The sequence below is a fragment of the Anser cygnoides genome, chromosome 3 (assembly GCF_040182565.1).
Source record: "Anser cygnoides isolate HZ-2024a breed goose chromosome 3, Taihu_goose_T2T_genome, whole genome shotgun sequence".
Taxonomy (NCBI): Eukaryota; Metazoa; Chordata; class Aves; order Anseriformes; family Anatidae; genus Anser; species Anser cygnoides.
In genome coordinates, this window is record NC_089875.1 from 110861657 (window position 1) to 111005835 (window position 144179).

General features: G+C 38.8%; 3 protein-coding genes and 1 long non-coding RNA gene across 16 annotated transcripts in view; 2 read left to right on the forward strand and 2 right to left on the reverse strand.

Moving 5' to 3' along the window:
- Nucleotides 1-4805: 4805 nt before the first annotated feature.
- VSNL1 (visinin like 1) lies at nt 4806-92768 on the forward strand. 7 transcript variants are annotated; one of them, XM_066994961.1, is made up of 4 exons: nt 4806-4969; nt 42733-42899; nt 91218-91433; nt 92370-92768. In XM_066994961.1, the coding sequence occupies exons 2-4, from the start codon at nt 42738-42740 to the stop codon at nt 92565-92567; spliced, it is 576 nt and encodes a 191-aa protein (XP_066851062.1). In that variant the 5' UTR covers nt 4806-4969; nt 42733-42737; the 3' UTR covers nt 92568-92768. The 7 variants fall into 7 exon arrangements, with proteins under 7 accessions (XP_066851062.1, XP_066851067.1, XP_066851064.1 ...); XM_066994966.1 differs by having other exon boundaries at nt 4837-4969; nt 42737-42899; XM_066994963.1 differs by lacking the exon at nt 4806-4969 and adding an exon at nt 5145-5329.
- On the reverse strand, nt 46478-65933 carry LOC106030746 (uncharacterized). The gene is made up of 3 exons (XR_001203930.3): nt 65845-65933; nt 47816-47912; nt 46478-46598 (listed from the first exon to the last, which is right to left on the reverse strand). It is a non-coding gene; the product is annotated as an uncharacterized lncRNA (long non-coding RNA).
- Nucleotides 92769-94798: 2030 nt separating the features above from the next.
- On the reverse strand, nt 94799-129993 carry SMC6 (structural maintenance of chromosomes 6). Of its 5 annotated transcripts, none has more exons than XM_013172664.3 (29): nt 129848-129957; nt 129392-129466; nt 127118-127268; nt 124649-124797; nt 123375-123492; nt 122449-122554; nt 121279-121415; nt 120752-120813; nt 119845-119925; nt 119291-119392; nt 118703-118822; nt 118512-118610; nt 117305-117451; nt 116819-116907; nt 116103-116267; nt 114630-114808; nt 112160-112361; nt 111910-112024; nt 109985-110145; nt 109422-109557; nt 108382-108462; nt 106416-106586; nt 105291-105428; nt 104381-104526; nt 103572-103697; nt 101409-101514; nt 100075-100227; nt 98488-98585; nt 94799-97282 (listed from the first exon to the last, which is right to left on the reverse strand). In XM_013172664.3, the coding sequence occupies exons 4-29, from the start codon at nt 124790-124792 to the stop codon at nt 97171-97173; spliced, it is 3294 nt and encodes a 1097-aa protein (XP_013028118.1). In that variant the 5' UTR covers nt 124793-124797; nt 127118-127268; nt 129392-129466; nt 129848-129957; the 3' UTR covers nt 94799-97170. The 5 variants fall into 5 exon arrangements, 4 of the variants coding, with proteins under 4 accessions (XP_013028118.1, XP_013028117.1, XP_013028116.1 ...); XM_013172663.3 differs by having other exon boundaries at nt 129374-129466; XR_010830642.1 differs by lacking the exon at nt 129392-129466 and having other exon boundaries at nt 100170-100227; nt 129848-129992.
- Nucleotides 129994-130008: 15 nt separating this feature from the next.
- Nucleotides 130009-144179, forward strand: part of GEN1 (GEN1 Holliday junction 5' flap endonuclease) — an 18402-nt gene continuing 4231 nt past the window's right edge. Inside the window, exons 1-12 of one of the 3 annotated variants that reach the window (XM_066994960.1) lie at nt 130025-130147; nt 131080-131148; nt 132601-132805; nt 134547-134733; nt 135578-135754; nt 137362-137472; nt 139669-139742; nt 140237-140325; nt 141143-141293; nt 141410-141446; nt 141546-141626; nt 142874-143004. In XM_066994960.1, the coding sequence (XP_066851061.1) occupies nt 132645-132805; nt 134547-134733; nt 135578-135754; nt 137362-137472; nt 139669-139742; nt 140237-140325; nt 141143-141293; nt 141410-141446; nt 141546-141626; nt 142874-143004 (1199 nt within the window). In that variant the 5' untranslated portion in view covers nt 130025-130147; nt 131080-131148; nt 132601-132644. Of the gene's footprint in view, nt 130148-130188; nt 130528-131079; nt 131149-132600; nt 132806-134546; nt 134734-135577; nt 135755-137361; nt 137473-139668; nt 139743-140236; nt 140326-141142; nt 141294-141409; nt 141447-141545; nt 141627-142873; nt 143005-144179 lie in introns of those variants that run through there. The other 2 variants (XM_013172669.3, XM_013172670.3) reach the window with 2 other exon arrangements.

The window sequence follows — 144179 nt, forward strand, 5'->3', positions numbered from 1 at the left end:
CACTTCTCAGTTGTGAGTGTATTATGTAACATCCAAGATGATGTTACATAAATAGTATTTTCTTTGCATTTCATTTCATGAGCCTGACAAAATGAAGACTAACAAATAATGTCATTAATAAAAACAATGAGTTATAAATTATTTGGTTTGGCACATAAAAAAGTGACCTGAATACATAAACTCTTTACATTTCATAAAAAAAGAAAATGTAATATTAGTAAAGTACATCTTGCTTTATCTATATTCTTAGGGGCATCACTTAAAAAAATGAGTAAGACAGATGAATGTGAAAGATACGCATAAAATGTAATTTTCATATAATTATATATAGCACAGTAAAGAAGCAAGACAATCTACAGTCATTTTGAAACAGATAATCTCAGTCACACTCATTGTTTTCTGTTGAGTATCAAGGATCTCACCCTTTTCCAACTGCAGTGTGTTACAGCAGCTCCATTTAATCATAAAGCCTTGAAGCAGCTCCCTTCTGCCAATCCTTGCAGCCGCATTGCTGCTTTCAGCTCCCTATGTAACAGACAAGTAAATTCCAGCATGCAGAAATTGCATGAAGGGGGCACAGAAGGGAGAAAGAAAATATCTCCTTCAAACGGCCTGGCAGAACATGAAGTATATAGTTATAGATCTAGATACATGCTCAAATTCTTTCTCATTACATTTATTCTGCTGTTGATTCTTGCACAAAGCATGTGCGTAGATGTCATTAATCACAGAGTCATAGAATGTACAGAATCATTAGCAAGTATATAATCATCAGCAAGTATTCTGCATAAAGGAAGAGAGAAAATACACCCACTGAAATGGTATTCTGCAATTAAAGTGGTGTCTGTAAATTAGGAAGTAATGAAAAAAGAGAAAGAAAGGAGAAAGAAAAAGAAAGAGAGAGAGAGAAAGAAAAAGAAAGAAAAAGAAAGAAAGAAAGAAAGAAAGAAAGAAAGAAAGAAAGAAAGAGAAAAAGAGAGAGAGAAAAAAGAAAGAAAAAGAAAAAAAAGAAAAAAGAAAAAAGAAAAAGAAAAAAAGAAAAAAGGAAAAAAAAGAAAAAAGAAAAAAAGAAAAAAAAGAAAAAAGAAAAAAAGAAAAAAAAGAAAAAAAAAAAAAGAAAAGAGAAAAAAGAAAAAGAAATATCTCATTACCGGTAAGCCACCTGCTGATACAATGACTCCTCTCAGAGACTACTGTGTCTTTTAATAGTGAAATCTCTACTCTGAAGCAAAGAAGGGAGAGAAAAAATGAGAGGAAGATCCTCGATTTCATTAGATTTTGAATTTCCCTCTGGAGATGCCTATCTCCCTTGGTCTATCTCTCTTCTCCTTAAGCAGAAGCTTAGGGCATCCCTTGGCTTCTTTCAAAGGCATAAGCAGACGTTTAGGATTCAGTGTCCAAAGCTTAAAGGAAACCTGTGTAAGCCATCGGAGACTGTAAAAGGAGCATATACCTAGACTTATGTGCTACTCATTTCCATGCTAAGAATTCTTATGCTTACACTGTTCATTCTTATGCTAAAATAAACTCTGATACAAATTAAATAGAAAATTTTGGGTCAGATCCTGACTTTGTTTAAATTCCTGTGGCTCCATTATAAGCAATCTGTTATTTAGCTTCAAAAAATATTTAAAGTTGCTAACTGGCAACAATTAGCTCCACTTGCAATATCCGAAGAACCGAACAGCAAGAAAATGAAAAATCCTACAATTATCTATATGATAAACAAGCATGGAGAATCTATTTCTCCAGAGACTAAGATACAGTATCATCATTTACATAGATTAAAAATGAATGTGAAGCGGCTGAAAATGCCAATGGTCTGAACTGGTAAAATTCCACACCCAGCTAACAAAAGCCTTCAGTTATTGCATAAGGTATAAGACAGCACAGTCTAAAACATGTCATAATAGCACAACTGATGATAATACCATGATTTCCTTTTTAGTGATAACTCTATGCATCATTTATTAGGCAACATTTATTAAATTGTTGATTTATGGCAAAATAAAGCTTTTTCATGGGCATTTTAGATTGAGCAGTAACACAGACAGTTTTCACCTATATTTACTTTTCAAATAGGCATTTGTATGGCATTGTTACTCTGATGCAATGCATAAAAAAATAAGCCAAATTTTTCTAGAATGATTAATAGCTTACAGTTTCTCTATTTATATATTTATTTTTAATGAGCATCATGTTTCCAAATGCAGTTGAAACTATGAAACTATGATCTAGGTAACCTGTTTTTATACAGAATTATCCAAATGTAAACAAGGAAAGTCATACATGAAAACACATTATGGAATATCTTCTGCTTAAACTACATTTTTGTATTGTAGATGGGAACTCTGCCACTGGACTTAATGAAAAAAGAAAAAAAAAAAGCCACATGAAAAGTCCTATTTAAATGTGCATTATCCCAAATGTTTTAAAATTCAACCTATACTTCTATTTTTTTGCAGCAAGCAAATGCTCAGCACCTTCTTGAAAAGCATGCCCCTCAAGGATATTGACAAGCGTGTCATCTGTAACTGACAGTCACTCAGCAGACAACCCTAAGCTAGCTTTCAACTAACTGACGGAGATATCGCCACCTCGGTAGCTATGAAAGAATGAAACAGCAGCAAAACCACCCAAGACACCGAGGTATTACCCAGACTGGCTGCCAACGCAGAGCTCTGTACTCACGTAGCTACACTGCTGTCTCTAGAAGAGTTACCATGATGAGGTGAAGTCATGCAGTAACTGAAATATGGACACAATCAAAATAGGTCACACAACTAGTATTGCACAGTGATGCCAAGAGACAAACTTACAAAAAACAGAATAAGAGACTGAAAATAGGAAGGAACAAACTGGTTAAAGCTTGTCAAGCAGATGCCACAGCACTCTATCTTTCATTATGCTAAAGATGATTATTAATGATCTGGCAGGCAGAGCAAGCAATGAGGTAGTAAATATGAAGATGACACAAAACAATTTAAATTAATCAAGACCAAATAAAACAGGAATTTCAGAGATACTCGGTGAAGTGAATCACCTCCCAACTGTTTATGCTAAGTCTGGAAGCAATCTAAATTTTTTGCATTTTCAGGCTGCATTTTTTTTTGCACATGCAGAAAATCAAAATATGAATTGAGGAACAGGAATGTTCTGGGAAATTAAAATACATATGTATATAAAATCTTAAAATTATCATCTTATTGCACAAAAATTAAATCTGGGTGTAAAATTAGAGATTTTTGCATATCACACAAGGATAACTTTTGAATTCAATTGTCTGTAAAGTGAAAATACTCTATCTTCCCGTGTATTTGTACAGTACCTAACACATCAGTTTGTGTTATAATTGGATTTTTTTGGGCGTTTCACCAGTACACTAAACATTTTTACCATCTATCATGTGTCCTGCATATTCATGATGTTTTTTTTTTTTTTTTTTCTGAAATAAGTAGCAGAATAAAAATGGTCTTGACTTGCTCTAGCTACTCCATTTTGTATGTGCCTTTATTTTGTCCTCCTTTCGTCTCCTTGCTGTATATGTCTGCTTTCCTTAGGGTTACTCTTAGGACATGCTAAATGTAATTAATTTATGTATGGTAAACAGTCAGTAACAGAACTCACCGTGCGTAAAAGTAAACGTTTATGTGCTTCCTTGCCACAGGAAGGGTCTACCAATTAGCTGTATGCCACACACGGTCATCAGGTGCCATGGTCTTTACTACTACCAGAGCACCTACTGCCACTGCAGCAGTGACAACAAGTGAAGGGCAACAGCAGTTAGGTTTTATATTGAAAGGCAACATCAGCTGGGTTTTATATCAAAGGGATGAACAGCATTACACCAGTTAAAACATCTAATGCTAACTTCAATTCTATTTTCAGACATCCGTTGGAAAGAGCTCTTGCTGAAAGTGTAGCTCATGGTGTGAGGCGCTGCCCCCACACACCTGGTGGTTACGGGGAGCTCCAACCCATGGATGGCGGTATGGCCCACGATGTGAGGCTACATCCCCACACACACGATGGTTCCGGATGATGCTGGGGGCTCCGGGAGAAGCCTGCATTTGACCCCTGCTCACTGGGAGTGCTGGGGAACATCTGTGGCAATCGTGAATCATAGAATCATTAAGGTTGGAAAAGACGTCCAGGACCATCTGGTCCAACCATCCCCCTACCACCAATGTCACCCACTAAACCATGTCCCTAAGCACCACGTCCAACCTTTCCTTGAACACCCCAAGGGACAGTGATGCCACCACCTCCCTGGGCAACCTGTCCCAATGCCTGACTGCTCTTTCTGAGAAGAAATATCTCCTAATTTCCAGTCTAAACCTCCCCTGGCACAACTTGATGCCATTCCCTCTAGTCCTATCACTAGTTACCTGTGAGAAGAGGCCGACCCCGAGTTCACCACACCTTCCTTTCAGGTAGTTGTAGAGGGCAATAAAGTCTCCCCTGAGCCTCCTCTTCCTCAGACTAAACAACCCCAGTTCCCTCATAGGACTTTTGCTCCAAGAGAAGATAAGCAAAGACCGGGGTGTCCCTGGACACTGCCCCACCTCGCCTGAGGGAAGCCCCACACTGTGCCCGAGACGTGGGGACTCCCCTAAGTCCAACCTGAACCCCGCTCTCCCCTCAGAGGTTTCCCGGTGCCTCCACCTTCCCCCCCCAACACGACGCCTCAGCCCCGGGCGCGCTCCTCACCCACCCCTTCCCCTCCCCTCCCTCACGCCCTCGGCGGGCGGCGGCCGCGCGCATGCTCGCGGCGGGCGGGCGGCGCGTGCGCGGGGCTGGCGGCGGGGGCGCGCGCGCGCGGCGCTCTGCAGTGCGGGGCGGGCGGCGGCGCGGGGGCGCGCACTGAGCTGCGGCGCTGAGCGGCGGGCGCGCAGCTTGAGCCGCCGTCCCTCCGGCCCCAGCGCCTTGCTTTCCCTTCATCCTCCTCCTCTTCCTCACCGCACGCTCTGTAAGTGCCCCCCCCTCTGGGGAAGGAGGGGAGCGGGAAGCGCGTTCGCGGCTCCGCGCTCGTCCCCGCCGGGAAAGTTGCTCCGCGGCGGCGCGCATTGGCGAGGCGGAGGGGAGCGGCGGGCGGGTGGAGGGGGAGCGCGCTCCGTGGCTCGTTCGCGCTTGGAAGCGGCTCGGTGACAGTGGAAGTGTTGGGCGGGTTTTTTTTTTGGGGGGGGGTGAAAAAGAGCGAAAAGGTCGCTGGGGTTTGGGGCTTCCAGTAGGAAACAAACCCAAAAACCCGCGCGGGGCGAGAGCAGCCCTCGCAAGGTCATCCCAAAGCGGCGGGCAGGCAGGAGCGCGCCCCATCCTTGCGGTGCCCGTAAGAACCTTTCATTTTTTTTAAATTATTTTTTATTTATTTTTTTTTTTTTTAGCTGAGTTGTTCTCTAGCAGGACGGGCGCGTCCCCGAGCGGGGGCTGCCCCGCGGCCGGCCGGGGCAGGAGGGGAAGCCGGAGGTGGGAGGAGGAGGCGAGAGGCGCTGCGCGGCCCCGCTCCGCTCCCCCCCGCAGGCGTGAGAAGGAGGCGGAGGGACGGGGAGACGCGAGGCGAGAGCGCTTCGCCTCCGGAGAGCAAAACAAAGGAGCGGCAGGAGCAGGTTGAGGCACAGCGTGAGCAGCGCGGGAGGGGAAGGGGAGGGATGGGGGGGAAGGAGGCGATTGCGGCGCTGCCCCCGCTGCTCGGGATGCGCGGGGGGCTTCGGGGGGGGGGGGGGGGGGGGGGGGGGGCGCAACTTTGCGCGCCCCCCCGAGGAGCGGGGATGGGGACTTTTTTTTTTTTTAATTTCTCCGTAAAGCCGGGTCGTGGGCGCTGTGCTGGGTGCGGTGCGGAGCCCCGCTGGTCCGGCTCCGGTGAGGGGGGAGCTGCTGGAAGCCCCCTCCCCTGTTTCCCCCTCAATCCCCCCCCCCCCCTTCCATGCATGCCGCCACCTGCAGGGTGTCCCCCCTTCCTCATCCCCAACCCCATCAGCCTTTACTTTATCGGGCTGTCCCCCCCTTCCCCATTTCCTCCCCCCCCTCTTCCTTTGCTCTAGCCTGAGGTTGGCTCCTCCACCCCCCCAGTGTGGGGAGAAACCACAAGGATTTATTATTATTATTATTATCTGGGGGGGGGGGGGCGACGAGATCTTATGTAACTGCAGACCCCCCCCCCCCCCCCGCCTTCCTCCCCACCCTAAGATGAGCCTGCTTGGGGGCTTTACAGAGCTGGGATGGGGCTCCCCGCTTTTTTGGGTGAAAAAGAGGGAGCCCGAGCCTGGCCCCGCAGTGGTCGCGGAGCCCTGGGGGTGCCCGCAGCTGCGGCACCGCCCGGGGACCCGGACATCTCGGGGTGCACCTAACTGCACCGCCTGGCTTCACGGCCAGGGTAAGTGGAGAGAATGCACCCAAAGGCCAGGGGAATTAGAAAACCTCCCCTTTTCATCGGGATTGAGATGTGGTTACTCGCACGCCAGAGCCCTGGGCAGTTAGCGAAAGGGGCGAATGTAGGGATAAACGCCGTGTTCTGGCGCTGAAGGTGTTAACGGAGCAGATGCGTTTAAGAGATACTACTACTTTTCCCAACGATTCCGCTGGCAAAATATTTTTAGCGATATTTTATAGCGAGCGTTTCTGTCGATAGGCGTTTTCTTCCTTTGTATATCGGAAAGTTGAGCGCTCGGAGATCTCGCCACCTCTTTCCGAAGAAGAGAAAGATGCACGTATCTATTAACTGGGATTTGCTGAGGAGCAGAATCCTCACATTCAGAGGAAAATGAGTGTGTGAGGAAGCTCAGTCTTTGTAAAATGCATATTCACTGCCTCTTTTCAGAGTACATGCTTATTAGTAGTTTGTTTCTATGGCACGCTTTCAAATTTATTAGATTTCACTACGACTCTTTTTCCTAACAAAATGCTTTTTTTTTCTTTTCTTTAAGAATGCAGCTCATTTAACAACATCCATTTACTTGAAAAGTTTTCCAGTACAATGTTAAACAGCACTATCCATTTCAGTTTTGCGGATTGCGATCAATTTTAATTAAAACTTTAATTACATTTTGCCTCTCCACTCAAACAAAGCATGTATAGTGGTCTGGGCTAATGCTGCTGTCAAGAAAAAATAAGGAAACACGTTCTTAATCTTCATCGTGTATTATTCCTGCTTTTGAATTAAGGACTGAATTCTTGTCCTGATGGGCTCGAAAGGAACTGAATCACAAACTTTTGTGGCACAGAACCGCAGTACTTAGTCAGGTTTGTGGGCTGCTCCATCTTCTGGCCCCGTACAAACACATGGTACAAAAAAATTACACCAGTGAATTTTCCCTGATTTTTAGAAGTGTCTCACGTTGTGGAACATTGAACTATTGACACCACATCAGCTGTGTTGTTGAGCAACACCTGTCTCAGACGGTCACAACTTTACGTAACCACCCAACTGCAGGATGCCAGAGCTGTCCCCGATGCTTTCCATTGCATTTCATAGTTCCCCGTGTACACTCCCAGTAACACACCAGAAGAACCACCGTTGTTACAACACTGTGGCACCAACCTGAGCTAAAATCTGGACAGAAGGGTAAAGCAAAGCCTCACTGTGGGCTGGGATAGGGTAGGGTAGGACAGGGCAGAACAGAAGGATGGCGCTTCTGCTTGTGGAAATCCCACTGACCGTGTAGGGTGGCGATGGTGCAGCAAAGCCGGCTTTGGTGCTGCTCAGAGAAGCATCCCGCTGCCTGCAGCGCTCTGGGCTGTGCCAGGTCTCCTCACCAGCCCTCCAGCACCTCTCTGGTACCTGCCGTACTGCGCTCCCGTGTCGCCCTTCCTTCTCCTCTCATCGGTCTGTTGGGGTGCTGTAGCCCTCTGGACTTTTCTGTCTCCACTCTTCATTCAGCTGCAAGCAGGATCTGAATCTCAGAGTGTAGATTCCTTTCAGCAGGCACATGGACGTAGCGAACTTTGTTATGGAGCTTCTGAAATTGTTTACTTGTCAAGCTGTTCTGGTTTTGTTTTTCAGTTTTGGAATTCTAATTTTGTCTGGCTGCACTGTGCATTCCTATGTTTTCGGATTTCTTTTCTTTTTTTTTTTTTTTTTTTTAATTGCATCTGTGCCTCGCACTCATTTAGGGATTCAGTTCTGCAAATTCTGCAGATTCCCCTGGATTTCCAGAAGTTTGTGTCGCTGGGGCAAATAATGCTGGCTCATCCTCTGAGTGTGAATTAAACAGCAGTGTACACTAGTTGGAATTAGTTAGAGGGTTTAAAATATGATAGGTAAATTTGTTTTTAAAGTACTTAGAAAGACATAGCACTTACCATGAGAAACTGCGTTCCTTATCTGTGATGTAACATTTTCTGTGATGGTCTTTGTCCCTTCCTTTTTTAATGCATGTTTTTTCCAGTGTGGGTTGGGGCTAAATGCCCTTTGTTTTTAACAGTTGTCTAAAGGGAAGCTTGTTTCAGAGTGGTTTTGATTGCCTATGGATTCTGCCCTTTCTTTTAATTTTGTGTTACACTCATAAAGACGAGCAAATGTGGTCTTCCTGCATTATTTCTCTTGCCTAAGTTTGTCTCAGACTTCATCATAATGAGGCAGATTGTTTAAACTGTCCCCATTTTCTTGTGGGTCCACATTACCCCCATCTGCATGCCTCCTGCCATCTCATAAATCCTTTGCCTTTTTCTTTTTTCCTTTGGAGTGTATTTTTGTTTCTTCTCTGACCTTTGTGTGCCTTGATTGCATCTTAGGATCCCTTTTCCCTGCCAATTATGTTCTTCACTGCTTATTTCCCTTAATCCACGGGAAAGATCGTGACTTACTCCATCGCTTCTCTACGTGGCATCGCTAAGAGCGCTGCCTGGTACAAGAGCACAGCACGAGCAGGGAAGGCTGTGAGCACGTGTAGTGCTGTAGGATGTCAGGATCCGGATAGGCTCCCAGCGCAGTGAGGCGCTTTCTCACCTCCAGCTCCCATCTTTATTCATCAGAAGCATCTTATCCTTTGAATTTTATACCGTTGCTTTGAGAGGAATAGCCATAATCCATTTCAAAGATAATGAAACATTTGATGAAAAGGATACTTGTTAGTGGAAACCAAAATCTCCAGGTAGGGCTTCAAATCCACATTGCTTTTTAAGTTGTGACTTAAGTTGCTAAGGATACATACGTACTTTTTTAATTTGTGTTTTAAACTTCTGTGGACATTATCTACGGGGTCTCTTCTTTCAGGAGCTTTTCTACATTTAAATATGAATATGACTCAGAGGACAATAATATGCATGTAGGAAATTAAGTCAGATTATTAGAGATGGTATCGTAGCTGAAAGTTGTAAAAGCTAAGTAGTTTCAAGGAGACAGTTGAAGGAGAAGGAAGAGATGTCAAGCTGTTTTTGTTCGTGGTTATTCCCCCGAGGAGAGTAAAGAGCAGAATATATTTTCTAAAATATCTCATAAAACCACAATTAATTGAAATAAACAATGTTTATTGAGAGTGAGATGATAATGTATTGTTTGTTGACCTGAGAATGATGTATTCTGAAACTCCAATATCGAGGACAAAGGAGGAGGTGTGATGGATCTTATTGAAGATTTTCTGCCTGGAATGAACCCCATTTAGGTCCCAGACTGTACAAATTTAACAGACCATATTATAGTTTCCACAGTTCTAGTGTTTTGAAAGAGAAAGAGTTTGCTATGTTCCTGGTTTTGTCAAAAGTCTGTGATTTCTGTAGTCACGAGAGTTGATAACTTGAGGTAATCAAGTGGATGTTTTAAAATAATTAAAATATTTTCCCATGAGAAAAATAAAGAATTAAGAAACAAACAAACAAAAAAATAAAACCACCACTTTATAATGACAGAGCACAGAGCCATTTAGGAATATCTACACAATCAATCCAAAATGAGGGGAAAAAAGAACCCACAAGCTGTAATGGTGATTTTTACAGCTTGTAGACTAAAGTATATGAGACAATAAACTTTTTAATGAGAGTGACTTTTAATCACTTGACTTATAGCTGATTTAATTTTAAATAGTTGATGGTTTCATAACAACGTCGTTGGTTTTGTGCAGCTCCACTGTATAGCTTACGAAATATCAGAAAGAATTTCTTGTCTGCTAACAGACCTTCTCAAAGTTCATTGATGTAAACACCTACAAACTGAGTGAGATTCATGATGGTAACACTTCCAAGTGGTGTATTGGCTCTTTTTCCAGTCCTACCAAAGTATTTCCATAGGCTTAATAGCGGAATTTTGTTTAACTCCTGAAGAGTTGAATCAACCAATATAATATCAATCAATGTGGTTACTTTGCTTGTTCAGACTTCGATGAAGAATATACTGTCAGCACTGTACAACTCAAAATGTATACTCAGGAAGAAAACAAGCTGTGATGGTAATTTAAAGAGCTTTTAGACTAATAAATATAAAACTCTAAACCATTTGATGAAAATTGCTTTAATTAATTTAGACTTGTAACTAAATGTGAAGTTCAGAGGGATGAAGGGTTTCAGATTCACGAGTGTTTAAGTCTACCAGGGGTATTGAAACTTTTAACCAACTGTCCACAACAGTCCATGAACCACATTCTTATTTTGGGGGGAGAAAATCAGTCTTGATTTAAAGACCGCAGATAATGGAAAATTATCACAGTTCTCCCTAAGATTTTCTAGTAGTTAATTATTCTTGGTGTTAAAAACGTACACCTTGCACCTTGCTTCTGGACTTGGTTACCAGTTCTTGAGCCAATCAGTCCCTGAAGCAGTTGAAATATCAATCTTAAATAGGTCAGCTGTTGAGCCAGGTGTATGTAAACTATCCATGGCTTGATTTTAGTATCTAAAAATAATTCCACAAAGGCAGTATGTTACTGAAAATGTTTGTGTTCTTTTTTTTGTGTTTTTTGTTGTTGATTTTTTTTAATAAAAGATTAGTGTTCCACTTAGTAGAAAACATTTTTATTCAAAAGTAGATATTAAATCATTCACTATGAAATGGAATTAAATGGCAGTGAGGAGAGCTGAATAATGTCCTTTTGGCGGACTACATTTCAGAATATCTGTGTATTTAATTAGACTTTATTCAGAATGGAGTCATCTAAAATTAGAACATCTTGTTTATAAAAGCTGGTAGAATACAGCATATTTCTGCGTACTCTTATCAGCTATATTTAGAAATATAAAGTAACTGAAGACTCTTGGAGAATGAAATTGGGAATATTAGCAGTTTGAATTAAAAATGCTTTTGCTTTTTAAAAGAATTTGGCATACAGAGATTTTTTTTTAAGTTAAAAAAAGAACATTTTTACAAGGCATTGGCACTGAAAATAAAATCTGCTTATGTAATAGATAACGCTGCAAAAAATCATTTGTGTCGCTGCCGCTAATACCCAGCACATACCCAATTAATATCACCATAGCTGGTGTTCTTTCATTGCAACAGAACATATACCGTACTTTTTCAAAGCGGTCATTTTTCATTTTAAATGTACATTTTCTTCAAACGGTACAAATGAGTACAGACATTCAGGAGTGATCTTGGAATACCTATATTGAAATGAATAAAAGGCTTTCAATTTGAAAGTACGATAGCCTGCAAAGGAATTTTTGTTTGATAAGTAAAACATTGGATCATACTGCTGATTTCTGCAGACCTGACTGATTTATACAAAAGGACTGTATCTTCAAATACACTCCGACTAATTTTGACCTGCATTTTTCACCTCTTTTTTTTTTTTTTTTCTGGCATCTCTCTGAGTTAGATGTGTTAGTAGTCTTGGATCTGATCACATTAATCACATTGTAAGGGCAAAGGATGCTTGGCACTGTGCTCCTGCTGGCATGAGAACATGAAGAAGGTTAGTGTATTTTTGCCTTTGAAATCAGAAGATGGCATGTTTTATGCTGTTAAAACTTCTATATTATGCCTCCTTAAATGAGGAGGGTCAAAGAGTTGTAAACTGTTCTTCCTGAATAAGTATGTAAGATATGCCTGCCTTCTCCTGTCACAACATACAGACACAGCTGTATGACTGAAATGACAGAGAGTTTAAGAGAAGTAACTGCCAAGGCTCCATTTTCCTCCTCAGGTATGGTAAGTTGATCACAAAGTAGCCTTTATCATCCTTTATTCAGAAGTTTCATTTGCAAGATCTGTCTCTCGCTATGGTACATGTTAGGCAAGTGCTTAACTATTTAGTTCAATGTCTATTTTTTATTTGTTTTGATTCTCACCTGGGGAAATAGGAGGATTGGAAAGGGTTATGATTCTTTGTATTTTTCTCAGGTACCTACCACAAATAGGTGCTACTGCAACACAGGTCAATAAGAAATACTAGTTTCTACATGGTTAAAAGGTGAACATAACTCATCTGGGCTTCCCACTCTGTTATGTGAGAGTGTAATCCTGAAGTGTCAGCAGGAGCTCACTGCCTCCTGTCTTATCTCATCCTTCAGCTTTTCCCTGATCCCTTTTTCCTCTCTCTGGCCTTGCTTCCTCGCCTCTGTAATTCTGCTCCAACAGCCCCCTGCTTTCCGAGAGGCTCCCTGTGCTTGGGGACACCTGGCAGTGCGTGCTGCACCACGGTGCGCGTCTCCTCCATCTTCACGCATCTTAACTGAGTTTTTATTTTTATTTTATTTTTATTTTTTTAACTGTGAGCTTTATAAAACAATGATCTGGCCTTTGTATAAGTTCTCGGAAGTGCAGCTGTGTGTATATTTAAAATGCTCTAACATTAAATATTTACATTAAAATTTTAACAACATATAGGAGATGTATTAACTGCAACCTGTGCAGAAAGGTAAGATGCATATTCAGGGGTTTCATGGAGTGATTCTGAACCAGTCCACATCTGATAGCAGCACCTGAGTCCATCTCCTGCAAGACTAATTGAGGCACATTTATTATGCAGTCTCTAGGTTGTGAATGAAATATGCTGACATACTCAAACCAGCCCTAAACCGAGCATTAGATGTACCTGCAGCAAGCCGGACACAGCAGTACAGTGCTTAGCATGGCTTATGTGCTCGGGTCTTCGTCCTGCCCTTGAATAGGTTTTGCAGCCTACACTGCCTTCTGCTTTGGCCCCAGTGCCAAAGCCAGCAGGTTCAAAGCTGCTCCAGCTGCAGGGGCTGCAATGCAGACATACCCTAGAACACATTCCACGCAGCTGGGTTTGTATCCACATACCTCTAGACTGGTATTTTCATAAAGAAGTCAGTATGAAGGCACAGTACAGTGTGAGCAGATGTTGAATACAGCTGTGTTCCTCCTGTCTGCCTTGTCTGGTGAATCAGTCGCCAATGCCATAACTCTCTGTATTTTAGTGCAGGGTCCCATGTGTCGCTCCTGGTAAATCTGCATAGTGGGATCAGAGCTTATGTATTATTTTTTATTGTTTTGTTTTGTTTTCTGGCTTGTGTAGTGGCAGGGTAGGAAGATGTGATGTAGGAGGCTGAAAATGTAATAATTTAGCATAATACATTCTCTCACTTTATTTCTATGTCTTGTTATCAATGATCAGTATGTATGTTACCAGTTAATGCTGTATCATCTATGTTTGTTAATTGGCTTAGCAAAATCCATTAATGCAAGTTCTTCAGTTGCACAGCAGTTTGTTTGCTTTAGACAAGAGTGAGCAAGAGAACAGTTTGCTAGTTAATTGCTATTACATATGTGATGCATTGCTTTAGTACCTCCTTCAAATATTTTTCACTGAATGTAGGTTTTTTTCATGATATTCAACTATAACTGAGAAACAACAAGTTTCTGAATCATTGCATGAGAAATCTGCAGGAAACATAAAAGAATAATTTGTATTTCATTATCAGGCAATCCTATCATTGTTTTCTATTGTTGTTTTAATGTTGGTGAAAAAGTCAATTTAAAGCTAATTAAAAATCCTGTAACTTCATCTGCTTCAAATATGTGAAAAATAAATACATTTAACTGTAGTTTGAGTTTTAGTAGGTGTCTTATATTTCTTATTGGGCTGAAGAAAAGAGAGTAAGATATTTTGTAAATTCCAGTTCTTCCCTATATGTTGCAAGGTGTTCGGGGTCATAGTATACATGCGACCCATTTCAGCAGTATGCAGCTCCCTGTTGCCAACAGGAATGTGTTAGTGATGATCAATTGCAATATATCAATGTCAACTAATCTCCAGATATGTGATATAGTTAATGGAACATGTGAGTTTATTTGGGATTATACATCACAGCAGTATCTGGAGATTGTAATTCTTCGTGCTGCCCAGTAAACCCAACAGTTCATCGTTGTAGGCATCGATATATTCAGAAGGGCTTCAGTGCCTGAAACTATGCAAGATAACTAACGTATTCAGTGTTTCTGCAACTCTGCATTTATTTTTCCTTTTACTCAGAATAGTAATTTATGAGATTCCTGATTCTAGGAAGACGTACGCAGCAGCTAGTATCTGTTTCAGTCCTGTACTTTTGTTTCCCAATTAAAATGCTTTCAGGAAGCTTGCAGAAATGATGAGGTTTTCCCTTGTTCTGAATAATCAAAGTGAGTGGTAACACTCTGGACACTGGAATGATGAAGTATTGTTTTATAAGTACTGAGTCTAGCAGAATAAAACAAGAAATAAGGGATCAAATTCACACAAGTTATAGGGACAAAATCACCATGTGTGAACAGTGCTATGGTAACTGGCCATGGTATAAAAATTCAGACTAGAATAGAAGCAACTTAGATGAGGCTGTACAGTGAAAGGAGATGTATGGCATCGGTGGGCAGTGGCTTTAGCACCTGGCATCAGGAGACAAGCAGGGCTATCAGGAAATATTTAGGAGAAATGGAAGGATGGCTTGATGTTTCTTCATTATTAAACATTCTCAGAGAGTTGAAAGTGAATTGAAAATTTCATTTATGAATCAATCCCTTCTTGAACGAGCTGGACCAAAGTCCAACACCACACAAATATATGGAGTCATTCTGTGACCTGCTCTGTGAGATCCCTACTGGGAAAAAAAAATGGATCAAGGAATAGATGTGAATAGTGCAAAGTATAGCCTGAACCACCAAAACGCTTCTGCAGGAGACTAGATCGCAATTCATGGGAAAATCTGTTGGTTTAAACTTCGAGTTGACTACAAATGTAGGTGTAAGTGTTCAGCAAGCTGGTAGCCTAAAAGAGATGAAACTTGGGGAAAAAGAGAAGGTGTGATTCTGAATCATGTCGGAGATGTAGGCAGGATTGGATCTGTGAGGATTTCAGTGCAAGGGATATGAAGTTTTACATGAATCAATAAGGAGTGGGTAAGTGAGCACAGATATTTAGGAAAGGGAATTGGGTAGCATTTGAAGATAACAGAGTGTAGAGGTGTCAGTGTCCAGGAAAGACTGAAAGACTGAAGAGTAGAGAGCCTTTTGCAAAAGAGGTGATTAATTTGAAAAGGAAAGTTACAACAGTTCGAGCACTTTTCATGACTTTTTAGGTGCTGTGAGAAAACTACGTTGAGAAAATATGAATTTGAATCACTTTTTTTCTGAACTTCTTCTTCATATGTAATGATAGCCAAGGTATATCAGAGCTGTACTAGAGCAAAAGCATTCACTGAGCTGGGTGCTTAGAGGATGCCTTACTGAGACACCAGTAGTTTGCCTGCTGCACTGAGATAACTTTGTTTACATGTATGATACGGGTGCTAGATGTTGCTGTTGGGGAAGAAGTGGAACTGAGCTGGTTTTAAGTCGCGTACAAGTCCTAAAAATGACCGGAGGAGATCCCCCAATGCATGCTCCCTCTGGCGATGAGTTGTGTGTGGGTGTAGGGGAGATCTTGCTCATCTAGAGGCATTTGGGACATGAAACTAAGCAGGGAGACGGATTGAAAAATAAAATGTGAAGCGTTTGCATAAGACTTTTTAAGTTCTCTCATCATATGATTCATTGGTCTCATGACTGAACTGCTGCTTTTCAAAATCCTGCTTTTCCACAGTAAAAAGCTGTTAGTTTGGGGCTCTGATTTTGAAGAATTTAAATGACAAGTTGCTCATTGTTTTGCATTTGTTTTTATGTGCCATGTAGTTTTTCATCACTTATGTCAGTTTTGAATGGGATAAGACACCTACAGTATTGGCAGATTTATAGAATTTGCCATGATTTCATACACATCATATATGATGAAGCAGGAGGCAGAAATGTGACTTGTCCCAGAGCTTTTAGCAAAATAATGGCAGAGCAGAGGATGGTATCCAGGACCCTGAATATCATAGCAAATTGTAGACTGTGTTTTACCTATCTGCTTGATTACGGTGCTATAATGCAGTTCCTCTCGTGGGAGGAACTCAGTTTGCGCTACTAATTTGAAAGTGGTGGGAAAAAAATTGCTCAAAACCCCTATTTCTAGTTGTCACATGTCACAGTGAAAAATGTTTGGCATTTGTATAAATCATCTGCTGAATCTACAAGAGTTTTTCCTGGACATAGTAAAGGCCAATCCCTTCCTCAAAAGGGTTGCCCTTGCAATTCAGGTATAGCTCCCATACTGATGACTGTCTTCTGCATCTGTCAGTGAGACAACTCATACAAGAGCTTCTGGTGGCAGGTTTGGCGTTTAAAAAGAATGAGAATGTGGACATGGAAATTTGGATGACAGCAGGGTCCCATTGCACTTTTGTTGTTGCACTGGCCTGTCCTGCCATGCAAATCCTTGGTATACTCAAGACATTGGGCAAGGAGTTGTTTCCAAAAAGGCAGAGATTTTCTTTGGAGGATATAACCCTTTTTGGCAGCAGAAGTGAGTTATGTCAGATTAAAATCCCTATGTAATTATCCTTCCATGAAGTAATGGGACAAATACAGAGCTGTTGTCTGCCTGTGACCTGCCCCTGAGACTTGCCTTTCCTCTTGGCTCTCTGATGTGCTCATCGTGAAGCTAGACAGGATGGTTCAGAAATATTGGCTACCCTTATAAACTCTTACAGAAGCAAGTAGTTTCTGAAGTGCCTGAGTGTATCATGAAATAATGAAAGCAGTAATGAACTAAAAACAATAATGAACTAAAAGTGTTAATTTGAACTTAAGGTATAAAATAATTACTAGGCTACCACTAGTCTAATGTATAAGTGGAAATCAGCAGGTATTTACATTTTTTCCTAGGTTCCTGTGCTTTTGCTGCTGAGATCTGTCGGGTGGTGGCGTGATAATAATGATCCACTTGGGCTAGAGCTGTGGAGGACATGGATTAGAGAGCAAAGATTGGGCTCTTAAAGTAGATAGAGGAGATGCATGTCTCTCTTATCTCTGAGTTTTAATTACATTGGATTAATTACATCACTTTATTACATTTACATACAATTATTGTATCAGTTTTAATTATCAGTTTAGCCGTAGTCCTTGACACATTTTTTCTTCTTCATTTTTTGCATAATAAAATGCAGTTATCAGCACTCCACTACATATGTGAAAGTTGCTCATGCACACATGGTTGTACTGTGAAAAAATGAGGTCCCAGATCAGTTTCTCATATGGATTTGAACATTTAGCTTTATAAAGAAGCCAGCCACTGACCTCCTCTCAGTTGTGTGCTTTATGGAAGACTATAAAACAGTAGACGTCTTCTGTAACTTATACCTGAATTCCTCTTTAGGCAGGCTTTGTGGCTTTTCTTCTTCGATATGTGAGGCATTACCTAGAGATCGGTTTGGTGAATAAACTGGAACACAAAAATTTCTCAGAAGAGTACAATAAACCTGCATAACCAGTTACATCCTGCTAATCTGTGGGTTGTGCCTGAGATTTGTCACTACAATAAGAGTTGGCAGAAAAAGCTATTATCTGTGCTTGCTTGTTTCTGAGGGGAATGGGTGTGACACTGTCAAGACTGAGACCAGGTAAAAATATATTTTTTTAAATATTAGAGCAGAAGAAAATGAAAGGTCCATGTTTTTATGTGGAAGGGCCCAGAAGTTGTGTGTTCCTTGTTACTCCTTTGAAAAATCTCTATTTCTTTGGCCAGCCGCGTTGGTGATCATTACTGCCCATCTCTTATTATTATGGCAAAATGTTGGAAAGTGAAGTCATTTGAGCACCAATCTCACTGGCTATAAGCCAATTCAACTCCATGAGACTCCATTAAGTTGTTATTAAGTGCTGTCAGCCAGCTCCACATTATGGAAGAAGAGAGATGAAAATCCGTCATGTGTAAGAGTTGGTTATCTAATTTTTTTTCGCATACAAAGAATCTGGAGCTCGTACAACAAACTTTTCAGCTTAGTTGTGTGTTCTGAAACTGGAACTCCACAGTCTGGTTGTTCTTCAGCAAAAGAGCTTGCCAGTTTTATTCTGTAGCTCCAGGCCATTCAACAGGACTTTTTAGAGCTCTAAATAAGGTTTTTAAAGGCATGTTTTAGCTGTGGTGGGTCTTTGCTTTTGCTGGAACATCCCATGGCTAGCTGAAGGGGCTCAGTCACTTGATTCTTTGCTTATTTTTCTGCCTAAGACACTTCAACATGTGCACTAATGTGTCCCTGCAGTCGAGCTTGTTCCCAGGGGGCAGATGAACGAGCAGGGAGGAAACGGTGTCCATCCTGCTTCTCCTCTGGGCAGCAAGCATCGACAACCAGCAAGGCAGCTCCCTGCACTGTGTCATTCCTGCAAGGTTTTCCCCAAATCTCCCTTCCACTTGTCCAAAATAAAATCAAGCCTCGAGTAGAGGAAAAACAGAATATGCCTGGTGGAAAGCACCAGTGGAAAGCACCAGGCAGCCCTTTCATCTGCAGCAAGCAGATGAAATAGTGGTTCAGAAAGAAGATTATGTTTGAAATATATTCACTAGCATGGAGCTTACTCGACCTGTCTAAATTTTTCTCAGAGTGTATAATCTCCTGAGTGTCTGTACTGCATATATATTAGCTTGTGTGCAGAATGCTGTGGTGGGAAGTAAATCCTTCCTTGGTTGGCATGGACTCCAGCATGGAGCTTGCTATGGGGGTCCTACACCTGCAGGCAGCATGGGCACGGCCTGCTGCACAGCTCACCTCAGTGCCCATGGTGTAAAGGCACCTGGGGACTACCCTGCTGACACTCAGAGTGAACCAAGACCTCGAGACACCACAGACTGCTGACATGACAACCCAGTTTTTCCTAAGAAATACATATCCCTCATCAGCTGTGCCCAGGTCACAAGTTTAACCTCCTGTTTCCCAAAGGTCTGTGTGAAGCTTTGTAGAAAAGTTTCGGCTGTTTCACACAGACACAGGATACCATGCCATTTCCTCTGCCCTGTCAGTTGGCTGCAGAAGAGCCTGGCTTTTCCACTTTTCTCTATGTCATTCATGAAGAAATTTGCAAAGCTGCCCTCTACCTACTCCCTCTGTCCACAAACTATGCAGTATAATACTATATAAAGTCTATATAAAGTTTATAAAGTCTTCAACACCAGTTGTGTGGTGCTTGTGTGGGGATCTGTGGGGAATCTTTTTTAAACAGGTTTAATTTAATTTAATTTAAATCTTTTTTAAAATATTATACAGCTCAACACAGAATCTTTAGAATTTTTGAGTATTTTTATGCTGTTATTCTCCTTCCAATACACTCCTGATAAAACCCCTTAGTAGAACCAATTCTGATCTTGATTATCTATTAAAATTAGTAACAAATAAAATAAAATTTCTGTAAATTTATAGATCCATGGATGTTATGCCTCCTATGTAAAATAAGAGGTCATGTTTCTGTAACAAAGCAAATAGCAAAGAGGAGCTCTCCTGCTTCTGATGTTCGTTGTGAAAAGCTATTCAGAAGTAATTCTATGTATAGATACTCTTAGTCCAGAAAATTGTTGTTCTCTGGAAAAATGGCTATGTTAACAAGATGCTTTTCTGAAAAACAAGAAAGGGATGTGAGTGTTATTACCTTGAATTTCTCCAGAATAGCTTTTGTAGTTGACATCCGCTACCTATTTTAGTCTGAACTAATATTCAGGTGTGGGCATGCCCATAGTGATTGAGTCATTAGAAGAATTTGAAAGAATTACAGGAACTTGAAAGACTGCAGTTATCAAAGCAGTGAGAGCTCAGGAGAGCTCTCTGTATGGAAGAATAGGGAGCTAAGCGTGAGAGTGAAACCATGGCTTCGTAAATGGACTTCTTGCACACAGCGTTCCTACCCACAAAATCCAGGAGGTAATTACCTGGCTTAATCAGTCACAAATGAAAGGCTGTCCCAGGAAGAAATTACCTCATCCTGAGGCTGGAACTAGGACAAACCTTCCTGGGCCTGAGAAAGGTGTATTTACCTTTCTCAGGGTTTTCATGTTGTAACAGCCTGTTCCTGAGGTGGTTGGTGGTTAATATCTTCTTTTTGTCTCAATGACGCAACCAGCCTGAAATCTTTTTCCAAAAGCCGAACGTTGTGTGAAATGCCACCGTGTGACCCGTGGAGCTCACTGCTTGGGTACGTGGAGCTTGAAGGACAGCCTACGCAGTTTCCAGGGTGTAGGAAACATTAGGAAATACTGACAAAATCAATGTGATGAAATAAATAGTGTTCTCAGGCTGCTCTTTGTTTGACTTTGAAAACATTACTTTTTATGGCCACAGATTTTCCAGTGGGAAACACTGAATGCAGTTCAGGACTAGCTTTGTCTAGACTTCCACTGGTCCTAACTCCAAAAAAAAGCCTATTTGGCTCCTTGCTTAGTGAATAAAGTTGGAATTAAATTCACTTTTTCTGACAGAAAGTCACTGCTTGATTCAGTGCCTAAGGCCATTATTGCAGTGCTAGTGATGCCCTGGGGACCCACACTGGTGTTTTTTGATGGATAAATAACTGTTGCTTTACCTACATCTGTATGTAATATCCTGACTCGGGTATAACGCTTGTTGGTCATGTAATCTCAGGTATTTATTTATCTGAAATGTGCTCCGTAAGTGCATGCTGCCTTTGTCTAGGTGGTGGAGGTGGTCTTGCTATTTATATATTGGTGTTCTACAAATATTAATAACGCTGCGCTTCAGAGAGAGCGATAGCCATAAACTCGTGAAACGACTCCCAACAGTTCAGCTTGATAGTCTGTTGAAATTGGGTTGCTCTGGCTGTACCCCCTTGAGGCTCACTGCCAATCTCATATTTTATCCTGAAATTCCAGGAGGAGACACTCAAAATAAACACTACGCTAACAACACTTTGAGTTATCTTTAAGGCAGTAGCTAGCATCAGTTTCTCTTGAGCCTCTGTGTGGCTTTCTTCATTTGAAAATCCATGAAGTTTGACCTTTTGGATACATTTGCTCTTATTTATTCTCTCTGTTGGATACAGTGGGAATTGAATTGATGTAGCTGAGGAAAGAATGGGTATAATGTAGATGCTAACCTGTTACGACTAAATTGTTCCTGTTGGTCCCATGTTGCCCAGTGCCAGCTGCTTTCTGTAGTGCCTGTCTTCTCACTAGCTTGCTTTCAGGATAGAAAAACACAACTTTTAGATTTGTGTTTGATTTTTCTTAGGAGGAGAAAAAAAAAAGCAACCTGGAAATGACAGGACTATTCCAGGCACCATTGCAGAGTTGTTCAGCTTTTTGTTATGCAAATGCTTCTTCTTTGTTACTGCTTTTGAAAATAAGCTGATCTTCTCATTTAGTATTAAAGCCTAAAGGTGAATGTGATCAAAATAACCCGTCGCCAAGGTCGGTATAGCCCTTGAATCAGAGAGGTTTGCTAATTTTAAACTTCAGTGTTTTTCAGAAAGTAATGTATTTCACAAGAACAGAAGAGAGAGAATGTAGGATCCGGACAATACGCATCGCTGTGCACACACATCGCTGCCAATGAAAGCAAAGCTTACAGGTCTAATTTTAGGCATTTCAGCCTTGGTATTGTTCCTTACAGCACAGTTATTTTCCATACAATACAAAGCAGTCCTTTTTTCAAGTTTTATAAACTGCTTTAGAGAGCAAAGCAAGGACAAAGTGAGCATATGTCATAGTTGAAAGCAAATGAAAGAACCTTAACTAAGGCTGAGGTTAGCAGTGATTGCATGTCGTTTCTATTTTCAGAAGACAATTCTTTAAGAAAAGCAAAAATCTAGAGAAATATATCAGGAGACCTGAAGTAAAGAGAGTGTTATGGTGCCTCAACTAGGACCCTTGGGTATGACTGGATTTGCTTCAGTACATTTAGCTTAGGTAATTAAAATACACTGTGTTTAGATGCCTAGTAACTCATCCTCTTAAAATGTCAAAATTACCCGTAGTGTTTGGAGAGGCAGGACTTCATAGGATGTCTGCCTATTTCCAGCTGCTTAAAACTAAGCATTGTAGCTGCAGTGGGAATGTTATAAATAATTCTTTATGTAACACCATATAGGCGCTATTTTCTAAAATTACCATTTATTGATACATTCATAAATAAAGAGTTTGTAGAGTTCTAGAAATATAATATATAAATGCTTGTGGTTTTTCCTACACATGAAGTACCACGGATGAGAGAGAGGCAGTGGGTACTAAGCTGTTCCCCATGGAACTATCAGAAAGTCAGTGATACTAATCTGTCAAAACTATTCAAAATAGCTTTAAAATTACTTGAAAAAAGCTAAACTAAGCTTTAAAAATAATTGAATGTAGTCCCCATTTTCCATCTGAGAGAAGCTTATCAATAAATAAATGTATGATAATGGCTTCTAGATTGAGATTGGAGAGGACATAAAGCAGACTTTGCTTTCGTGTGATTTTTGTTAGTAAATCTGGGCCCCAAAATGAGCTGTTTGAGGCAGGTGGGTAATTGGCCATATTGTCAGAAAGACAATTTCTTGAGCAGAGCCTACACAGAGGCTGCTCTAATATTGAGCTGGTATTTTATCCCCATGGTTTCAGCAGAGATCCAATGCCTCTTCACTGGATTTCACTAGCCAGTGCCTAGAGGATTGGAGCAAAATTCGGTTATAGGCTCTGCAGTTGGCCTCAAACTGGGAGAGTCAGTGCAGTCTGAGCTCCGGGGGTGGACTTTGTTTCATGCCATTTTAGTTGTCTAAAAGTTAGATGTATAGTGTAAACTAATCACATGGCCATTCCTGCTAGTCAAATGAGACTAAGCATCCCCAGAAAGCAATTAATCCCACTTATCTTGTATATATACTTCTAACATGGGATGAATTACCTCTTGGTGAATTGGGTGCTTGTTTCTCTCTGTTGCACACTGGAGCCTTGATGACTAGTTTAGATTAGATATCCAACTTCTAATGGCTACCACCCAGGTAGAAACAACGGGGATTAATCAAGTTCCCTGCCACATTCACTATTCTGTGCATGGTTTGTGGATACTGTGCTAGAGAAAAGGTTTCCTTGGTTTCCTTTGCAATCATTTCAAATTATGTGGCATTAATAGAACAATTTCTCGGTTTTCTGTTGTCTCTTATCTCATAAAAGTTTTGAAAATCGTAACCAATTTTTTGCTATTAACTGTCATCATTAATAATAGAAACTATTTTCATTTGTTTTCTTGAGGGAGCGGACTATGGTACAGACAGGCAGTTTGATGTCCTTCTGGATTCTGGCCAGGTTCTGGGAGTCATAAATCAACCTAGCTCTTTTCAAGTTAAGAAGAAAAAACATTTCTAAACAAGTTTGGAGCAGCAATACTGGAACAGGGTGGAAGTATGACATCAACGAAGAATGAGGAGAGTGTCGAGTGCCTTTCCTTGGTGGCAGGAACTAATTTGATGGAAACTTCAAAACAGCAATTGCTTGGTTGTTTGGAGGATTGCAGCTCCTCAGGGCTTTCCCATGCCTGTTGGAGTCAAGAGCTTTTTCCTTTTTTTTTTTTTTTTTTTTGGCAACCAATCTATATGGCAAGCAGAGCAGACAAAAAATTGGTTGTTCCTCTTAACCTTAAAAAGCCTTTTTCTAGATGTTCTGCTTTTTTCTTTTTCTTTTTTTTTTCTTTCTTTCTTTTTTTTTTTTTTTAATGGAGGTGACATCTCTGACCCCACTACCTTTTCCATTTCTATTTTATCCTTTTGTAGGGGCGAACTGGCAGCAGTGAGGGTCAGCTTTGTTTCTGCTTTTGTTGGGGGGGAGAGCAGTTCAAGCCTCTGCTTGAACTGAGAAACCTAGGTGAGGAGAGAAACTTAGGTGAGGGAAAGGGTAGGCAGGGGTCTCTGTTTCTCCGCATGTAAGTGACAGACAAGTAAGTTTACTTGACACTGCTTTGTTAGGGGTGAGGAGAGAAGGAGGGATATAGAATAAGGAAACAGAAAATAAATAGAATAGAAAATAAAATTTAAAACCTTTCTCTCTGCTACTTTGAATCCTTATTTTCTACTGTAGGACATCAAAATTGTTTCTTACTGCAGGGCTATGGACTTCTCCCGTGGTTCTTCCTCCCGTCCCGCTTTATAGGTGATTACCTTCACCCAGCCCTTTAGGACCCAAAGGCATTGTGCTGTGTCTCATGCACCAGCTCTGTCAATGAACGCAGCTGCTTCTGCTCCTCCAGCCCACCAGTCATCCTCCCTGGGAGTGTTTTCTCCTCTGACCAGCCCGCGGTGGTTTCGGGTGGCCAGAGGAGTACACATGGATGCACAAACCCCACACGTTTGCCCGCATGTGAGGAGGCATGCAGCGGTCTTGCCTTCCTCCCTGCAACTGCACCTCATGCCTGCAAACCACAGCGTTTCTCGGCTGGCTGCCTTGGGTTGTTTAAGCTTTACCCAACATAATTATAAGCTGCATAATTCACTTAGCTTTACAGCCTGATTTTTTTAACAGAAATGCTCTCAAATGCTGTACAGCGTGCAGCATCGGTTAAGCACGCCGAGGCCTGCCCCATCCCTCCCGTGGGGCTGCTGCCTCTGCGAGATGCTGACGGAGCCCTTCTGGCAGCCCGGGCATCCATCCCTCCTGCTCAGCTTGCCGGGGTGCCTGCGTTATCTTTGTGCCTGAAGACGCCAAGACGGTTTAAATGTCAATAAGACGTTGGCCAGATGATTTTCCTACAGCGTAAACAAGCCTACTTTTTTTTTTTTCTTTTTTTCTAACGCATACACCTTGCGTGCTATGAACATAGCTGCTCTCGCTGCTTTTGCTGATGAAAAGCCAACAAAGGAAAAGAAAAAGTGCAGATGAAACAGCAGGGGTGATGAGAATTGGCACTGAGTAGGGAATGAGAGCCAGGTAGGAAGGAGGGAGGGAAGGAAGCTGGGAGAAGGAGTCGGGATGAGCTTGTGCAGACTTACTGGGACTGGCTTGCAAGAGTGCTGGCAGGGCAGGAGGAAGCCAAAAGCACAGGAAAAAGACCAGGCGAGGAGGCAGAAGAGGGACGACCTGGGGCTGAGATTCACAGTCAGTTTGCTGTTACCTAACCTGCCTGACAGCAGAGCCAGGGTAATACTGCACGGACACTTAGCGCTAAGCATGTCTGCATAATAAAAACCAGCTTAGCCTATATTTCTTGCATCTATATAGATATACATCTGTATAAGTGTAGGTGTTACTCAGCAACATTACAGCCAGGACTTGCACTGAGCCGTGCAGGCACGTTCCTCATCCCAGTCTGTCAATGTGCGCTCCCAGCTTGGCCCGCTCAGCTCCCCAGGACATCATTAATGCGACATATGATTATTCATGTGCCCAGCTATTTTTATGATGCATTAAATGCCAACCCGAATGTTTCACAGTGGCGAGCATGGAAGAAATTGGGACCTTCAAATTGCTGAGAAGTGGTACCGTGTAAAGCAAGGAATGGGTGCAGAGTTTATCATGGTGAAGTTCAGTGCCTGTCCTGCTCTGTATGCTGGTGTCATTTTCTTAGAAAGTAGAGGTGACAGAGTTTAAGTTGCATTTTGAGCAGGGGATGCAGCAGCTAAATACTTCAGATCAGATTTGCATAGCTATTTAGGTACTTGGTGAGATTTCATAAGAGCACTCAAGCTGCTGGAGAGCCGGTAGGTACATTTATCCTGAACCTCACCTTGACTTGCTTGAATATAAAGGAACCAAGGCAATTAGATAACAGTGCCTGCATTAGCAAGTAGTCCAGGCCCATGGAAGCGCTTACATGTCTCTGGAAATCTGGCTCCCTATACCACTTGCCTTGAAGTCTACGTTTTCCGTTCCAAGATACACACATTTTCCCACAGAATATAATGCAGAGTTTGGTGTAAGTGAGAAAAGACATACTGGATCCTTTTCCTTGAAACTATTTCTTGACATACACTTGCTTGCCTCCCCCTTTGCTTGGCCTAAGTAACAGGCCTGCTCTGGTCAGGAAAGTTGAAGGGATTTTTTCCACCATGAATAAAGCAGGCAGATTTCCTGAATATCATTTCTTCTGTATTCCTTTTTTTTTTTTTTTTTTTCTTGGAGATTGAAAAACATTACTACCAAAAGCCCTTCATTTGGAGTCTTTTCAGTTCTAGAGGGGATTCTGTAACAGGTTCTCTTTATACTGAGTCTTTTTGGTGTTATTTACAAAAAAAAAAAAAAAAGTGCTACAACTATGACCAGCTCAGACAACTCTTTGCCTTCTGGCAGCCAACAGTATTTTATATTGCATCCTCTGATTTGATTTACTAGCTGTTCCAAGCTCCTGGCAAGTGCCACAGTAGCTTTTAAGATTACTCTGTTTCTTGCTTCTGCTTTTTTTTTTCCTTTTTTTTCTCTTTAAAATCCAGTGTTTGCCTTATTTCTAAGCTGTGTTCTTCATTTCCTTTAACTTTTCTCCTGTATTGTCATGCTTGAGAGAGTTAACAGCTCTACTGATACAGCATTTAGCATAAGCAGGGCATGATCCAACTATAGACATGATAGATTATCTGTCATTTTAAAGCTTTCAGTCAAAACCAAGTGCCGATCTAAAATCTGTACTCCAGTTCAATGACAAAGATTGGAGATGAACTGCGAATTTCTGTGTGAAACTCTATTTACCTCCTAAGTAATCACAACACTCCTTCCCAAGTTGTTAAAATACATGAATCTATGAAAAAGCATTTAGACTTTAATGATAGAAACACGTTGAAGCCATTTTATATCTAGTTGTAAAGTTTTAAACTCACTTTTAATATTCGTGTACTCATAATAAGGTAAAAGGTAGTAGGCAGAAGAATAGTTATCACACATCTTTACAATTTATGGAAACATGGAAAAAAAGTGTTCATAAATGGTTTGTGGAGTTGACTAGTAAAGTGAAAAAGTTTACTTATGATTTGAAATTACCCATGACAGTCAAATTTAAATGCAACTATTAAGTGCCACAGCATGATTATGTGCTAGTGAATACTGGGAAGATAAAACAGTAGGAGAATTTGTTGGCAATAAGAAGAAGGTAATGTACGTGGGATAAAATATATTAATGGACTGTAGATAAGTTAATAGAAATCTGGAGAGAAGCTGGGCATTCCTGAGGATAGGTTTCTGAAAATACTAGTTCAGTACAAATAGCAGTTAAAATGGCTAGGAAAGACTAAGACAGAAGTGGAAAAAATATGCCACTGCTTGAGCATGGGGAGCACCCTTTATGTAATTATAGCCACTTGTGCGACTTGGTAAAATCATAAAATTATAGAAAAAAGAGTCACATTTTCTTAGCTAGGCAGAGTCTGGCTGTGTCATGACCGATGAGGAGCAGACGATTAAGAAATAGTCACTGTTTCTCACAGTACAAGAAATAGGGTCACCAATGAAATCATTGTATAACATTTAATTAAATTATGAAACTGATTTCCACAGGATGTTGTGGAGACCAGGATATAAATGTGGTCAAAAAGGGATCAGACAAATTCAGGAAAGCTAATTTAATCAGTGATTATTAGACATGATAGTCTGGAGAGTCAACAGAGAGAGAACAGCACCTCCAAAGTATGACTCATCCCATCCTAGGAGAAATGTCTTAGATCAAGTTGCTGAATCGCTATCTGGAGGTGACTGTGTCTCTCTGTTGGCCTGAGTGACGATCGTCATGTAGACACCAAAATCAGAGAACGTTAAAGCTAGGTGATTTGGATCCCACTGTAGGTGTTATATTCATATAGTAAAGTCGTAGGGCACTTCTGAAGTTAAAAAAGCTGTGGGTAAAACGAGATGGTGAAGATGTCATTGACTGTAAAGAAAGGATATTTTTGTATTTGCCATCCAAGATGTTTTTGTTCTTTCTTACCAGCAGTTGTGCACCCTGTCGCAGAAGCATAATAAATATGAAATAGATTATGTCATCATCAAAATCACTCCCAGCCTCTGGAGTCATTAGAGAGAGCAACAGTCATATTTTATCATAAACCTTTTCACTTCCACATTCTCTAGCGACGAGTGAAGTAATCATGAGGTAATGCCGAGGAAGGCAGTGTTTGATATTTCTAGCTTCCCAAATTGTACAGACCGAAATAGTCCAAGGTAGCTGTCAGTGTGGTTGCAGCTGCTTAGTGTCACAGCTGGGAGTAAAGGATTTCAGCCGCTGCTGCCTCCTGTCACCTGGGAGTAGTTACTGTGAAAGGCACAGCCACGTGAATGCTACCTAGACTCTTCCTCCTTGCCTGTTGCCTCCAACAATTCCCCTTTTACGTGGGGAAAGACTCCCTTGTTGGCTTCAGCAAGACCCTCAAAGTTGTCTCAGCAAGTGCAACTCTCTTTAAAACAGAATTGTCTTTTTTATTTTATTTTATTTTATTTTATTTTATTTTATTTTATTTTATTTTTTTTTATTTTATTTTATTTTAATTTTATTTTATTTTATTTATTTATTTTTATTTTTATTTTTTTCTTTTCTGTTCATCACCTTTGTAGTCCAGTTCCATGGGCCTCAACTATTCCCATGGACAATCTAATGACAGCGTATTAGGAGCAAACATCCTGCCCCTTGAGAATCAGAGCTATATGTCATGCCTTCTGGGGCTCATAGCCTATATTATTGTCTTTTTCTTGCTGGGTCTTCTAAAGTAGTTTTCCCAGGTGGCTTTTATCTGTTGAGGCAGGCAGTGAATCAGAACAAAATTTTATTTTCCTAGGCCATTTAATGGAACTGCAGGCTGGCATTTTAGATTTAGTATATTTAGATTTAGAGGCCATTGAAGGGATTTCTGAATCAGCTTGTCAGTATGTAACAGTCTCTATCAATTGCTCTTGTCCTGGCCGATAATAAATGCAAGGAGTTCAGACAGTATTTTTGGTGAATTTCATAATGCCATAATTTAAATATTTATATAGCTTTCACTTGTTTCATTCATATTTTTATCTGCATTGCCATTGCTTCTTTCTGTTTTGTTCAATATATTGCTACCGCCTGTTGTCAGAGCAGTTCCTTTGTAACAGCTTCCTTTGCTGAAGGAGTTCTGCACACACGGATGTCCAAATCAAAAATGTTGCTAGCGCTTTTTTGCTCACCTTTTTCTCTCATCTCCAGAAAGGTAACTCCCGAACTGTGTAACTGTGTGTCCTAGAAAAACAGCATTTAGAATGTAGTCTGAAAAGCAAGCATGTCTTTCAAGTAAAAAAAAATAAAAAATAAAAAAATCTCTACCTTGTGTGTTGTCTTTTGGATGGTGAGGCACAGAAGTTCTTCTGGATGTGGCAGTACTACAAATATGTCATGTGTTGTAGAGGTCTCTTTCATTTCCTCCTCCTTCCTCAGCAAAATATTATATTTGGCCATGATGAATACTAGTGAAATTTAGATTTTGTCTCTCACTTATTTTTGTCTTTCTCTAATTTCTCACCAAAAAAAGCATGTGTGCGCACACATGGATTCAGCTGGGCAAGTATATCAGTTTTTTATTAGCGCAGCTGCAAAAACTGGTTATAAAAATTTATTCCAGTAGAGCTCTCATTGAAAACAGTTGGAAGAAATTGTTCCAATTATTTTTAATGTATGAAATTACAAAATTATGCAGTCCTTTAGCATGAGAGAATTTTTCTCTCTCCCTACCACCCTCTGGCTTATCTTTTAACAGAAAGACCATATGCTGTGATTCATACTTGGGACTTCTGAGAAGTTCCTTTTTTTTTTTACGTTGCTGTCTTTCGTAACTATTGTACTATATAAAAGAAGCCAAAACTAGAAGAAATAGCTAACAACTTTCAATTGTTGCATATCCCAGGTCCGTTTTGTATTTGTAATGAATTTTATGTTATGAAGGACATACACGAGGCTTAGAGCCTTGCCATTAAGGTCATGAAATAATAATGAGGTTCCTGTACTGGGGACACAGAGTTTCCTCAGAGAGAGACAGCTTTACTTTTGCTTTGTCTTTCTTGCTCATTTTGCAGTTTCTATCAATATTAATGTCAGAGTGCATTCTTTTTTTTTTTTTTTTCCCTAAATATATAACCTTGCTAAGACCTTTGTCATCTGTAAAAATACTTGTATTTTTACAGGAAGAAGGGTTTGTGAGACTCATCTATATTATCTGTCAATCTGATTTCAAATAGCATGCACTGATTAATGATGAAATACTAGGGGATGGTAATGATTATGTGCATTATTACTTTTTGATGCTGGATTTGCCCACGTAGAATAGATTCTCCATGCCAAAGAACTCATTTTCTTAATCTCCATTATAGCCATTTTTACATTTTGAATCAATTGTGTGCTTTATGACACAAATTATATTGACAGCTCTGGAAAGTGGAACTCATAAAGGAAGAATCACACAGAATGAACACTTTTAAATTCAATCCTAGAGGGCCCAGTTCAGCTTCATGCTTTCCCAGCCTTGACCTTTTTGCTCTGATGTCTATCAAGGATACTAGCCGAAACTAAAAAATGACTTGGAGATCTCAACTATGATTTGAACCCCTTGTGTGTTATGCTATAAGCTAGCAAGGACAGGCACAAACAACAGGGCTCCCTGTGCTTAGCAGCTCGCCCTCTGGCACAGCTGACATGATGTCTGACCGCGCGCTCTCGGCTGCTTGCACGCGTGCTAGCGGGAGCGAACGGGACGGCTGACAGCTTCTTGGTTAACATGGCATAGCAGGCAAATGTCAGCTCATTCAGCTAGACCAGGAACACCTTATTTCTCATCTCACCTTCAGGTGCACACAACAAAGCCGTCCTACTAGCATAAGCACGGATTAAGGGGAGGCAGGCATTGTTGAAGGTCCCCAGAGGGTGAGCCTGTCGATAAGTCTTGATGAATAAATTTAAATGGTTTCTGTGATGACTTCTCTCTTGACAAAATAGAGCAAGGCATTTACAGCTGTCTAAAGTAGGTGGGCAAGATCTCATTCAACTGATTCAGCTGCTAAGCAGAGGGGTCTGGTGCCATCTAAAAGGTGTCTGAGATGTCACAAGGAGCTAGCAGATACCAACACAGAGATCAACTACTCTGTCTGGGCAGCTGAATCCAACTCAGTGTGGTTTAGGTCATTCCAATCAATACTCTCTAAAGCATGACTTCATCCTCTCTTTGCTATGAGATGGTTACCAATATGCCTTCTTAGAATTACAGTGAAAAAATGTCTCAAATAAGCTGTCAAACAGCTGTAAATTAAACTATTATGTTCCAAACTGTAAAAATCAAATGCAATGGAAAAAACTTTACATTTCACACTAGAGCAATGAAGAATTTCTTGTTTGAAAATTATTTCTGAAGAAAACATTTTCAGGTTTTCTTCTGTGTTTCTTTTATAGTCAGTGTTACTGAGGGTCAGGTTTTAAGTATATTTTTCCTGTTCAAGTTGTTTATGTGATTCATTTGCTCACTTGTTTCTATGAGTAACATTTCTGACTGCCCCTCAATGTCCAACTCAAAAGTGTAAAGCCATTGATTTCATTCTGCAGAATTATGATTCATCATCACAGTAATGTATTTCCTCTGCATTTAATCATGCTCCATCTGAAGCAGTCACAAGGGATAGTTCTGATGATTGGTTTATAATGTGTTTGGGGTGAGCGTTGTACCAATGGATCACTAGCCGCAATGCTATAAACACTTTGTTTTGACTCTGAAAGGTTTTTAGGAAAATAAAAAGCTGTATCCGCTTTCCTGCTAACTACTCTTGTTAATATCTGTCATAATATAGTCATGTGGTTTTTAGTAATGTAGCTGTTTAGCACACAAGTCAAAATCATCAGTTGAAGTCAGCTCATTCACAGTGGTCAGAGATGTGTGTGCAAAAGCAAGCTAACTCCAGAGTCTTCAATGTTCCCTTCTCATGGAGAAATGGAACAGAAGCAAGAGACTGAAAACATATATATATGTATCAGCTTACATTTATTTCAGTCGTTACAACCCTATTTGTAGACCCTATGCTGTTGTCCCTTTGTCGGTCATAGTTGTCACCACAGGGCACGGGAGCAAGAAAAAGGTAAAAAAGAGAGTTCGAGAGAGTTCTGTGAGTTGGGAACAGAAAGGATCTAATCTAGGCACTAATCTTGCTGCAGTTATTCCCTGCAACAACCATCCGGTGCTCACCACACCTGCTTCTCCCTGTGCATCCAGCACTATGAGACAGTTTCTTGCACTGTTGGGCACAGCTGCAGTGGATAACGAGAGAGCTCGGTATTAGAAAGGGGTTGGAGAAGACCAACTTTTTATATAGCTTTAAGATGCTCAGAGTGAAGTTTCTTATCAAATAAAATTATATTTAATAATAAGTATTATTCTTTTTACTGTTTGAGGCCAGGACTTTACTTGACAATAAGAACTATGCTGAGGAAAAAGCACAAAGTGACAAGGGGGTAAAGAGACCGTCTTGAGCAGCATGTTCTCTGCAGTTCAGCCATTTTGTTTTGGGGGAACCTGAAAAGGGTGGAAAAGAATTAATTTTTCCACTGTTTTGATAGGAGAAAATAACAATGCAGAAGAGAGGGCTTGTATTTGGTAAACCGTCACATGGTGTTTGTAATGGCATTAGTTACACCTGATTAAAGGTTGTAATGCAGAGGAATAGCAATCAACTTCAGCAATGTATGCATCTCCTGGTGAGATCAGGAACTACATTTTGATTCGAGGTTCTCCACTGTTGATGAGCAGGATGGGATCTTTCTTGCTTCACTTTAACCATTTAGAAATCCAGTTTCAGATCTAAGCAAGTTTACAAGGCTGCCTCTACAACCGTTAGAAAGAAAGAGACACTTGTAGAGGGTGATTCATCCTGTCTTAAAATAGGCATACATATATTCATCCTGCCTCTTTCAGACATCTATCTCTGTATGGGGTGAATCACTCTGAAGATGTCTTGCCATCTCCATTGACTGCAGAGGAACCAAAGACAACTAATGTTTTAAACAGCTAATGTTCATGTGGTTAATCCACCTTGGCAGAAAAGTAAGGTGGTATTGTTTAAAAGCTGCGATAAGGAATGTGGATATAAATGAAGGATGAAGCTTGTATCATAAGCAGAGCCCAGTGACTCAGAGATGTGGTCCTAAAAGGCACGTGATGGGTTCAAACCAAAATTACAATGAGGCTGAAAGGTGAGCAGTAAGTGTACCTATTACTAAACATCCCAACTTAGAGAATTTGGCTAGTTTGCGGAGCAGGTGGGGAGAAGGTACTTCTATGAAATTGTGAGCAATAGCTGAAGTCTTAAAAACTCTTATCCCCAAGCCCAAGGAAAAATAGCATTTGAATAAACTCTGGTCTACAAATTGACATGAAGGCCATTTTTCAGGTAGAGGAAATGCTGGTCAAGTTTGGCATAACAAAATTAGAAGTGTAATTACAGTCTACATAAACGTGATCCCATGGTTCCAGAAGGCTGGAATTCACTCAGGGAAATTAATTTTCAAGCATGCCTCGTCAGTTTTGCCCCCCAAAAAAGAGGTGTGCAGCAGCTGTCGCAGAAGAGGTGGAATACTGAATAGTCAGTAAGTCTCTGAAATACCTAGAAATCACATAAGCAGTTCTTTTGAAATGCAAGAGTTGGAAAGTAATGATCAGTGCTGAAACACAATTTGTTCCAGTGGCCACTCCTAGTGATGTCCAGGAAGTTATGATTTTCAGGGCATCTCACATGGGAAAACCTTTTGGAAGCCGTAGATTCTAGGATAAAATCTCAGAGAAATCAGCAAAAAACAGTTCTATTTGGCATAGGACATAAAACAAACTTGTCAGAGCAGTCAAAGCTCTGCTGGTGAAATATTCAGGATAATCAGACTAACTGTTACTCAAGTTTATTGGAAAGGTATTTAGCATATGAATTATTACAAAAGATACAGTAAATGTTCTGCATGCATTTTAAGATTGTTATTTATGAGGACAAAAATGGAGAGCATAGACCTGTTAAGAAAAAAATCAGCTGCTGATAAACAAAACTTCTTCCTCAATTCACACCTCCTTGTAACTTACTAGTGACCACAGCTCACAGAGGCTGAGCCAATAGCAAAATGAAATGATGGCAACTGATGCATTTAAGTGTTTGTCTGACACTCAGCATTAACAAGGATATTGTTCCCTTCAGAAAACATTCACAAAATTGTCTAGGATATCTCAAATAGGTCACCAAATTCTGTCTAAGTATTGGAGAATTAAAAGTGGGCATGACCAAAAGAATTACCATTTAAGTTACGGCGTGCAACAAAACCAAACAAAAGGGTGAAGAAGGAAGTCTTCAGTAAAAAAAAATTTCTTCAGAAATTTTCTTAAGATCGTCCAGAACCAAAACTTTCTGTAGAAATATGGATACCCTCCTCCTTGTGGTCTGAGGCTGAGAGAAAGAGCAAGCAAAAGAGAGATTTTGCCCCCGTCTCTCCAAGGCTAGAGCTAAATGCTAGAGCCTGGAAGCTCTTCTGAGCTCTTGGGTCTGGTTGAACAACCCAGATAAGTCTCTCCTTTATGTATTTATGTATTTCCTCCTATGTCCACCAGTAAAGGAGGAAAGAAGGCTATGGCATGCTGTAAGCAGTTTCCCGATCCAAATGAGGAGAAGGGGCAGAAATAGGACCCTGAGATGTACTTCAGACCACGTGCCTACAGGTTAGTTTATACACAACCTGCTGTCTTCAGAGTCGGGCTTTGAATAGAGCCCTACTGTGACCCACAGGGGTGGATCAACAGTGGAGCTACTGGTGATTCTGGTATTGCCTTTGATTTGAAAATGCAGAGAATTCCCATTTGGTTTTATTTCAGACTCAACAGAAGACAAATCCCAATGTTTTCACACTTTTAATGAAATAAATCCAAATTCTGTTTCCTAGACACCTAAAGAAAAAAAGCCCTACATACCAGTTGTTATTTTAGAGCATCGTCCTGTGTAGCTTTTACCTTTCAAATGTTTATTATTATTGTTATTATTATTATTGCTTGAATCTAATTGAATATCCATCTCATTTCAAATAACATTTAAAAATATATCTCTTTTGCTTAAAACTCATCTCTCCATTTATTATTCAATTCAGTTGGATAATTGCATCCCTTAATGTCATTACTCTCAATTTTTCCCCATTTCTTTTATGCAGAGAGATTGCAGACCTGAATCTGATCTTTGGTAAAACCAGTAGAGTAATCTGAAATCATTGGATTTATTCCAGTTTTTACTGTAGTGTAATACCATCAGAACCTAGCCTGTTTGCTTCACTCTTATTTCATTGTTCGTTATCAGCAGTAAATTATGACTGCTCCTAATTTCAGTATGGGGTTGTACACAAAAATTCTGATTTTTTTTTCCCCTACTGCTGGACTTCCTACCAATTTTTCTGGTGCAAAGAACAGTATAAATGTGGTGAAAATTTCAGAATATAGGGTTAAGCATTGTATAAAGGGGAGAGCTCTGCATAGCCTGTCCATGTTGGGCTTCTGCTCTGTCTGGTCCCTCTGCCATTATCTGGAGTGTTGCTCCTTGCCTGGCTTTTCTGCCCCAACAGTAACATTGAGAAGTGGATTGCATTCGTCTTCCGCTCCTGCTGGCTGTATCAGCTCTTTCTTCCTGCTGGCAAATTGCACGTGTGGAGCTGCAGTGTGTTAGGATCCATGGGTTCATGGTTCAGAGGAGCAGGAGGAGGGCACTGAGCTGTGGGGAGCTGGGGGTTGGCCTCTTCTCATTGGTAACTAGTGATAGGACTAGAGGGAATGGCCTCAAGTTGCACCAGGGGAGGTTTAGGTTGGAAATTAGGAGACATTTCTTCTCAGAAAGAGCAGTCAAGCATTGGGACAGGTTGCCCAGGGAGATGGTGGTGTCACCGTCTCTTGGAGTGTTCAAGGAAAGGTTGGACGTGGCGCTTAGGGACATGGTTTATTGGGTGACATTGGTGGTAGGGGGACAGTTGGACCAGATGGTCTTGGACGTCTTTTCCAACCTTAAAGATTCTATTACCCTGTGCTTCTGTGATTTCTTCTGTGGAACAACAAGTGTATTTGAGGGAGTGAAGCACCTGTGGTTTGGTAGCCTGCTTCTTTCTATCCATCATGCTGACATTAGCAGAGGAAAGGCTGTAAGTATTAGAAATAGCCCGAGGAGAAAGGAACAATGCTGGGAGTTGTCAGGAGCTATAGTTATTATCAGCACACAGCTGGAAATTTGATAAACAGCCTGATCAAAAATAACAAGAAAATTATTCTGTTATTGTCGATTATGTGCATAGTTCTGTGCTTTCCCCAGCATTTAATTGTTTTGGGTTTTGTTCCCCCTATATATCTCTGTATGTTGGAGGCTATACGGCGCTTAATGTACCGTTTATAGATTTGTATTCTGTCAAAGATTGCAAAGACGCCCACCACACTTGCCTGCTCAATGCCTAGATTTCACATGTAGTCCCCAGGAGTCAGCACGTTCCTGTGGGAGCTTGTGGGCTGGGAGTGGGCAGAGGGGTGGGGATGAAGCACAGCTTTCCTTCCAGCCTAATGACTGCCTGCCAGCACAGCTGAGCTGGCAAAGTGAATGTTGTCATTTGCTTCTGGCATAGTCCACACAACTCGTTCCCGTTTCCCAGAGCCAGGGAAGAGCAAGAAAAACATGTGCCTTGCAAGGGGACTCATTTAAAGTACACGCCCCATGTGGCTGCAGAGATGTTGATTGACTACAGCTTTCAGCTCAAGCAGGATTACTGGGAAAGCAAGAGCAAGAACACTACCACGTGCGAAAGCAGCCAAAATATATTGAGATAAGTTGGGGCAGTCCCAGTGCTTAGCATCAGTTAACATCAGGTGCCTGTGCCCAGGGATGTGGGTGAATCTGCCGGCACTCCTTCTGGAGTCAGTGAGGGGAGGGAGGTCACCCCAGTCATTCTCCAGATGATCCTTTGGATGAACCCTTTTACTTTCATCTTCCTATGGAGGGTACCTACTGTGGGTATGAGAAGTTAGGCGGTATGGCTGCTGCATTTCCCCCTCATTGTTTCACAGAATCACAGATGCCGTAGGCCAAACCCCTTCTCAAGCAGGGTAAGCTAGGTTGCTTAGGGCTGTCCACAGCTGGGCGTTGTGTATCTCTGGGGATGGGGACTCCACAACCTCTCTGGGCAACCTGTGCCAGTGTTTGATCAGCGGCAGAGTAAAAAAGTGTTTTCATGCACCCAGACAAAATTTCCGGAATTGCAGTTTGTGCCTATTGCCTCTTGTCTCACTGGGCACCCCTGAGAAGAGCCCGTCTCTGACTTCTTTAATTTAAATTCCCTCTGGGAATTTATACACACTGATAAGATCCCCCTGAGCCTTCTGTGCTCCAGGCTGAACGTCCCCAGCACTCTCAACCTCTCCATGTACGACTGATGCTCCACTCTCCTAATCACCTCCGTGGCCCTTCACTGGCCTCTCTCTGGTATGTTCCGGTCTCCCTTGTTCTGGAAGCCCAGCACTGGACCCAGCGCTCCAGGTGCATATCACTGGTGCTGAGCAGAGAAGGATCGCTCCTCTCAAACTGCTGGAAACGCTCTTCCTAATGCACCTTAGACAGAAAATAGCTTTATATAACTGGATTTAAGCAAAGGGAGCAAAAAGGCACAGAACAGGATTTTTGGAGACATGACTGGACATTGCTGATGCTGTCCATTCAAAGGAGTTTGGGTCCTTTTTCAGCACAAATATTTAATCTTTAGCAGCACTCAGTTTACTATTCCATAGAAATGGGCAGAGTTACATTTGTTTGCACTTGGTCCCTTTGAAAATTGAAAACTTGCCGAGGAGTCCAAAGGGGAATGGAGAGGAGGGGAAAGAGAGGAAGCAGGTGGGACTGGAACTGTTAGCAAGAGTTTGGGGATGTTTTGAAATCATTAAACAGCAAAGGAGCTTCCGTAAGCCATGTTTTGCTATTGACATTTAATTTTTTTTTTTTTCTGCTTAGGTCTTTGATAAAATTCTGATTTGTAAGACTGACCCCACACTGGTAGTTTAGTACTGGCAAGCCAAGTGGGAGATACAGACCCAATAAACCTGTGTAGGAACAGCTGTAAAATATTCCAGGGGAAAAACAAAACAAAACAAAACAAAAAAACAACAACAAAAAACTTCAATTGACCAAGAGATTTGGATGATGTCCATGTGGAGAACAGAGAACTTTTGAAATACCTGAAGCTCATTTGGAACACACGGTAGCATTGCAGGAAACCTACCAAGCAAAAGATTTATCAGGGAAAAACTGGACGACCAGGTATGGTTTTAAAACCGGAGGAACCATCATCCACTTGCTGCACATGACTTAATCCCTGTTGTCTCCAAAGCCCCTAATAAGTTGTATAAAAGCAGTTTGCTAAGCCATGCTCCTGAGTCCTCTGAGAGGAACTTCCAGCTCCTGCAGCCCCTTGCTCGAGCTGGCTGGTGGTGCCCATCCTGAGCTGCAGCGGGGCAAGGTGTAGGCACATACGTCCTCGTGTTGTTCCTGCCTGCTGCTGGCACAGCCTGCAGGGCTCCTGGATTGGAATCTGTTTAATAAAATTCCAGCTTTTAAAACTGCCCCTCCTACTGTAAAAGCAGCAGCTAAGGTGTTGCTGTGTGAGAGCTGAAGTACTGTAGTACTAAGCATTGCTGGGAAGCTTGTTTCTCTGCCTGGATAATGGTCGCTTGCAGCATTTTAGCTAAGAGGATGTGTTTTTTAAGCTCAACTTTTATTGCTGTTGCTGCTTGTGACACAACACTAGAGTTTCAGTATTTTTCTTGATCTCTAATCTGCATTGTGTTGCCCTTGCTAATACTAATATGTTCTCCTACCAGAGTAATCTCATTGGGAATAAACTTGACACCTTTACTCGTGCTAAGTGCCTCCCTCTTTGCTGGTTCCTTGTTTATTGTGAATCTCTCTCGAACATTTGTTTGGAGTTGAAACATGTTGCCTTTTTTTTTTTTTTTTCCCTTTCTTGTTTTTTACCAATCAGAAAATGCAACAGAAGATGAATAACACTGCTTGAATCGTCACATTGCATGGCTGGAAGCTTGGAAGTTGGAAGCAAATTTAGAGTTTAAAAGAATAAAATTTTCTAAACAAAGAAATGCTTGCAGAGTGACCTTTCCTCTTCTTGAAGACTTAGTGATTGTGCAGCTGTTCTCTCCTATATTTTCCTAATGCATATTCATAGATTTTCACAGGGAAAAAAAACATGTTTGGGAAACCATGATTCTAAGTTAATTAAAAATAGTTTTTCATTTTAGAAAATTAAATGTGTTGGCAGTGGCTTGCTCATTGCTAATGGGTAATTGTACTTTTTCAATAATAATAAGAGATTCAATGAAACTCTAGAAGATGTTAGAATGTGATTAACTAGATAATCTGTGTATTTGAGTTTTTATTCCCAAATAAGACGGATCTCCCAGAGCCAGAAGTGTGAGTTTATATTTGATAATTATATGAGACTCTTGAGCTTTCTTGCAGATTGTAATTCAATTCTGAAGGGAAAAAAAAAAAAAAAGGAAGAATGGGTGCCTCTAATTACAGGAAGATATTGTGACTGGCTTGGTCAGCTTGTTCAGTCCCTCATTTCAAACAGAACAAGGCAGAGTATGTGCCATACTGTACTGGAGCTGCAAATAAGAGAACAGAACCCATCAGTCCCAAATTATACCTTCCTCAAATACTGGTTGTTTCTGTGGAACAGTTTCTGAAAGTGTTTATTAAGATCTTAGCCGTGGTTTTCATTGATTTAGTAGAGGATATTAAATGTTGAAGTGCATTAGAGATGGCTGGAAGGTGTTTAGGATTTATTGAACAACCTGTGGCTGAGCAAGCAGCTTACCAAAACTAGGGACCCGCATCACAGAGGCAGAAAATCTGTGTCTCATTTCTCTGAATCTGATGATAGGACAGGTTTTATGTATGGATGTTTGTTCAGCTCTATATTCAGGTATTCTTACATATGTGCAGACCTACTCATTTTCTATGGTGTTTTATGTCCACACTACCAATACTAATAAAGTTAACTTCAGGAGATGGTGCTAATTCACAGGTCTCTGTTTAGTGCCAGGTCCAAGGGCTGTAAAGCTAGCAAAATAAATGCAGAAAAGTTACTTTTACGTTAACAATAACAGAAAATTTGTCAGTGAAAAACACTTGATCTTTGCCCATTGAAAATGCTTTTTTTTTTTTTTTTCATGTGTAAGTGCTGTTGAGATAAATATTAATGGAGGTAAGGATCCAGGTGAGAAGAGTCAAATAAAAGCACACTTGGCTAAATTAAGAGATCTGGAAGATGCCTTGTGAATCTACCTAAGGTAGTTAGTATAATTGCTGAGAATCTTTAAGGGTCCTCTGGGTCCTAAGCAAAGCACCTTAAGACTTCAAAGGGTCACACAGTTTAAAGGAGAAAAAAAAAAAAAAAGGAAATAAACAGGCCCCTTAAAGATTAAAACAAATGAAACAAAAAAAATTAAAAACTTAAAAAGCCATCTTAAAAGCCATCTGAACTGGAATTACTGTACTTTAGTCTCTGTGGGATTAAAATTCAGATTATATCAAATTAGGTCAATCTCATACGCGAGAGGATGGGGACTTCAAAGCTAAGGCTGGGACAATTGTTCTAAATACTATAAATTACTAACCCACCCTTTAGCAAGACAGATAATTTCTAGGCATCTGCATGTACAGTTAGGCCTGTGGTAATTAACTGAAAGGCTGAACTCTCCAATATGGCTGAGTTTATCAAAATGTGTGGATGGGAGATTGGCAAATTTCCAAAGCGAGTTTGGCACAAGCAGTGTGCTGCCCTTAAGTAGCAGCTGTGTGAGCCCATGTAGTAGGGTTCCTGTAGTTCAGAGAAGATGCAGGGCCCTGAGCAAGAAAGTGCTGCAGCATGTTGCAGGGTTGGTAGAGGAAGGAGGTGCAGAGTGTGGGGAAGGAGCATCTGCTTGCTGAAAGCCCCCCAAGAAATTGTGGACCAGGTCTACCTTCAGTTGCTCATTTAGTAGCCAAGGTCCCGAAGACATCTCTGGCTGGAGTTTCTACCTTGATGGATTGTAGCACTTTGCACTGTCTGAAGACTGAATTTCTCAATTTTGTACCAGCTGAATGCTTTGTAGAAAGCCACCTTCCTTCTCAGTGTTGGGGGTGTTTGTGTGACTGAACAGCCTTGGCAGGGATGTCCCAGAAGCCCTGACCATCCCGTTGGACTGTGGGAGGGGATGCTGTGGAGGGGATGAGGACAGACCAGGCAGGGGTGTCCCCAAAGGCTCCCATGTGGTGTTTCAGGAAGAGAGCTGGTGCCACTGGTAGCATGGCACTGGTGGTTATGTTGGTTACGCATAAACCAAGAGGAATGGAAAACTTTGCTCCGGTTCAAAGATGGTTCCTGTAAAGGGAGTTTTATAAATATATTGATTCACTGGAACAGAACAAAATATCTCCTTCTGAAGAGAAAGAAACTAAACTTAGTAATAGGGGAAGATGCCAAAAGCAATAGATTAATATCAGGAATGGGTGGTGATATGGACTAGAAATCAATGCATTCAATGTGGTTCTGTCATTAGAGGCAGATGCTATACTGGAAGATAAAAATGGAAATGCCAAGCTTGGCTCAGGAAAGAAATTATTCATCTCTTTGCAGTGCTGTACGGGACAAGTTAAGTGCTGTGTGTCATCTGATTAAAAAATAACTGAAAGACATCTCCTGTCATGAACAAACTGTAGTACAGTAGTACTGGAACAGGTTAAAGGAAAGGATTTCTTAAAAGATATCTCAAAGGATATCTCAGTTTTGTGTTTCTATATGTTTTATGTGTAACATTTACAAGTATGCCTGTAAGATGCGTGTGTCGTGGATATCTCTGGAGTTAACAGTGGTGATAAACCAGTGTGTGGAGCATCCAGTGGTTTATGTTATAAACCTGTCTGTCCATAGCCCTGCACCTGTGAGGAATAGCTGCTAACGTGAGTGTCATACCAGAGAGATTTTCAAGAGAAAGATAAAGAGGAATTCTGCGGGCACCCCTGAATGTGTGAAAAGTTTTTGTTAAATTAAAAAGAAAAAAGAAGTGATCCTTTTTCATCCCTAGTGTGAAGAAAAGCTAGAAATTACAGAAATCACTAAAAACGAGAGGCAGCTTTTCAACGTGATACTAGCACTACGGTGAAACATAGTACTTTCCAGAGGAAGGAAAATACCCTCCCATCAAAGCCAAAAGAAAATAAATCTTTCACTTAGATGATACTATTATTAAAGACAGAAAAGATTTATTTTCATCGTTAATTTAAAGGCAAATGAGCAGTCTTTCTCCAGGCCTTGAGATATGTGAGTGAAAGATGTATTTTTCACCATTTCAGCCTCTAACGTTCAGGCATAGCTTAGGTTCCTGTTCACTAGGGAATCTGTAAAGTTATGTTTTGACTAAAAGCAGCAGTGAGCGCAAAACAAGTGATGTGTTCGAGCTTTGTCGCTAATCAAGTTTAAAATGATCACAGCAACTTGGCTAATTGTATTAATTTATTTCTTCTTAAGGCAGAATGGGGAAACAGAATAGCAAGCTGGCCCCTGAAGTGATGGAAGATCTGGTGAAGAGCACGGAGTTCAATGAACACGAGCTAAAACAGTGGTACAAAGGCTTTCTAAAGGACTGTCCAAGTGGTAGACTGAACCTCGAGGAGTTTCAACAGCTCTACGTAAAAGTAAGTTATTATTAAGTTCCTACTGTTTGGCCTTAGAAAAGTTTACAAAGTAATACAAAGCAAACACATGGTCAAGAGCTGTCCTTCATTTAAACTAAGGAATCCTTCATTAGGAGAAGCAATGGTGGATATAAGGAGGTAAATGGGAAGTGCTGCCCTCATTGTACCAGCACTTCTGATAGCTACAGTGACCAGAACCAAAAGTTTAAGAAAAAAAGCCGTGGTTTAATCAAAGAAATACAGTCTCTTCCCTCTGTAATTTATGAGCCTTTTTCACCTTCAATAAGAGCTTGCAGCCCTGTTCAATAAGCCATGCTTTACCTATGTAATACCACTGGAACGTAAACCCTGTGATTGCTGGACCTACTCATATAAAAGACTGTATTTCTTTTGGTTTCAAACAAAAGTAGCGAGGCTTCGTGGCGGTATGTCCTCCGCAGATAAATTATGCACTGTGTACAAAGGATTTCCTTCTCTAGATTTTGAGTATTGCCTTTCTTTTTTCTCTACAGTTTCTTTGCCCTTGTTAGATATGAAAGGAAAGCCATGCTGCTGTTCAGTTTATTTTCTTTTTATTCTTCATTATTTTGTCACGTCCAATGTAGTCTTTTCCTTACATTTAGTATGTATTTATTATGTAACAAGAAGTGCATGGGGGCAGCATAAGAAGTGTATTTGTGTTACAAAGATAATTATATTTTAATTCAGAATCGAGTGTCTGCCTAAAGGTCAGAGACTTCAAAGTAATTTTAATTAGGAGGAGTACTGGATGGTGATGATGAATGCTAGGATCAGAAACAGTTCATAAATACAACGTGAGGCTCAATAAAAATTTAAAAAGCCTTTCAAATGTGTTAATACTAAGCACACTGACAATTTCTGCAGACAAGTGGGACTATCTGTCTTTTCCTCTAAATGCATACTACAGTCGTATCCTCAATTTCTTCAGTCTAGAACCAGATCACTCTGTGAATCATCACCTAGCCCCTTTTACTTTCTAATGAGTGGTCTTACAAAAACTGTGAACTACAGTTCACATAAATAAGCCTCTGTCTTCATGTTTTAATATTTATGGCTAGAGATGTTGCCCCACAATCTTTTTCTTAAAAAAGACTGACTTTGTAATAACTGTTATTTTCAGATGAAAGAATTTTTCCTGCCTCAGGTATTGTGCTTGTTATTGACTGATAATTTATAGCTTCTATTTTAAATTGTACTCAGTGTACATCCACAGGATTGGACATCTAATCATTTCTCTGACGTGTTTCTGAGGAAAGTTAACAGTCTTTACAAAATATTCCTAATAAAGTATGTCAAGTGTTTAACTCTTTAGAAATAGTTATTTTCTTTTTGGCAAATTGTAATAAAGTGATTTTTTTTCAATGACTTTATGTGTTGTGGGGGAAGCTATCATCTGAAAATAGCTCGAAGCTGTTAGGACTTCCTCCCTTCAAAAGGCTGTTTGAAGTGTTCGCAGATAATTCACGAGATACTTTACTCATGGAGGAAATATCAGAGAGTAAATTCAGGATCAAGTTTACAAAATGGTACTGCAAAATGTAAAACAGAGAGTACAGAAGTACTGAAATCTGGAGACATCTCTGTAGTCTTACTGAACTGCAATATCTGGCTTTTAGTTTTATGGCCTCATATATTTTTAGAAATGCACACCAAATAAGATTGTCTCCCTTGCTTTGGTAGTTATGTTTTTTTGAAATCTGCTCTGTAGTGTTGCTGTTGTATATTTGGTCCAGTTTATTGTTGTTCTATATATAATGTCTATATACAGGGCAAAATACTAATTTTGCAGAAGAGAAATACGATTAGCTGTAGTAAATCCAAAGCTTTACTTCTCCTTCTGTCACTGAAATGCTTCTAAAATAATGGCCCTCAGCTGTCTGAGAAATTAATGGTCTGAGTGTTGTCAGTGGCGGCGACTTCTCGTCTGTAGGATGTTCTGCCTGCCCTGGCTGCAGACAAAAACACAGATCTGACATTTGATCTTTCCAGGAGAAGCCACCAGAAGGAGACCCAAATCACGATTATTACATTTACAGCATTTCAATTTCTTTAATGCATATGTGGGGTAAAAATGTGTGAAGCTAGTATTTATTAATAATTTCTCTGCATGAACTTATAGTTGGGAGAGATGACATTTTAGTTCTTGGTCTGAACTGAATTTTATCAGAGAAGATTTCTGTAAACAAATATACTTGGAAAAGGAAGAACTATTTTTTTTCCAGTTCAGATTTACGTTTTCTTTACATGATAATGTTTCTTTGTTCACAGGAGTTGTGTGGTACACTTTCATATGGGTTGAAGGGTGTTGGTCATCTTAGTAAGATGCAAAGAAAGCTTTTCTTTTACTCATACATAACAGAAAATATCCCCAACTTAAAGAACAAACACATTTTAGGTTTCTCAGGAGCATTATTTTTTGGTGAATTTCTTGAATATCACTAGTTACTACTGTTCTGGCATAATTACAGAGTGGGGTGCACAAACTTGGGGTGCACAAGCTACATTGTTGTGGAGGAAACTTATCTGGAAGATGTGCCCTGGAATCACACCTAATGTATTACTGTTTCTAATACCAGCTAATAAGCACTTACTCCGTGGGTCCAAACTAGAGCTGGTCTGAATTAAAACATCCAGAACATGTGTTATGTGGATGTCAGGTCCTCAACACTAACTCTTCCACTCTACGCATTTGCGTCAATTGTACTGTGCTGTTTACTGGTGTAGATGAAGACAGTATTGACTAAAAGGGAGAATTACTCTAGCTTGGCTTGGAAGCGTTTGCTATTGAAATTTCCATTAGGAATACAAATCATGCAATGCTTAAAATAAATAGCAGTTGTACAAAAATGGACTCTACAGTAAAATTATTTGCAGCACTTTTAGTGGAAGTGCCTATAAGAATATTTAATCAAGAACACTCTTTTAAATAAACAGTAAATAGGAGGAAATATACTTTATACTGCTGCGTATTTAGCATTGCTTGCAGTCTCAGAGGTTCAGTAAAACTTACATTTTTGGATGCACAGATTCTTTTTGGAATGTGGAATCTGTGATGAGCTATTACGGCTTGTGTGAATCCATGGTGCTGAATGACTGGAGGGCTTGTACAGTTTTTAAATTCATTTACTGAAGACTTGTTTGTATATTAGAGGCCCAGAGCCACAAAGAGACCTACATGTTGAAACACCATGTTAGCTGTCCCGACAGTCTACACAGAACATGGGAGTGGGGAAAATTTGTGGATACTATTAAAAAAAAAAAAAAAGTAAAAATCAAAGCAACATGTTTTAAAGAAGCGTGCCAATGCAAAGCCACAAGGTAATGATCGAGTCAGGAATTTGTATTGAATTCCACATTTCTCCAGGGTATATGCATCTGTTTCCATATGGGAGTGGTATCCTTCAAACCTCTCCTGCAGAGAAATATCTAGGACATTAGAAGTCAAAGCAAAATCAGGTGACTGGAGTCCTTTTACTTTCTCTCTTTAGTAAGGAAGATAATGTGAATACCTTGTCGTTACCACAGTGCTTTAAGTACTCATCAAGCCGTAGGAAACCCAGAATCAATTATCGTGTCCCTGTAAGGAGCTTGAATCTGTACTACTCACCCTCTGTAACTGCTCTGCTGATGAGATAGGTCCTTCTGGTCTGCTGGCAATGCCCCAATCAACCTCTTTTGCTGCAGGAAATAGTGGTAAGTAGCTCAGTGGGTCCATGGGACAGTCTGGTTCCTGCAGTTTCCATCTCCACAGTGAATGTTCTAAGCATTAAGCTAAATCCTTGTTTGTTTTGTTCAATATCTTTTTTTTCTATCCTAAAAATTCTTTAATTCTTTTATCTTACGTAAAACATCATTAGCATCGTGGGCAGAGAGCTGAAGGAATTAATATACAAAATTCTCATTAAAATAAAATATACCAATAAAGCATGCTGGAATGTTCCCATCATTCTTTAGAGTTTCTTGCAGTCTAGAGGGCCAAATACATTTTGCTTCAGATCTTTTGAATTCACTGGATTTAGATGAATATGCCCTAGAGTGTGCAAGGGTGCATAATCAGTACTAATGTTCACAGGAATTATGCGTGTTTATTAAGTGGAAAATAGGCTTCTATATTGTGATACTTGTTGGAACTGGGTCACTGAACATGAGAAGCATATCTGCTGGATTAATTACGGAAACAAGCATGAATGGTGCTTTAACCGGAAGGGTAGGGTTGAGAATCGTAGTGTAATGCTAGCATTAAATAAAGTGAATTTATTTGTGAATTTATTGCACATCTATTATTTAGCTATGTTTTGGGGTTTCGTAGATAACATTTAAGTGAATAAATATAGTAATGCCATTTGATTAATTACAGTCAAATGGTCTGTCATATTTTTGGCTTCTATCTCACATTTCCTGCCTTGAAGGGAATTGATTCCTAGTCACTCATTTTAATATTTGTAGGAAAAAAAAAAACTCAAAAAATCTATTGATATGTAAGTGCATATATTTACATCCTCTTCTTCTCTATTCAGATTTTGAAGACACAGTAACATCCTTCTAAAGATAGCACATTGCTCCTCAAAATGTTAGGTTAGAGCTGCATTTTAGGCTTTCAGTGCATTTGAAGAAGTGGGATTCTGGCTGTGTTTGCAGATGCCCCAAACGTAGATGCACTTCCTCTGGTAAAAGCTGATTTTCCTGGGATCATCTCTTTTAACTGGAAGAGCTATGCTGGCTTTACAAATACTATTTGGCCGCTGAAGTTCCCCTGTAACAGGAGCAATTTTTAAGTGTATTATACCAATACTCCTGTCTCGCTAAAGAACTACAGCATTATTTGAAATCAAGCAGATTATAAAAAGTACCGATGTGTCTACTCCTACAATGATTTTGGTCCATATTGTTGATACCTTCCAGAAGACTGCATCTGCAGTGCTTATAGTCCTCCTGGGCAATATGGTAGGATGTCTTCGTGGACAGTAAAGCAGATGCACCACCTAATTTTGCCTGCAACTCAGAAAACATCATATGTATTTCTTTATTGTAAACATGACTCTAAAAATCTTTAAACAGGTTATTAATACTGCTGTATTATTGAATTTTTTAAATTGATATGGGATAATAAAACCATTATTGTTACATTAGAGCCAACTAGAGATATTAGTAGATGCAAACAAGTAAAGAATAGCTCTGGTCCGGGAGCATTACAAGGTGGCTCTATAAGAAGCAGCACATATGTAGATAGACAAACTATTAAGTAAGGAAGAGGCTAGAAAGAAGTAAGAGGAACAGTATTTGCATCAGTGAAAATTTTGCTTTGTGGGAGGGTTGTAGAAGGGTCTGCTAAGTGAAGATTCTTAATGCATTCCTCAAACACTTAAAATCCACACATTTAAGACAATTACAGTAAAATTGTTAGAAATACATGCTCTTAAAGAGGAAAAAAATAAATCTTTCACTAGGAGTGCAGTAAAAGTTCCCATGAAAGGGAAAATTAATGTAGCAGAAGCCAAAAGAGAGAGTGTAAAGTATGCTGAAAAGCACAAAGCACATGTATTTGCGGTCCAGCATTATCACAGGGGAGAGCTTTTCAGGCTGAACTATGTGTTTAGTGCTCCAAAGCTGTATTAAAATTGAGTTCTGATGACTTTAAAAACAAAAGAGATCACAACTGCTTTTCATACAGAACTTTGTTGTTGTTGTTGTTGTTGTTTTAAAAGGCATGATCTTGCTGCCTGGATGTCTTCCATACAAACTGCTTTTGCCATTATTTCTCCTCCTCTTTCTCCATATAAACATGAATAGTCAGGTGCCGTGCCAAAATGTAGGCCTACTAGAAAACCACATAAGAGGCTTATTATATGTTTCAAACAGAAGCTGAGATTGTGCTGTATGAATTTTAAAACAAAGGCCAAGGATGCTCCTTACACATAAAAACAAAATCGAACAAACCCCGAAGGCAGTGTTAACTTTGAAGCTGACTTTGAATGATTCAGGGAAGGGGAGGATGCTGCTAACATGCCCTTCTGCATTTCTTTCTCTGCACGTATCCCAGGAAAAATAATGGCTGGAAGTCATTTTACTGATCATCTTTTTAAATCTTTCTTTAGTATGCAGAGCTGTAAAGATCAACAAGCATATTGAAGAATAAAATACAGTAAACAAACATGAATTCTCATTTAAGCTGCAAAGTAGAATGAAAACAGTAATTTTCAGAAGAGGACTGGCACACTGCATAGAGAACTTTTCTGAAAATATGGCCATAAATCACACCACTGGATACTAAGAGCCTTTATAAAAGTAGAATGGACTCACTTCAGACTGAAATCCTAATCTCATTGAAGCTAATGGGAGTTTTCATTCCTGATCCTTATTTAAGAGCTTAGAGCTGCACTGAGCTCTTGAAGTTGTTTATTATCCTGAGTGCTGGGAAGTCTGGTGTGAGCTCCATTAAAATCCAGTCCTGCAAGCTGGATCTGGTGTCTGGAGAGCTCCTCTCATGAAGTGTAAAGAACATACACAATACTAGCTGTCATTTAAAGGCAGCAGTTATTTATAAACTAAATCTGCACGGATGAGCATTGAGAGTTAGGGTCCTGAACTTAGAAAAACTTGGAAACGCAGATCCAGAGGCGAAGGACAAATCCCTTTCTTTTTTGCACCATTCTGGCTAGTGGCTAATTTTAAAGGCTAAAATATATTTTTCTTTGCTTCTGTTGCAGAGCACATAATGGCCCATATCCTCCAGATGATCTCTGGAGAATCTAAATCTAGAAAATGAGGAAGTTGGGCAATTCTGGGAGATGAAATCTAAATAACTAAATCTTAATTGCTCCTAATAGCAGCTTGTGGAGTGTCCAGGCTTACGGGATGAATCTTCCTGATAACAATTCAGTTATATATGCTGACACCCCCTCCGTGAGAGGAAGGAGTGATGGCCACAGGAATCCATAAAGCAGTCCAGCTGTCCAAAGGCATCTCCAGGGCAGATGTGTGTGCATGTGAAGGTTTAGACAAAAAACTCTGGTTATTACTAAGTATTTACTAAGTAATGAATAGTTCTGTACTGCAGTGGTTGTATGTGGTTCCTGGAGGCACTCTAACTGGAAGTTCAAAGCATTGAAAAGAGTATGTCCAGCCACAGCAAGACGATCCAACCTGGAATGCTTTCAAATTTTAAAATCTCACCATGTACACTACCTGCATGCCCTAGTTTCCAACTTGTCCTGGTAAGAGAAGCCAGACTGGGTAAATTCGCCAACAATAGCATGTAAATTACTTTTACTGCTTTTTAAAAAATTATTATTTTTTTTGAATGAAGCTTGCTGACTCCAAAAAACATCATGCATTTTTATAAGAAACCTTGTTCCATTACAGCTTAGCTTTGCTCTGTGTTGGATTCCTTCAGAGAAATCAAAACAATGAATTTTGGATGCTGTAATTATTTCTGTAGCAAAACACTGAATTAATGAATACAGTTATGATTTCCCTGAAGGGTAACACAGAAAGCATGGTGCTGCTATGAAGGAGAGAGCCATCGTTAACATGTAACGTGAAAGACCTCAAAAAAGTCCAAACACAACAAATCCACTGTCAGAGCCAAGTCCCATAGCTGTTAAGGCATTCAGGTTTACTATTTCTTGTAACAGTACTTATTTTAACAGTATTACAATAGTCCTTAGAGCAGTTTTCAAGACTGATCATTGGTTCACTACCTTTACCCAACCTGTTACAAAAGTCAAGTATTTTGGACTTCTTCCATCCTGTCTCCTAAGACCTAAGGTCTTTCAGTGACTTTAGTTTGTCACATTTCTTGGTCTAGAAACATTTGTTTGTTTAAAATAAAAATAAATAAATAGATAAATAAAAAACTGTTTGGTATTATAGGCTTCCTGAAGGAGCCTTTGAAACCAGGGCATTTCATTTCAGCACTGGAGTAAACTAATACGAAGTCATAGAAGTAATGTAAAGTATTTTATTTTAAAACATAGAAGTGTTTTTCTCCAGTATCAGAGTCTGCTTCCAATATCTCCCTTGCACACAAGACCTGGGGCTGAAAACAGCTTTTGTGTTTCGTAAGGCATAAATGGGAACTTTGTGTTCTGAATGAGTCCCTTGACCCCGATATGACGTCTGTGGCTCCATGCCTTAGCTTCACACCCATTCTGCTCCCTCCACCCCAATGAACTCATCAGTCCTTCAGAAAATTACCTGAGTGATATGTACTTCCAAAGCTTCCCAGATGGGCTCTTGTGAGTCACCGTAACTGGGTATGAATGCTCCAAAAATTAAAGGATCCCAATTAGTCTGGAACATAGCTCTCCCAGCCATGCATTGCACCTCAGCGTGCTCCATGTGCTTGTGGTATTTGACATGACAAATCACAATTACCACCGTAACGCATGTTGCTGTGAGTAGCTGTAGCTATGCAGGCAACGAAATCTGAGGTGTTTTAACACGGTTCTGAGCTGTGGAGAACCCTCAGAGCTCAGTTAGTTACTAACTTAAATCCAGTTTTTATCATCATGTAGACACTAGTTGAGATTCCAGTCAGGTTTCCACTAATCATAGTCTGAACGTTTCCAGTACCTTGGGATATCAACTTTATTTCTCTTCAATGAGAGTAAATTTCCATCTTCTCATGTTTAATTAAAGCTCATAGGAATAGTTTCTTTTCACCGACAAACCTATTGATTGCTGAATTGAGATGACTTACCGCTGCTTGGCATGAGAATTAGCTAGCTATCTTAATTGTATATTCAAGCACAAACAAAAAAAAATGAGAAAAACGTGTGGTCTGGAAGATAAAGTAATCAACACAAGGAAATTCAGACTAGATAATACTGTTGCTATTTTGCAGAAATACGTATGAAACATTTTCAGAGGAGTTTGGTGTGAAATACACCTGTATAAGAAGTTGTGAAGTTCAGCTGTCTGGTTGCACTGATAGCCCAGAAATGAGTACTCAGTTTTAAATAGAATTTCCCTGTAGACCAGAGAAACAGCAGTATAGGCATGAGTGTAAATCAACACTAATAGTTCGCCTCAAAGTGAGTATTAAAAAAAATAAAAAATTGTAACTCATTATCTGGAATAAGATTTTATATGGACCTTGTCAACATTTTTCAGTAGAAGCGTATTGAATTATGAAGTTATTTCTAGATGCTTGTATCCCCTTTAGTTTGGAAGGATATATCTTAGAATTACTGTTATTCCTTGCTTAGAAATTACACACCTGTATGCAAACTGATGACTCTTCACAGTTTTCTTTGAAGGGAATTCACTATTTTGCTCCTTCTTGTCAAACTGATCATACCAGGGGACGGTTAAAATCCAATTGCAAGATACATGAGTTCTGGCTGTGTGATTCCTGTTCTTGTTGCTAACACCAAATACCTAAGAACTGATTAAAAGTAAGGTGCAGTCATTGAATTGGCTTTCATGCTTTTTTCCACTTGCTTTCAGGCTCCAGTTACCAGTATTTTGTAAGTCCATGTTGACTAGGTCTATGCCTCTCCTCTTACACCTTTTTGGGACTGGAAGCACTTTTAGTTTCATTGGTATTTATTAATGTAGCAATTACAGTGCCTAATTTTATAGTACGTGTCAATGCAAATAGTTATGTAATTAATTAAAACTAGATATTGTGCAGTGAAAGCCTTGCAAGGCACTGCAGATAAAGCCCACAGATGACTTTGGAAGACAACCTCCCTCCTAGCATAGTTCTGCTTTCACCAGAATAAACTCCAGCCAGCTGCTTCTCAGCCAGCTGCTAAATACGGGTAGCTGGAAGGTGATGCTCTTTGGACGTGGTCCCAGTGAAATGCTAATATCCTCAGTTCCCTTCAGTCTCCCTGCCCACACACACATGCCTTAGCCCTGGCAAGAAAGGATGCAGTTCTTCATCCCACTAAATCACTGCTTCCTGCTTTCCCTCTCATGGGTGCTGGTGTCACTTGGGCAGGGCAGGTGCTGTCCCCTCTGCTCGATTAGCACTCCTAACTTCATTTAGAAGTAAAACACATCTCATTTCTTCAGGGTCCAATTTCTACATTTTAGTATCCAGCGTCTTCAACCCAATGAGTCTTATATTACGTGTGGGTTGGTAAACTTGGTGCAAACATTATATGCACACATTGAACTTTTCCCAGTTTCTTAATTAGAACAAGTCAGTTAGGTGGTGATTCATTGCCCTGAGTTCACAGTTGCATAGTGGGGACCAAATCCCAAAGCTGTCTTGGAAAAATACAATCCTATTGTTTTGTGCACATATAAAGCTGCAGAAAGGTACAGCTGAGCATCAGCTTCACAGTAATAGTACTGCACACAGTTTTCTTTTCATCTCTTCTGTTGCTCATTTGTGCAGAACAAGGGACTCCTTAACATTACAGTTATTGCTTTAGAAACTTACAGTTCCCAATATTTGACTTCTTTAAATAAATGTTGCTTTTTTAAAAAGAAATTTAATACTTCCAATAATACTTGACCCGAGAAAGGTATTTTTTTTGTGTTCCAGTAGTTCTTAAAAAGTGGTTCTTAAAAAGTCAGCAAGAAAACTGCAGTTAAAATCTAGACCAGCTCTTTAAAGCTTATCTAATGTCTTATTTTTATTTTTTTTAAGCTGGAAGAAATGCTGGTATGTGAAATATGATTCTGAAAATGGGCCTTTATAATTGAAATAGTTATATTATTTAATTGTAAGGATGCTGTATTAATATTGGCGTACTGAAGCAATTATTTATCTATCAATTAGTTTTTTTGCTACAGATAAATACATTATGTAACTCAGGGAGCTCAACAAATTGCTGGCATTGTGTTAGAACTGCAAACTCCATACCACAAATTAGCCCCTATGGTGTGTTAGTGTATCTGCTCATTTATTTTTAAGATTCTTTTCCCCTGGAGTTTTTCTGTATGGCAGGAAAATGGTGTTTAATGGACCTGATTTTATTTTCACAGAGCCATAAATTCTGGAGTTATTCTAATGTACGGCCAAGAACAGGGAGAATAAGCACGATCTCTACTTCTTGTGTCTTCTACCCTGGGATGTCCTTGGAACATGAAAGATCATGAAAGAGAGCACATGCTCTAAAAGAACATGTACAGAAGCCCTATCTTTACTCTCTGAAGATTAGGTTGATCATGTAGAAAATCACCAGCAGGTCCAATAGAACTGAATAAAAAAAAAATAATGCTAGCAAAAACGGTGGAAATAAAAAGTCTTAATATGAAACAGTTTCTTGTAAAGTGATGTACCTCTTTGTTACCTCTTTATGTAAGAATAATTACATTTCTCCAAAGTAAGCAAATTTGTTTCCAAAGGCAGAATTTAACATATTCAGTAAGAAAATTACATTAACATGTAGCCAAATTTATTAAAGCCTTTGGAAAAGGATTAATTTGGCACACAAATTTCTAATAGGCATCCTGTAGAAGGGAGCTGTCAGTGGGAAATTAGCTCTTGAGCTCTATCCAGCAGGCGATTGACAGTGTGAGGTGAAAGAACCACGTTCTGACTCCATCAAAGAGTGGAATTTTTCCTGCACAGGGACAATAAATACATTTCTGCTAGAAATAAAGAGGCTGCCAAATCAACCTATCTGAATAAAAAGTATGTTGTGCTTTACACATGGGAAAAGTGCTCGAGAACAGTTAATCCCTATGAAAACATTACCCCTGCATTATCGCCAATAGTACATGCCTTTGGGCAGCTTTCAGTTATTTGTTTCCACTTTCTATACATGCACCCAGTGTTCTTTATTTCCATGTGATTGTTCATCTCAATCATTTTCTTTGCTCTCATCTATTTTGGGCTCATGCGCATGCTTTTTACGTATTGCCAGAATACTGTGGGCTATTTTTAAGTTTCCAGATTCATAGAAATACTGTTCTATATACAGTGTTACAAAAGCAAGTGCACAGTCCTAAGAGGACCACTGATTTCCATGGGATAGCTACTGTCACTGCCAAATACACCACTGAGCAGGAACACTTCTTCCTCTTCTCCCTCCCTTTTCTGTACAGGAAAAACCTGGAATGGTGTAAAAATCCCATGGGTGATGTGAGTAAGTTAACATAGCTCACGGGTTGAAGCATTTTGATGCAGAAGACAAGAGAATTCATTCTCTTCCAGTTTTCACTGCCAGCACATTGGTGTAATAGTTGGGTCAAGGGACAGCTGAAGGTTTGTTACTGTGCACACAAGAATGCATGCCTTGGAGCCAAACGAACAAGGGGGAAACAATTACAAGAAAAGTGTTTAACTTTTTTTGTTTTGTTAACTAATATTTTGTTAGTTAATTCTTGCCATATCTGGCTAAACTCACTAAATGGAATATGATGAGAAATTAGTTTTCTACCCCAAGAAGCAAAATCTTTCCCTCTTCGTGGAGTGGGTCAGAAGATGCAACCTTGACATCTCCAAGGTTCTGTACAATCCTGGCTGTCAGGCATACCACGTCCTGCAAACTACCCCTATCTATTTTTTTAACCATAATGTGCTTTGCTTTTCTTCTCAGCCAGCTCCTCTCTTTCTGTACTAGAGCACTGGCTAGATGAGTGGTGCGGCCTGATGTGATGTGTGTATCTTTCTCCTTTTCTTCTCCAGCTTTTGAATTAATGCAACTTTGTCTTGTTGGGCAAGGGATGCTGTGGCTTCAGCAAAATGAGAAGCTTGCTGTTGGTTGTGCTCATTCAGCCAGTGTTGTGGGCTTTATCATTTTATTTTCTCTCTCTCCTTACCTTGCAAAAAGGGCGGTCCAACGTCAGAAAGCAAGCCCAGTCCTTTATGCAAAGGGTGACTTTAATTTATAGCTGAAAATATATGTAAAATATGAATCTATGAGCAAGTTTCTGCATAAAAAAGCAAAGTGAGTGGGCACAGTTGAACATTTCATATTCACTGTTAATGGAGCTTTTTGAGAAATGCTTTAAGAAATGGATGTGTAAATGAAAGTTCTACAGAAAGATTTTTAATTTTTTTTTCTTTTTAATGTTTGAAAATATGCATTTCTAATTTAGTATTTCAATTTTACTTTTTTATTCTCTTTTTTTGCTTTTTTTTTTTTTTGACAAAGTGATTGGGGTGTCAAACAGTACAGGTTTAGGTAGTGAAAGAAAATTAAAAAGAGAAGAAATAGAGGCCAGATAGATGTAAATTTACTATAGACACTGGAAGATTTACAATGCCATATGTTATAAACCTAGGTGTTTTAAACCTTAAGACAGATGATGAAGGGAATGTTGTTAGGAGACATTATCTAGAGAATCCATTCCATGTTTGATGTTGCACATCTGTGATGAGGTATATAGTTCTGATAAGAACTGTACTGCCCTTTTTACACAAGTATTCCTTAGGTTACAAATGAACAGATTGAATATCCACTGGTCCCATTGAAATCCATGGGAGATTTTACACCTTCTGTGGAACCAAGACTTGACTGCGTTTTGCCAGTTTCTTGTTTTGTAACATATGATATACTCCGGAAAGGAATGACAGATGGCCTTACAATTCATTTTTTTGTCATGAGAATATGTTCACCTCTTTTTGTCATTTGTTTTGAAATTCCTTCTCTCTTGCTAACTTCCACAGGCAAGTAGTTTGTTGCCAAGCTCATCCTCAAATGACAAATATAGTATCTGGACGTACACAAAAGAAGAAGCTGGACCAGGCACTTCTGGGAACTCCCATTCAAGCCATTGTGTTCCGTTATTCTTTTTTTTATTTTATTTTTCCAGTTCATTTTTTCAGGCTAAGCAAATTATATTAGCACATCTGTTTAGCCAGATGGTCTTTCAAGTGTCATGAGGCAAGTACAGTCAAAATACTGTCTACAACTAGCACAAGAACTGTGGAGTAAAGGAGTTACATGATGGAAAACCACTGTTGATGGCATTTGATGATGACTTACTTTTCTAGGAGGCGAATGAACTATAATCATGATGTTTAGCTGTGGTTGGGGTATATAGGTAGTGGGGGGGGGGGCAGCCTAGGAGACTGAGTAGTTATCTGGCTGGTCTCTGGATTGCCAGTTAGGAACATTAATCTTCCAAGGTAAGGCCCAATAGGTTTAATATTATCAAATTTTTTTACTTTGTTTATTTTTCCAGCAGCTGTCAACAAAACTGTATTAAAAGTATCTTGAGTTCATTAGACTAGTTCTCTTTCTTCTATTCTGTTGCATCCATCGTATGTGCATTAGTACTGTTGTATTAGTACTGTCTATACAACATAATTAAAAAAGAAAAAAATATATCAGAATTGTTGTCCTTCCAGCTAAAAGAAATTATCTGAGAGGCTTTTCCAAATTATAATGCAGTTGATTACAGCCCTACAAGGAAGCTTTTCCAGAGGCTAATCCAGCCTTGGTTAACTCCAAAGAATTTGCAGTGAGTGGCTATAACGATAAAGCCAGTTGAAAGTTCAAATGTTGTGTGACACTTTTGCATAGTAATTAAATTGTTCCCATAGACCTCGAAAATTCCAGTATTGCAGCAGAAGATTATGGGAACATGTTATTACTGGAGACCAAAGGCATATCCAATGGACAAATCATCTCACTACAAGACAGATGTATGAGAGACGTGGCAGAAACCATTCTCCACTAAAGGGTGCCGGTGAATTGTTAGATGGCTAGAACTGGGAAGAGGTATCCAGACACTCGTGAGAGGTATTAGAAACAAAAAAACAATTCTACATAATACATTAAAAATTCATTCTAATTACAACATAACTTAGAGGCTTTATAATGTCATTTTGAACATATAAACGTTTCATATCAAGATCTCATGTTTTCTTATCAAATTGTAAAAATCATATAGATAAAGTCTCTTCACGTACTTTTTTTTTTTTTTTTAATTGTTAAAATAAAGGACACAATCTTGCAGCTAGTGTGGTCATTGGCGAGGTTTTCTTTCCCTTTGGTGGAAGCAAAATCAACTCCTTGGTGGACTCAGATAGATAATGGGAAGTAGAAACTGAAATACTTAAAGGAAAAGTGTGCTTATAGGAATTTGTAAGGTCTTTCTTTGCTTAGCTTAGTGCAGTTTCATACCACAAAAAATATGATTGTTTCTGATTTTTATTAGTTTTATGATAATTATAATAATTACTTTAAAAGTCACAAGCCAGGAAATTCTAAATGAGACAGTATAATTATAATATATAACCATAATAATGCTTCCTTCCATTCCTCACTTGGGTATTGTGAGGCTTAATTAGTTAATGTTTGTGCAGCAGTAAAATGCAAAACACCATACAAGTATTAAGCATTTTTTCCTGGTTCGATTCTTCAGTATATCTGATTATCTTTAACAAACGTCTTAAAGGGGGACAATTTAAAAACATCTATATAAACCAAACTGTATTTTATACCTCTCTTGCCGGTAGTCGAATGGCAAATCACTGTTAACCGCGTCAGTATTTCTTATGGACATACTGACACTGTGACAATGGATTTGACCTAGAAATATTTGTTGATTATCATATTTCTGGGCTTTGCAACAAAACTGGAGTGTTCTCATGGGAGCCAGAGACACAATTAATAGAAGTGAATGGAGAATGAATGACACAAGCTGACAAACCATCATATTTAGAAAGGATAAAAAATCATAAATAAATGGTGTTCAGTTGGAATAAATAAAACCTTTTGTAAAATGTTAGAATAGGAAACTCTGAAATATGATTTCTTCCTTTCTTCTGAACAGAGTTCAGTAAAAAAAAAAAAAGTCAAAAAACAAAACCAAAAACCTTGTGCAACGTGTACATCTGCAATGTGTAAGCACCAAAGGGAGTTAGAGCTCTGGGGATGTGGCACTGTGGCCTGGAATATGATGTTTTAAATTATCTCTGGGTTGATGGGGTACCAAACAAGATCTGGGTATCAAAATAACTACTTTACAGGCTGTAAGAGCCATTCTGGGTTAGGGATGGTTAAGTTAGTTTTCAGGAGATTATTAGCACCTTTGGAGATAGTACTCAGATCTTGTGAGTTTAAATTTAGGACATTGCTTATTTAGTCACATTCATCCTTGCCACTGAGCTCCACCACAGATGTAAGGATTAATTTTGATATCTGAAGGCTAGTTTGTTACTGAGGCTCCATTAGAGTCAATGGAAAGAAAGAGGCATTTCCAGAGGATTATTCATTTTATCTGCTTTATATAAAACTACCTTAGTTTCTTTAATAGCCAGTGGATTGAAGGAGAGTACTCAAAAGAATTCATCTGATCTTAGACATATTTGGAAGAAATGAATGATACTATGGAAATACTATTCACTATAAAGGGATTCTCAAGTTTCATAGCTGTCTTTCAGACGATTAACTGTTAGATGCCTAAGCTAGGTTGTATTCTATGTGCAAAGAATTAGGCCTTATACCTGTAGTGATGAATATGGTGATGAACAATTCTCCAGGATGCTACACGCCAGCAGAAGATATTTAAGTGTATTTAGGAAGTGACAGCCCCCATCTTTGACCTGACCATGCTCAGGTCTATTTGTTTCAGTCTGGGGACCATTCCTTCTTGCTGATGGTACCATAGAATCAGGAAGCATCAGCTCTAATCCATATGTTTCTGTGAGCATATGGACCTGTCAAATACAGATTAAATACGTATCTTTTTTAAGCAGAGATGAAATGCTAAGCTTTGGTTTCACATGGACATGTGTCATTGCTTTTAAAAATAGGTTTTAATGAAAAAAACAGAGATTTGAAATCCCAGTTCTACAAAGGCAGTAAAAATTTTGTAGTTGACTTTCATGAATCCATTATTTCACCCACTAAATGAAATGGAATGTAATCTGTTTTACTGGTAATCATATGATGGTTAAAATGCTAGAGAGATCAATATATAAAAACAATCATAATTAAATATTGACTCCTTTTTTTTTTTTAACCTCAGTCTATTATCTAGGTTGTGTCAGGCTGGTTGGCTTTTTATTCAAGACTATATTTTGTTTGGAAAGAATTTTTCTAATCTAATATTGCCACTTACTCTGCTTCCAGCCGATTTATAAACATCCGCTTTTAGCAGGCAAGAGCTTTCCACTTTTGTAACCGCGAGAATTTCCATTATTGCATTTACATGTGTCTCAGCTGCTGCTAAGCAACAGGTCTGAGTTACCTGCCAAAGCTGGGATTTAAATCCCAGGTCTGTAAAAAAGATGGATAGAAATATAGATGTGTAATATACTTAAAATAACAAGTGAAGAATGTGGTTTTGGAAATATGTGGAAATGTGGAGGTATAAAAGCAACAGAGTTCCAATCTAGAAACATGTAAATGAACGTAGTATGTTAGAGAAAATTTAGAGAGTGAAGCAGTTTGTTCTATTTAGGTGATTTGTTCTTGAAAATAAACCGTTAGACTGTTTTTGTTTTGCCAAATCTTACCATGAAAGTCTACATGCAGTGTTACATAGCTGTGAGCAAGGAGTAGGGTGAACATCAAGAAGGAAACTTGGTTAAATATATACAGTATTCACAAATAGACAATGTTTGATTCAGTGTTTTGTATAGTGTTTTCTGTGGTTTTTTTTGTTTTGTTTTGTTTTGTTTTTTAAGGCTGATGTATTTATATTTGGATAAGAAATGAGTCAGTCTGAAGTGTTTTTCAGAGATTCGATTGACTTTCTTTTCTATTGGTGTTTTTCTTTCTGGTCTCATGTTTGGCGTGACACACTTTAGTGGTTGGACTGTTTCTAAGAAATGGTTTGGATGTTAGAAATGCTGTTGCTGTTAATAGCATCAGCATTTAAGGCTAAGGGTTCATTCACTTATATGTGGTGTTGTACCAACACATGGCATACAGATGGTCCTTACCCTGAAGACCTTAGGGTTTTGTATTTAAGGAGGAAGTGCTGGATAGGGGAAATGGACCACAAGAATAAAAGTGAGTAGTGAAACACCGATAGCCCCAGAATTCACAATCCAAAAGCCAGCCTTTGGTAGCCACAGACAGATTTCAAGAGGACATTTTGAAGAAGAAGATGTATCCTGTAGTAGGTGCGTAGTGGAAGGATGCATAGTGCTGTTTGCTCCAAAACCACATAGTTATGGGTGGCATCGCTGCTTGAAGAGCTGGTCTATATTTGTCTCTCTGGTGAGATGGTGGGCAAGACAGGATGGAATGATTTTCGAGACAATTAATTTTTGCTTGGTTCCACAAAGGCGGCAAGTTTTTTCACTGCTTTTGAAGCCATTTTATGATTCTTTAAGACACTCCCGCCTTTGAAGAAATTGCAGTCTTTAATAGAGCATTTAAGAGATGTTTTCTACGAAATGGTTGCTCTTTTCTTCACTTCAAGACACAGCCTGATGAGAATATAGCATCATAAAATGTCATTTTAGACAGGTAGTTTATTCAATAAATTCCTAATACTTTCTTTAGTTCCCTGGGTTTGCTTGGAAATGTGTATACATGTAATCCCTTAACACTGAAGCTATAAGAAAGAAAGCAGTTTCACACATATTGCTTGTACTTTGGCACACTGTTTTACTAACAAAACTGTTGAAATGAGGCAACAAAACTGTTGTGACATTTGGGGCAAAACATTTAGGTGCTGAAAAACAATGGAAAAAAAATTGTGCAAAAAAAATGATACTAACAAATTTATGGCTGTGGAAAACAAGAACAGAAAACTAAATTTGCAACATAATTCAGAAAATTCAGGACCGATTTATCTTTCTGTAATAAAACTACACTGTGTTTTTAGGAAGAAATTTGGCAAGAGTCATGGAAAAAATGACATATAAGAAATCGGATTAAATCAGTGATTCTCTCTGACTGAACTCAGACTTTTTCTTCAGCACCCAGATAGCTATATCCCCTTTATCTGTTTTTTAGCAACATCGCTAGTATGAAGTCTGCAATTCATCCACTGAGATCTATGTATTTACAATCTGCTGGGAAAGTCAACACTATGCATTCCTTCCACACCTCTTGGAGTTCTCTGAGGGGCTAGGTGTGGCCTGTGCATGAAGGTAGTCTGGTTGATACCATCTACTTGACTTTCCAAAGACTTCTGACAAAGTCCTTCATGAAATGAGAAATGAGTGTCACCTGTATTTTTTTTTTTTTTACAATGAGAAAAGAGATCAGTTCCTCCCCAGGGTCACCCAGCACAAGGACCTCATGGCAGTTCTCTGATCTGACCCTACGTGAAATGTTTCACTCTCTGTTGACTACAGAGGATCCTAAGGAAATACATCTCCCTTGGACAACCCCAGCCTTTAGAGCTGCTCCCTTTATATCCATGCTGGGCCTTTAAGTGGACTTTCTGGATTCCTGTGTCTCACTGTACTTTATTATTTTTGTTGAACATAATATGTTAATACTGTTTTAAAGGGCAATGTATTCTCAGCCTAAACTGTCTTTTCTTCTGGGGATATATCTAACGCTGTAATGAGAAGCAATGGTTATCTCATTTAAAAATCTTGCTGCTATTCTCAGGGAAGTAATTGATATCTCAAGGAGTACGGCTACCTTTTCCTTTTCTCATATGTATTATGATTCATAAGAGTGGATCTAATTACTTCTTGAATAGCAGTACCTGAAGTGCTTGGAATAGAGATTCTGTCATTGGCACCAGTGGAGGAAAGCCACGGGAACAAAAATAAACCATCAAATAATTTGATTACTTCTCATGCCAGGACTTGCATTAAAGTGGGCTCTTACCTGGGCTCACGTGTTTTAGCTTCGCTGAAACAATTTGAGCAAATTTACCCAGGGAGAACTTCAAAAGCAAGATAAGACTAAGACTAAATAGCATTTTAGGTCACAAGTAAAAGGCTTATAAGTAAAGTAAACAAACAACATCAATAGAAAAAAAAATCAGCCAAAAAAAAAAAAACCACCAAAAAATCCTGGATTACATCAGTCAAGTCAACCATTTATCATTCTTTTCAACAGCCCTCTTAAAGAGAAGCATAGAGGAACCCTGTTCCCCAAGTTAACTAGCTGAGAGAATGATTTCCTAATCACACAGATTTTGGATCAGAGGGAGTTGTGTTTGCCCGTGGTTGTGCTGGCAGCTGTGCTTGCAGTGACCCCAGCTGGGACTCCCTGGGGGTCAGAATTGTGTTATTGTTCCTGAACCAGCAGCTCTTGAAGCTGGGACCACAGGGCAAATCAGGAAAAAGCAGTTAGTCTTTGTTCTTGCTCTCTTCAAAGTGCCACCTCAAAGCATCCTTGCAAATTGCTGTTCTGCATTGAGCAAGTAAGAAACAGTGCTGTGAAACTGGCAACGCTGTTTCATTTACGGATAAACAGGAACAGTCTACTCAGAACAGAGGGAAAATTCACAGTCAGATGGACAATTCTGGTAATGGACAGACAGCAGGAAAAGAGACTGCAAAAGCTGTGGCAGTTTCAGTCAGTTGTTAAAACAATTTTTAGTTCTTCTGGACAACCACTCATCACTAAACTGAGAAGAAATAAATCAGTGAGTGGTCTTGTGAGGCAATGTTTTAACTCATTACGAATATGTGTTCTTCTCGTTGGCTTGCCTTGATCTTTAAAAGACATCTTCCTTTTGTATGTAAAAACACTTTTCCAAGAAGGCTTACTAATATTGGTGCACAACCAAGAACGTGTGGTTGTCATTTTGCTTTCTGTTGCTAGTGGAGAGCTCCACGTGTGCTGTGTGTAATCACTAACTTGTATGTGAGCAGTGGCTGTTCTGTATGGCAAACCGTGTGTTTTACAAGCCAGGGACCCATTTATTACAGTGTATTTGCTAGAGTTTGTTTTCTTTTTCACTGTGGCAACTTGTGAGAAAATCATTGTTTATCTGTCTTGGCCAAGAAGAAGGATCTGGAATAGATGATTCAGTGCCAAGATCTCTGTCTTAAACATCCCCATGTTACACTCCAGCTTCAGAAGGGAAAACCAGGTGCTAACAATCTACCTGAAGTACTTGAAGCACTTCCCAAGGAAGAGCTGCCAATTATTTGTGAGTGGACTGATTTGGAAAAAGCAACAAAAAACATCTGCATAGAAGTAAAGTAACTTTGGAGAGAGTTTGTACCAATAACGTGCACAAATTGTCCTGCTTGTACTGGTATAATAAAAATGTTAAAGAAACAAAAAATGGATTGATAGGATTGACCTGTCCAGACAGATTCAACGGGAAATCATTTTTCTTTTTTTTTTTTTCTTCACACAAGTTGTATGTGTGTATGCCTGTTCAGTGGGTAGGGAGAGCTGAGACAATTGCGACCTTGTTCTCGGGGGAGAGCTGCTTCTGCGATGAGAAATACCAAGGAGGGAGTTGTAGGTTAAGCCCTGCTTCCCAGCAAATATTCATCCCTAGACCCGGGCTGAAGATGGTTGTGGCCCTCCGTTCTCGAGCAAGGCACCAAGGCGAATTCCAGCCTTGCCACAGAAGAAATGTTTCTGCCTCCTTCATAGCTCACAGTGTAGTACCTAAAGCATACCTATTAATAGCACACCTATTAATAGCACACCATTAATAGCCCACTTTTTAATACCTTCATGTAGGAAAGACACCACTGTGCACTGAAACCTTCATAGATATCAGAAAATTCACTTGGGCACTCTACTGTGAGCTACTAAAGGCAATAGAGTCTTCTGGTCAAGAATTTATCTGTTCTCTGTTTAACAAGTTTGATGGCTCATTCAATATTGTCCTTAATAACTCATGAAGACTATAGAAGCAATCAAGTTCTTGTTTCTCTCCCGTTCTATTAATGATATTTCTAAATGTGTTAAAAATATATTAAATTATTTTAATCTTATCATTCTGATTTTAAATGAATTGCTTAAAATCTAGTAGCTTGTAATCAAGCCTTACATACAGATCTTGATAAACGTCCCTGTCTATTGTAAATTTGTTAGTCAAGACCTCGGGTATGTGCTGCAGACTATTTTAATGGCTTTTTAGTTTTGATATATCCCTTAACACTCCAGTGATGTGATACAGTGGTTGTGTATGTGGAAGAGGACTTCATTAATACATGTAGTAGCTCTCTTTAATAACTACATTTGCTCAAATGTCCCCATATTTTAGAAGCATTTTAGGTTTACGCTTATCTGTAATGTCTGATTTTTGAGGAATGACCAGTTTAGTGCTGCAGACAGCATCGTATAATATTTCCCATTTCTTTCAATCCCAAATCAACAGACGAAATCTAGCAGTTTTACTCCCAGTTGTTCCCCATCCATGATACCTTGAGAAGTGTCAGGTTCACTACCTGATGAACTGTATAGCTTGTATCAGAAAATAACTGCTTATGAAAACAATATAACTAGAGCATAATTAGAAGTAATATTAGCAGGCAATATCATGTAATCATTAGAAACCATGACATTGCTAAGTGATTTTTATTTGCATTATGGCTGAGTTTAATAAGTGCTTTGCTGCAACACATCAGTATTCTAGAAGGGAATAATCTCGATTCCTTACACTGACGGACATCACGTTGTTTAGTACCCATGCAAATTCAAGTGGTTGAAAGATGTGCTGAAGGAGATGAGAGTATGCATCTCTTGTCCAGTATCATGTCTTAAATGTATTTCTCTCTTTGTAAAACTACCCAGTGATCTTTTCTCAGGTTAGATCATTAAAATAATCTTCTTTCTTTCTAATCTGGGATGATCAGCTTTAAATGAGGTTTGGGGGTAGGGCTTTCCATTTGCCTGCTGTTATCAGCTAGTGGTGATTGTATTGAAATTAAAAGTCTCGAGAGCTAAGCTGTTAATGCCATAAATGATTGATTTATTATCACTCTTTGGAAATTAATTTTGTCATGGAAAGGAACTCTAGAAATCTGAAATCTCTCCATTACAGATATAAGGGGACAGGTTCTCAGTGAAAAACCGTGAACAAATTTTAAAGAGAGGCTAGGTGTGGATGTCGCAGCTGGTAGACTCATTGATCTGTTACTGTTAGGGAGCATTCAGAAAGGCTCTGTGCCTACCTTTGCAGCCCAACCCACTCACAGGCAGCAGAAGGGCAGAGCAGGTCGGTAACTGTGGGTGCACTTCGCACTGGGTGATGTCCCAGTCGTTCTGGTGTCCCAGCAGAGCAGATGCCAGGGAGGACGATGCAATAAAGGGCCCCTCCTTATGTGCTTTTTCTTAGAGACAGTGTAAACATAAGGGAGGTATAATGCCAGGTCTTCCTTGGCATAGTGGGGAGAGCTGCTCTCGGTGGGAGACAATCTCGGCTGGTCCAAGTGGTCATGCAGGAACTGAGGTCCCAGTTTTTCCCAGTAGAAAGATGTTCCTTCCTCCCTGTTCCCTCCAATTCTCTGTGCAGGACTTACTGCAGTATTCCTGTTCCCATCTAAAATGCCTTGTTGTTGTTTCAGATCAGGTTGGGGGAGGATTTTTGAGGATGATACATTGATTTCAGCAAAAAGCCTTCAACATTGAAGAGCACTTGATTATGCAGCCTCCCGCTGCACAGAGGCTGGATATTCTGGGGGATATGGTTTGTGGGATGAGCTGTATAATCTGGCCCGCATCAGCAGCACAACTCAGAACTGGGCGACCAATTGTAGCACCTTTCGAAGTGAAGAGCTTTTAAAATGCAAATTGCAAGAAGTTGACATATAACAGACTCTAGATTACAGTACGCCTGAAGAAGTAGTTTCACTTAAAGCTGAAAAAGCCTTTGGGATACAATCCCATTTCATCCAACCTGTTTGCAAATTAATTATGCTAAGCAGGTTCTTTTAATTACATTGCTTGAAGGAAGAGCAGCAGAACATGTAAATTCCATACAAGAGAAAGCAAAGATTTCCACAGCCAATTATGGAGCTAGATTCAACAGAGGCAGCTGAATCATGATGTGATAGAATGCGATTATTTTAAATGAAGTCTAGAGAAACTCCTGAATTCCCCGTTTTTGTTTTTGTATATATACTGCAGAGCTCAACTGTTTCACACTGGGCATGATGTTATTACAAACTATTAAGGCTTTCTATTATGAAACTTGTGATGCAACAGTCTGTAACACGTTAAAGCACTTGGCTCTTGCATGGGAAAGATCAAGGGTATTGTTGGACTTACACCACAGTGGAGGTCTGTGTGTGTAATGTTTCTTCTTCTTCATTGTTTCTGAAAAAAAGCAACCAGAAAGCTTCCAGATACTTACTGTATGGTGTACATCACCACCATCTAGTGGTTACCTTATAGCTTGGTGGGTAGTTGGATGGAAAGTACAGAGCAGGATTAACAAGGAAAATGGGTAAATTCTCACTTGGAGCTGTTCTACATCAGTATATTTCAGTATCCTTAATTTGCATACTTAGCAAAGATATTCAGAGACAAAAAAAAAATACTGTTGATAAGTCTATCCCTGTTTATCAGCTGAGTGGCTGTTTGAATGAGTATGGAACTTGGACAATGATGCAATAGGAAAGTGTGCTACTTTTATAAGGTAATGCTGAGTGCAAAATACTTGGAAGTGTGTCTCTTGGCATGTCGCTTGCACAGTTCCAAAAGTAAGTGGAGAAATTTTAAAAATTACTTTAAAAGAATGAGATGTTTTTACCCTGTTGGGCAGCTGAACTCCACCACAACCATTCTCTCACTCCTCATCCTCAAAGAAAAAGGGAAGAAAACATGATGAAAAGGGCTCAAAGCCTGAGATAAGGACAGGAAGATCTCTCACTAGTCACCATCACAGGCAAAACAGACTCAACATAAGAAGATTAATATAATTTATTTCCTATCACTACCAGCCTAGAACAGTGAGAAACTACAAGAAAACTAAAAACACCTCCCCCCCATCCACCCTATTCTATATACTCCACCCCCCCCCCCCCCCCGCCCTCCCCCGAGCAGTGCAGGGGAGCGGGGAATGGGGTCTGTGGTCAGTCCCTGATGCTTTGTCTCTGCTGCTCCTGTCCCGGCTCCCCGTGGGGTCCCTCCCACGGGATGCCGTCCTTCCCGAACTGAGCCTGCGGGGGCTGCCCCCAGGCAGCAGCTCTTCAAGAACTGCTCCCACATGGCTCCGTACCACGGGGTCCATCTCCCAGGAGCAAACCGCTCCAGCACGGGTCCCCCACGGGCGGCAGCTCCCCCCAGGCCCCCTGCTCCTGCGTGGGCTCCTCTCCACGGGCTGCAGCTCCGGCCCGGGGCCTGCTCCTGCGGGGGCTCTCCATGGGCCGCAGCCTCCTCCAGGCCACATCCACCTGCTCCACCGGGGGCTCCTCCACGGGCTGCAGCGTGGAGATCTGCTCCGTGTGGGACCCGTGGGCTGCAGGGGGACAGCCTGCTCCACCAGGGGCCTCTCCACAGGGGAACTGCTGCTGCGTGCCTGGAGGACCTCCTACCCTCCTTCTGCACTGACCTTGGCGGCTGCAGGGATGGGTTTCTCACATTTTCTCATTCTTCTCTTCCAGATGCAGTTGCACAACATTTTTTTTCCCCCCTTTCTTCAATCTGCTCTCCCAGAGGACCACCCATTTTTGCTCACTGGCTCAGCTCTGGGCAGCAGCGGGTCTGTTTTGGAGCTGTATGGGGCTGGCTCTGATCTGACACGGGGCAACTGCTGGGCTCTGCTCACAGAGGCCACCCCTGCAGCCTCCCTGCTACCAAAAGTTTGCCACATAAACCCAATACAAAGAAAAAAAGCATGACTGTTTTGGCATGTTTCTTACGCTGAACAGATAAAACAGTGCTGGTTATTGTGAGGAAGAAAGACTTGAAACCACCATTTTTAACTATATGCTTCTGTTTAGGCACATAATTGGTTTGTTGTTTTTTGCAAACAAATATCTTTAGGTAACTTGGCTATTACGTGTAAAAATGTTATGCTTTGTATAACAGGATGGCATTCTATATGTAATCAGGAATGCATTGTTCACCCAAAGTATTCATGCAGAATGTTCACAAAATGCTTGAAGAGCCACTCTGTTTGCAAAAGGTGGTGTTCAACTCCCGTATTTTCTGCTGCATTGGAGTCTAATTAAGTTAGATAGTGGGCACCTCCACCAGCCACCCACTGAGGGAAGAGTTCATTTTACCCATTCCGAGCAGCCTCCTATTTTAAGGATAAATCTGATGGAGGCGATTACTTCTCTCTGGGCAGTGTCGATGGAACCTTGATAACTCACTGAGAGGGGATATGTGGTTTTGGGGCAGGTAAAGTGAGATAAATCTCTTCCAAAACAACAAAGGCACAAATATTAGAGGAAAGTAAAAACATTTTTTTTTTTTTTAATTTAAAAGTAGAAAAGAGAGCTCTCTGTTCTTGTCTGCAGCTGGGAGGATCTGTCTGGAAGCTGTAGAATAATCAGGCCTGTCCCATATTCTAAGAAAAAGGCCTTGAGAAAACAGCAGTAAGGACTTCTGCTTCTTATTCATCATTTCTGGGTGGACCCTTGATTCTGACTGTATGACTTAGAAATTCATCCTCTCTCCAGACCTCACTTACTGGTTGGAGTAGTGCTCTTAAGGAGTGGGTTGCAGCACAAGTTAGTGAGATGTGGCCATGCAGGCTGTTCCCACTATCCGTGGTGTCAGGCGTGACACACCTCAGAGGCAGTAGTGGGACCCACAGTGTACGTAGTAAGTGCTTTTCTGGACCAGGTTGTGACAACCAGGGATCTCCATGTGGAGAAAGACCCATGCTAAGGTCATCTCCTGTGCCGTCATTCTCTAAGCTTATTCAGAGTACAGTACTGTTTCTTTGCTCTCAGTCTCTTTTTCCCTGCTTTAGTCTGCTCTCTGCCTTCCTTCCCCAACTCCATGGCTCCATGTATCTGCTTCTGTTTGAAAATATCTGTGAGAGGTCCTGGGCAATGTAAACTGATGTAGCTTTGGTGGGAGCACCAGCTGGGGATCTAGCCCTTGATCTGGGTTTACGGCAATAGGGTTTCCACAGCTCTCTTTGAACTTTTTTTTTCTTTCTTTCTTTATCCTCTGTTCCCTTAAAAAAGATTTATTACTCTTGAGATATCTCAAGTTGACACTAACAGACAATGAAGCTTTTTGGTAAGGGTGTAGAGGTCCTCTCTCAATACCCAGTCAGTCCTTGACCTTCCTGCCTAGACTTTTAACAGCATTAACAACTCTGTTGGTATGTTTTATTTTGCAGATACCACTAGCAATTAAACCAGGACCACCATCTCATTCTTTGTCACTGCCAGACAGCTGTCAGATATTAATGACCAGAGTATGTTATGACCAGAGCTGGATTAAAACTGGTGACCTACATGTGAAAGACTTTGTATCTCATTACTTCAAGCTATTCACCCCTTGCTTTCTTTGAAATGTAATGCTATTTTCTGGCTTGCTCTTATTAATCATGTTTGCTAACGTCTGCCTGCTCTGTTCAGTGAGGTGTCTGGGGATCAATACTCTGTGGTCTTCTCTCTGTTATTGCACACATTTTTCACCCATCCTCAGTTTTGTTCACTCTGATTGACCTTAAGAGAACTAGAAACTGGATAATAACCCAGGAGTAAGAAGATCAAAGCTTTTTGCATCTAGGTCACTACTAATAATCCAGTGGTGGTCATTAGAGCATATGTTTAGCAGCTGATGGAAATTGTTTCAATTGCCTTCCTTGTAGTCACAAAATAAAATGTGGCTTTTTTTTTTCTTTTGACACTTTTGTTGACTTCAGTGGGTGTTTGATTAGGAACGAAGCTTCTGTGAGCATGGCATCTATTCAGGATTTGACCCCAGTTTAGTAAGCTGCTTGGTGACTGCACTCATTTCTGTAAAATGGGAAGCAAATAAAGATCAGGTGTTGGAAAATTAAGATGCTCCAAGCTATCAAGAGTGCTTAGACCCTGCCTTGCCATGTGCTTCCATTTTGGGGGAAGATTGTTGATGTGGGGGTCCTACAGAAAGCCTGTAGCTGCTCTGTCTTTCCAGAGAACACATAATATGAAGAAATAAAGGTTCTAGGCAGGGTTCCAAACCAGGGATGTTGCCAGAGTTCAGTCTGCATTTTAATCTGCTAGCACACAAAATTTCCAGACAGACTGGTTCAGCAATTCAGATGGTCCCACCCTGACTCCTGGACAAAGCAAGTGAGATGCATGACATATACACGTGTAAGAGGGAGAAATCATTGTGCTGCATAGCTACTGCCAGATATAAAATACCATTATGGAACAGAGAAATGCTTTGAATTCTGTCATGCATGCTTTTGGAAGGAGAGTGATGTTATTAGCAGTGAGATTCTCTCCTGAAATGGAAATACATAATTCAGTTTGTGGTTGAGTTAGTTCTATTAAAACTTTGTCTTTATTTCTGCTGTCAAAATACATTTAGAACAAAACCTTCAAGTAGAAGGCAGGAAAGATTAAATTGCTCTTATCTTTTCAAGTTAAACTGAAAAGAGATGTTAGTGGAAGGGGAATCTGGAGGTAGATGGAACAGTCTGTGCCAGAGCCTCTTTGTATCTGCTGCCCAGGCAGAGGGAGGACAAGCCTACAGCATCTCCATGCAAGCTGAGAAATGTGGGGGAATCTTCCATGCAGTGTCATAAATGTTTCCAGTGCAAGTGGTCACTCTTCTCAGGACCCCAGAGCTCCGCCAGCTCCCTGAAGCTCATTTGGATCCTGCCTGGGTTTTAGCAGACTGCAGATATTAAGCTGTGATAGACACAGGGACAGCAGGAAACCAGCCCCTCACTACAGAGGCCCCTAGTAGGTCCTTTATGCTTTGTATTCCCCCTTGGTTTTGGTCAATCTTTTAAGCTGAAAGCCTGGCTGCAGTGTAAGGCTATGAGTGATGTGGTATTCAAAAGTGGATGACTAACTTTAAGGAAATGGCTGGGACTTGTTCGGAAACATAACACAGACAGAAAAGCCTCATCTTACCTCATTGGTTGGCCTTGGCTCTGTTTCTAGTGCCTGAAAACAAAACCCAACCTTTCCATGGAGAATTTGGAAGAAGATCTGACTTGTGATCCAAGGTATTTAGAAACCAAGATACCACCTGCTTTACATGGAAACTGTAATTCCTGGTCTTTTCAGAGCAGCCAGAAATGTGCTTGCCCTCTCAGTGCTGCACTGTTTGCTGGCTTGAGATTGAGATTTGCTGGCGGATGATTCAGCCATGCTAATTCTTGCCAATACCAAAAATTCAAAAAAATGCTGGTTCTCATCATTGTGTCTGGACTTGGGAGTCTTCCTGGGGAGAGTTACATGATCCCACTCCTTTCAGTATAAATAACAGTTAAATAGCCACGTCCCAATGCCTGCGTGTTATATAATTTGTGCCAGAGCAATGAGCTTTGCACCTTTTGGTGTCAGCACCGGGCATGTTGTACATGTGCAGATTGATTCTGCAGTGCATGGGCTTTGGCTTTGTTGTGCCCAGTACATCCCAGACTTGCTGTGCTTCAGCGGGGACTCAGTCTGCAAGTGTGGGGTGGCCCTTTCCCTGGAATTTGAGTTTTCCTGAAGGCTGCTTAGAGCAATTAATCTATGTTGATCTCCACCCAAAAGTCACAAGCATGTGGACCCAAAAACTAATCAGTTGATGGGTATAAAAGTGGCAGAATTGGTAGGGGGCTTGTATGTGTATGATCTTGCAAGCTTTTTTATTGTCTTGCTTTGCTGGTACTCTGCTGTCCACCTGTGTGGGTCGACTGTAGGATTAGACTGATGCTAGAAAAGAAGTTTGGGATCACTCAGATCTCTGTAGGTGTGAAAACAGCTCTTTTTAAAATTGAAAACCTGTTATTAACCACACATCTTGTGAATCCATATAGCTACCTAAATCTACAGATTATTGCATCTCCTGAAGCGATGGGAGCTTTGATATCTGTCAAAGGAAAAGCACAAAATAGTTTGCTGTGACTAGAAAATGTACATTGCCCTCTTGTGAAAACATAGTCAGCTCCACTGCAGCAGTAGAAATAACCAAAGATACATTTCAGTTCAAAAGTCAACGTGTTATGCCACTCTTTATAAATACAGCACAGGTCAGTTGTTGCTTCAGACTGACATCTCAGAGAGAGTGTGCTCGTAGGACAACAGCAACGAATCTTTCCTATTTATGTGTTCAGGGTAAGAAAAAAAAACACAGCTTCTTTTCCTTGGCTCTCCAGTCATTCTGGATTTTAGGTTCTTTATCAGCATGCTAAATGATACATGTCACCATACTGCTGTGACAGCTTAACTTACATTTCAGTGTCATGACAGGTCTCAAACACATGGTATTGTGACCTCAAATTTGCATTGCGTTCAAGCTTCAGTGCCACACCATCGCTGTCTCTCACTGTCATTTCACATCAGAGGTTAGAATGTTTTTTTACAGATTGCAGATATTTATGAGTTTTACTGGAAATTCAACTGGGCTGTCTAGTTCATTAGTAAATCTAGAAAGGTTATAGGTATGTCATCAGTTAAAGACTGCAGCAGGAAATAACACTTCGTATTTCATCTGAGAATTAAAATCTTGTTCTTTACGGATCTATTCTTGTATTCAGGATAGTGTCATGCAATCCTTCATAACACAAGAAGTCACAAAGTGCTCACACGAAATGGGATTCATGTCATGGCTGCTGTTACATACCTGTCCTGGGATGCATCACCCCAGCAAGATGCATCATTTCTTTCCATGGATAAAGAAGAGTGAAGCAATGAACTCTAAGCTGGTGTTTGTCAGGCTGCCTGTTAAACTACACATTCCAGACTATTTAAATACATTCACTAACAAAAACATTTTTTTTCAGCAAACGCTGCTGCCAGGATAGAGGTAGTGTATTCACAGGAGCTGCTGTTCCAGTTAGTTATCAGGACTGTCCACAGCTGAGTGGCAGTCAGAAATCTAGTGAATAAGAGAAGCCAGATAACCATTTTTCAGGATGGGGGTGAGGGTCTAAGAAGTATTGATGCATAGTTCCCTCGACAGCAGGTGGAAATGATTAGGTTTGAGAGTTTCTTTTTCTACCAGCAGGGCTTTATTTAGGTTGAATTTAGATGGTTTTCTTCATGAATAACCTGGACAGCTGTGAAAATCTACCTTTTTCTGTGCTTCCTTTGAGTATGCTATCACTGTTTCCAAAATAAAGAGAGCCAAAAGCTTGGCACAGGGACTCTCCAACTGGTAGACCTCTGTAAAAATACTATTGAGCGCTGTTAGCTTCCTAAGAATTGGTGGTCTGCTTAACCTCTACCAAGAGAAACCGAGCTATTTCAGAGATAAAGACTTTCTGATACTTGGTGTAAGAAAGGAAGGACAGAGTTATCACAGAAAGCAATTTCTGGTTGACCTGTAGAGATTTTGGCACTTTCAAAATTCTCTCCCCATCATATTCAGACAACACAAAATACTGCTACTAACTGCTAGTGATATTTGGTTGTGTGAATGCTTAAAATACTCAGTTTGAGAGCTCTAGTGCTGTGGTTTAGAATTTCACCTTCTTTCTCATGAGCTGTCTCTGCCCAGGGCCGTGTCAGATGCTGCTGCCAAATCTGCCCAGGCAGCAAGACCATATCCTAGTCTTGCTATAGGATAGAGTGGACTTCTATATCCTGTGGGCTTCATCCCAGGTGTGGGTTGAAATGCCAGTGTTGTATTTTCTAGTTGGACCCTAGGCCCCAGCCTGCAAGACAGGCTTCTCCATATTTTGACAGCAGTAAAAAAGCACTAGAGCCCATTAGCTATGATAGGCTTTTTTAAATTATTTTCTTTAGACATGTCCTACCTAAGGCATATTTCAAATTTCTTCCCTCCTATTGTTTAACAGGGACTATATATATACATTTGTCCTATGTTTCTTGTTCAGTAAGAACTCATTACACCCTCAGAGACTGAATTCCGTGGCTGCTTTGTTGAAGGTCTTTGCCTGGCTAGTATTATCACCCTTAGATATTTAGCTGTCACTGAGGAAAGGCGCAAAGAATTTCGAGACTCCTTTACAAGGAAATCTGGTTGCAACGTTAGTTATGGAGATGCTGCCACTTCTCCATAAAAATCTCATGCTATGAGGAGGGGGTTATGCCCTATTTTTGTGAGAGCATGTACAGATGAAATGCCAACTCTGTCATATATTTTAAATAAGATGCCATGCAGAGTTACATTCTAGAGACAGCTGTCTTAACAGAGTGGTTTTTCAGTGAATGCCTCTGGCAGATGATTTATAGTGTTTAGAGGCTTGAAAATCCTTTGGCCGTCAAAAAGACCCTTCAAGCCAGGAGCGTGTTGAGAAAGGAATGCAATAGGAGGACAAGTCCAGAAAAGCACCCATGCAGGATAAGGTATCTACCTGTTAATTCTGTGGTAATAGCAGCCAATCAAGGTGATGCTTTTTTGTTTAATTCTCATCTTCATGTAACTTTGGTTTTGATTTTTTTTTTGTTTGAGAATTTAACACTTTACCAGAATTAGCTCATTATTTTTCAACTTAATTACATTTGATACATAAAGTTGGTCTATCAAATATGTGTGAAATATATTGCATTAGTGTTTCTCTAGAAATGAATCCCTAGAGACCATTATATGCAGTCAACTCATAGAGGAGGTATGAAAGAACTTGGAAATGTCAAGAACTGGGGTGTATCTCCCAGCTGTAAGCTTCAAAAGGACATTTTGGCAATTGGCATCACCAAGAACAGTCAGTGTTCCTTGGAGTATCCCTCTTGGCAAATGTAAACCAGAATCCTTCTGGAAAGCAGCTGGTAGTATAAGAGTTTGGTTATGATTACAGAGTTTTTTGTTCTACTATTAATGTCTGTAGGGCTTTTTGTGCATCTTTATTGACTCTATGATACAAGACTATTAAAGATGATGAGATCTGCTCCACTCATAAGATAAGAGAGCTAACTTATCCAAAGGCATGTATGACTAATCCTCCTTTGAATTCTCACCGCTATACTGAACTCTTTTTGCTATTATTATTGTTATTGTATTGCCTGTTTGCTAAGGATTGAGTAGCTGTTATTGTTTATTCATGAAAGCCTACAAACTGATTTATTTAACATGTTTACCAGAATACTTGGGGGAAAAAGTCAAATCTATTACTCATATTCATTACTCAGTGTGAAAAAGCAACAGTTGTTCCCCAGTGTGAGCTAGTTACCATAATTATAATTCTGGGCTGTTAGATTACATCAGTCTACATTTTTGAGCGTATTTTTGAGGTAATGTTTATTAATGGGAAACATTGGTTCTGATACATCCCTCCAGTTATTCCTTGCTGCATCTATAAATAGACCTTGTATTTTCCTTCTTGCAGGTGTATTTAGTTGGACTTTCAGGTTTTTAGAGGATTTTTGTGTCTGAGGGGAAGAATTCAGATGGATTTGATTTTGAAACAAAATTGCAGTCACCAGTACAGTGAAGGCATAAGCTCTACACTTGTCATTCTCAGAATTTTATGTGTGATGTCAGTGGTATGGATATCTTCAGTTGGTCTGGTGCACAGAGGGTAATCTGATCCGAAGAACGTGTAACTACTCGAAGCTTGTGTGATAAATAAAGCTGTAAGGACTCAACATTAGAGAAGTGTATTGCTGATGTGCCTTTATTGTCTCCTTTTCAGCTGGCTTGTAATTATGTTATTGAAACTTTAGTCATTATGGTGATGTCAAATAGTACATGCAATGAGATATCTTAGTGATGAAAAATGGGCATGGATAGCAGCTTTAAAGATGCATATTGATGTACCTTTTTTTTTAGTAGAATTTTCTTCACCTTTTTAGATAAAGCTCATTTTTAATTTAAAGGTCACATTCTCTGCAGTTTTTAGAATTTATTTTATGCTGTCCTTTTGTATGGCTGTTCTTGGCAGGTCTTACTGCATTCTAGTGTTAAGCCATTTATAGACTGAGTATATGAATAATTGTAAGATCTTAAAGGAAACAAGTGTTGGGTAAAATCTTAGCTGACTGATTTATCAATAACAAAAGAGGCTGCTCTACCCATTATAGCTTTTTGCTTCAGAGCAGCACGTGATGGCTTTCTGATTGCAAAAAGGAGCTTCAGCTCCTTTTCAAAGGTTCTATGTACTGACAGATTAAAGTTACTCAAGAGTTTCACTTCATTACTCCAGCAGGCTGATGCAGGAGAGATGCCTGCTTCTCACTTCCAGTGCTTTAAATCAACAAACAGCATGCACCAGTTTGTACTAAAAGGTTTATGTTTTTTCTCTAAAGTGGGCCCTTGCCATCATGTCTGATACCTGGAAGGATGGATAAAACCACAGAGGTCCACTGCAACATGATAATACAAAGTTAGCACTAAGGAAACAATCTGTTGGGTAATTTCCCCCCTCCAAACATCTGGTTCATTTAAATTAATCTCAGAAGCCTGCATCCCCAGGAGTTTATTGGAGTAGGAGTTAGGGGTGGAACTGGGGGGAAGCTCTGCTCTGCTAGATGATACTATCTGCTTTAGCTGGCCAATAGCATAAAAAGGAGAAACCTTTGGGAAACATCTATTACTGAATATCGCTACTATCAATACCCATGTTTTATCTGCATTGGCTTGTGAGCACAGTCAGTAATAGCACAGCAATAGCATGTCCAGGGAGATGGCATCTCTGCATAAAGACAGGGATCCATATGTCTCACAGGGAGGTGGTTCTACGTCTCTTTCTACAGATGATAAAAGAACATAAATGATGGAAAAAAATAATTTATATACAATGAGGATTTTCCCTTCTTCCTGAACCCTATTAGGTTCACATGGGTCCACTTCTCAAGCTTGTTCAGGATCCTCTGGATGGCATCCTTTCCTTCTGTTGGATCAACTGCACCACTCAGCTTGGTGTCATCTGCAAACTTGCTGAGGGGCACTCAATTCCACTGTCTATGTGACTGATACAGATATTAAGCAGCACTGGTCCCAGGACAGACCCCTGAGGGACACCACTCATCACCACCCTCCACCTGGACATAGAGCCATTGACCACCACTGTCTAAGTGCAACCTTCAAGCCAATTCCTTACCCACTGAATGGCCCACCAATCAAGTCCATACCTCTCCAATTTGAAGACCAGGATGTCATGTGGGACCATGTCAAAGGCCTTACCATGTCAAAGGTCCAGGTAGATGACATCGATTGCTCTTCCCTTGTCAGCGGATGCAGTCACTCCATCACAGAAGGCCAGCAGACTGGTCAGGCATGATTTGCCCTTGGTGAAGCCATGATGGCTGTCTCAGATCACCTCCTTGGCATCCCTGTGCTCTCCCCATGCCACATGTCTCCACTTCCACTGCCTGTGCATTCCTTCTTACACCTCAGTCTGACCAGCAGGTCCTTGCTCAGCCATGCCGGTTTCCCACCTTCCCTGCTTGATTTCTTACACATGGGGATGGAGAGCTCTTGTGCTCTAAGACATGTGTCCTTAAAGAGCTGCCAGCTCTGATCAGTTCTTCTGTTCCTGAGGACAGTGTCCCAAAGGATCTCATTCACCAGTTCTTTAAGCAGCTGGAAGTTCACTCTTTGAAAGTTCAGGGTCCTGACCCTGCTCTTTGCCAGCCCCATATTCCACGAGATCACAAACTGAAACAGGGAATGGTTGCTGCAGCCCAGACTGTTTAGTGAGTTCATCCGCACTGGTGAGCACGAGGTCCAGTAACACTTCTCCTCTGGTTGATCTGTCTGATACCTGGACCAGGAATTTATCCCCGATGCACTCCAGGAGTCTCCTGGGTTGCTCACAGCCTGCTGTGTGGCTTTCCCAACAGACATTCAGGTGGCTGAAGTCCCTCATCAGGATGAGAGCGTGCTAGCATGATGCTTCTTGTAGCTGAAGCAGCAAGGCCTCCTCAACAGGCTCCCCTTGATCAGGTGGCCTGTGGTAAGCCCCAAACACAAGCTGTCCTTTATTGGTCCAGTCCTTAACTTTTATCCACAAGCTCTCAAACTGTTTGTGACTGTTTCTCAGAGGCAGCTCTTTGCAATCAATCCCTTCCCTAACATAGAGGGCAGTACCCCCACCCTCCTTCCCTGCCTTTCTCTTCGGAAAAACTTGTAGCCTTCTATTCCAGTGTTTCGTATACGTATGCATGATCCCTAGTACCGGAATGTATTTCATAGTTTTTACACTCTACTGGGATTGCCAGTCTCGGCGTTGACCTTTTAAAATGTTTGTGCTTTAAGAGAAAGCCTAGATACGGAAGAAAATATGTTGTCTTGCAAAGCTGGAATCCTAAAACCACATTGTGTTGAAAGAGTCCTTTTTTGTTATTATTGTCTATGACAACAGAACCTGAAGGTTTGCAGATGGATGAATCTCTTAAGCAGGTCTGTACAATTTTTTCAGAAAGAGACCTGAAAACCTATCTGCTCACAGCTTTGTTGCACAAGAAAAGCTTTGGAATAGACCTTGAAGCACTTAGAAATGTGGGCCTATTTCCAATTTCAGATGATTAGAAACTTCATTTTAGGACAATTCCTCTGTGACTTGTTGGGTTGCTTTCAAACCCAGTACTGAAAACAAAAGTCAGTAAGATGTGCCTAGGGACAGCAAGGAAAAAAAAAAAAAAAAAAGACGATACCAAGTCACTGCCCATCTACCCCTTATCTATTACTTGAACTATTGCCACCATCCTTCCTGCATCTCATGTCAAACACTGGGGTTCTTTCCATTTCCTCAGCTTTTCTCCCTTTTGTACTGCATTGAAATCTTATTGTGTAATACATGATTTTAACAGCTCTGATCAGGTATCTGTTTATGTGCCAAAAGCTTAGGGACACATATATGGTCTCCAAGCAAAGAGCTGTCAGGATTCACCCGTGTTGGTTTCCAAGCACTCTATCATAAATTAATGCCCTTAGGCATTGGTAAAGGTTTGCACTTTGGGGTACAAAATAAAAAATAACCACTCCCAATCCATTCCCCATGATTGGTTGGGAACAGAGGGATGAAGATGGGGGTTATTTGCATACAACTCCACAATGACTGATTTAGAGACGGTGGGTGTAATCCAGACATTTAGCCTGTTACATATGTTCCTGTTGGGATCGAGCTACCCACTAGGCATGTCTGGAGGTGCAGGCTGGGGTTCCCTCTTCTGGCCTATGCTGGCAACAAGCAGCAGGGCACACTGATTTTGTGGGCGCTCAGCCCTTCCCATTTTCTGTCTTTGAATACTTGATACTATTCTCAGCAGGGCAAGTTCTTGCAAAGTGCTTGTGGTATCGTACAGCTTTCATCTTTCTCCACTCCTTTGGTCTTTCTGGACTGTGAGGGTGGTGAGGCACTGGCACAGGTTGCCCAGAGAAGCTGTGGGTGCCCCATCCCTGGAGGTGTTCAAGGCCAGGTTGGATGGGGTTTGGGCAACCTGGTCTGGTGGGAGGTGTCCCTGCCCAGGGCAGGGGGATTGGAACTGAATGGTCTTCAAGGTCCCTTCCAACACAAATCATTCAACGATTCTGTGATTTCAGGCTTTAGTTGTCTTCCTTGGATTAAAAGGTTTATGGACTGCCCTACTGTCAAAGGTTGGATGAGCTGGAAAAGATATCTGAGTCCACCAGTTCCCAGCTCACTGGAGTGATCTGTACATGTGAGGGAATTGGTAGGTCTCCCCAGAAGCTAAGGCTTTTTGTTGATAACTCCTGAAATGGCAGGTTTTGCACTTAGTATTAAGAAAAGGAATTCTGTAGTTTAGCACTCACTGAGTTCTTGAGGTTCAAATCCTCAGATCTCTGATACTCCCAGCTACAGCCATTTTCCTTCTCTTTCTGCAGTTCCCTTTCTGCAGTACTGAGTTATAACAACTCCATCGTGTTTAAGAATTTTAGGAGGGCATGTTACATAAAGTGTATGAGACATTTCAGGCACGAGGATCTTTTCTGTGGTTCCATCTGCGTCTGTTCATAAGATGGATATCTCAGACTTTAGTGACTCGTGTTTCAAATCTCTTTTTGGCTGGAAATAGCACTTACCGATGCTTCTATAGCTCTATTCTTCTCGGAAATTTGCACTAAGGGCTTCACAACACAGCAGGCACAGCATTCAAGTTAATACTCTGAACCTTTGGAGCCAAAACTCACTGGGAAATTAAACCCTTTTTTCAGAATTCGAACGAAGTTGGATGATCTTTAAGGGGAAAAGAAAAATAAAAAAAAGAAAAAAGAAAAAAGAAAAAAAGAAGTGTCCCAAATCAGTGTATTCTCCATCTGGTATGTTCCCAGATTCCTAAAGAGATAACATAGTGTCAAGAAAAAGGATGTAATTAGTCTGGGGCATAGCTACAGCACAGCAGGGTCCTGACATTGTCATAGCCCTGTGCTATCACTGACCTTGGGGTAGTGGAAGACTGTGCCAAACTTAAAATAAATAAAGTGTTCCAGTGCTGTTTTTCAGTTAAGGGAGATCAAAGAGAAATAACATTTAATCAGCCCTGGTCCTCGAGTTATGCATTAGCAATACTAATTGTTTTGACGACGATTCTCTCTGAAGATCTTTTTTTGTTGGCACTGACTAATAACTGATCTGCTAGCATATTGACCTATAGCACTACCACAGCTCAATTAAGTTTCTCATTGTCCAAATCTAATCAGAGAAAAGCTGAGATTGAAAATCAATTCATTTCCTGCTAGTTAATGACTAATTCCCCACAAATGTGAATATAGAGATTAACTTTTCACGTTGAAAGTTTTTTAGAGGAAGACCCTGCCAGATGGGTGTTTCAGAAGAGGAAGTGCTGTCTCTTTTTTCCCATCCATCTTCCTCCAACCCCTTGGCATATGCTGGCTGTAGCTTGTGCTGTTTTACTGTGGGACTCGCTTTGTCATAGGCTTTGGTTTGTGCTTGTTTGCTGGTCTCTTAGCCTGACCTGTATCTCACATAAGTGCAAGGAACCAGTACTGATGATCCAAGGTCTGTGCCTGAATTCTCAAGTATTTCTTTTCTGCATGCTCCAAATGGACATTTCCTCAGTGGCTACAAACATGTTCAAGACAGGGTGACTTAGGCCTCAGTACTAATGTAAGAGCTAGTCACTGTCCCTGGAGGCCTGAGAAAGATACAGACTCTTCTCTGATCCTAACTGAACCTGTATAAGTCTTGAATTTTCCCACTGAATGGGAGAAATTTCATGGCTCTTCCAAATATTTTTTCTTTATGTGAAGAACTGACAGCTACTTATAAGCCTCCAGGTGTGTCTATGCATGCACACATGTTCACAGCATTAAAGCTACTGAGCAAGAGACACAATCAGTAAACATCCATGAGATCTGGCAGCTCTCCCCTGTTCTTGCTGGCTCTATGACTCCCACTGCAGCTGTATCTGAAATAGTCACAATCTTTTGTTGTGTTGATCGCCGCACGCCTCTGAGGTAAGGATGCATCACGAACTTACACGTGGAGAACTGAGACCTGAATCTAAAAAGTCATTTGGATTCTGGTATTTGGTAGTCCTCAAGATTATCCTTCATAGAGGCTCAGCCCTGCAGCTCAGCTACTGATTGTTTATTTATTTATTTATGCCTGTCCTAAATCCTTGTCTCAAGTCTTTTTAACATTATTTCATTCTTCTCGCATCCTTTGATGAGACACATTTCTCATGTTCCTATATCCTTCCTGCTCTGGAACTGATGTTTTATCCCTGATGCCTTTTTTTTTTTTTTTTAATTGATGCAGAAAATACCTTGCTGGTTTCTGCTTTGCAGCAGTAGCAATGAATTGTGTCAGTGTTGAAAGGCTCAGGTCCATACCTTTCAGCTGAAGCCCAGCTGCATGTGTATCGATCCACTGCAATCCTATGGGGGTAATCTCTGCCCTGATACTCAGCAGAACATAATCAGACTCATATTTTTGGACAACTTGAGAGGAAAACTTGATTATAGGCCTCAGAAGGAATCTGGCTGATAAAACCCATGCGGACCTGTAGTTCCAGGTTGTGGTATTACATGCACAGACCTTGTGTTTTCCCATTGTGACAGCCCTGCACCTTTTGTATACATAAAGCACAATAAAAAGAATAGAGCTGAGACAGAAAATGCCTTTCTCCCAGTTACCTCGCAGGGATACACATGCGTTTGGTGAGAAGTATTTGGGTATGTGTACAACAAGCCAGGAGGAGTTAATAACCCTTGAAACACTGAATGGGAGAAGAGGGTAGAAAGAGGAAATCAGGTCATATTATGCTCTCAGTAAAGGCAGCAGCAGGAGGAACACAAACATGAATCTGACTTCTGAAGTGGTGCAGCTACGTTAACACACGAGAAAAATACATCGATGCAGTTGCTTCATTGCCTATTCCATCAACAGAAGCTGCAGTCTTAACATATGGGCAAGGTAAATGGTCATCATCTTGCAGTTTCTTGGGTTATATTAGCGTCTGAGAGTAATACGTGGAACTTGGATTTCAAAAGGTACAAACTCTGATGCAGTAGCACCATTTTTATCCATTTATTTGCATTTTGGAAGGCAGAGAGAACACAATTCATGAATCATGAACAGAGTTTATTAGAGGGCTATGCTTGCTTCTTCCAGCTTCATCTGCAAAGTAAAAATAGCTAGGAAAAGATAATTGAAATGTTCTCCACAAAACCCTGCTGCTATTCCCCGCAGTTTTCACATGCATCATTAACCCAAAGAGCCCAATCAACCAGCCAATTTTCCCCTGGCTTTACCTGTGATGGAGCAGAGACCTAGGCTCCCCCATGAGATCCACTAGTGCAGCACTTGCTTCAGCTCATGTGGAGTGGCACAGCATTGCTTCTGCCCCACTGAGATCAGTGCTGTAGCTGGGGGTGGCTGTTGAGAGAGCTTTGGGAGCTCTCCTGGGATTTTTCTGCCTAACAGAGTGATGAAGCAAGGTGAGGAGGAACATTGGATAGGGAGAAAGTCAGAAGATGTACCACACATCTGAATGCCATGTCTGGAAGTGTTCCTAGTGTTCCCACGTGTTACAGCATCACATCTCTAGCACAGCATGGAGGCGTCCAATTCCACTGCTTGGAATTTCAATTAAATTGAATCCTAATAGCCTTCACTTGATTTCCAATGTATATGAGCAAAACAGCTCGGCCCATTTAAAGGCATGCGATGCAATGGTGTATGTGTGCCTTTCTGTGCTGATGGCTGCTGCTCTGTGACTGAGAACTGGACAGAAACGTCCACATCTCTGGGATCCAGATCACTTAATGCTGGATCAGATTGTTAATGGAAGCCTGCATAGCTTCCAAAATTACTTCTGCTTTCATGGAGCCAAATTCATGGACGCTTGTTTGCCTGACAAATTTGTGCAGTAAAGTTCTGCCTTGGAAAGCTCTGAGACTCAAATGCTCAGTGGTTATCTACATTCGTCTAAGTGCTTTTCATTTAAAGGGCAGTTGGGGATAGTATCCACAGAAGGATTTAGTTGGAATATGGTGTGAGTAACTGCCTCTGGAAACAGGATCTCCAAAGTCTGCTGAAAAGACCTGTGTGAGGAAAACCCTTGGAAATCCTAAGGCAAAACATTTGGACACCTTAGAGTGGTGGAAGACCAGGCTATGTATATGGTTGCTCAGCACCCTTCATTGCCTGTGTCCCTTTCTGTGTTTTGCCTTGGATGCCTAAATGCCCTAGGGAGTTTGGACTTAAACACCAACAATTAGTTATGTTTCAGTTCATTAAATATCACTTCTAATTGTAAAATGGTTTGTGTTGGAAGGGACCTTAAAGATCACCCAGTTCCAACCCCCCTGCCGTAGGCAGGGACACCTCCCACAAGACCAGGTTGCCCAAGGCCCCATCCAGCCTGGCCTTGAACACCTCCAGGGATGGGGCATCCACAGCTTCTCTGGGCAACCTGTGCCAGTGCCTCACCACCCTCTGTGTGAAGAATTTCCTCCTGACATCTAGTCTCAATCTCCCCTCTTTTAGCTTAAAACCATTCCTCCTTGTGCAATCTTTATATGCCCAAGTAAAAAGTTTTTCTCCGTCTTTTTTATAAGTCCCCTTTAAGTACTGAAAGGCCACAATGATCTCCAGGTCTCCCTGGAGCCTTCTGCTCTTCAGGCTGAACATCCTCAGCCTTCATAAGAGAGGTGCTCCAGCCCTCTGATCATCCTTGTGACCCTCCTCTGGACCCGCTCTATCAGCCCCACGTCTTTCTTGTGCTGGGGGCCAGACCTGGACGCAGTGCCCCAAGTGGGGCCTCACAAGGGCAGTGCAGAGGGGAACAATCACCTCCCTCCACCTTCTGGCCACACCTCTACTGATGCAGCCCAGGATGCAGTTGGCCTTCTGGGCTGCAAGCCTGCACTGCTGGCTCATGTTGAGCCTTTCAACCTCCAGAACCCCCAAGTCCTTCTCTGCAGGGCTGCTCCCAGAGAGTTCTTCTCCCAGTTTGTACTCCTGTCCAGGATTGCCCTGACCCAGGTGCAGCACCTTGCACTTGGACTTGTTGAACCTCATATGGTTCACGTGGGCCCACTTCTCAAGCTTGTCCAGGTCCCTGTGGCTGGCATCCCTTCCTTCTCTTTTATCAACTGCACCACCCAGTTTGGTGTCATCTGCAAACTTGCTGAGGCTGCACTCGATCCCAGTCTGTCGTTGATAAAGATACTAAGCAGCACCAGTCCCAGGACAGACCCCTGAGGGACACCGCTCGTCACCACCCTCCACCTGGACATAGAGCCATTGACCGCCACTCTGGGTGCGACCTTCAAGCCAACTCCGTATCCATTGAATGGTCCACCCATCAAATCCATGTCTCTCCCATTTGGAGATCAGGATGTCATGTGGGACCGTGTCAAAAGCCTTACAGAAGTCCAAGTAGATGACATGGTTCAGTCCTCCCGTGTCAGCTGATGCAGTCACTCCATCACAGAAGGCCAGCAGATTGGTCAGGCACGATTTGCCCTTGGTGAAGCCAAGCTGGCTGTCCCAGATCACCTCCTGGTCCTTCATGTGCCTTGACATTGCCCTCAGGAGGACCTGTTCCATGATCTTTCCAGGCACGGAGTCTTTCCAGGCTCACTGGTCTGTAGTTCCTCGGGTCTTCCTTTCTACCCTCTTTCAAAATGGGAGTCATGAAAAAAAGGGGAGTAAAAAATGGATTAAAAAATGGGAGTAACGAATAGTAACATAGGAAAACCTTTGACAGAACTAGAAGTAAAGAAATGGTTTCAAATTTAGCATTAACATTCATAGGCACAGTTCAAACCCCACTGAAGTAATTAGATTATTTGCATCGGCCCATACTGCTCTAGTGTCAGGCCCACACTGTATTTAGCATCATAACATTTAAGAGGCAGATGAGCTTAAAAGAGAATTGTGAAAATTACCTAAGATAAAGTAGAGTTTAAAATATGTTTACTGGGGGAAATGCTAGAATCCAAATCTTCTTTCTCCTAAAGGAATTCCTCAACAGCTGATTTGATAAAAAAAGGTTTGTCTCTTTCTGATTCCTCTAATATTAGTTTGAGCAAGCTGTTCCCAGTTTGGCAACTCATAGTCCCCTGATCCCCAGTGAAATATATCTGGCACTTTCACCTGAGCTCCAGTTCAGTTTGTCTCAGGCAAGGAAGGAAGCATATGTGGGGTTTCCACATCCAGGCCGAGACCTTTCAGCAGGGGAAGGATGTTACATCATCCCACTGCTGGGATTTTGGAAAGCCTGGTATGTAGGCAAGCACTGAAAACACTGCTCAGCCAAAAATATATGGAAGATAGCTAGGAAAAGGCCTAGTCTGAGGATTACAAGAAGCCTCCCCATTTAGGACTGTGAAAACTTCTCAATTAAAAATAATTTAAGCTCAGTGATCCTTCTGCTCCCCCTACATCCAATCAAGGGAGAAGTTTCTTTGATGACTTCAGGCACCTCTTCAGAGGAGCCACTCTCCATTAACCCAAGAGTGATGCATGACACACATCCCCAGCCGATGCTGTAGCTCTCACACCTGCAGATGTGGGCTCACAAGCAAGGTCCTGCTTGGCCTTGCCCCGTCCTGCTGCTCCCCTCCCTCCTGGTCCATGCCACCCGTGCAGGGATGCTCTTTGCCAGCACTCTCCACTACAGCATGGGCATGGTTGCAGCTCCCAACCTTTCACATTCATTTCACTGTCATTGCTCTGGAGAATGAGACTTAACACGAATAATGGTGGCACATTGTGCCTTACCTACCCTTATTTTGTGCATCCTCAGGAACTCTTTGCAACATGGGTTTTATCTATTTTAAAGATGTATCAGTCCTGACCTGCCCTTGAGCTCTATTCCCAGGGTAGTCAAATCTCATCCAGAAGGACAGAAGTACTGGGTCATACAGGCTATAAAAGGGCATGTTCTGCCTTCTGCTGTGTCCTTTTGTGCTGTTCTGCTTATGCCCCTGTTACATTAGGTTTCAGTTTTGTACAAAAAGATGCTGGCAGCCCTGCACTTCACCCCGGTGCCAGAGCAGGCACAACTTTCCCAAAGGGTCCCAGCCATCTGAACCTGTAAATCTTCTCCTGTTCTCATGCCTTAACACATGAAGTGTAAGAGTACAGTAGGTTATATTATATTACTTTTTTTTTTTTTTTTTTCCTAAAGGACAGAGTTAAAAAGGAACCTGTCTTCTTATCTCACCAGCTCTTGTGTTTGTATGTCAGATTTCTGGCAGGAACCCAGAGCTTTGTCCTCCTGAAAAGCTACTGTGCAGCATCCCACATTATTACAGACATCCCCCTCACTGACCAAAATACTGCCGCAGCTTTAGCTCATGATGAAAATATCCATTGTGCTCATGCGCTGTGGTTTCAAACAGATTTAATGCTGTGGCTCTGCAGAGTGGGAAATGTATCTGATCCAGCTTAAAATGATAACACTGACATACATGGCTGGGGAGAAGACCTCGTCTCTGAAATTGGTCCCTCTACAGAAAATATGGTGGGTAACAGCTGTTACAACTGTTAGGAAAATACACTTCAAAGGCCTTCTTTCTTCTGAGGATCTGTAAGATGGGACTTGACCAGCAGCAATCGGTGTCTGAGTTCAAATTTAAGAAGATGGCTACAAAACCCATCAGTCTGAGCTTCCAAAAGAAGCCAAACTTTCCAATTTTCAAAGTGCTCATTTTCTCTCTCAAAGGTGAACCATGTGGCTAGAAAACTCATTAAAGGGATGAAAGAAAACCTAACAGAGTAGATAAATAGGATCTACAGCTACTTCCTAAAATGTATTTGTAGCAGGAATTGTCTAAGGCTTTTCCTGTGGGAGCCAGCTGCACCACCTGCCAGTTGCAATCCCTTGCAGTAGTCTTTTACTGACCCTTGGAGGTTTAAGACTTGCTGGGTGGCAAGATTGCATTTACCCTCCTCTCAGCTGGTCCCAGCTCTGTCACCACCTTCAAGACATTTTTCTTCTCCTCCAAAATTTAGTGGTAAAATAAGAGGGACTTGTATTTTTCTCTTCCTTTTTCCTCTCCTAATTAGTAGCTGTCTGTAGAGAACAGTTTCTTCACACACCAGCTTGTTGAGCTAACCGGTCTGGGAAAAAGCACAGGCCAGGAAAGAGATGGGACTAGACAAGCAGAAATAAAGAAATGACCAATGTTTGGTCACCCATAGAACTGAGTGCTGTAAAAAACCCAGGCAGGTAGAGCTGGCCTTGATTTTTGGATGTAAAGGGTAAAGCAGGATACCTGACTGGTGTGTAAAGTGAGAGTGCACTTTTCAGTAGTACCGCTGCAGCAGAAGCGAACTGCTGCCTTTAACGTGTAAATTCATCACCTGGGCAGGGTTTCCCGAGGAGGCTGAGGATCCTACGGACCTGCCCGGCTGCTGTAGGCCCCTGAGAATCCCGCTTGTGTTTCTGTGCTTGTTTTTGAAGCGTTCAATGAGCCTATGCCAGAGTGCCATATGAGGCGAACTAAACCACCCTCATATTCCTTCCTGCCAGAACTGGTGTTTGTCTTCCAGTGAGCCTTGTCTCCCATTTCCACTTGGCTAAGACTAACATAGTTAACAGCCTGTTTTTAATGGGGGAAAAAAAAAAAAAAAAAAAAGACCTTTACACCTTGCTAAGGCTTCGCTGTATCTTAATGGATAAATAATATTTTGCCAGAGCTGGCTTCTTTTGCTCTGCAATTGTTTCAGTTTTCTTTTACTTCATTTCTTATTAATGAATCATTTCAGAATGGGCCAATGGACAATGGAAGTCTTCAAGCAGGTTTCTAAACAAGTTTTGACATTGTTTTTGAGTTGTTCTGGGCTAAAAATAATACAAACCAGCAGGTACAGACTGGAGAAGAGTGTCCTCAGTCCCTAAAGGACCTTTTACTGCATTTGCTCCCCAGAGGGAACCAAACAGAGAAAATAAAAAAGGCTTCAAATCCAATCGTTCCCCTTGCTAAGCTGTAAATGCCACCACCTTTCTCAGCTCAGAAGAGAAAAATTGTTGTCCTGTTTGCGTGAGAAAACTGGGAGGACGCTTTTCTCCCTGTTACGTGAGGTCAATGTTGTAAGACAAGAGAGAGGCACAGCTTGCTTATGCTCATCTAATGAGGGACTGAATTATGTGTTCACGTTTCCCCATGAATAATTTAGAAATGGTCTTCGGCATCTCCAGCCACTGACCCCTGCTAATCCCCCACTTCATCTTGGGGCTCTCGGGTATTTCTGAGTGGCTGCCACCTCTTAGCCATTTTCATAGGTGACCTTCTTCACTGAAATTCAGCTCTTTAGTTCTTCCAGTATACTTCAGCTATGGGAGAAGGAGCCAAGAGCCAGCGGCCGGATGCTGACCCATACAGATTCAAATGAGAAAACAGGAGCTCTAACAGCAATGTTAACCTGAACAAAATACCTCTGGAAAAGGGGTTCGGCATGTCCCCCTCTCTCTGTGCCTCCAGCCTATGCTCCTGAAAAGACATGTGGGAAGTGAGATGAGCATATTTGACACCACTTCTGGGATAATACAAAATCCTTCATTCCTGTAGGGTAATTCACAACAGGGCAATATTCTGAATGGATGGATGTGGACAGAATTTAGCCCTGCAATATCTTTTGAGAGCAAGAAGCAATGTTTGCAATGATTGTAATGCCACTGAGCCAGAGAAGAGATCACATTGTAATCATACCTGTACAGCACTGCAAAGGTTATCCAGAATTGTGTCTGAAAAGTTAATATCAGAGAAAATAAGTCTGGAGGTAACTTTCAGGTTACGACCCCTTGGGCACTGTGCTGGGAATACAGAAACAAGCATTATTTGCATCCAGTCCCTTCGCTGCAATTATTTAAACTCCCTTTCTTACAAGATATATTTTCTTGAGACTGGGCCACAGAAAGAAACAGAAACTACTGCTTCAAATATCTTAAATCATATTTTTTTCAGAGGAAAAATATCAGCCAAAAACCTACATCTGATGGTCATTTGAAATACTTTGCTAAGTGACTGTCAGTGTTCACTGATAGTGGATGTTAAGCATGAACAGCATTGCCCTGTATTGCTTAACTGAATCTCAGTTTTCATCATATGCATTTGTATTGTGTTGTTGGCAAAAGAGAACATATGTTCCTGATTTTTCAAGCTATATATGGATTTTTTAAATAAATAAATTTTTGTAACAACAAGCCCACACATCTACTTGCTTGCAACAATCCAAGGGCTGGTTACTGATAAGCAGAAAAAATACTGTTAAAATTCACCTTGGTTGCTGTATTTCATAGTCTGACAATAAAGGCAAAAAACAATAACAGTTGTAAATGTAAATGCTCCGCAGAATTAGCAGCAGGCACACAATCTGAAATAGTTTAAAATGCGGTGTAGATCAGACAAGAATGAATGCCAGCCTGGCTCTGCCACTCAAAGCACCGTCTGTCTCCCTAGCACTGCACTACCCCAAGGTGTGTTTTCAGCACTGTTCACAGCATTAAATAGGATTCAGTCATCCCAACTCGTTACTGCTCAGGAACTGCTTCCTCCGAATAACATGGGCCATGAGATGAACTGCAAAATGCCACAGGTGCAGCTTGAGCCTGAGACAGCTCTGCTCATCTCTCTGATGGGGTTGAATTTAAATCACTGGGTTGAACTTCCAAAGCTGAAAGATGGCAATCTGCATCAACTAAACATGTTTCCTCAGAAAATTGCTAAAAAAACATGGAATGTATGGAATGTAACTGCTGCTTTACTTGTTAGGTGCAATCTCTAATTTGTACCCGATTGCATTTTAAGGGTCATCTAGTTAAACTAGCCTTTTTTTTCCCTTACAATATCTCTTCAGCATTAAATCTATCTGTAATACATTTTGCAGTAAACAAACAGATTTTCATAGGAATATTTTTTTTAATAATTATTACACTTTAACTATTGCAGTTTACATGTTTTCAGTTTTACACAAAGCCCACCAGCAAATCTTCATAAATGTCTTACTTCAGTATTTTGCAGGCAGGTGCGCAGTGAGCTCCCTTGCATTACCCACAGTTCAAGTTATCATTTTATTTTGCAGTTCTTTCCGTATGGAGATGCTTCTAAGTTTGCCCAGCATGCCTTCCGAACCTTTGATAAAAATGGAGATGGGACCATCGACTTCAGAGAGTTCATTTGTGCACTGTCCATCACCTCAAGAGGCAGCTTTGAGCAAAAGCTAAACTGGGCCTTCAACATGTACGACCTGGATGGTGATGGTAAAATTACAAGAGTGGAAATGCTGGAAATTATAGAGGTGAGACCAATATGGCACTCAAAAAGAACATGTCTGAACATTAGTAAAGTTTAATTACTTTTTCACATACCTTTTAGACTTTAAGCACATGAGACTTTGCACTCTATCATTAAAAAAGTGCATTCTATATATATATATATATATCCTATACTGACTCATGCATATGTGGTACAAACACACTAACATTTTAATAGATGTGTAATCTTTGAAAATTGCTGCAAGTACATATGTGCATGTAAGCTCTTAAATATCAAGAGGTAAATTTGTTTTCTGATGAAAGGATTAAGCATAAAAACAGCAGAGCAAAGGATTTACAAAGCCCATCTCAAAACCACTTGACACCCATGAAATTACTGTTTTGTAGCTTGAGTGGCTGAAAGCTTAATGGAGATTAAACGATTGCAGAAATTTACAGGGATAACAACGCAGTATTTTAACTGAGCTTTCACAGCTTTAAGACGACCGTCATATATAAGGGGAAGCGTAGTTTACCTCCCTAGTCATCTGCCAGCTACTAGCCACCATGGTTACTGCCTGACTTTGCTCACATGTATGCATGGAAAACTTTTGAAAGAAGATGACTTCTAAAACTGTTTATTCATAGCTTATAGGGGATATCTCAAGGGAGTGACTAAAATGAAACAAATAGTTCATCCAGGGAATAGGTTACAACAGCTTTGCACTGTAAAACAGAAAACAAAAGAAATTTACTCTAATATACAAAATGCAACCATTTAAAGAAATATTTAAAGAAGAAAGTAAAATCCATTCTTCCTTGTTTTAAGTGAAAGGACATCAGATTCTTAGAAAAAGAAAAATCCTCAGGGAAACTGGCAATCAGGTTATTGTTAGAATATCATTCCAGAATTTGAACATATCAGGAAAAAAAATCCAGTTAATCACATGTTGAATTTTCTATGTGGTTTCTTCCCAAAGGCCATCTACAAAATGGTGGGCACTGTGATAATGATGAAAATGAATGAGGATGGTCTGACGCCTGAGCAGCGGGTAGACAAGATCTTCAGTAAGATGGATAAGAACAAAGACGACCAAATCACACTGGATGAATTCAAAGAAGCTGCAAAGAGTGATCCTTCCATTGTATTACTCCTGCAGTGTGACATTCAAAAATGAGCTTGTGTACAATGCATCATAGACTGCACAGAAGTTTAATGTTCCATTCAGTTTGCAGCTATTTCCACACACACAAAAATTTGCTTGGACTACCTATAAATGGACTTGCTTCTTGTGTTTGAAACACTTGTGTGCATGAGAATGTCATTTGCTAAAGAATTTTAAAAGTATATATTATAAAAATAAACTGCCACAACGTGATGTGTGCACTGTCATTTCATAACAGCCCTATTCCTCTGAAGCCTGTGCAGCAGTCCTGTGCTGCAGTGAATTATATTATTTATTGTTCATGTTTTACTGATGCTAGCTCTGTGTCTCCTAGACTGAGTAATGTTAGTGACACTGAATTCCCACGGTAATGTTAACTGTTTATTATAAACCATGTCACCATTCTGCTGTAAAGTAGTATTGGACAGACAGAGGGAAGACTTCCTCAGTTCTTGAGTCTGATCCACACGTGCTTGTATTGTCAGTGGCTATAAATGTACTTCATTTGCATGCCTTTTAGGTTTGCCTTAATTCTTACCTCATTTGCATCCCTTCAATCTGGAAAGAGCTATGTCAGAGGAATGCAGTATAAAAAAGCAAATCCTGCTAAAATGATCCCTTTAAAAGTATATATAAATATATATATATAATGTTTAAAATATTGTTTTATTGGAAGTTTAAAGGTTTTATTGGAAGTGTATTGATCTTTGCCTGAATTTTCAAAAGCTTCCACAGAGGTTGCAATATATATGTCCCAAAATAAATTTATAACATTTGACCTTTTCCCCTAATTCTTATTTCACGTCTTCAGCATGGTAACAGAAAAAAAAAAAAAGTTCTATAATTATCTGTCACTGTACTACTGGGAAATGTATATATTTCATTATGAAAGCATGAAGAAAACTTCTTTGGACTCACTCGGTACAAGAGTCATATTATACAAAACCAACAGTTGTAGTGCTTGTGTTACCAACAGAGCAGCTGTTTATCCTCTAAGATGTTAATGCTAAGATTTAACAGTATACCTACGAGACCTGTGCTTACATAACTTTTTCAGCCAGCTGGAAGTCGAATATAGTTTATTTGCTTGGCCTAAACCTGGTCTTTTCATGGTTTCCCCAGCAAGTAAGAATCTTTCATCTTACGATATGAAACTAATACAGGCATAAAATAAAGAGATATTATCAAAAAATTGTTATTGATAAATTAACCTTACAGCATGATTATTGAGAAGAGGTAGTCGAAAGAACCCCCTTTTGTCCTCAATTCTACATGCAATCAAGTTTATGTCTATACCGTGACAAGTATGAGTTCTACACAGCCATGGGAAAGCATGGAGAACTAGCAGACTGCAGATAATATTTCCTATATACTAGGTTTCCTAGTTGCTTTAAATAAAGGCCGTTGCTCGTAGGTTTTTAAAAAAAAAAAAAAAAAGTTGTCTGAGAAGCTCACTACTGCATGTTTGATATTTCTTCTTTGCCTTATGAAATGAGACAGTACTCCCAATAGCTAAAAATCAGACAATAAAACATGACAAAACAAATCATACTCTCCACTTTCAAATGTTAAAAGTGAAGCTCACCTTAAAATAGAGGGAAAACCACCACACTGCTTAACAGACTTTGCTAACAAACATATTTTGGGGGGGAGGGAGGGGAATCAGTCATGACCACAATAACGACCACAACCACAGCCATCCTCTCCTGTTTAATTTTCCTCATATTCCAAACAACAAAATGCAGAAGTTTCAATTACATTATTTTTAAAAAAAAAACAACAGAATTTTACTTCGACTACACAGGTAGTATCCTTGGCAAATTAAATAACAATATACTTTGTATGTTTGGCTGTAACTTAAAAATAAAAATTCTGAAAAAATCTAACATACCTCTGAGTATGACATGCCCATTGTTTCCACCTAGGCTTAAATTACTAATGGTAGAGAGGATGTTGAATAATCCTGGGATTTTATGCATCTTTTGCTTCCACATACTTATTAGGGCATCAGTACATCATTCCGCATTTCCCTGCATCTCAAATGTATGTAGTTTGACAGGCTCCATTTACTTTAATGCGTCCTTTAAGGACTGCATTGCCATCCAAAATGGTCAACAGCTCAAACATAGTCTCAAATGTAACATCACCATCTCTAGGTAGCTGGTATAGTAAACTCAAAGAACCAAGAAGAAGATAGCTTTGAGACCTTAGTAGGATCGCTGCAAAAATAAGTGTATCCAAGCAACTGCTTCAGTAATTGTTTATTTAGAGCTAATCCTCTATCATGAAACCAGTTACTTATAATTATTATACAGCCAAGCACACATTTTCTTCAAGTACAATGGTAGATTAGAATAAATACAGGATATGATTTGAATCAAAGACCAGAGTCATTGCCAGTTCCTCCAATATTTCAAGTAAGTCTGTAGAAAACTTGAGAGAAATCTCAAGTGTTAGCTCAGTAGGAACGTGGTAATTTTCCTTAACCTCTTTTCTCCCTGCAAACCATTATAAAATAATAATGAAGATAAACATTTTTCTCCTGCCTGCCTCTGCACTCTTGCTTTGTTTTTTCGTGGCTGAAAAAAAATCAGGAAGAAATAAAACTTTACCATTCTATCAGTTCTCATGGTAAAAGGGTCTGAAATATATTCCGGTTCCAGCATAAAGTCAAGTCAAACTGAACAGGTGGTTCAAGACCATTTAAGAGTATTGTGGACTCACCCCAAAAAACAAGCTGGGTTCACATTCCAGAAAAGCTTTGCCAAGTATGCAATCTGCTTGTGTCCTCCCATGCTGTTTTCACATGATTCTAAACAAGTTGTAAGTATCTTCCATTTCATTCTATCACAGGATTGCGGGATCCTTGAGTAGGAACCTCTGGGGAACTCTAGTGCAATCCCTTGCTTGAAGGAGGTGCAGCAGTATTCAGAAACTGAAAGCCTCCAAGGATAGAGGTTCTACAGCCCGTCAAGACAATATGTTTAAATGCCTCATATCCTTATCATGAACAACCCGTCCCGTGTTTATCTAGTCAGAATGTCCACATTTCAATGTAGGGCCACTGTCTCTTGTTCCCCTGCCATACGCTTCAATGAAAAGCCTGGCTTTGTTTTGTCAGCAACCTCTTCTTAGACACGGCAAGCGTGCTGCAAGTCTGGTGTTGGCCCATTACCCTAGGCTTTCAGAAATAAACATTCAAAGTCTTTAAAAAAAAAAAAAAATCACTAGATTTAATTTCTAAAGTAAGAATGCACCAAGAAAACCAACTGCAGTTCTAGCCTATTTCCTTCAATTCTCAGCTAGTTTTCATATTTTAGAGACACCCACAAATTTAATAAATACTTGTGTAAAAACTAAACAGATTTAATAAACACAAAATACCAGCCAATGACTAAAACTAAATTCGGCTACAAATTCAATTTTAAACTTAAACTGTAAAGATATTTTACTGAGGAGTTGCTATTCAGTAAATAATTCTGGAAACTGTAGAGCTGTTCTTTCAATAATCTTAATGGCTCCTGTATCATCCAAAAACAAACAAACAAAAGAATTATGCCTAGTGGCAGAACTCTAAATTGGTTGTTTCTGAACAGCTCCCATTAATTGCAAATTCATGGAGAGAGGAGAACAGGAGAGAAGGAAAGTTAATTTGTGGCAGTCTGAAAAATCTCCCTCTACCCCCCCCAATAAATATATATTTTTTAAAACTAAGACTCAATCTTATTTTAACTACTGAAGCATAGTCGGGGGGTGGGGGAGTGGGGTGGGTTGGGAAGCTCACAACCTAGAAAAGTTACCATAAGTTACTATATTATTTCTTAAAACTATGCCACATTGCTCCTCCATATTGAAGGACTCCCATCATTTTGTTAATATAATGAATACCTGCAAACTTAGTCTGTGCAAGAATTGGAATTAAGAATATAAAATTATGAAGACATAATTTGCTAGTTTTTATAAACACATGTCCTAACACACACACGCTAGTCCCTATAAAATTTAGGAATCAATACCTTTTCCTGCTCAGAAATTAAACTGAAAAAAGTTCTTCATTTTCAAAATTATGAAAATTCATAATTATGAAAGAAGTAATAGTTTTACACGTTCAGCTGCTGTGGTTCCACTGTAAATAAACAAACAATGTTTTACTGCATGTATTAGCACACGTTCAAGAAATAAAGCAGAGCTAAGTAGAAACTCAAATTTTAAACTCAAGGCCAGTTTGAAGACTGCAGAGACACTAAATCATTGTCACAAGTATTAGTTCCCATAGTTTATTAAAATAGTACTCCACAGTTATACAAAATACATGTCATATCCCCCTTTCTCCCACCTTCTCTCCTTCCCCCAAGAAAAGAAAAACTAATAGTTGTTCGTTAAAATAAAATCCTGAATGCTCAGTTGATATCATGAAAATTGTTCTTATCTTTGGGCTATATGATCACATACAAGTAGTTCTGAGATTAAAAAAATAAAAAACAGGAACTACTTATTTTCCTGAGCGTATTTAACAAGAGAGCCTCTTATCCAGCAACAGGCAGTAGCAGCTGGAATTTACAAGCATCAGTGTACATTTACCCTCGATATTGTGCCATATTCATACACTTTATACTCAATGATCCTCCTCTTCTTCTTCATTCCTAGTATGGAAATTCAACTGTGTTTGGCCTCTTTCAGGGTCTTGCATTCGGAGGATTCGAATACGAGAACTTGTAGGCAGAGAACTAAAAATAAAGTATGCATCATTTAAATAGTGCATCTTCTCCACAAATTTTATTATTTCCATTTGATTCTTTCCATTACATATTGGCCTTAAAATTACTGCATCTATTTTCTTGGACCCTTTTAAAACAGTAGCATGGGGTGAAGATCTGACTTCACTGAACCGATACTGGAGCAAGACTTAATAAAAGCTTCAGGTGACAGATCTTCAATGACAGATCTCAATACTTCGATTTCTAACAATTAGACTACCTTAGTTACAGAAAAGGTACTTTTTAAGAAAAACTCCAACTTAAGTAACAATTAAATATGGTTCTTATTTGTCTTACAGATCCTGAAGTGGCACACACTTTACACATGTATAATTACTCTCATCATACTAAGAATGAAGTTACTAAACATACATACTGGCTTCTCCAGTGATAGCTCCTACTACTTTATTGAATAGTTTGAGAAATTTCCTCAAAGCATTTCCATTCAGTAACAGAACACCCACCCCCACCACACTCCACCCCCCCCCCCCCCCCCCCCCCCCCCAGGAATTAGGAAGGCAAGATAATTACAGTAAATTAACCTCATTTTGAAGATTGCTTAAGATCTTTGTATATTTAGCAGGAAAAAAAATGTGATAAGAATTATCCTCTGCAGGCTTCACTGATTACTTCTGGCTAGCAGAGAAGAATTGTATGCATAAGGTTAGACAGTGACTGTCCTTTTAACTGGGCATAGCTTTACCACAGAATTATATGGAGGACTGTTGTTTGTTTGTTTGTTTTAAAAAGATCTGGGTGCTACAAAAAAAAAAGCAAGCTATCAGCTTCTAGATTTAAAAAAGTCAACTCAAATAATATAAGCCTATTAAAAGTACAGTAATATTAATAGGAAAATTAGAAAAACACAAAATGTTCTATCAGTTTTCTGAGGGGAGACCAGGAGCCCACCTGGCTCTATACAAGGAAACATTTCAAAAAGCTCCTCTACTTTACATAGTTCAAGTTTCACTGAACTACCGTATTACATATGGAAAAGTGAAAAATATTCTCCTAAATTCCTAAAAACATCAGCGATGAACTGCTTAATTGTTAATGTTCTACCACTGAAAATCACAAAAACTCATCTCCTCAGATTTCCTTCTTTCAAGTGATACTCCTTGCAATACAACTTCCATGTCCTACTTCTACTAGGAAATACAACACAACATTATTACCTCATGCTTTGTGGGGTGAGCAAAATGAACTGCCGATGATGCTGAGAGTCAGCCACCTTCAGAATCATATCCATTGCAATTCTTCTGTTAACCATGTCCTAAAGACAAAATATTTATCAGGTAGTGATACTGGCTGTATACTTCACTGACTTCTTATTGCACAGATTAAGACAACTACCTAGTAATAAATAAGTTAGAAGGTATCTTAATAGTAAGACCTACCTGAATTAATACATATACAGTAAAGCTTAGCTAAACAAAAACGACACCGGAGAAACACTAGGGTTAAATTCTAAAAGCTATGAACTGAAGTTTGGGAAATCTTTAAACTTTATTTTTTAATATACACGCAAAATAGAAGGCTTCTATCAGAACAATCACACTCCAACTCACATTATTTTTCTACCAGCTTTTATATACACGTGTAGTACTTCTTTACTGGTATGCTAAGATGAACTTTATTTTAGTTGAATAACATTTCTTATAAATTCCTGCCTCAAAATTATCTGAAAGGATTTAAGGGCTGCATGGAACCTAAGTTACTATGTAGCCTGATTTTTTATTTATTTATTATTTCTAAAAACTCCCTTGTGTAGCCTTATTGAAAAAGACGTATAATGTGAGGATATGATGAGCAGGGGTTAAACAATGCTCTGCTTCCACACTGTGTCACACATGAATTTAGCTATCTCCCTTACAAAAAGGCTGATGGGGTCCTCTTGTGGTGGGTCTCCAGGATTACAGCAACAGTGACTACAGATGTAATACAGAAACACATTAAGGTGTGCTTACTGGCACAGCAGTAGAAAGACAGGTGTTGAGGAATTACTTACAGAATAACAGACATTAAAGTTCTCTGCAGGGCTACAGTTCTGACTACCCATCTGTTTTCTGGACAGATGAGTAAACTTCAGTGCAACTAATTCGTAAGATAAGACCTAGGCTTTTCAAGTTTCCTTGTGGAATCAATGATTATGTCGTTGGTTCTACAACAGGGAAACTTCAGTCATTTAACACACACACAGACACACACACTGAAATATGTCTGCTTGACCACCTTAAGCGCATATGCTCCTTCCTGATATTCTTTATGTATAAAGTACACCACCTTTTTTCCCTTCTAGGTCTGAAAAAGATGTATACATACATATTTATATTTTTATTATATATATATATATATATATATATAAATATCTTTATATCAGTCTCAAAACTGGTAGAAGCCAAGGCATGTTGATAAGCCAAGGCATGTTGATAAGCCAAGGACAGTCACAGCAACATACAGAGGCAATCTGTGACAAAAACAGTAACTGCCTGGGGAAGTAAAAAGCTTTATTTTATGATTTTTCTGCTGAACTGAGATTTAAGCCTGCAGAGTAACATGATAGTTCTCAGAGCCAATTTTAAAACATTAAGCTTCAAAAAAAACTCATTAAGCTTAGTAAACAAGACCCCTAACGAGCACTTCTGTTTAATATCATTTACTGTTACCTATAGTATTTTAAAGTTCTAACCAACCACAGGTCACAACTCAACTATTTTGCTAATTTATACAAATCAGAATAGCAAAGGTAGTTTAAACTATACCATGTAGACATCAAATTCATCCAAGCATCTGAAAGGAGATTCAGTAATGGACCACAGAGAAAGAATGAAACAAACTGTTGAGAAGGAACGTTCACCTCCTGATAAAGATCTCACATCGTTAAGGGCAGCTTTGTCTTCCTCTCCAGGCTGAACCTTGAAATAAAAATATTACAACACTTTTTAAACTTGGAGACTTCCTAAAAGAAAAGTTATTTTAACTGCAAACATGTTACATATGAGCAGAGAGAGATCACTTGAGGAGCAGCTTATGTACTTCACTGCCACTCTAGAAAGAATCCAGAACAAAATGGCTCCTAGCCATTTTAAAACACATTTCTGGGATCACTGCAACTTTCTCCACCATAGTAAGATACACTGAACAGATTAAATAGATGACTCTGCCAATGTTTCCTTATTCAATTCTCTATTTGAATACCTATTAAACAGATTAAATAACTGTCAACAAATGTAATTATATCGCAGTAAAATCCATTGGCTACCAGCTGTAATAGAAAAGCAGGTAATTGATTCACAACAGTAGCTTAAAGGAGGAAGTTTCTTTACCAGAACAAGTGAATCGTAAACAGTCATTCCCTTTCCGCTAATTATGATGACACCTTGTGGCACTCTCCATTCAGGATTAAACTTAAGTATTTTCTTGTCTTGCTAATTATGTTACTTTTTATGAACTAAGCAGGAAAATAAAGATTTTTTTTTCATTTTTTTTAAATCTTCCTTGACTATATTTAGATCTCATGCATGATAAACATGAAATATGAGTCACAAAAACATAAAAAGATAAAGACAGGCAATAAACTGAATCCATAAAATATGAAGTTGAATTTTTTGGGTATCTATCCTTCACCTGTTTAATGAAGAGAGTGTCAACAAGTATTTGTGTCATCACTACAGATTTTCCTCCTCAAATCCTAAAAGTGAAGTCTCCCACAGAAAAAATAAATACTCTCTGACTAAGACTTTCTGGGAGGCATGTTAAAAGATACAAACTTACAGAATACAAAGAGAAAACATAACGTTGAAGCCATCAACCATTTAGAGGCAATAAGACATTACACAATCATAAAAAGTAAATCTTCCTTTTATTCCACGGTATCTAGCAACATCCCCATTTAAGACAATGATACAGTTTGGCTTTATTCTTGCGTGTTTTCAACAGTGTGCTACAATTTGGCATATCACTTTTTGGAGAGGGGAGAACAATTTATTCTATTCTTTGCAATACATGCTCTAGCAGCTGACATTAAAAGCAAACAAAAAAACCCACACTATTTTAACACACATTATCATGCTTCAAATAATATCAAATAACTTACTGTTATTGAAAGTGTCTCATTCTTGTGGTCGAAAAGTATTTTTCCACAGCAAGCTCGAATTCGTAATAAGTAGTCGAAGTACAGTTTGCATCGTAAAGAAAGGAGCCTTAAATCAGTTAAACCATGCAAACAAACATTAGCTCACCAAGTTTTAAGACATTTGAAAAAGTGACAGCAAATTTTTTAATCAACGGTTTCACATCATCATCTCAAATACTAAACCCTACTCCATTAATAGCATTTTCCCCAAATCCATTATACTCTCAAGCAGCTAACACTGGAGAGAAATTACAGACACTACGTAACAAGTGTAGAAATCCAGAAGTACAGAGTTTATATTTTCTGTAAATTTAATCCCTGCTTCAATAGACCAGAAGCTTTTGACATGCTTCTTTCACAACTTCACCACGAAATAACCAGACTTCACTACTATTTCCCTATCCAGTGTTAGTACTGCATAGTTAGCATAGTGAAGAATTTACAAGGACTCTGCTAGACTCCAAGAATTAAACATTGCTGATTCCCTCTGCACTCCCTTCCTTCCTCAATTCTAGTACATAGTTCTCCAGCAGACAATACAACACTGTTCCTCCAAGAATTTACTATGGTTCTTTAGTACACATTAGAGTGGGACCATTCTATGATTCCATGATTCATATTCAAATTCAAGCACTAGGAACAAGATTCAGTTTGACACTTATAGGCCCCAAAAGGCAAGTATCAGATTCTGGGGGTACAAACTTATCAACTGGCATTTCTATACTTCCAATGCAAAAGATAGGATTCTTTTGATCATTACTATCTCTCACGATTGTACTGGCAATCCCAACCAAATCCCAGACTGAAAAGTACAAAAAGCAGAACCAAAGATATCCCTCAATTTCTACTGAAAAAAAAATAAAAATAAACAAGAAAGGATTGCATTGCATTTTTGGAAAAGACAAAAAATCAGTCCTTTTGAACAGAGGCCACCAAGAAGTCATCATGGTACAGGATAGTAAGGGACTGCAGCAAGAAAGAAGTGGTGCATTCCCAGTACAGACACTTTGTCAGAGAGAAAGCTGTCAAATCACAGGACCTGAATAAAAGTCTTGAAAGATTTTTCAGCTTAGGACAGAGAAAGAGTGGCTGGCCCGCAATGAAGTTATGGGAGCATACCACTGATAACTAGACTTAATGAAAATGAATGATAGGCTGGATTATTTCAATGTTAGCATATTGCTGATATTTTACTGTCCAGAACCAGTACTGAAAGAGAACTGTCTTGGATTGAGTAAGCATAGCTGAGGCCTTTGGTGTGAAGAAAAATATTTGCAGCCTCAACTGATTATGTTGTTTTTCCAGCTGTCAGTCCAGGCAGACTCTAAATTGTCAGACAATCATATTGGTACTAGGAGCAAGATGAGGTTAAAAAACTATGCAAGGCAAAAGTAAGGCAAAGGACTAGTAGCTGTGCTGACACAATCACTAGAACTTGGTGGAGATTCATCAGCTGTGCACTGCCTCACCTCAGAAGTATTATGGGACCTGAAATAAAAAAAAGTATCATTTTTGTCCCTGTTCTGTCCAATATCAGGTAATCTGTATGATCTGTCAAACGTGTCAGAGCACTCACAGCTTCCTCAAACTGTCTAATACCTGCTGGCTTATTTAAAGCAAATATCCCTACTTTCAAGAATGTAGAAGAAAAATCAAAAAAAGTACTGTCAAAATGAATCTCACGTATACTTAACCATGTGTGACAGATATCAGTCAGCCTCATACTTGAAAATTTCCAGTGATAAGGATCTATAACTTTAGCATTAACATTTAGGCTCTGAAACAGGTTTAACTCTAAGACCATCATGAATACCATCTTTAAAATACCTAATTCTCATGGGTTTGCTCTGTAAATTACTCTCTGGAGTACAGGCAAAATTTACGTATTACCAGTTTATTTTGTTGGCCACAGAATACAATCTCAGACACCACTGAACCACACACCTCTGCCAGCAAGTCAAAAGAAAACATTTTTGCAGCTCTTCAGCTCCTCATTCAAATTATAATAAAACATAATTTTATGTGTGGAATACTTGTTTGTTTGTTTTCTAAAGATATTATTGAAGAAATACATACCTACATACTAACCATCTGAAAACTGAAATTACAGCATAATTAACCTACCTTAAGAACTGTCGATATATTCTGAATCTTTGCGTCATTATTTCTTCCAGCAGCATAATAAATCTCTTTAAGTTCTTTACTTTAATGTTTGCATCCTCGTATCTTTCCTTTGCATCAAGAAATTGCCTGTTTTAATTAACAGAAAGTCTAGCATTAGCATGCATTACATTAAAACCAAGCAATTGCTGAAAAAAAATTTAATAACCAAAACATTCACACAAAAAATGTTTTGTGAGGCTCTAAGTTACAGCTAAAAACATTTCAGCATGTTAGGAAAGCCATCTTTCATGAACGAAAACAAGTCAAATTATTACATTTTACCTCTATTTGTTTTCCTTTTAAATGGAAGCTCTCACACTAAGGAGAAATAATGATTAGGCTCCCCATATCCAAGAGGAATGATTTCTTGAAATTGTTTTCTTGAAATGCAGTCAAAACCTCAAGTAACTGCCTAAATTCTACGTTAGCTACTCAAACTAGAAGCATGCTTAATGCTTGGTGCATCCCAGAGCAACAGTGAGCTTTGCTCACACAACCTAGTCATAGCTGGGGTACCTCTAAATACTAAAAGAGCAAGTGTCTGATTATTAGTAACTTCAGAGTATCAACCCTGTGTAAGATCACTACAGGGGCAGTTCAACTCTCCTAAGACCATTCAGTACTGATTGACTGTACAATCATTACAGCACATTTCTAAGTCTTCATACATCACTTAAGTATTAAAACGCATAAACTCAGTGTAAGAAAACTGTTGTTTCCCCAGTCTCTTCCATCTTACCTGAACTAGACAGACATTAAAGATGACTTACTGTATTATTTCTTCTCTGTTCCCATGGTGATTTTTTTCTGAATTTATCCTCTCTCTTAAGCGATTCATTTCTGCATCCAGACTCTTAACAGTTCTGCTGACTTCTATGCGCTCTGCGTAGATTTGCCTAGCCTGTGCAGTTTTTTCCTACAGTAATGTTTGAAATTCAATTGTTACTTGGTTTAAAAAGTCTGTTAGTCTTTGCAACAAATATTTTGTCCCATGGAAAAAACAAGGCCTCTAAGAAAAAGGAAGTTTTCATATTGTTCTTTGTGTACAGTCATTACAGCAAAATTACTGTTATTGTCAACAATTTTACTATAAATGTTCATATGTAGGTAGTTACCTCAGTGCTAAGAACTGTACCCATCTGAGAATTTTTCATACGTTCACAGTTCTTGATCTAATACATCTAAATGAGGAACTAAATGCACCCTATTTCAACAGGGCTTAATCTTCCAAAAGTCTTCAGGAATGTGACTGTAGAGTTCGTCAATACAGACAGATTAGTGAAGAATGCAAAAGATCAGGCATGTGATCTGTACAAGAGAAAAAGCTAGCATCCAAAAAGCAAAACAATACTATTCAATTTAACTTAAAATATGTATTTTAGGATTAAAGCATTCTAATCTTTGCATTGCAAAAAAGTAGAAAAATGAGTCCCAGATGGATAACCATTAACTTATCTATCAAGACTGAGATGGTGCTCTGCCAGACAAAGAGATCTTGATTCATTTCTACAAAGTGAATTTTACTTGATTTAGATATGAACAGCTTAGAATACAGCTAAGAAAATACTCAGTTTAACTGAGCATTAACATGGTTTGTACGTTGTACAAGAACAATGATTTATTACCAAATTTTTGAAGGATCCTGACCATAAAACTTCCATTAAAAATAAACAAACCTACCTCTAATTCTTTTTCTTTGGCAGCTAGTAATTCTTTATGTTTTTTTATGCAAGCCAAATGTTCGTTCTTTCTGTCTTCATAGTGCTGCCAACGACGTTTTCTGTTTTCCACCTCCGAGTCCGCTTTGTTTAATTCATCCTATTTTTGAATAACTCCAGATGTGAAAGTGAACTGTATGGGGTAGATTCCTAAGCATCTCTCAAATATGTACACACCTTTCACAGGTGATCATGCTGTTCTGTTTTCTATTTTATTTTTTGTCACAATAGTTAAATATAACTAATGTAACTAATATATTTTTCAGTTGCCTTCCTTAACTATTTCCTGCCCCTTTCTGTTTGCTCTTGCTTTCTTAATTCTAGCTGACTAAATATCAATACACAATTTATGTGAGGCATACAAGAGATTCCTACAGTGATAATTCTGACTTTTTCCTCTTTCCATACAAGTTTCCTCATTCTACAACTTTAGAATACTGTTTATATGCTGGACTCTGTTATTTTCATTTTCAAACCATTAATTCTTGAAAGCATAAGATTATCAGGATTCTATTTGCCACTACCAAAATTTTGCATTTACCTTTAATTTGCTACTATCTCAAGCTTTGTTAATTCTCTGTGATTTCCAGGTGTCTTCTATAACCTCGAATAATCAAAACCATATAATGGTACCTTCTGTGATTATGTAACTTCAAAGAGTAACAACCATTCTATACAGAACTACAAAATCTATTTTGAAAACTGACCAATTATGCATATTCTTAGCCAGGCCTTAGCAGAAACAAACGAATAAGCCAAAACAACATATACGATGCACTTAAAGGAGAAATTCAATTAAACTGTTTTTCCTTCCTTTTCAATTCCTGACTAAAACCACTTGAAAACAAAATAACCTATCTTTAAACCTGAAATATTATAGCAACTATACTTAACAATCAACATTATCTTCAAAATACTGCCAAGCTTATTTCTTGACATACTTTGGAGGGAACGCCCTATTTCTATTTTCATAGGTAGCTCTTAACTGTATTAGGAACAAACATATTCTTTTCTCCTGCCTCCGTTTAACCTCATTCCTGTTGCCACACAAAGGGAACAAAAAAATACAATATGGAGTTATCGGTACCTTAATTGGACCAGCAATTTCTTCTACTTGATGAATTTTTTCTTTTATTTCTTCAAATCTTTTTTCAGCCTCCTGGAGAACATTGTTCAGTTCTTCCATTCTTCTGCTTTGCTCCTGCATTTCTTTTTTTGCAGATTCCATCTTTTTTTTATTTTCTTCAGCTACATCTTCCTGTCAAAATATTTTAAAATGAAGAGCAAAAGGAGTACATACATTTGCACATTACTCTACGTGATTTTCATTTTATTATCATTACCAGGGTATACGCAATACTCTAAGCTCTCTAATAAGAATAAAAACAGCTCAGTGTAATTGCCACGAAGGCTCAAAAGAACAGACCGATGAATTCTCTTGGAGGCCACTAAATCAAATAGCAAAAGAAAATGTGGAACTTCTTTATCTGACTGAAAATTAAGGTGACTTAACTTGGGATGGCTAGGATTTTGTGAAGAATTAGCCATGCTGATGATTTACTACAGTAATTTACTAAACAAAGAACATTATGGCTTCCTTCTGGATCTGTGACAGAGGATGTACATTCCATATACAGAGGAATACAGGAAGAGTAAGTGGATTTTCACTGTTCCCTAGAAAATTACACCATTCCTAACTGATCACTGTTATATATACTTTCTGCTCTGAAAAGACAAATATTTCAAAACTTCAGAAAAAAGATGTAAATGGAACCTTGTATTGTGCTAAAATTCTTTTTCACAATCAGACAACTGTGAAATCAACATAGGAATGAAAGAAATAACAAGTGAAAGAACAGCAAATAATACATAGAAGTGATCAGAAAGTGCAGAAAAAACACCAATGAAAATCATAGAAAAGACTAAGGAGAAGTAAATATGTAAAACTACCAGCTGCATAAGACTATTGTCAGAAGACAAAAATAAAAATTTTGTTGTTGAATAATTGTCCAATTTTTTTTTCAATTACAAAAAATAGGAAGACACTCCCCTACAACAAGATATGATATTTTCCATTTCATTTAAAGGACAAACAATGTACATTTTCCTAAACCAACAAAACAAGATTTGAAACAAAACATAAGAGTTCACAGAATCTGTATTTACCAATCCTTTACTTTTTGAGTATGTTTTGAAGGGTTTACTCACATGAATATGTTCACATGCTGAAAGACAACTTACTGAAAAGGTACAAGGTTATACAAGTTACCTTCTCACTGATCCCCTCGCATGGAATTTAACCAAAACAATTGTAGTCAACGTTATTAACAGCATTTGTCAGACGGACTCTATGAATTAAGACCTTGATTGTTTGTAGACATTAGCTTATTACAGAGTAACAGCTAAAATTTCATGGCCACCAACAAACAAATTATAATAGATTACCAAACATTTTTACTCTATTCTTAAATTACTAACTATACATTCTAAGAACATATGGATAAGCACTTTGTAGGAATCACAATACTACAATCCTTCCTTAGGATTTTAACTTTAAAACTGCTTGATGAGTTTACCATAAACCAAGAAACTGTGGATACAGGACAGAGAAGCAGTGCTGTGACATAATTTACGGTAAAGAGTAATCTTCATCTATGCTTCTAAGATGCTACTTCTGTCCTCCAAATCTACATCACTGCTTCCCAACCCCACCTAGAGTTTTATGGCACTGCATATCTAGAATGATGAAAGAAAATGCACAGAACCTCCCTTTATAACACCACCTTGTCTTCCATAACCCTGCAGTACCATTGGTTTGAAGAAGGTGAGAAATAGAGGGAAATCCAAATAAACAAATGAACACTCACCAAAAATACTACCATTGCGATAATTGTAGACTTTCTCTTAAGTATAACATTTTTCACTATTTTATCCAACTTGTGCCCTAGATGGTAATCTACAGTATTTAGTTGTTTCTTATTTTAAATCATTATCAACATTCAAAGACATTATTTCACATCCTTATTAGACATAATTCAATAATTTTTTCTTACCAATACACGGATGTCCACTGACTGGTTTTCTTCTGTATTCTCAAGATCTGCTATTTCTGCATTTGTTGTTCTCATTTTTATCTGGAAAAATATATTAAATTTACCTTATAAGAAAAGATCATATAAGTTCATTGAAGTCGATATAGAAAGTAATATATTCTTGTAGCTTCATTGCTTCCATGGGAAGAGTATTCTTCCCACTTACCTATGGAATCCATTTTGATAAGGCAGAACTTGCCCTGAAAGTAACATGCACTCTAAAATCATTATTACTACATTTCCTTTCAACATGAATAAAATATATTTCATGTCCTTCAAATACTTGTCTTCATCAAATTAATAAGAGTTCACGTGCTGCTTGTTTGCTGGTTCTTATTTGTAATTTACTTAATGTAGTATATATTAGTATTTTACTTATATAGCATTTATCATCTTACGCTGCCTAACAGTAGCATCGTTAGCCACCACATATATATCCTACCTACCAAAACTGGAAGTCACGCAGAAAACAAAGACTAACGGTTGAAAATGATTTATACAGAAAATCAGATTAAGCCAAAGTTTAAAAGCATGAAACACTCAATTTATTAAAACATGTAAAGAACATAAATGAAGAGCACAAAGAGAAACAAGATTCTAGGAATTAATAGGCAAGACTCAACAGAAATAAAGGAGAAAGCAGGAAAAAGAAACTTGTATCAAATATTGCAGCAACTTCCTTCCAACTCCTTTCTTGCATCACAAAAAAGAAGTAGAGATTTAATTTGTGAGATTTAGTACAACGGAAAAAAAAGATACTATACAGAACAACAGCAACATATGCCACGATTGGTACGACTTGAATCACTTTGTCCTAAACAATGAAAACATCCTCTAGATACTAGCACGTAGACCCTTGTGTTTTTGCACAAATGCTAAATGAACAAAGGTAAGCATAAATATTGAAAATATATCACCCACTCAAAATATAGTACAGAAGTCAAAGTGAAATCAGAAAAAAATGATTGGTGTCTAAAGATTAACAAAACACCTATTTTTACCTGTAGTTCTTTTTGGTGTTGTCGATGACGATGAAGATGATTTTCGTTCTGCCTAATCTCATTTTCAATGGAATACAAACGTCGCTGGCATGCTGTCAACTGCGCCTTCCTGTTTGCAACTTCATTCTCCAAATGACTTGGAAAAAAAATTGATACTGAGATATTATATACATACAAAAACACAGACATGCACGTATAAATTAACAAGTGACAAAAAAAAAGGTACAAAAGCACAAAAAGAATCTTAAGTTTATAATCTTATGCATTGGATGGTTTTGCTGATCAATAAAGAAATACCACAGCTCTAAACACAAAATCCAAACATATTTTAAAGAGAAACTAACATTTTGAAAGTAAAGGCATTGAAATAGCAATGCAAAGCTCTCAAGAGTCCAGAGTTGTCAAAAAGGAAAGTGTAAATCCCAGAAAGAAAATGGAGAAACAGGAGAGTAGTGGAGGGTGGATGTCTCTCATGCACATACATCTAAATAGGCAAACATGCAATTCTGCTATTCGTGTCAACAAATGCACTTTTTAGAAACACAATGTTACAAGATGCTAACCTTATTTCTCCTTCAACATCTTTGCTGAGATACTTGGGTCTGTGGTAGTCAGAAGAATAGTATCGTCTGTCAAATACTTGATCACCTTCAGCAGTGAAAGCTTCTTTACAATTTCTTGGAGGATTATTAGACTGCATTACCTCACGAGCTTTACGGCTACTCTGAAAGACACAATTGCCTTATCATACCTATAGAAAATCCATCATAATTAAAGATATTACTTTAAAACTAATGGATAAGTTCTCTCACTCAGAAATCATTTACATTCCTAATGAAAAATAAGAAATACAGGAATGAAGGAATAATTTTAGAGTATGTAGTGTCAAGAATCCGCTTTTCTTTGTTGAATAAGACATTTGTGTTCTTAAACAACCCACTTAAATTTGTACCAGAGTAAAAGAAAATGGCAACTAAAGTCTCTAAATTGTGAATTCTGTAGTCTGATCAATCCCTTATAATTTGCTCATAACATTACATAAAGGCTGAGGAAATCTGCTGGTAAAAACTACTGTTAGTGCCAGATTAAGTGGCCACAAGTCTGGCCTCTGTCTGAGGAAATTAACATTTATACAGCCAGATTTCAGATTCAGTTGTTCAGGTAGGTCTCAAAGGTGATAACGTTATGAAAGTCAGCAGTTGATTAAAGCAGAGGAGGAAGAACAAAACTAGTATTCCTGCCAAAAGAAAAGGATGGGAGATTCAGCCATTATGTATCCCATTCAGTAACAGACATGTGCTAAACAGCCAGTCGGCTCTGGACTAGGCAGACCATAAGAAGTCTCTTCCAGTAGGAATGCCAGACTGGACACTGGGAAAAGTTTTTTTTAGAGAAAAAACAGTCCACAAAAATGCAAATGTCATTAGTTCTGCTGCTCATGAAATACCTTCCTTTAAGTAAATAAAGTTAAAAATAAAGACAACCATACATCTTATTTTAATCTTTGAACAGTTTACCTATAATCTTATCTGCTGGAATTTGTATCTTCAGTAGTAGCAGAAAATTAATTAAAATATACATTTTCTTTAATGTAAAAAAAAGCAAACCATGTGACAACAGGAAACAGTTCGTTAACATGCTTTTATAGTGATCAAAAAACATTATCAAAATTACAAAATCTTAACACAATGCTAGTTGCAAGTTACCTCAAAAGAAAAGTCTTTCCTCATAACTAACTTTTTTTCTTAAACCACAAACATATTTCTTTGCACCCTCTCATCTCAAACGTTTTAACAGTGCATAGATCGAACTGAAGTGGCTTTGGCTGTTGTGGTAGGTGAAGAATAAGTTAGGCTGTGAACACTTTCAGACAACAGATAATTTCATGTAGGTGTAGGTGAGTGAACGTCCAAAAAGGAGCTTTTGAACTCTCAAGCACAAGCCTGTTACTCGCTAGGTACAACTGGCAGGGGTTGGTTGCAAGTTTTGGTAACACACAGATGACACAAAACTGACACATACTAAATCCATCAACTAGTAAAGAGCCAGCAATTAGGAAACTGATCAGAGGCACACAGACGGTTTAGACTGGAAAACTAGGAATCTAGAAAGAAGGTCCACGATGGGTTGTCAGTTTACTCTGTCTCTCCCATGATAAAAAAATGGTGTTCCAAGTGGAATACTGACAGTTTATTGAATATCAAGAGGGGCTTTACGGGGAACCCTTCAGTGGAAAGGCATCTGTGTATGGACTGCATTGTAACACAGATAATTGTTGCAGTTATTGTCTTTAGAGCCATCATGGACTTCATCTCAGTGTGTCTGTAAGTTATGCTTCTGGGGATGGAAAAAAAAAAAAGACAAAACCAAAAAGTCACCACACCTCTACCTGCCTGTCACAGACAAAAAACAGAGGAGGAACTGGATATATACTATACAAAGAGATACTGCCTTTTTTTAAAGGCCAGTAGGGAGGGAAGAGCCTTACTTTAATTAGCAGGATTTTTTCTATACCCCTCACATCGATCAAACAGTTGGCAACCACTGGATCATCTATTTCCAATGCTGTGAGAACCGATGGGAATTCTGGATGATGAACTCCTCTTAAAAAAAAGAACAACAACAACATACATAAATTTCACGTGAAATTCTTTAAATCAGAATTATAGATAGTTCTTTTGAACTGATAACGATTTAAACCACTGCAACTATATAACAAAATCCAAAACATAACTTACTTGTGTGTAACATCATAAACTTTATCCTGAAATTTATTTACAATTATTGAAGGTCTAAACCCACGTGGATAATGATTTGCCATCAGTTGCTGAAGAACTCTTTCATCACTATGATTATCACAGCAAAATGCCTGAACTAAGCTCTTTAAACAAGATTCAACAGCCAACGACAGTTCAGCATCTTTCAGATGAATGAAAGCACCTAAACAAACACAAAAGACAAGGATTTAGGAGCTTTGTTCCATAACATATACTTAAGTAATGCATTTTTACCTTTGTGGGTTTTTTTTCTTCTTTCTTTCCTTTTTAAAGAGTCTGAAATAAACCTCTACTACAAGAAGGAAAAAAAAGAGTTCACTAAAAAAGAAATGGCTCCACAACAGACAACCTACCCTGACAACACAGACAATTTGTCTTCCTAGAGGCCTACACTTTTTTTTGTCCTTGTTGTTTTAAGAAGTTCTTTCAGAGGCCACTAACTCCATTATGATACTAATTTGATGGCAGCAGAGCAAGAGTGTATCAAGGCAAAGACTGCTTATTAACTGCTCTAAGGGTGAAGGCAGAGGAAAACTATGCTACAAGTTACCATGAGGATTTCCATTGTATCACCTGTCATCAGTAGCAGAGTTCACACATCCCCACCCTGCAGTAAACACCTAGTTTTCCAAGTACCTACACCGTAGGTAAGATACACTGACAGCCACACATAGAACTGACTCTTTCAACTGTATTTTTTCAATAATTAAACTGAACAGTTTTTGTGAGTTTTTTGTTGCTGTTGTTGTTTAGTACATCAAGCAGGATTTTTTTCCTCCATTTCCCTGATTTTTATCAGACCTATGAACTAGAAAAACTGCTTTTCTAATACCTGTTTACTCTATGCTTTTAAATGTTCACTGCATTGCAACACACCACTGAAACACCCAATCCATCCTGATCATAAGCTATTCCTCCATTGGTGAGTAAAAATATTTTGAAGGAAAAGACCTTCCTGCAACACGCCTCACCAAGCAAGCAGCATCAAGACCTTACAATCAGACTCAGTTCTCCCCTGGAATTCCTGTTGGCACGGTCTATCTAAACTAAGAGCAAAGTCCTCAGCTACACAACTCCCTACCTTATGATACGTGACAAACCCCTTCAAACGTTTGAATTCCACTCAAAACTCTCCTGCTCTGCAACACCTTTCCGAAATGTGTTTCACAATATCTTCACAAAATAAACAATTGGAGAGTTGGCATGACAGCCAAACAATTTTTTGATTTAAAATGTCTTCAGAAGTAAATTACCCAGACTCGGAGGGGAACAGCTCTAAGATGACAGCATAATCTCACAAAGTCTCCAAACTTCTTCCCAGAAGTCCTACAAATACTGCTAGTATCACACAGTCTAGCCAGATGCCCTTTCCTGAGTATAACTGAGCCTTTCATGCCATCCAAATTTAAAAGCAGGAAACCTTTTAAACCCCCAAACTCATTTTTTTCCAGAAATAGGGGAAAGCCTGAAGGGATGAATTAAAACAAGATCAGTAACAAGCCATGAAACCAAGCCAAAGTTAAGAAGCTGTGGGGGAATTGGAGGGATTGCAAGTTTCACATTGTAACTGCTTAAAATACCATAATAAAAACAGCTGCAAAATGAGGAAAAACAGATTTTACCTAGACAATATGATAAAAAGGTGTCCTGGTTCCAGTTAGGACAGAGTTAAGTAGCTCATAGTAGCTGGTAGGGTGCTATGTTTTGGATTAGGATGAGAAGAGCGCTGATAACATGCTGATGTTTTAATTGTTGCAGAGCAGTGCTTACACCAGGCCAAGGACTTTTCGGCTTCTCGCTCTGTCCTGCCAGCGAGCAGGCTGGGGGTGCAGCAGGAGCTGGGAGGGGACAGACCCAGGACAGCTGACCCAAACTGGCCAAAGGGGTATTCCATACCATCTGACGTCATGCTAAACAATATATAGGGGTGGCTGGCCGGGGTGGGGGGCCGGCTGCTCGGGAATAGGCTGGGCATCGGTCAGCGGGTGGTGAGCAATTGCATTGTGCATCACTTGTTTCTTACACATTATTATTGTTAATACTATTATCATTATCACTATTACTATTATTATTGTTATTATTATATTCCTTATATTATTATATTCCTGTCTTAATAAACTGTCTTTATCTCAACTCACCGGCTTCACTTTCCCGTTTCTCTCCCCCATCCCAGAGAGGGAGGGGGGAGGGTGAGCGAACGGCTGTGTGGTGTTTAGCTGCCAGCCGGGTTAAACCACAACAAAAGGACAGAAGCAAAAGATAGTCTACCAAAATAAAAACTTTAGTCCAGGAATTACAGAAGAAAGATATATCTTGAACTCCCTGAATAACAAATAGCTTTTCTAAAAGTTCATTGTTGACAGCAGCAGCCCTTCAAGAAAACCTGTAAAGAAATATTCCAAAAACTGTATTTTTCAGCTGTTATTCTTACCTAAAGGTCCAACAGGTTTGCGTTTAAAGTGCCCTTGCCTATAGGCTGTTTCAACTGCTTCAAGAAATGACGGTATATGTTGTCCAAATCTTTTAAAGATATTTGTTTTACTATCTCTCAGCTCTCTCAGCTGTTTCTGCTTAGCATCCAATTCTCGTTTCATATCACTGTCTTCTCTCCTAAAAGAAGAGATTTTTTTTTCAGTAGCAACAGCTTACGAAGCCGTAATTTTAGAGAAATAATTATGGTCTTGTTTTCCAAGTATTAATATAATAGGATAGCATGACAAGACCTCAGTACATCAAAGTACAACTAGCTACAAACCCACAATTATTTTAGAGCTTTAAGAAACATAAGACAAAAAAATAAATAAAAAAAACACAAGAAGATGCCACTTTGCAACATAGTTTTACATGACTTTACCATGGTGAAAGGTACCAAGAAAAAAGCACAACATAGATACAAATGCCAAAGCAGATGTAAAGCATCAAAATTATATCAAGCAGTACAGAATGCTAGAGATACATATTGAAAAACAATTTTACTTGGTGAAAAAAACAACTGAAGCAAAAAGCACAACAGCAAGGCAATGTTCTAAGATGAATTTTGTCCTACACAAAGACACCTAACAAACTGTAAATTTGTATCGTACATTGTTTACACAGTAACACATGTTATAAACAAAAAATGACAACAAAGTAAAAGATCAATATAACTTTCTATTTTCGTATTTCAATTTCACCCTCTTCTACAAAGGTCTTCAACAGAAGAAAGAAAATATTGGCTTTGATAATTGGTAAAAGATGTTTCGAATAACACATCATGTGTAATGGGCAACAATTCTCAAATCTCTTTAAACAATAAATGGCAACATAACCATAACCCCCTCCGGTAACCACTGCTCAAGTTCATGTTTCCAAATCACAGCATATGAATGCTTTGTTTTTCTAGTTCATTTATGAGCTAAATAGACATTTGAAGCAAGTGGTTTAAAGTCTCTATAAATTTACATTTAGTTATAGATACAATAATTATCTTTAAGTGTATATAATTTGTTACATCATGTTATAGATCTTATGACATCATACTGGGATTTACTAGCATATAAAACATGAAAATAATGCAAATCATAGTCTTCCCATAGGGTGATGATAAAAGAATAAGTGACAGACGATGGGAAGAAAGAAGGACATCAAATTGCAGCATGGATTTAAACCAGGCTTTAAATTAGTATTACCTTTCACCTTTAATAACAGAACAGTTTTGTTAATTCTCCAAAAGTTTCTGAATTTAGTCATGCTCGGCGGAGAAAAGTTTAGCAATTCCTAAGATAAACTAGGAAGGAAAGAGAAACAACAAACAAACAAAAGCAAATATAGAAACCGAAGCCTAATACTTCAAGGAATGCAAGGAAATGCAGGTGTTTAAGAGAAGATCTCTCATAATTTGAAGTAAAAGATAACTCTAACTTACCTAAGTTTAGCATGTTCTTCCTTATGTTTATAAACAGCCTGCTGAAACTGATCCATCTGTTGGCCAATCATCACTTCTTCATCGTGAAATGCCTGTAACTTTTCCTTTAACTGTGCAATTTTCCTTTGTTTTTCCAACTTTTCAGGATCTGAAATCCTATTAGCACTAGAAGAGATCACACTTCAGTATTTTAAAAACTGCACGATAATTTGTAGGGTTTACTTAATTTTAGTTAAAATTATAAAAGTTTTAACAAAATATTACTTTTGATATGTACTTAAAACTTTTAGTACGTCACATATAGATCTATGAATCAAAAAACTTGTATTTAAGATTCAGAGCGTTCACAAGATCTACAAACCATAGTGATTTTTTTTAATTTTAAATTTGCAATCACACAATTCTCCCTCCCGTTACATTCCTATAATAATTGTTTTAAAGAGTACTTGTTTTGCAACACTGTATAAAACTAGAAAAATGTATACAGTCACCAAGGAAAAAGAAAAGCTTTTTCTGCCCAATTGCTTCGTGACCTTCCAGTCTAAGTCTTGGTATACAAAGAAGCAGGGCCAGACACATTTAAATGTTTAACTAGACCCTTCTAAAGATTAAACAATTGTTTTCTGTTACTACAGATTTTCTCATTAATCAGAAGAGCTCACTCTGTACATATCTATACAATAAATATACACCATAATCACTATATCTGTATTTACCTTTTTTTCATTTCTTCAATTCGGTTACGCAGCTGTTCATCATCTTTTCCCAGACGTTTCAACTCAGTTTTGACACGGTTATAAAGTACCTGTGAAGGAAACAGGACATACTAGTTTAGCAGAAACAAGAACTATTTCAAGACAGAAATACGGTTTTAAGAAAGTAAACACTGAATTGCATCTGAACAACAAGCAATTACTAATACTTCCAATAAAAAAAAAAATCAAATTAACTGTTATACCTTCCTTTTCACACTCTCTAATCATGTTTATGCTGACTGAAGCTGTCCATTGCTTAACACCTGTGTAAAGATATAAATTCTATGACCCTGAAGAAAAGCTACTTGCCAATCAATCACCTTTTTGAACTACACTGAGCTATACTACACATTCAGGAAACCTAGACATAAAGATGCACGTATGGGTAGAGCAGGAACAGAATTAAGGCTTTAAATCAGTATCAACATTGAAAGTTGTTTTGCCTACCTCAGCTTCATTAACTGCTTTTCTTCTTGTCTGCACATCAGCTTTTAATAAAATACACTGAGGATGCAGGGTTTCTGCTTCTTCACTTATTGTTACTAATTTCTCTTGTATTGTTCTGTACTTTTCTTCTGCTTCATTGACTTTAACCTTCAGGACAAAAAGAAAATAATATGCAAGTAGTAATGAAACAAAATTTTCTTCAAAACCTCTTCATGCTATAGAGGAAGTATGACCTAAAAGAATCCATCTGCTGACACATCTCTCAAGTCATTCACAATATGCAAAGAGGAAAATTAACATAGGAACACACTCAGGAAACCAAAGACTATCAAATCTTTTTTTTTTTTTCCTTACTCATGCTTTACTCAAAACACAGGACTCTATAAACTACAATAAGGCCAAATGGGAAGAGGTGAGACCAGTATCCAGATGATGTTTCTTCAATATTACACAGACATGTTTGGCTATACAGTAAAAAACACTTAAATTGTAAAACAAATATATACTTTTAGTTTTTTTTTTTCCATATTAAAAAAAAGTGCCAATTCAGAAAATTTGGAGGAGTTTCAATAGACTGAAAAGTTTAAAATAACAGTGCCTAGTATTAACCTGCAAATGATACATGTCATTGCAACTCTGAATGCTTGGCAATATTATTCTTTCCTATTACCTCCAGAAGTTTTAAGTACCATCCAAATAATCTGTTTAATTTCCAGATGTCTCCTGGAATCAGACATTCATATTCAGTGCACGGAAAACCAATGAAACCTACGTGACAGATCTCTGAAAAATATTCTGCTGTTAAAAGAAATAGGCACTGAAGAAGTACTCTCAACAATGAAACAATTTAAGTTGACATTCATTGGGATAAGCAATGGTAGCCATCCAAAATTCACAGTAAAAGAAGCGTAATTACTATCTAAACCTAAAGCATCAGCATGAAAACCACCCACAAACCCCCCCAAATAAACAGCAGAAAACAAAGTGTCCTAATATTTTTCTCCAATTGGACGTGGAATGCAAACGTTACTGTTAAGTAAACATTTGCAGATTGTAACCACTAGTATTTATAAGGCTATAGAGCCTTGAAAAAAGCCTAGGAAGTCAGTTTACAAACTAAAGGAGAAGCATAGTTTTCAATAGTTTCTATTCTTGAGCCAAGAAAGCAAAACCAAAATTTGAAATATGGTTTAAACTTTATATGTACCTGGCATTCCTCTAGCTTCTGATCAAACTTTTCTGTATTTCCTTCTTCAGCTCTGATGCCTTCTCTGATTGGCTGTATTTCTCTTTCCATCTCTCCCACCTAAATATTAGCACATATCAGAATGTCTGCAGCAGTTTAGGAATAATTTAAAGTTAGTTTTATATAAGGAAACATTAGAACAAGGAACTTACCACTGCCCATGCCATTTTATGTTTCAACTCTTCAAGATGATTTCGCATTTCATTCACAAACCCAATGCTTCTGTAACGTTCCTTTTTTTCTTTATAAAGCAGCTTAAGCTCTTGAAGACGCTTAAAAAAAAAAAAAGTTCAACTGTAGAAGCATAAAGCTACAGTGCAGTATGAATCACAGAATCGTCTAGGTTGGAAGAGACCTCCAAGACCACCTAGCCCAACATCTGACCTAACACTAACAAGTCCTTCACTAAACCATATCACTAAGCTTAAATCTAAGTGTCTTTTAAAGATCTCCAGGGATGGTGACTCAACCACTTCCCTGGAAAGGGAATGAAACGTTGCAAAGATTTTTTTGAAAGTTTAACATCACTAAGAACAACTCAAAACTACACAGTTTTAACTGTTAATTATTTATATATAAATTATTATTATATATTTATATTTTACATATTATAAAATATATTTTATATTTATATTTTTATATTATATATAATATATATATTGTTTTATATATAATAGTTTTAACTATTAGTTATTTCAGTGCTCAAACCTGTGTTAATAATTACTGTGACTTTAACATACCTCTTCTCCTTGTTCTATCTGAAGACTTGTATTTTCTTTAGTTTTCATAATATATGAATAATCTTCTTTCATTTGCTCCAGCTGAGTCGCCTTCATAAAAAACTATAAAAGAATAAAAAGATGCAGGTAAGCTACTAAATTTGACATCTAAGTGAACTTTATATAAATACCAGAGAAAGACCACTCATTCCAAGTGCTATGTACAATAACAGATACATTAAGCAAAATAACTGGTGAGGTACTTTTGAATAATGAAGCAACTCAGCAGCACCCTAGAAAATTTAATAATTTGATCAATACTTTTAGAAAAAAGAAACTTTAAAAATCTGTTTCTGCAAGTGGATGACTGCTACAATCAGGTAATTAAAATCAAGAATTCTGAAAGTTATTTTTTTTCTGCAAATGACACCTCTAAAATTTTCAAACCTGTATTTTTTGCTTCAAATATTTTTCTTTATTTTCCTGGAGTGCATTGTTTTTTTTAATTACCTGAACCAAACTGACTAAAAGTTACCTTTTAACATTTAATCAACATATTAAAAGATTTTTCTTACCTTATACTTGTCACCTTCATTTTTAGACTGTAAGAAGTGCTTACTCATCTCTTGAGTTAAAACAGACACAGGATTATCTACCTGTAACGTTAGATGCACTACTTTATTTTTATTTTAGAGAAAAGAGATAGGTAACTGTGATTAGGGTTGGGATGGGAACCACACGCACACGCACACAAAAACAACCCACACTCCAAACACAAATTTGAATCACAAAAATGACTTTTAAGGAACTGTTTTCAGGAAGAAAAGTGTCTTCTGGAAAGTGCTTGTTTTATCTATGTATTTAACAAGATTAACATTGGGAATTTCATCCAATGCCATTTAATTAGTCTTTATTTAATTGCCCAAAGTACATCATTCAATTCAGCGAACTGTCCAATATATTCTTACAGAAGTTCCCACAACATAAAATCAATACATAGTAAATTAAGTTTATATTATTTGACAGGCTGAATATTTTGAATATTTTATACTTGATGTACACTACCTCATCTTTCCTTAATCACTTAGGCAGCAAAAAAAAGGTAAGAAAAAAAGAAATCCACATTTCTGCAACAGCAAAAGTTGAAAAAAATTTTCAGGGGAAAAATAAATAATTAATAGGCTCCAGGTACGTAAGAAACCTACATCAGCTAAGACTTTCATTAATGAGATACATAACTCAAAGTTTGCAGAGTACACCAAACATTTACTTGTCTGGTACAGAGTCTTATTCTGCACTATATGAGGTTCATAAAATTTTAATTTTCTTTTGCCTTTGGAAGTGATCATGAAAGAACATGCAAAAGGTGAACTTCCCTCATTTCACAAAATGACGCATTGCATTTATTTAAAGAATTATAAAATATATGTATTAATATAGTACGTCTTAAATTACACAGAATTTAAACACTGCATCAATTACCTGTATGTTAAAGTGATCCAGTATTCCTAAGAGTTCCTCTTTCTTCGAAGAAACTACTGTCCCTGAGAGAGAGAGAGAGTAACAATTGGTCCACAGAAGAGACATGCAACCTTCTAATCTTTTGTTCAATCTAGTGCTTCTTATTAAAGATAAATGACATTAGTATTTTTGTAGCACTGCTTTAGTCCTAGACAAGGTATTTTTTAAAAAAATCTTTCCAATATGATATTTGCATTTGCACATGAATTTGTACTTTTAATTAAAGCCACTCCTTGCCTCAACTCCTCTGTGACAGATTTTAGGTAAATCAGACAATTCAACAACAACAAAAACCCACAAAAGACATAATACTGTATGACCTCACATCATGCAGAACCTGACAACCGCTTTTTACATTCTAACATACAAAGGTCTAACATGTTAAGGTAAATGCAAAACCACTGACCTTATAAGAAACAAACTGTCATTAACAACAAAGCATTTAAGGCAATGAGAATATTTAAAAAGCTTTGAAGACTACCACCAACCAGATTTGCTTTTCAGTCTGTAACTTCTGTTTCCATCCAGATTAATGTGCTGATTCACGATAATAGAGTCACCATACACTTCTGGTTTAAATGCATCTCTACCTTGGTTTCGCAATGTTATTGAGATATCTGCAGAACTTTAAAAACAAAAACAAAAAAAAAACACCACAGGCAACTGAAATTAGTTCCAAATCAAAAAAAAAAAATCAGAACATTCTAATTTTCCACAAAAATTGTCACGTCTTGTGTAGGTAGTAACTTAAAGTCAGTCATAGTACAAGTAAGAACAAAACATACTGGTGCTGTTTGAGCCAAAACAGACATGTAGCCAGAAACATTGCTACACACTGTCCTTTTGCACCTTCAGATAAGTTACCAGTCAAAAGCAAATAGTTGTGAGAGCAGATTCCCTCACCTTTCCTTCCCATCTGACTGCCTTCATGTTTAGGTTGCAGAATCAAGTTCCTTTTCGGTTGTTCTACTGTCACCAGACTGGTTTCTGGGGTAAAAAGCTGTTTAGCTTCTGTAAGCCATACCTAATGAAAGTAACCTATAATACACTGCTTAAAGCATTCTTCTAGGAAAGAGCAATGTGGTTTCAATTCTGAATTCAGATTTTCTGCTTCTTAGGTGAATGATGAAATGTTATTATGTATAAGGCACATACGGCAAAAATCTGTAGTACCAGGCACCTCTGAAAGGAAAAGCCTGTGACACTGATCTACAGCATTATGTAAATGTAAGCTTTTAAACCTCCTCCCATCCTTTTCTGGTTCCCCTAAACATACTAACCCCACTCTTGCTGCAGACACAAATTCACTTCCTTTGCATTAAATAATCCACCTGCATGTCAAGGTCCTTGCACTGCATATAAACTCACATCACAAAACAGAAGACTTATCACTATTTTGTGAGCAGTGAAAGCAATATACGAGAACTAGGCAATAAGCAGCACATTTTAATATGCCTTAGCTAGTGGCATTCTACTGGTAGATTTCTATTTATTTATTTTTAATATGGTAGTGTTATGCCTTTTTTTTTCCCCCCCCTTTATGAGTTAGACCCAGTGGGAAAACAGAGAAAATGAAGTTAACAAAAGACTGATCAGCTACCCATAATCAAAATCACTAAACTACATATCCCATCTTAAAACAAAAAAGTTTTACTTACGTTGCTCCAGTTTTTACGAACATTTTTAATGAGGAACCTCTATTAGTAGCAGTGGCTTTCCCACCAAGTCCAACAATAAGAGCCGTTAACACAGAACTTTTTCCACCTGTAATAGAAGCATTGAAGTTTTTATTTTACTTTATTTTTTTAAAGTTCTCATGACTTTTTATCCAATTCACTCACATTATAGATTTTTGCTTGACTGCTTATGTATTCAAGCACTTAAATTCCAATTTATGTCAAATACATAAAATAGTCATAGCTGTAGAAATAAACAATTCCAAAAAAAAAAAACCAAAACACATCCATTCCTTAAGGTACCCCCCCAAAAATTCATTCTGAGCCAAACTTCTGTTACTATTCTTCAGCAATATGCATTCAACAAGATGTCCTACCTCAGGAGGAAAGGAAACTCCCTTCCTTACAAGCACGCAGAAAACACTTATACGAGAGAAGAAATCAAATACATATTACCATTCAGTTAACTGAAAGGTTTTAAGCTCTATTTAAACATTTACGTTTAATTTTTGAAATGTTCCCTCCAAAAGAACTGAACTTGCGAAAGGAATCACATCCTTCTAAAACAGCTTCTACTTGGCATAAACTTGGACAATTACTATGTATTTTAAAATGAACATATGAGTACATGAAGTTTATGTTTGAATTATACATAAATTTATATAATGAAATGTTTTGCACTCATTATCTTTTGCAAACCTCTGAATTTAAAACTTCACTTTTTCATCAGCTCTGGACTACTGGCAGAGACCCATGGGATTCCTGAGTCTAAAACTGAACCAACCTACATTCTTAGAAGTGTTAGCTCATCTACGTATCTTTATTTTTTTTTCCAAATCAAAATTAGATGTTTTAAATTATTAACAAAAGCAGTCTTTTGGCATAGCAATGTTGTAATCAATACTTACTTCCATTGTTTCCAACAACAAAATTGAGATTTGATCCAAACTGAAAAGGTCCCAACATGGAATGGCACATAAAGTTCTTCAGCTGGATACTTTCAATTATCCCAACTTCCCCTACAGTCTAAATAGATATTATGTTATGTGTGCATTTTAATTAAATACGTTTCATCTACTTCAAATATAATGAGAATTCAAATGACTATAATAAAAATCATCAATGTTAACAAACCACGAGAACATCAGAAGGGTTTCATGATATTGTGAAAATTTGCTTGTTATTACATAAATTAAGATCAAAACAGTTACCAAAACTTAACTCTTATCAATGGCAAATTTCAGTTCTTGTCATAGCTAACTTACAATTAATATAAAAGATCAAGATCGTAATGCAGTGATTAGAGCAGTAAGTAAAGAGCATCATAGAAAGATTTTGTTATTTAAACAACACTGAAAAGTCTTAGCACGACTTTGAAAAAGGGAAATAGAATTAAGTTAGGAAGGAGGAAATGAAACTAGAAATGAAACTAGAAATGAAACTGACATCCCAATGTTCAACTCATACTATTTTGACAGGTAATTTTATCTGCAATGCTTCAGAAAAGTAATGCTTTTTAATCAAGCAAAGTTTTCAGGAAAAATAAAAAATCCAGTGACACAGAATAGGTACTGTTCAAGGAAATTAAGTGAGGAGTTACACCTCTGCGGATCATAAATCAACCCCAGTGTCGTATAACATGCAAGACTGTATTTGTGTGCTAAAAATTATTTTAAGAGTCCAACATCAAATTAAAATTTAACTGTTACAGAAAAACGGAAAATAGGTATTCCCATTTTCAAGTTTCACCTCCAAAACAAGCATTTCAAACATTTTTAATTGTCATTTCAAAGTGTCAGCTATACAAAAGAAAGCATCTAATGCTTCTTTTAGTAAACTATTTGTTTTCCTAAATATTTTTTTCTGCTTTTCCTACAGCCCTAAACCAAATATGCCATACTTCTATTAAACAAAATCTTTCAACTTTACTTAGTTGTCAACTTCAGTAGCATTCATTCCATAAAACCAGAATACTGTTATTTTATGATCAACTGTCATAACTACATGATCCACAAAAATATGGTAAGAATGAACATTCAGAAGTTCTCATTACAGCCATTATCTCTATTTTCTTTTTGATTAGTTCAGTTGAAGCCTACATACAAGACTTATTTCAACATCAACCAAAGACAATTTTATACATCAATTTTCTTAGTTTTGGATTTTTTTTAAAACAACTTACCGACGCAGAAGAAAAATTAGTATCAAATGAAAACAGTGAGTTTTCTTCATCATTTGACTCATCACTGTGCTCATCTGTGAATTCTTGCCTCTGTCTTTTGTGGGATCTAGGCTTTGAAACACTTTCTTCCTTTCTCTTACCCATGAGTACTGAAAAAATATCAAAGTAATTATAGTGAGGACATATCAAACTGTAGCCCAATATGTAGTACTGAATTTAATACTGAAACTTACAATCTGTAAGTTACAAATATGTAGTACTGAAATTAGACTGAAACTTACAACCTGTTATACGAAAACATACCTACAGATAATGCAGACTGCACTTACTTAATTTGATACAAGAAATTCTAAGGTCATTGCAAATGTTGCAGTACGATCGACACAATTTTGAATAAAATGATTTGCACAGCCAAAAAGAAAATGTATTAATTATACATGGCTGAGAAATGTCTAGACAGTGAATATGTGGAATACATAAAGTCGAATAAATGAAAATTTAGATTCATAGTGTTGCTCCCTTCCTACTTCTGCACACAGCCAACCTGCTTTTGTTGGGCAATGTTGTGTGATCACAGTAAACAAAATGCTGTCATTTTACTAATGAAGGACAATTCTCTATATAGAAAACATACCTATACATATATACATATAAATGCTTCCTCTACAGAGATAAATAACCCACCTCACTAATATGACTAATAAGAAATAAATCCTGCAAAAGTAACAAAGTCTACTAAAGTTGCATATAACCAAAAGAACAGGTGTCTAGGATAGTCAAAATTTCACATTTTCTGCAACAGTATCATTAGGGTGTGGTTCTTATTCCCCCTAAACTGCACATTACACTCTTTATACCTAGAGTCCCAAATTACAACACAAAACATGGACCACATTACTTTTGTCCACAGCAGAAACAAGGTCCTGTTCATACAAAGACAATGCACAATCTTTTCATTTGCCAGCAGTTAGGTCACCTATTGAGAAGTGTCCAGACCATGCTCAAACGGATAACCACTACATAATTTTTGGATATCAAAATGTTTCCACAGTTGAGCATGTTCTCTTGCTCAGGCAATGTTGCTTCCTTCCAGCAAGAGTGGCAGCCAACTTACACACATCTCACCATGCAAAATTCTGAGGTATTAAATGCAATTAATATCCACCATTATAGAAAAATCACTGAATGGCCTAAGAGTAGGGTGAATTCATGAAAAATGAAAAAAAAAAAAAGCAGGGTACCAAATCACTTCTTGTCACAGATATATTTGAAGTTAATGAGTAACAGTTTCCCTGTCCTACTTGACAGATGATATGACACAGGAAAGAAGCCTGGTGGGTCAGCCCAGCAGTTCTTAACGTGACCTCCCGCATCCTGCAAGGGAGACAACAAGGTTCCTGAGAAAGTTAGGTGGGCAGGCACAGTGGTTCCAGCCATGCAATGCATGGTCCCAGGGGACCCCTGCTCAGTCAGCCCTCAGGCACTCCCAGAGCTTCTCCACGGTTCCTTGTCAAGCCTTGCCTGGGCTCTTGCTCCCACAGTCTCCACAGTCTCCTCTTCCAGGCCTCTCCCTAGGATGCTCCAGACCCTATCAGTTGCAGGACTGGGTAAAAGACCAGCTTGAATTCCTGGAGCACCTGATGACTGGCTGTCACCATCACTGGCACTCAGCCAGTAGCAGGATGGCAATTTTCAGCAGTAGGACGGCAATTTTCAGGTTACTTAGAGGCAAGTCGTCTGTGGATAAACTAAGTGCAGCCAGCTGTCTCACCTGCCTCCTCTGTTTCTGTCTCGTCTCCCTGAGTTCAAGCAACTCTTTACGAAGCAGAATAATAAACTGACTGAAGGCACTGAAAATTGATGCAGGATTTTTTTTTTTTTTTTTTAAAAAAAAGAAGTTTCCCAACCATTTCACCATACAAATTTGTATGTTTGGGTCAATGTCGAGATAGAGTGCTTCTTTAAGCAGCTTCTTTCACTTGTGCCAGCTTAACGTTCTGGTCAAACTCTAGCCTGATTTCAACAGAAATATAAGTTTGAAAAAGCTCATACCATAAAACACCACAGACAATAAATAGCATTTATTATATCAAACACCACAGACATTAAAATTTGTTACATCACTAAAGACCGCTGAATTTCTATTCTGGGTGTTCTTTGGGTTTTATAAAACAGTACTTGATTATCTCCTCATTAATTGTCTTAGACAAACCACACAAATAATACGAAATAGCATACATCCCTTTCCCTCAAGTGAAACAGACGAACTTCAAAGCAAAGATAGACACGCAATAAGCTTCCCATCTTATCTTCTTGCAATAATATCAGGGATATCAGGTTAAGTTCTGGACTATTATTATGTTAATTAAATATTTACAGGGAATCTGCCATTTCCATTTTATGTTATGTAGTTTAAGATCATACACATAAAACAAGCAAGCAAATACACTTCATCATTCAGTTACATACCTTTTACTGTGCTTCTTTCAGTTTCCTACATAACCATGTCATTATATTACTTGGATCAGAAAAGAGTTGCTTGTATGCTCTTGGAATTTATCCATCAACCAAACATGAAGGTAGGCATTTGTTCAATTTGCTGTTCCGCTGAAGTCTCACTCTATAAAGAAGGGAAAACATAAGACTTAAATGCTATAATGAATATTAACTAAAGAACAGGGCTATGAATTCTGTTGCTATATCATTTGCACATCTAAGGAAAAGAGACTACGAGAACGGAAAACAAAATAGCCTAGAAGAAAACTCACTCACTCAATCTAAGCATAATGAAGTCAAAAATAAAACAGTTTGCACTCCAGAACTCTAGAAGAATTAGTACTGAAGATAAAATTTAACAGAAACTTAAACTGTATTGAAACAGCCTCTGAAATTGTTATCACAAGTACCAGATGTAAGCAGATGTAACACCTACAGTGCATATAAAAAAGCAGGGAGGCAGAAGAAATTGACCTCATCAACAAGGAGTCCACTAATCAGACCTCACAAGAAACAAAGCTTGAAAAGCTAAAGGGACAAATAATTAAGACACACACACACAAAACCCACACACAAGCAAGCAAGCAAACAAAAAAAACACTGAAAATGACATATACTACACTCGAGCTTTACTTTTAGACCATCTTAGTGTTTTTGACAGAAAGTTCCTTTTTTTACATTGTTTACAATTTACATTTTTACATACTTGTACGATGACACACTGATTTTCTTCATTAACTTTTTAATTGAAAAAAAAGTTGAAAAAAATAGTCAATTGCAGTGTCTTAGCACTGCTTATCATGGTTTTAACAACAGCTTGGGAATACCTGAAAGCAAAGGAAAAGCTGCAGATGTGACCTGTCATTAAAATATGCAAGTATCGTACTGGAAACTATTAAATTGGCAAAAATAAAGATTAGTACAAGTATTTTAATGTACGCAATAGACTAATGGGAAGTCAACAATGAATACTATTGACAAATGTTAACAGAACTTCGCTTAAAGGACTAGACATCGTATTTTTAAAATGAAGTCTAAATGTACGGTTATGTTGCAATATGAAGTAGGACTATGCTAATGGAAACTTGCGATGACAAAGTCAGGAATATCAATAATGTGAGAACTGGACTATCATTCAGAAAGACAATACAAAAGTGCTCATTTAATAAAAAATGACCTTTACTAGCATGGAATGTAAGAGCACAATGTAAAACCCACAGCTATTAACTGTGCGTGAATAAGGGCAAGACAGATCCAATTACAAAAACATCACAAGATCACTACAAATCATAACAAACATTTTTCATGCACGTAATGAGAAAGTGAAAGGAAACCACCATTCCAAGATGTGTCACATGGTACTGTGTAAAACTATTAGGACTATTACACGTTATAATAGAAAACTATTTACACCACTAACATCAAAGTATAGCAAGACAGGCTGCGTGCACCGGAGGCAATATGCACTGCCAGCCACTAATGCTCCAACCAAACCCAAGGCATCCTATTTCCAGTTTCCATTGCAATGCAGTTCTAAATTTTTCTTCCTCCTTTCTTCCTTCCTCCCTGCCTAGCTGGTCACAGCTGGTATCATCCAGGGCAGACAATGCAGGACACACCACCACCAAAACCACCTCACGCTGGCTTTCCAGCAACTATGTGTCAGCCTGTTATCATCTAAGGTAGGAAACATTCGCCACTCGAAACATCCACTTCAACCACTCTGCAACCAGACCAGCTACAACCTTGGATTGCCTTTCATCCAGTTACCACAACAGAGGTTGACAGAAGGCACAGGAGCAGACCTACAGTGTTACAGAATGTAACATATAAGAGGAAGGGCGGGAGGAAGGGAAGAAAAGAATTGTGATCTGCTGATAACACTACATTTATTTAAACAGACACAGAGATACTGATAAATGAACTACATGTTAATTCTGGTAGATTCTAACAATAAAGGAAAGAAACATACACAGCCAAAAAAGCCTTTTTTCTTTTCTTTTTTTTTTTGTACAAAAAAGGTATGAGATCTTTCAACTCGGCCAGCTGCTCATGTTATCAGGCACACAAAGTCCGTACCGCCCCATGCAGACACTTAGCAAGCACCTGCTGGAGAAGCAACAAGCGATGGCAGCTCTACCGCATCTATGGGGAGGAACAAAATCCCTCTGCTCACACCCCCAATGCCACAGTTACTGCTTGTTTGTCCCAAAACTTGCCCTGGACGACCTGAAAGGATGCAATCACCTCCCCGTTGCAAAGCTTATGTCGGTGGATGCACCAGACGAGAGAAACTTCACATCAGTTTCGTTTCTGCCGCAGCTGAGAAGAGGAGGAGAAGAAGGAAGGAGAGGAGGGGAAGAATGAGAAGGAGGAGGAGGAGGAAAGCGCTCCCTGGTCAGTAGCTGCCTCTCCCCCTGCCTTTATAATGCCGGATGCCTCGGGGCAAACCCCATGCGCTACCCCTGAGCAGCAGGCAGGCACCGGGGGAAATTTCACCCAGCTCGACCGCCACAGGGACAAGTCAGAAACCGAAAAACCCACCCTGGGGCACACGAAAAAAAAACCACCGCGGGGGAACCCATCCCCGGCAAGCTCAGCGAGGGCCCGGCCGTACTCTGCTGACAGCACAGCACAGCACAGCACTGCCGCCACCGGGAGCCCTCACCCGGCCCCACGAAGATGACCCATTCCTCATCCTACCTCTCCTCGATCCCACCGCCAAGCGGCGGGACCGTTACAACCGGCTGAGAGCCGCACTCCCGCGGAGATTCCGAGCCCAGCACGGCGGGGGGCGGGCGGCTGAGTGCGACGGAACAGCCGCCACGGGCGCGGCGCCTGCGCGCGCTCTCCCAGCCGCCTCCCTGAGGGGGCCGTTTCCCGGCGCCCGCCATTTTCTCGAGGGCGGAGCTGCCCTCGGGGCGGGGGCGGCCATTAGGGTTGAGCAGCGCCGTGAGGGAGAGCGGGTGGTGCTGGGAGGCCTCGGTGGTCCGAGCTGGGGAGGTAAATTTGTTATAATTCCTGATTAAAGTTTGGCTGCGTTTCGCTGTGCTGTGTGGCAGGCGGCTGAGGAAGAGATGAGCCGCTGAGGGGGCTCGGGTGGGAATGGGGAGTGGGTCCCCTGCGGTCAGTATGGGGCTGGGGCGCTAGGTTTGTAAGTGTGCAGTCATTTTGTACATCTTGTTATCGGGCAGGGAGGAGAGGTCTCGTCGTTGCGAGCAGGCAGTCAGGGAACGCCTCTCTTTCAGGCGCTACTTTAAGATACGAGTTCATGTCGAGGCGGGAATTTTATGTTTGAACTGAAGGCGCGCGTGCGTCTCGGTGCTCCGCTTTCGTGCGACTTCTTGAGGGAAAAGCCTTAGGAAGTTTCTCTCCAGTGATTTGTAAGTATGTGGGGGAAGGAGGAAGTTCGATCTCCCTCCCTTAGAAGTTTCTCTCTTCTAAGAAGACTGGAAACCTGCAATGAATGAACCTCAAAATCTGAATAGACAGATCGCTCCTATTAAGAGTTGTAGGTCTGTCTGTATGCAGGATCCAGATGTAAATATTTTACAGAATATCCTCAGAAAGTAGAAACTGTGTGGTAGGTCTTACAGATTTTCATAACTCAAACCTAAGTATATTTTGAATGAGGGTAAAGAAATGTTACTGAGGACAGAACAGGATTTTGTTGGAAACAAAATAGGGAAAAAGTTATTTGGTTGGATTTTTGTTTTGTTTTTAGTTCTCAGCTTTTTAAAACTTTTTCTTTTATATAGCTGTTAATCTTCTGAAACATTAAGTATTTACTAGTATACTTGTCTTTCCTGTTAATTATGTACCATACAACATGCTATAAATTATGCCATGTATTTGCATGCTTTATTTATAATTTTAACTCATTTTATGTGCTTGAGGCATAACAACAACAAAATCCCTATTTTACTACATAATAGCCCTGAGAGCATAAAACCCAGGTTGTGTGACTGAAGAAGCGGATTGCAGAAGCATGATTGCCGTTGAAAGTAGGTCTTTCATTGAACGCGATTTAAAAACAACCTGGAATGTCTGCAGCAGCAGAAATGGTGCATTATTGATTAGCAACCTTGCTTTAAAACAGTTCTAAAGTACAAAAAAAAAGCAACCTACAAAGATAGACTTGCTGTTCTGACAGACTCTGAAGGTGTTGAATGTGAAAGATGCATAAATTTAACGTGGCCATGTTCACAAGAGGCCACAAGGTGGCATAACTACCCGAGTCCTAAGCAGATCTCGGAGTTCACCTAGTCATGACTTCAGAGGAAGGGGGTGTATATTATTTGTGCGTGTAGTAGTTTCAAAATCAGGATGCAAGAAGTACAAAACATTCCAGATTTTATTTTTTATCGTCTAGTATTGGAGGAAATGACAGAAAAGTAGAGGAAATAAGCATGAGGCAAACTTTGTATGGTAAGGCAATGTAGGTGTGGGTTGGTGTTGTGAGGAAAAAACAATGTACGTGTCAGAGTTGTTTATATAGAAGTGGCAAGGTATGAAAACCAGAACAATAAAAGGACTGTGAAGAAAAGGAAATCCAGTCATGGGGTAGTGTGAAGAACAGAGTGGCATAAGTAAAGTTAAAGAAGAGACAAAGAAATATGCTACCTAATGGGTGTATGTTATGAGCCAGCATTCACTGTAAGCATCTTATTGCAGTAGTGTGTGTGACTGGCACTTAACAATAGTAAGAACAGGCACATTTCACGTTTCTGGAATCATGCTGTTACAATTGCTGAAATATTTATTCAAAGGGAATTGTGGAGAACATCTGTGGTAATCCCGTGCAGAGGAGGAAGTTCCACCAATATTAGATTAAACCAGTAAGACAGTGTGCTGTCTGAATGTTGGAAATGGAGAAGGAAGTTTCTGCAGCCTCTGGGGGCAACCAGTGCTAAAGTACCCATCGTCATTATTTCCTAATGTTTAGGTTCAATTTCCTAAGCCACAACCTTGGCCATTAGCCCTTGTTATATGATCTTGGACTAACAAGGAGAATTTTGTTTTTGTCATTATAAATATTCTTCAATCTACTTTTATATGTAAGCTACTATTATATGAACTGAATCTTTTTAATGTGAATCCTACAGCTTCGCATCAGGAAGTAATGGCCTTGAGGGGTGTGGATTTTGTTTGCTTTTTAAATAAGTCTTGGATTCTATCTATGTAAGGGACATATGAGACTTGGAAGCATGTTATGTTACTTTTTTCAGCTGATTTTTATTTATGTTTAGCCTATTAGCAATGAAAAAGTACAGTCCAAAGAAGGTTTTCAGTGATAAACCACCTGTGAACTGGAGTCACTCCATACTTAGAAGGCATGATTGTGAATGCTCTTGGCTTATAAAAACAAAACTGATAATGTCTGCATATTTATTTTATAAACTTAATGTTCATAATATGTCATATTTCATGTTATGTTCTGAAAATATTTTGCTTAGTCTACAGCTAAAACATTCATGTTGACAACAAAGAAGCTGGAACAATGGGAGTGACTAATCTGTGGCAAATACTTGAGCCTGTGAGACAACCTGTCAGCTTGAGCAGTCTCAAAGGAAAAACGCTTGCTGTCGATTTAAGTTTGTGGGTTTGTGAAGCGCAGACCGTTAAAAAGATGATTGGAGTAGTTACCAAGCCACATTTGAGGTATAGTATCTATATAAAACATTGTAGCCAAAAGTTTTGGAGCTGTATAATTTAGTTTTGGTAGTTCAGAAATTAAGATTACTTACCTCCAAAATTCATATGACTATGCTGTTTTCTGTTGTTATTGCTTGTGCTGCATACATAAAGGGTTTGAAAAGAAAACATGGTCATGCTGGTTGAACTCAACTTAGTGCTTGGGTGCAAACAGGAGAATTTCTTGGGCTCAGCATACCTTTTATTGAGGCCTTAACAATAGGTAAGGTTGAGACGGGTGCAGACAGAACTGTGCTGGTCTTACTGTGGTACAGCGCCATGTGGTGAGAAAATTATCAAGTGGCAAGTACATATCAACATGCTCATTCCCATATATTTCTGAGGATGTGTGTTGGAAGGTACTGTAGAAGTTTAAGCCTGTTTATGACAGCATTTTGGAGGCTGGTAGATTCAGAACGTAATGGGATTTATGCATGCCTGTTGTGGTGTATGAGTTAAAATTCTAGTTAACCATATTTACTTCAGTTGGAGGTCTGAATCAATCTTCAGGCTTATGAGCAACATTGAAGAATGTGTATGTATTTAAACGAGCAAGGATAAGCAGCTGTAAATTCAAAGCACTGTTTCCTGTAAATTATGCTGACAAAAATGAAATTATATATATATATTTTTTTAAATGACTGCTTAGCTCAAGAATATTGAGTTACTAGCTGTTATATGTTTATGGGGTTTTGTTGAATTCTGTTAATATGAAATATTAGCATCTTCTGAAAATCTTTTCTTAAAATGTTATACTTAGGACCCCAAATGGGTAATTAAGTAAAAGTTGGAGCTTAACATGAACATTTTCTCTATGATAAAAAGTCTTACGTGCAGTGGAATGGAAACATCAGTCCACACCTCTTGCGCAGTCTTTCCAAAGCAAGACAAAGGGATGGACAGATTTCTACCAGGGGAAAAAAAGATTTAATGCAGTTGGAGATCAAATTATTTCGCGAAGTATTCTACAGAAGCTTTTATTGTAATAAATTGATTTCTTTTTCTTTTCATTTGTGAAAATAAAAATAGGCTCAAGAGATTAACTTATCCTCTTTTACCAATAACAAATATACAAAATTAAATCTAGAATAATGGTCTTTCTTTGTAAATCGAAGAGAGATAAATGTTTGGTCACTCTTTGAAAGATTCATTCAGGAATTACTGGAAGAAGCATATGCTGTCTGAGTACTCTGAATATTACTGTTATAGACCAAGTGGTTATTATTGCTTTTACAAGTAAAATTCTTCCCATCAGTGGTGCAGATTTGCACATTAAATAAATTGGCATGGTAATGGTATCTATGTATCTAATATTAAAGCATTCTTTTACTTCAGATGCACCTGCATTGATAGATTTGGGCTTAAAATTTGGTACAAAACAATCAGTGTGGATGTGTTTGAAAGCAGACTTTGGAATTTGAATATATTTTATTTAGCCTTTTAAACTTGTTTATGTTTTTGCTCCTTAAAAAAAATCTTTCTTGTCCTTATGTGATATTTTCTTGGCTATTTTGTAAAGCTGTTACAAGTCGCTAGTAAAACAACATCAAGGAAATAGATAAAATCTGTTAGCTTTGGGGTAAGGAAGTCATAGAAGGTGGAGAGGAAGCTAAGGTTGTTCCTGGGGCAGACTGAGGGACATAACAAAAACATCTGAAGTAATCAGGCTTCCCTAATTCTACTTATGGAACACATTACTTTATTGCAGAAACCTATTTTTTCGGTTCTCTTTCTTAACATCAATGGGAATTAAACTAGTGTTTGTCATGGAAGGAGAGGCCCCCAGGTTGAAAGCAGACACCATGAGTAAGAGGAACGAGATGCGCTATGGACCTTCCAAGAGACATGGGGCCGCAAGAACAGGGAGATCTCATTTTAAATCCATGTTAAAAGAGGTGAGTAATCAAGGGGTATGTTTCAGTATCTTTTTAATGTGATAGAAAGAAACCTTAAATAATTCAAAGACAAGAACTCAATTAATAGTTTTCTATACAATAAATGTCAGCAATATTATAAGTTAGAGGGAACACACCCTTTTGTAATTGGGCGTTACAGCATCTGTTAATTTATTGTAGAAGGGAGGGCAATGTCAGAATAATTGTCTTGTTTGATGTGTTCTTTGTGTTATGCTGCAGTGAGCTGCAGTCATAATCAAGTGCTTATTACAGAAATTCAAACTTTGTTCTCATGGCTTTGGTAGATTGAATGCATCAATTCATGTTTTATTCTTAGAACAAAAAAGTTGTTTTAGAATTTAAAATTTGTAGGAAATATATATTAGTATATCTAAGTATGTCTTAAACTGGTCCAGTCTTAGTTAGGCCAGCAATACTGTACTGTCATGCTTTGTTTTTGAGGAGTCTGGCAGTTTGAAAGATGTCTGTGCTAGCCCAGTATTACTGCGGAGTACCAAGCAAACCATGTCGCTTTGTGAAGATAAATTCTTCTTCTGCTCTTCATTTGAAAACATCCTAAAAGTCCATTTAAAGCATACAGATTTTTGTGAAGGTGTTCATTCTGTGTTCAAGTTTTGTACTTAGTGCATTGTTCTTAGTTGAGTACTTTTTTGACTGCTTTAGAGGAAAAGTAGTTTACAGTTTTTGTATTGATGTAGTGTTTTTTAGTCATTGCAACAGTAGCAGTTTTCAGGGTGGACGTAAATACTTCTCTGAGAAAATTCATGCTAATAACTGGATCTAATTTAGCATTCAATCTCTCTTTCCTTTTGGATTCTTTCAGTGTCTGGAACTGTTGGAGTGTTTAGGTGTCCCTTGGGTTCAAGCAGCAGGAGAAGCAGAGGCAATGTGTGCTTACCTAAATGCAAAAGGCCACGTTGATGGGTGCATTACCAACGACGGAGATGTCTTCCTATACGGAGCTCAAACGGTTTATAGGAACTTTGCCATGAATGCTAAGGTAATGTACCTCATTAAGGTCAGAAAGAGGTTTTGCTTGCTCTTTAGAGTTTTCCTCAAAATAGAAATTAACTGGAGGGCCTCGAAACAATTGGATACCACGCTTATCATCTGGTAGTTGAGGTTATTTAAGATAGTCCTTTAAGACAGGAATGCTTTGTTGGATTCACTGCCTGTCTACTAGGATTTGAGAGCAAAACAATTGGACTGAAGAACACTTCTAGTACTATTGTCTGTGTTTGTGCTGTCTTGTGATGTATAATAAAACTAAGTAGCAATTTTTCCTTCCTTCCTCAACAGTGGAGAATTTTAATGAAATAATTGATTCTGATAAACTTACAGTTAGGGCATATGGGGAGAGGTCAGCCTTTTGTCTGTTTCACAAGTTTGCATCTTACATGTTTATTTTATTAATTATGAATATATTTACAGTTAATACTGTTAGTCTCAAATATGAATAGGACAGATTATGCGTCTGTATAATAATCAATTGTTATGAACTTTCAGAAAGAGAAAAACAAATCAACTTATAATCTTGAGCTTCATTTGTTAAAGAGTGCAGTTTTCCAGATCTCGCAAAAAGCAAACCCAAATGTTCTTTATTTATACTTCTCTGTAAATCGGAGAAAGGAATTCATATGTTGTACCTCATAAAGCTAACAAGAAAGCAGAGGAAAAATTATGTTGGGGTTGGAATTTTAAATCTTTATCCGTAAGACTTGTCAAGAAGGTACTTCAGTAACAGGAAAAAAAAAACAATAGAACCGAAAAAAGCACTAGGAATGATTGAGTTCAAAAAAAAAAAAAGTAAAGTTGGAAAATGATTTGCTTTGACACTGTATTTGGGGTCAAGATGATCAATTTCCTCCTTCATTCATTGTCATTCATTACCAAAAATGAAGGTGGACTTGATCTTTCAGGGTTATCTTATTACATATCTTAAGATACATAATATCTGCCTGTTGATATAAAAAGTAATTTGTGTGCGCGCATCCATTTGGGGTATCTGTTTCAGATAACAGGGTTCTGTTTGTTTTTTTTTGGGGGGGGGGGGGGGGGGGGGGGGCTTCCTATCTTTTTATTCATGTTAATCATTATGAAATATCATTGTGTTTGAGTCCTCTCCTAAAGGCTCCATGTGTTCCTTTAGCTCACAGGTATAATGGTAGGTGACACTTTAATTGTCTTTGGTTCTTTTTTTTTAAACTCAAGTAACACATTATGAAGTTTATATGGACTTTAAAAACTGTGGTTCCTAAGATGATTTATACAGCCATTAGTCCTCAATAATGTTAGATTTAACTTTTTCTAAATATATTAAACAATATAGAAAACAACTCTTGATTTTATTTTAGTTTCTTTTGAACAGTTGATGCCCACAGTTACAACTTGAAACTCCAGAACTGTAGTTATTAATGTGGTGCCCATGCATTATATTATAATTGCGGATTTATTTGTTTTTGCTATCAGACTCTTTGTATTTTATAGGATAGACCTGTTGCCTGCAGACATGGGTGGATAGTGTTGGGTAAACAAAGTGAATGTGATTTTGGGCTGTTCCTTCCCTGATATTGTGGAAATAAAGCATACAATAAATTTCTCTTGCAGGAACCATATCTTGACTGTTACACAATGTCTTCTATTAAGGAGAAGCTTGGTTGTGACAGAGAGTCTTTGATTGGGCTAGCTGTTCTTCTGGGTTGTGATTACCTTCCAAAGGTAAGCAATATAATTATTTTTTATTAGGTACTTACAGTTTATTGTTTTTCAAGACAGTGTATCAAGGGAGACTTGTGCATGCTGACAAAACCGTGCAATGCATGATTTGCATTGAATGCAATGAATACTGAGAATTAGTTGAAGAAGATGCTTAGTAAGTAACTGTGGTTTTTTTTTGATGGCTTAAAGATAATCAAATTATTTCATTAACATTAATCGTTCTAAATCTATTTTATGTATTCTTTCAGACTGTAGTCTTCACCTCCATTATATGAAAGTTTCAGCATTGTTGGTACTGAGCAAACATGAAAAGTGAGTGACTGCCAGGATACTTTGTACCCATTAGGATGCAAAGTACATCCTCGGTAGAGTAGCTGAGGAAAATGAAGAAAAAACATTTCTGTTTATGCTGTTTGGAATAGTTAGTAGTGATGGTTTTGAACTGTAGTTATTAGTAGCAACAGTTCTGGATGGAGCTTGGACATATTTGTTGATAGAACTAAAAGGGAATTTTACATGATTTTTAAATAGATGACTCCTACTTTGTAAATTTGAGGTAATGAGTGAAGTGAGAGGGATCTCACTCATTACTTTTTTTCTTCTTTTTTCCTGAAAGCTTTTGAACTTTTTTTTGTTGAGACTTTCACCAGAAGGTGTTGGAATGGCTATTTGAAATGGAAATGAAGTGGTATGAAACATGATTTCTATACAGTTCATCATGCTGTGACCACAGGCAACGGTTGCTCCCATTCAGAATTGCAGTGGATGTCTAGTTACTCTTAAATCATAGTGTATCAATTTGATAAAACTGTCCTTTTAAATACCAGACTATGCTGAATGACAGAGCACATCAGTCGAATCTTTTTTTTTTTTTTTAATTGAAAGACAAGTCTGAGAGGGAGGCAGAAAGTAGTGGCTAATCAGTAGTTATTGTAATGCAGCTAGCAGCTCCTGGAATGCTAGGTTCTTGCACGTGTGTCTTCTGGAGTCACACAATCAGCAATACCAGATATGTTATTTGAGTTGCTGCAACCTGGCAAAGCAAAGAAAGATAAAAACTTCCAGGGAAAGCTGAACTACAGGAGTGCCTTGTGGGTGTGACGACTGGCAGAACAGATAAATGAGAATACCAGTCTATAATTGCACTTGCTTTGCTGATTACATATATGTGATGCTTTCCTTGCAGAAGCTGAATACCTGTCTGCCTGAGTGGCTGCACAACCAATGACAACTTCTAATTGGTTTTGAAAGTACATTTATTTCATACAGTTGTATATATTCGGTTGTTATATTTGAATAAAAATAAGCTATCGGTTTATTTGTAGTAGTACTGTAGAAAGGACACTCAATACACTGTTTATATTCAGTGGTACTGATTCTTGATTTAAATCATTCAGGTTGTTTTGAATTAATAGTCTGTCATTCTGCAGTGTATCTAGGGATTACTATCAAGTCCTAGATTTCAGCCCATGAGCTAGCTTCTAAAAAATATTTGCTGTTCCCATGTATTACCTATAGGGCTAGTCTTGTAAAGGACATGCATTCTACAGATGTAATAACAGCAAAATCAGTGCAAGATGTAATAGCAAAATGAAGCAAGTGATTATTGAAGAGGAAAGGAGGGCTTCTTTCAGGTTTGGGTTTTTAATTATCTTTCAGAAAAATGCTCTAGCACTATTCTTTAAGTCATCTCTTGGAACATAAGTGTTTGAGGTTAAAGCAGTTTCTTTGCCATAAAGCCACTCTCCTGTAAGTGAAGACTTTTTGGTAGACATTTTTCATCTGAGATTCCAGTCTTTTGAGTTTAAAATCCAAAGAATGAATTTGTCTTGGTTTGACTTTCCAAAACAGTTCTGAAAAGTTTCATTTCTCTGGCAGTTAGCTGTCAAGAATGTTTCAAGTATTTCATGTGGTAGTTCTGTTGCAGATGGTGCACAAAAAAAAAAAAAAAGCAATGTGTAGAAAGAAAGCAGTGGGAAATAGGTGGTTTTATCTTAGCTGCTATTGGGTGTCTGGTACTACAGCTATAATCTGTCACCTCTGACTACATAACTTGGTCAAAAATTATTTTTGTCAATGTAGATCAATGTCTGTGAATGTTTTATCATTTCTGTTCATAAGATTGTGAAGGCAATTTATGAAAATCTTTATACTGTGTGTGTCATTAAATGATGTTTAATATTTCTGTCTCTATAGGGCGTTCCAGGAGTTGGAAAAGAACAAGCTTTAAAGTTAATTGAGACTTTGAGAGGTCAAAACTTACTGCAAAGGTAAATTGAAAACTTACCTTGATTTTATTCTTATATTTGCTGGTATGGACTTTATCTCCAAGACAATGTTAATAATATTTAACTTTTAACTCTTTTTTTTTTTTTTTTTGAGGGACAGGTTACTACATTCCTTACTTCATATTTGCTAAGCAAGCTTTCTTCATTGTTGTAAAACACGAGCTGACTCCTAGCTTTTGAGTTAGCAGGTGTATGTTGGTATTTTGGGAATGAAAGTCACAAGGACTGATGACAGATTTACTAATTTTTTTTTTCTTTAGGTTGTGGATCAGGACAAGGGATACTAAATGCTGTCTGGGTTTTAATGTATATGTCAACAGTAGAAATCCAACAACTATATGCTCACAAAAAATCTATTTCATAAGTTAGAAAACTGCTTTCTGAGCAAATGCCTGAGAAGTATAAAGAGTATTCTTTTTAGTGTTAAGTGTGAGAGTTTAAAGTATTTTGTAACGCTTTCAATATCATCCTTCTAGATTTGAGCAATGGAAAGAATTTCAGTATGATAATAATCCATCTTTGGTTGTGAAAAGGGTAATTCACTGTTCTGAGTGTCATCATCCAGGTCAGTGTAAAAAGCATTGAATTTTGTTTTTATCTTAATCATTTTTTTTTTTTATTCTGGGCATGGGGGGTTGTTTGTTGGTTGGATTTTTGTCAAAAAAAAAAAAAAAAAAACCATGAAAGACTACTCTTGTCATTCAGCTTCTGGGCTGTATTCAGATTTTCAGCTGTGTATCTATATAAGTGCTTTTTGGAGGCCAGGGATTACCTTTCCCAAATGTGAAACCAGTTGATAGCAGAAGGAATATTAACAGAATGCCCTTGTGTGATCCCAGGTATTTGCCTTTTTAATGATGTCAGTAAAGAAAATGTGCTATCATGATAAGCAGCTTTTTTTTTTTCCCTGTCTGAATTGGTCTTGCATAAGGAGGGCTGAATCCATTAGCATTGCTGAGTTTTTTTTAGCCTTTTCTTATAAAGAAATTAGTCTTAGGGAACCTCATTTTGGTAGCACATTTGATTGGTGAACTCATTCAAAGCCATCACTTGGAGAAGAAAAAGTTTGTTTCAAATATCCATTGCTTAGTATGGTTGTGAAGGTGTCACAGACTACTTAGGTTTTTTTAGGTTTTAAATTCTTCAGCATAAGGTGTGAAATTGCTTTTTAATTAATCTTAATTAAAAAAAGGAAAAAGTCTTTCTTGTATTTGTCAGTTCTTACTGTAAGTATATAGCTAATGCACTCAGATCTCCATACAGCTGCTATTCCTCTCAAATTCATATATATTCCAAATTCTGTATTTTTACTACTAATTTTGTATATTTGGAGGTTTTGGAAGTCTTCCTTCTCATCATGATTTGTGCATCTGCTTCTGTAGGGTCTTACAAGGAACATGAGCGCAGTGGATGTAAACTCTGTGAAAGCATGAGATACTGCAAACCCAATGACTCCAAGTACTGCTGCCCTTGCGAATGGCATCAGTTAGAACAAGTGAAACAAGCAAATGCAGTGGAGGACAATATCAGAAAGTAGGAGTGTGTTGAAAATAAACTACTTTTCCCTGTTTTCATGTGCAGGGTGAGGATTTAAGCTGTACGTTTTTCCTCTTTGTGCCCAGTTCCTAACACATTTGTTTTACCTGCAGAAAAGCTAATAGTTGTGAAGGCTTTCCATTCTCTGAGGTAAAAAGCCTATTTAAAGACATTTTTCTTTTAATCAATTAATTGAAATTTCAGTTTTCTGCCCTCTCTTAAACTGCCTTTTCTCTGTTTTATCTTAAGGTTATCCAAGAATTTCTTGTAAACAAGAATAAATTAATCAAGATAATGGAATGCAAAAGGCCAAATTTATTGTCTTTTCAGGTACATAACGCTACTGGGTATTTAGCTCTGTGTGGGTTTTATTGTTTATGCATCTGTGATAACTTTGATCTTGATTGGTGATTTTACTGGAAATAAGAATTAAAGAATCTTGCTACAACTTTTTAATATACTTCATCTTTTGAAAGTCTAAAATGACAACTTCAAAAAATTAATTGATTTAAGTAGGTATGTAGAAAAGCAGAAGTAAGAGAACTTGGGGGGGAGGTCACTTGCCATTGTTCTATTTTTCATTTCCCAATGTTATTAAACTGGGATACTGAATGTTGCGTCATCTATAGCGCATAAAGTACTATGTGGCTATATGGCATACTGCTTCAGGGATGTTACTTTTTTTTCTCCCAGCTTTCACAAAGGTATTAACGGATACAGCTCTTGTTTTAACTCATACCTGTTTCGTCTTCATACTGACAGTGTGTATTTGACTTGCAGCAAGTTATGATTGCAGACTTTTTTTTAAACTTCCTTTTTAATGTTTTCTTGGTATTATCAAGATTAGCAGCTTCTGTATGTAACGAGCAGAAGAGACTTCCATTCTTAATGGTGCATGTTTTCCCAAAACCAGATAGCAGACGTATAGTTAGCATGATACTGCCAGTTTCCAAGTTTAGAGGCCCTTTAATTCAAAGTGCACAAAGCTCAGAAGTGATACAGCTTACAGGATATTCTTTCCTCTAGAGAGAGAGGAATAAGGCTTTTGGGGTGAAGGTAGGAAGTGTTTGTATATACTTGCTGTTGGAGTGGTTTTCTCAGAATGATTTTTATTATACATTTTTACTACTGAAGGCAGATCTTTTATAATGTTTCATTTTCCTGAATTGGTGTGTTAAGTTACATAAAACATGATGGACTACTGTTGAACAACATAGTTTTAATGAAGGTCTGCATTCATCCTTCTCTCACATGTGAAATCAGTAATTTTCACAGCTCCTTGCATAGCTGTTCTCTATCTGATAAGGTGTTTAGTAACTGTCTTATTCCTGCTGTTGCTGCCACACAGCTATTCCCTGAACCTGTTATTGACAGTAGAAGAATCTACCCAGATAAGGATAACTGTTCCCTCACTTGGCAGTGAAATATTATTCAGCATTGCCCGGACATATGAAATGTTCTAGATACTTTAAACATTTAGTCCTGTGTCCTTACTACATAGCTGTCAAAGTTTGATATCTAACAGAATAAGAATGTTTTAAAGTGTGTTTTTTTGTTTTTGTTTTTTACACTAACAGATATTTGCTTCTGAGAAGATGGAATGGGCAAAGAATTACGCTTGTAAGAAACTGTTCGCACTGTTGACACTTTATGATATGAACCAGAGAAAATCTGGGTACATCAATTCAAAACAACTGGAGGCAATACGGTAACTGGAGTTCTTGAACCTAATGTTTACTTCTGTTGCTTGAGGAAAATTCTTTTATTTTTCTTCATTTTTACAAACATATAATGGTTTTCTTCCATCTGCTTTTCAAGCTATGAGCTTATTTTGATTAGAGCTAAAAATTTAGATCCATATGCCAATACGTATGCTGTTGCTGCTGCACAAAGTAACACATGCAGCAATTTCCCTCAGTTCTAATAGGGTCTGCTATGGTTACTTTCTATTACATCCTTATTTCCTTGGATCTGCACACAAAATTTAGCTTTAAAGGTTTGCTTCCCTGCTCAGATTGTTAACAGAATTTTGGTTGACTTCAGTGATTCAAGATGTGAGCAACTGCAGATTCAGTTATGTATCTAATGAATTCACTGTCTTACAGTTCATTTCTGCTACCTGTTCTTCTCTAAACATTTTCATTGAGGACAGCTGCCTTTATGATTATGGAAATGGCCAAGTATCCGGTCGCTAAAAATGGATACACAGTAAAAAAAAGTAACTACTTCCCTCTGAATATTTTCCCAGCATCCAGATTTCTGTTACTCAGGAGTCTTCTAAGCCAGGTTTAGAGAGCCATCATCCCGCAAAGCATTTTCTTTTAAATGATCTAATCTTTTCTTAAGCCCTTTTTTTTTTTTTAAAGTTTTCTTAAACTTTCTGAATCTACAGTGTCTGTTTGCAAAAGGTTCCTGAACTTGACTTCACGGTCTTAAAGAAATTATTTGACATAATATCAAATGACAGACTTTTTTGCTGTTCGTTTTTTTTCCCCAAATCCTTACATTGCAGGAAGGGTTAGTAGTTGTTCCTTGTTTCTCAATGCCTTTCAAGATTTTATAGACCTTAATATTAAGGAGTAGAAGAACAGTCAGTGTCAATATAGTAGTATCTTTTCTGGATTGGTGAGTCACAGTCTGTCAGTACCAGCCTCTTCCTACAAAACTGGGATGTAGATAATATTTTTAGAAAAAATCTCATGAAGTTCCTTTTCAGTTCATGTCTTGGATTCCTTCATGCTCTTTTGCAAAAAATATGAGTGATGCTGTCTGTTCATTGAGAAATTATTGTCTATGGCAACAGCCTTCTCCATGGCATAGCTGAAGATACCAAGCTAGAGTTCATAGAAATTTATATTATGGTTCTATGTTACAAAATGGAAT

What these genes read in the sequence shown, in the direction of transcription:
- VSNL1 (XM_066994961.1), top strand. Translation starts at nt 42,738, where the DNA reads ATGGGGAAACAGAATAGCAAGCTGGCCCCTGAAGTGATGGAAGATCTG. An exon ending in TTCAACAGCTCTACGTAAAA is followed by an intron (nt 42,900 to 91,217) that starts GTAAGTTATTAT and finishes TTTATTTTGCAG; the next exon opens with TTCTTTCCGTATGGAGATGC. An exon ending in AAATGCTGGAAATTATAGAG is followed by an intron (nt 91,434 to 92,369) that starts GTGAGACCAATA and finishes TTCTTCCCAAAG; the next exon opens with GCCATCTACAAAATGGTGGG.
- SMC6 (XM_013172662.3), bottom strand. Translation starts at nt 124,792, where the DNA reads ATGGGTAAGAGAAAGGAAGAAAGTGTTTCAAAGCCTAGATCCCACAAA. An exon ending in CAGACTGAAAAGCAAATCTG is followed by an intron (nt 120,814 to 121,278) that starts GTTGGTGGTAGT and finishes TCTCTCTCTCAG; the next exon opens with GGACAGTAGTTTCTTCGAAG. An exon ending in GTTTATGATGTTACACACAA is followed by an intron (nt 112,025 to 112,159) that starts GTAAGTTATGTT and finishes CTTTTTTTTAAG; the next exon opens with AGGAGTTCATCATCCAGAAT.